Here is a 116,871-nt window from a genome sequence, read left to right as displayed (position 1 = left end):
AGGCAAATGCTATTTTAGGCTGCATTAACAGAAATATAGTTTCCAAATTGTATGACGTATTGGTTCCCCTCTATTCGGCACTGGTTAGACCTCATCTTGAATACTGCATCCATTTCTGGACACCGCATTTTAAGAAGGATGCAGACAAACTGGAACGGGTTCAGAGGAGGGCAGTGAGGATGATCAGGGGACTGGAAACAAAGCCCTATGAGGAGAGACTGAAAGAACTGGGCATGTTTAGCCTGGAGAAGACTGAGGGGAGATACGATAGCAAAGGTTGCCACACAGAGGAGGGCCAGGATTTCTTCTCGATCATCCCAGAGTGCAGGACACGGAATAATGGGCTCAAGTTACAGGAATCTGGATTTCAGCTGAACGAGAGGAAAAACCATTAGAGCGGTACGATAATGGAACCAATTGCCTAGGGAGGTGGTGGGCTCTCAACACTGGAGGCATTCAAGAGGCACCTGGACAGGCACCTGTCTGGTATGCTTTAATTTGGATTCCTGCATTGAGCAGGGGGTTGGACTCAATGGCTTTATAGGCCCCTTCCAACTCTATGAAATTATTCTATGAAATTAAGTGCGCTAAAGATACCCCAAAAGCTATTCTTGAACTCCTTCAACTGTTTTCACATCTTTTCAGTTCTAAGCCTGGGAGAACCAGCCTCATCAGCCATGGTACTAATAACACTGGTGATCATCCTCCCACAGAAACAGCTTATAGTGTGAGAGAGAAGGTGCTTGCAGACATGAGGGAGATTTAGGAGGTGCTGGTGTTTGGTGTTATCAGAGAATTTAATAGCCCATGGGCTTCACCAATAGTCAATAAACTAGACGGATCAATTAGATTCTGTGCAGATAATAGAAAGCTGAACAGAATCACCGTTATGGATGGATACATTTATTAGATTGTTTGAGTTCAGCCTCTGTGATAATTACCATAGACCTATGTAAGGGTTTCTGGCAGATGAATTTAGAAGTAAAGTCCAGAGAAAAAATCTGTGTTCATAACGCCATGGACTTTTTGAGTTCACAGTGCTCCCTTTTGGCTTGATGAATAGTCCAGCTTCCTTTCAGAGACTAATTCATGAAGTGCTCAGAGGCATGTCAGACTATACACTGGCATATATTGATGACATAACCATTTACAGTGCAACATTAAAGGACCATCTGCTAAATGTGTTAACTGCCATTGGGAAAGCAGGTTTAACCTTAAACTCCTCTACGTGCCAGTTTGGCACAAGAGAAGTGGTTTATTTAGGGCACAAGGTGAGGAGTGGCTCTCTAGCCTCACTAAAAGATAAGCTGGGTGTTATAAAAATTGGCCCACATCTGCATCCAAAAATCAAGTCAGAGCTTTCCTAGGACTTCCAAGTTACTATCACAGATTTATTTCAAAGTTTGGAGAGATTGCAGCTCCACTATATGAGCTAACTTTAAAATATAGTCCTGAAAAGGTAAGGTAAAATGGACTGAAGGTTGTCAACTTGCTTTTGAACAACAAAAGCAAGCTTTGTGTCAAGCTGCTTGACAAACCATACTAGCACAGACCCCTCAGGTATAGGAATTGGAGCTGTTTCACTTCAAGAACAAGAGGGAATAAATGACAAAATAGCCTATTTTACTAGAAAGTTAGTGGAAAGAAAACAAATACTCTTCCATATAAAAAGAGTGCTTAGCAGTCATCTGGGCTAAAGGAAGTTTAAAATGTGAAACTCCAGAGTATTTTTGGTGCTATTTCTCAAGGTTGGCAAACTGGTTTGTTTTGCTTTTTCTGCAAATTATCAGAGGAATGTAGCAACTGAAGTCTGGAGGGCGGGGAGACGCTTTCCTGGCTTTGTGTGTGTGTTGTCTGAGTTACACATGTTTATTTTTAATAATCTTTAAAATATATTTTAGATTTTAATTTCCAGTTCTTCTCTCCACGGCTTCCAGGATTTTAAAAGAAGGGCTGTCTGTGTGTGTGAATGAATAAGAGGAGGGCCCTGAAATAGCCAAGGGCACAACAGAAGACAACTGTTATTTGCCTGCTCTGGATGAAGTTACTCTCCAGTTACGGCCATTCTTAAACAGGGTGTAATGGGCCTGCCAATAGCTGGTATAGCACAGTAGCGAGGAGAGCCTGGCTGGGAGTCCAGAGTCTGAGTTCAAATCCCTGTTCATGTCTCCTGGATGTCAAGGGCCAGCTAAAGATCACCCTCACAGTGAGTGGCTCAGGGGTTACGTGCCTGCCACCTGTGCAGCCATGGGCAAGCTGCAGAGTCCCAAGGAACCCAATTGCCCTCCATCTGGCAGTTGCGGACAAGAAAGGGGCTGGCTTGTGCAGCTGTGGCAAGCTGAGCAGGCCCTAGCCAGCTGGGAGGACTAGACTCAGAGAGAGGCAATGGGAAACCCCCTCTGAATACAGCTTACCATGAACACCCTATTCATAGGGTAGCCATAAGTTGGGATCGACTTGAAGGCAATCCATTTCCATTCAATGGACCTGCCCAGATATTGGCTTAAAATGTGCTGAAATCATTTACATTTGCTTATATGCTTATATTCCTTAGCTTTTGGGTTTCTAATGTCTACGCTGCATAGAGAAAAAATGTTCTTTTAAAAAAGGGCTTCTTCCAGCCCTCCCTTCTGAACAGAGCAATGTTTTACTATGAAGCAGAGTATAAAATGATAAGCAAGTGTAGGCAGTCAGCCAAAACTCCAGCTGTACAAACAAGGAAGTTTCTTACATGGTGAAGTTAAGCAAACTAGTTAAGGATAGAAGTCTCATTAGGAGTGTCTGGTTAAGGACCTGAAGAGCCTGAAAAAGTTGCATGAAGAGGTGCAGTGAACAGGCAGTAGCAGATAAGGCCATGGGAACAAGCCCTTTTCTTTGATGAGAAAGTGTATAAAAGGCCAGGTTTTATAGCACTCAAATATATTATAAAGACCGTTCTGCTGTCTGAAGTCTGACTCCCAAATAGAAAATTTCTGGTATCTCCCAAGACTCAAGGATTCTTGAGTGGGGTCTCTTCTAATCTATCCTCCACCTGTACTGGACAACTGCTGTTGACAACCTGTGAGCTTAGGTGAACTAACATTTGACATGAAATGGAAATGGACTGCCTTCAAGTCGATTCTGGCTTATGGCAACCCTATGAATAAGGTTTTCATGGTAAGCGGTATTCAGAGGGGGTTTACCATTGCCCCCCTCTGAGGCTGAGAGGCAGTGACTGGCTCAAGATCACCCGGTGAGCTTCATGGCTGTGGGGATTCGAACCCTGGTCTCCCAGGTCGTAGTCCAACACCTTAACCGCTACACCACACTGGCTCTAACGTTTGACATACAAGGTCTCTATTTAGATATGAAGGGAGACAGCAAGAGCCCTCGACCCCCTGCATATAAGAGAAGGGGGGTGGCCTTGCCAGTATCAAGGGACAGCCCGGCTGCGGTGACTCATGCATTCATAACCTCAAGACTTGAATATGGTAATGCGCTCGATGTGGGACTACCCTTCTGCCTGATCCAGAAGCTCCAGCTGGTGCAAAAGGCTGCAGCTAGACTGCTGATGGATTGTGGTGCTTAAAAGCATGTGATGGATGCCCGTGCATTCCCGTGCCAGGTTCAACGTTCTTGAATTAATTTTAAAAGGCTCTTAACAACTTGGGTCCAGGATTTCTTCGGGACCCCCGATCCCTTATATCCCAGCCTGACCACTGAGATCTTTGAGGGACTCTCTGTTGGTGCCCCCCATGGCTCACATGCATGGCTCGCAAGAACTAGAAGCTGTGCTTTCAGAAGCCTGTGGAACTCCCTCCCAAGTGAGATCAGACAGGTACCATCCTTGCTGAACCTCAGGTGTACGGCTAAGACCCTCTGGTTCCAGCAGGCTCAGGCTGCTGCAGTCTCTGGTTGGGGGTGGGGGGGGGCCATCGCGGCCGCTGCCGTGGGTGGAGGCGAGTGGTGGCAGTGGAGCCCAGGCTGGGCTGGCTCCCTCTTAGCCCCGGCCCGGTCCGGATTCGGAACCAGAGCCAGTTCCCCTGGGGCTCAGGCAGGCTGCAGTCTCTGGTTCGGGGGGGGGGGCATCACACGGCCGCTGCCGCGCCCAGCGTCTCAAGACGAGGCCCACGCCAGCGGGTGAAGCCGGCGGCCGTCCTTTCCCAAGCCTCCTGCTGAGCCTGTAGGCCGCGTCGGCCCGTCTCGGCAGCGGTTGCTAGGAGATGGGCGACGCGGCTTGTCAGCCTCAGCAGGAGCCGTGGAGGGCAGGCCGGGCCGGCTCCTTTTCAGCCCCGGAGCCGGTTCCCCTGCTCCGGAAAGGACGGCCACCGGCTTCACCCCTCCTGCTGTGGGTGCCGCTGGGCAGCAGCGGCCGCGATGGGGCCCCCCCAGCGGCGCCAAGCAGGAGGGGCGAAGCGGCCGGCCGTCCGGAGCAGGAGAACCGGCTGGACTAAGGAGGAGCCGGCCCGGCCTGCCCTCCATGGCTCCTGCTGAGGCTGACAAGCCGCGTCGGACCCGTCTCCTAGCAACCGCTGCCGAGACGGGCCGACGCGGCCTACAGGCTCAGCAGAAGGCTTGGGAATGGAGGACGGCCGCCGGCTTCACCCGCTGGCGTGGGCCTCGTCTTGAGACGCTGGGCGCGGCAGCGGCCGTGTGATCCCCCCCCCAACCAGAGACTGCAGCAGCCTGAGCCCCAGGGTAACTGGCTCCGAGTCCGGGCCGGGGCTAAGAGAGCCAGGCTGGCCCAGCCTAGCCTCCGCTGCCACCGCTCGCCTCCACCCACCCATGGGCCATCAGATCATCACCCTCACGCACGCGCCTCACCTGTATGTTCTGTGGGTGCCTTTTTTGTAGTTTTATTTTTACTATTTAAGTTTGGAAATGATGCCAAATTTTTGTATCTCTTTAATCAATGTGTTATATTTGGTGATATATATTGCATTATATATTGATGTGTATATCAATATATACTGATATGTATTACACTTACACAAACACATTAAAAGGGTGAGAATTCTAGCCTTTTGCATACTACATAGCCTCTTCATAGAGCTCCCAAGCAGTGATATCTTGGTGTTGTGATGTACAGAAATGGAGAATATACCCTGGATTCCTGATTTTATTTTACTGGGGTGAGGTGGGGGTGATTTGCAGCACTGAATTTTTCTGAACAGAACACTTACAGATTTTCTGACAGTTGGCTGACTCCTGATACTAAACAATTGCACCAGCTTATCTGCCAATAGGTCAGTGGTGCCTTTAACCGCATCAATCCATCTCTTGTTTGGCCTTCCTCTTTTTGTACTCCCTTCTGTTTTTCCCAGCATTATTGTCTTTTCTAGTGAATCGTGTCTTCTCATTATGTGTCCAAAGTATGATAACCTCAGTTTCATCATTTTAGCTTCTAGTGATAGTTCTGGTTTAATTTGTTCGGACACCCAATTATTTGTCTGTTTTGCCTAGAATGTCCTCCCTTGTCCTTAACATGGCTGCAACCGTATCTACTCAGAAGTAAGTCCTGTTGAGTTCTATGGGGCTTAGTTCTTTAATAAGCATGTTTACAGTTGCTGCCTTCAGGGGCATCTATCTGTGCTCCCATCTAACATCACTGCAACACTAGGCTCCTTTCTTCCAATAATGGCCTGGCCTGAGGGCATGTAAACCCTTCTTGCCAGAAGCAAGGAAGCTAGATTAAATGTTCCCTAAAGGTGTTGAACTGTGACCTGGGAGACCAGGGTTCAAATCCCCACACAGCCATGAAGCTCCCTGGGTGACCTTGGGCCAGTCACTGCCTCTCAGACTCAGAGGAAGGCAATAGTAAACCACCTCTGTCTGAATACTGCTTACCATGAAGACCCTATCTGGGACTAACTTGAAGGCAGTCCATTTCCATTTTGCATCACCCTAAGCTTGTGAGAAAGAATGACCTTGTCACTTCAGATGGACCTAGGAACACCCTATTTTAGGTAAGATTTCTATTTTAATCTCCAGAGAATTTTTTTTGAATGGCATGCTCCAAGCAACTGTGGTTGATACAATGTATCGTGCTTAATGATATCACTAGGGCCCGCCCCATGATATCACTAGGGCCCGCCCCATGATGTCACTAGGGCCCACCCCATGACATCACTAGGGCCCGCCCCATTTTCTCAGGTTTTTGGATGGCTCCGACCTGGCAACCCTACTGGAGAGGAAGGGTATTTGGGAGGAGGGGGAGAAGTCGTATGGAATCCGCGCTCCCACCCTTGCATCGCCGTGTTCGTTTGGGAACCTGAAGTGTTGGAAGTCTCAGCAAGAGGCCAAACCTTCCAACTCTTTAGCTCTTGCTTCGAGAGCGACGCGGGGAGAAAGCGGGTGAGCCTTCTGCTCGGCACGCGAAGGGTTGAGGACTAGACTCCTAGAGCGAAGGGAATTTGGGGAGGGGTCCTCCAAAGCAAAAGCGCCTCCAACCTTCCGGGCTTCTCATTTGGGGGTGTGAAAGTGGCCGTTGACACTCCCAAGCGCTGCATCGGTGGCCCCTTTTGGGATCTGGTGAGCCTCGCCCCGCCCCCGTTTTGTGCATTGGGGGGAAGCGGGGGGGGGGAAGACCAGGGCTGCAAGGGGAGGATGCACGGAGGGCCTGCGCAGCTGATCCATCCGGGATCCTCCAGAGCACCCAAATCAGGATGCGGATCTTCTACCACTGATCCACCTCTCTGCAAAGCCAAGAGGCCCTTTTTGATGTATATATAGGGGGCTGCTGGAGAGGATTTAAAGTAGGTCTGCAATGCTGATTTGATCTCATGGCAGTGAATCCTCAATTGTACTTCCGTTGGAATTCCTCCCCCTCCCCCCCGCTTATCAGGCAGTGGTATTGTTAACGTTGAGGGAATCTTTTGTGTTTGGATAGGAAGCACAACTGAGAATGACTGGTGGTCTTTCATTCAAAGGAATCGAATGCAGAAGACTTCAGCGGCAGTGTATCAGATCTAGAGGTGCAAGGAAGAAATGCTATTTTGTTTTCCAGCAACAGTTAAGGATAATTCTAAATAAACTAAATGTGTATAGTCAGATAATGAACTAAGATTTCTCCCGCTGAGTGACAGCCTGCATTTAACACAACTTCAGTGTAGCAGTGAGGCTGAAGGACAACATGGCAGCAGTGAAGGGGTTCTTGGGGGAACCTAAAAACCAGATAGGAAGGAAAAAAGAGAGTCAGACCATTGGGCCATCTTTCTCATTCTTGTCAGGCAAAGGTCAGCAGGGCAGATGCTGCACCTTCTGTCTCTGAACTAAATTGAATGCTTTAATCTACGGCCCTCGCATGGAGGAATGTGGCCCCCTTGCTAGCCAGACTCATCCACACTTTTTCCTCTCCTGAAAGTGTAATCTCCTTGCAGTCCTTCCGTCGGCAAGCAAAGACTTTTTTATTCCAACAAGCCTTTGGAACTGAAGGCTGTTCAGGACAGGGCTTGAAGGGTGCTGCATTGCTATTGTCTAATTGTATTATTTTCAACTGAGTTTGAATTATTTTAACTGTATGTATGAATGGTTTTAATACTGTAAATAGTTTAATTCTGTTTTCATCTAAACTTTTGTATGTTTTTAATTATATGTGCTTTTATCTGGAAGCCGCCGTGAGTTCCAGTTTTGGAAAAAGGGCGTGGTAAAAATAATGGTAATAAATAAATAAATCAATAATCATTCTATAAGAGAACAATCCTGTGGCTTTTAGGACTTGGACAGTTTTAGCCTTTCTTTTTGGGTGTGTGTAAAAAATATTGTTTTAAATTATTTCATCTTCCATCCAATAGGAGGAATGGCCTTACACAACCATCTAAACACCATTGTGGATGATAAGAGGAAAGAGATAAAGATGTAATATCAACCAAAGCAAACTGCAACCAAACGTTTGCCATGCGCTTCGCTTCCGTTGACAGTCTTAACCTTGGGAAAGCAATTGGCAGAAGATGAAATAGTTCCTGTTGGAGGCTTCCTTGACACACGGATCAAAGATGGAAGAGGAAGGTTCATCTGGCCCTGAGGCAGGAAGATGCTTCTATACCACTGAGGCTGTGAGCAATGGGGAATTATGGGATAGAACCATGCAGAAGGTCCTGAGTGAGGAGGACATCCTCAGCTCAGATGTGCAGCGACAGCATTTCAGGCAGTTCTGCTATCAGGAGGCCAAGGCCCCCCGAGAAGTTTGCACCCAACTCCACAATCTCTGCCGTCTGTGGCTGAAGCCAGAGTGCCACACGAAGAACCAGATCCTGGACCTGGTGATCCTGGAGCAGTTCCTGACTATCCTTCCAGTGGAGATAGAGAGCTGGGTGAGGGAATGTGGAGCGGAGACCAGTTCCCAGGCGGTGGCCCTGGCAGAAGGTTTCCTCCTGAGCCAGGCAGAGGAGAAGCAGCAGGCAGAGCAGCAGGTGAGAAGGTTTCATCAAGATAATCAACAGGGACAAAAAATGTGAGGGCGAGTATCCCAAAATTCTTGACTAATTGCCCAACATCTTTGGAAAGCATCCGAGGAAGGTTATCAGATAACCCTCAAGATTTGTGCTTCTGTCATTCTTTTTCTAATCCTTCTTCCCATCCCCTGTTTTAAATCCTTATGACTGTTTCAGGGAAAGGATCTCTTTGCAGAAATGGGCACTGCTTTCCTTGAGGCCAAGAAGACTCCATCAGATACCATTCAGGGTCCACTGGGTAAGGATGAACAGGATTTATCTCAATTTGGTCTCCCTGTTTCAGTGTTGGCGGGTAATCATCTCCAGCCTTTTCCACAGTACACATTTATTTACATTTCACTACTTTGCACATGAGGACCAGCACTTTGATTTGTGGGCAATAGCCCAAAGGGGGAGCGATGGTGAGGCCCATGTGTAGTTCGGTGTGCATTGCTGAATCTCTGAGACGAATGTGTGCTACTGGCTTCTCGCCACCTTTGTCTCTCACAGGGGATGAAATGATGCTGGCAAGACCTCCTCAGCCATCTGAACTTCGTGATGGAGGGGAAGCAGGTGCTGTGGAAGCAGATCAGGTAGAGGGATGGATCAGTGGGGAGAGAAGGCTGGGGGCAGCCTCAGTGCTTGTATACTTGCTCATCCCCCTGGTCCTGAACAAATTTCTGTCCTCTTCTTTGAAATATGCCCCAATGAAAGCTTTGTTGACCACCCAAATAATGACCAGCCACCTCACTTTAATTAGCCTTTTGGATATACCTAATGTTACTTAGTATTATTAAACCAGAACTGTCACTAGAAGCTAAAATGATGAAACTGAGGTTATCATACTTTGGACACATAATGAGAAGACAGGATTCACTAGAAAAGATGATAATGCTGGGAAAAACAGAAGGGAGTAGAAAAAGAGGAAGGCCAAACAAGAGATGGATTGATTCCATAAAGGAAGCCACAGACCTGAACTTACAAGATCTGAACAGGGTGGTTCACGACAGATGCTCTTGGAGGTCACTGATTCATAGGGTCGCCATAAGTCATAATCCACTTGAAGGCACATAACTTACTCCTGTGAATATTGTTCAAATGTTGTTAATATATTTTGTGTGCTGTTTAATGCCAAAATGGGCTTCTAAGGAGTTTATGACGTATAAAGACCAGTCGCACAAAGATTAAAACAGAAACGCCCATCATTAAAACAAAGCAATGTCATTAAAATTTTAAAAACCAACATCCGTAAATAACTGGACAACAAAACAATCCCATAAGAACAGCACAGGAGTTAGCAGTAGATATTTGGGCCGTGCAAGAGCCCCTCTGCCCTGCCCTGAGGCTCTGACCTGGGGATCCCCTAACAGGCCTACCCACCCTGGGTCAACCCGGGGACCACCCGTCCTGCATCCAGTCCCGAATTAGTTCGGAGGCGGGGCCAATGTTTAATTTGGGTTTTTTGAAAACGGTTGTGAAACATATGGCTGGGGGGAGAGGCTGTGTCACTTCCTTGCCCCATCTCGGCCTGCAGAAAGGGGATTCTGCAGGGTGCTCCCTCACAAGGTGATTCTTGAGACTATGGAGCACCAGGTAGGAAGTGGAGTCAGGTGGTGTTGGGCTCCTTCCTTCGTTTGTGGGTTTTCCTGCCTGATGCCTGACCCTCCTCCTTGCCTGATTCCCCTGCCCCCTGATAGCCTTGGATCGCCCTGGGCCATCCATCCCACCCTTCAGTAATCCGTGGCTGTCTCAACCTGACTTGACCAACACCCGCATCCCTCCAGATAGGCCCAATTTGGCTCACACCTTGGCCAAATCCAGTGCCCAGCCCTGGTAGATAATCTTTATGCTGCCTGTGAGGAGGAAATGTTTCCGTTTTCGTTTAGGGTCCAGTGGTCTTTGAGGACGTGGCTGTGCATTTCATGGAGGAGGAGTGGGCCCTGCTGGATCCTGACCAGAGAGCTCTGCATACGGAAGTCATGGAGGAAAATTGTGGGATCGTGGCCTCTCTCAGTAAGGTTTCCTGTTGGATCATAAAACATATTTTAAATTCAAGTAATTATATTCACGATAAATCCCAATGTTCTGATGTAACTGAACAGCGCCACCTGCAGAATCTGGGATTATAACTCTTTGGAGATTAACTTTGAATGGACAGCTGTCTCTTTTTTTTTTGTCTCTGAATTGGCTTATTCCAGTTATGTCCTTCCAAACAGTGATCAGTCTTTTGAAATACAAGTTTCAGAGCTGTTAAGGAAATGGAACCAGTTGTTCTCTACTTGGCCAATGAGAGATGGAGATGATTTCTTGATTGGGCTAAACAGCATGTCAGAAAAAGGGCAGGCTTTACTGATCACACATTTCTGTAAATATGTCAGGCTTTTTCATTCCTGATCATTGGGTCAGGAGTCCAAAGATGCTCTTTCAGAACAAGCCTTTTGCAAAGAATTCTGCCCATGTTCTAAAAGCCAAGACTCTGGTCTGGCAGGTAACATGTACCTAATAAAAATAGATGGGATTTAATTATTTTATTTACAAACCCGTGTTGTGTTTAATTGTTGCCCCTGCCTTTCCTCCCATTTTCTCTTCCCCCCCCAAAAAAACAAATTATTTGTATTTTGATATTTGGCCTCACTGTGCTTTATAGGCAGTTTAAAGTGATGGCTCTCAGTGGCCATCAGCTGATCAGCTCTGAGAGCCCTTTGAGTGCACTGTGGAGTTCCTGTTGGGGAGCACCTTAATGCAGCCAATCCCAGTGGGGCTCTCTGTCAGGGCCAATCAACTGATTGGCGCTGAGAGGGAGTCCTGCTTGCCAAGAAACAATCAGGAGTGCATTTTAAGCTCCCAATCATTTGCTTGCAGCCACGTCTTTATCTGCCCACACTGGAAGTCACAGGTCTGGGCAAAACAACCTCACAGACCACATTAGGATGCTGATGGCCCTAATTAGACCTGCAGGCCAGAGGTCCCCCATAGCTGCCTTAGCAGTAGAAGTGAGGAGTTGGCCTTGGGACCCTCTACATACAAATTATATTCTCTGCCAGAGAATGATAGGATCTGACCTCTTATTTGTATCCCTTCGTTGCTCCTAAAAGTTCAAAAGAGCATGCACGAGGCTGTTCCGTTTACCTGCACTACAACCTTGAGATGTAGACTAGGCTGAGACACAGCGTGATTGGCCCAAGACCATCCATTGAGCTTGATCCCTGAGCTGGAAGCTGAACCCAGGTTTCCATGGTCCAAACAGTCAATAGAAGCAATTGACTCTAGTAAGATCTGGCTCCCATTTCTCCTTTCAGTTCCTCCTTTATCACAAGGGTTGTCATTGTTCAGTAATTCGAGACTCCATTTCCTCCTACGGCTGTAATCAGCTTCTCTCTTCTTTGCAGGATGTGACAAACTGGAAACCAAGAATAAGAGAGATCATGAGAAAATCCACACAGCTGGAGAGCCGTGTCAACATATGGAGTGTGGAGAGACCTTCAGTCAAAGATCCCATCAACAAATTCACAGCGGAGAGATACCATGTAAGTGCTTGCAATGTGGAAAGAGCTTCCGCTGGAAGCATCATCTCACTTCCCATCAAAGAACTCATACGAAGGAGAAACCTTATCAATGTCTGGAATGTGGAAAGAGCTTTAATAGAAGCACAAACTTCCATTGTCATCAAAGAATTCACACCGGGGTGAAACCATATAAGTGCTTGGAATGTGGAAAGAGCTTCACTTGCAAGGCAAGTCTCAATGCCCATCAAAGAATTCACACTGGGGAGAAACCGTATCAATGCATGGAATGTGGAAAGAGCTTCATTCAGAGTTCCCATCTTACTACCCATCAAAGAATTCACACAGGGGAGAAACCATATCAATGTTTGGAATGTGGAAAGAGCTTTAGTAGAAGCACGAATGTTCATCGTCATCAAAGAATTCATATTGGCCAGAAAGCATATCAATCCTTAGAATATGACAAGAGCTTTAATAGAAGCACAAACTTTAATTGTCATCAAACTATTCACAGTGGGGAGAAAACATACCAGTGCCTGGAATGTGGGAAAAGCTTCCGTCAGCGCTTCCATCTCACTAGACATCAAAGAATTCACACTGGGGAGAAACCATATCAATGTTTGGAATGTGGAAAGACCTTCAGTCGGAGCTCTCAACTCTCTTACCATCAGATAATCCATACAGGGGAAAAACCATATCAATGCTTGGAATGTGGAAAGAGGTTTAATAGAAGCACAAACCTCCGTTGCCATCGAAGAATTCACACCAGGGTGAAACCATATGAATGCTTAGAATGTGGAAAGAGTTTCACCTGCAAGGCAAGTCTCACTGCTCATGAAAGAATTCACAGTGGGGAGAAACCATATCAATGCTTGGAATGTGGAAAGGGCTTTAACATAAGCAAAAGTTTCTATCGTCATCAAATAATTCACACTGGGGAGAAATCATATAAATGCTTGGAATGTGGAAAGAGCTTCTTTCAGAAGAGTAATATGACTTCCCATCAAAGAATTCATACAGGGAAGAAACCATATCAGTGTTTGGAATGTGGAAAGAGTTTCAGCTTCAAGAAAAGTCTAATTTCCCATCAGACTATTCATGTAGGAGAGAAACCATAAATGCACTGGTGAGTGGTGATTACTGGACCTGGCAGGGTCGCCAGGGGGCCATGGAGGCATAGCCAATGAGGTTATGGAGATATAGCCAAGTTGGGCGGTGATTACATACTGATTATGGGGAAGGGTGCAATCTCAGTACCTGCAGGTACCTTTGTGCACAGAATTGCTCCCTAGTTGCTTATCTATTTAAAAATCTGGTTCTTTGCTTGTTCGCAAAAGGAAAGGAAAGCACAAGGCGGTGCTTGCAATGGAAAATATCCAAACCTGTTCTTTTGTTCCCTCAACATGCTGCATCTTAGGGACACCAAAAAATGGCTGCTCATTCACAGTCCAGGAAGGGGAAATTCCGGCAATCGGAGATCGAGCTGCTTTTTTAATTTATTTCAGCCGAGGGAAGGGCAAGTGGAATTCTGGCCAGCACACCCCTAATAATCGCACCAGTATTCAGATGTGTTTCATGCATTCTTCTTATGGGTTGCATGGGGGAAACCAAGCTTGGAGGAGAGGAGGCCGCTAGATTGCCAGTATGTGTTCACTTTCCTTATAAAATCTGAACAATTAACTTTAGCATTCTAATGTAGTAGAAAATTGGTCCTTTAGGCCATTCTTTGTTGTAGTATTATTTATTTTGTAATTTTAATGTCGTGTATAGCCTGAAACTGATTTTATTTATTCTCCCTTTTTCAGTTTTACCCCTTTAGTCCCATTTTAATATCGCTCCCTTTGAAGTGTACTGTATTTTATGTATTTTTATCTATTTTAATGTTTTTTGTGTTATTCCCTGTGTATGATGTTATTGTCAGCCGCCCTGAGTGCCCTACTATAGGGTAGAAGGGCAGGATGGAAAAATTTTAAATAAATAGTGTTTCTTGCAATGTAAATAGTATTTCCTGTTTCTGTTAGTATGCACTTCTGTGCATGTAAGGGTGGTATTCAATGCTAGTTCTACTCAGAGTAGACCAATTGAAATTAATGGACATGACTAACAGTGAAAAAAGCAGATAAGAGAAAAATCAACGCTTGAAATGTGGTGTTGGAGGAGAGCTTTGCAGATATCATGGACTGCGAAAAAGACAAATAATTGGGTGTTAGAACAAATTAAACCAGAACTGTCACTAGAAGCTAAAATGATGAAACTGAGGCTATCATACTTTGGACACATCATGAGAAGACATGATTCACTAGAGAAGACAATAATGCTGTGAAAAACAGAAGGGAGTAGAAAAAGAGGAAGGCCAAACAAGAGATGGATTGATTCCATAAAGGAAGCCACAGACCTGAACTTACGAGATCTGAACAGGGTGGTTCATGACAGATGCTCTTGGAGGTCACTGATTCATAGGGTCGCCATAAGTCGTAAATGACTTGAAGGCACATAGCAACAACAACAACTTAAGTTCATTAATTTCAATGGGTCTACCATAAGTAGGACTTAGTTGAATACTACCCTCAGATACTGCAGACGTTAGCGTTGACATCACATAAGAATTAGGCAATGTCTTCTCTAATTTCCCTAGAAGCATTGGTTGACAAATGGCTAATGTATTCTAGAAATAAAGGACTTTTTAAACTGTTTTATAGATAAATAATATATAATATAAATTCCACACTTTAATTATGTGGTTCCTTTTTTAAAGGCTCTTTCTAGAATGCTTTGCATTTCAGTGTTATGTTATCAGGCACTGACACCCTTGGGGAGGCTGCACCAGATTCTCCTGAATCCCAAACGGCATTGGGCTGATTCGGGCCAATTTGTTTGCTGTCTGGATCAGGTTGAAGCAGCTACAAATGTCTACACAGCAGTTCAGCTAGTCCAGAATTGATTTGTAGAGATTTGTCTAGATCTGTCATTCAAAACAGTCCGACCATTGGTTCATCTAGCACAATATTGCCTACACTGATTGGCAGCACCGCTCCACGGCTTCTGTCGGGAGACTCTTCCAACCCTACCTGGAGATGCCCTGGGGGTCGAACTTGGGGCCTCCTGCATTGAAGGCAGATGGTCTATCACTGACCTATGACCTTTCCCCCAAATTATCATTATTTCCAATCGCTAACCCCAGTGAATATTATAAATATGAGATATTTTTATTTTCCCCTCACTTCTTGGAAAAAGAAATTTTAAAGGTGGCTAGCCTGAAAACTCCTGGAGCTGCCCACCGGAATTTGATAGGAATGATACCTGCTATAGTGGCTGCGGTTTCCCCAAGTATCGTGTCCCTATGTGCATATTATCTCCATGGTGCTGCCAGCTCGTACCTGCCCAATGCTACCTACCCATGCCTAGTATTGCAAACCTATTTGCTTTTTTAAAAACCTCAATTTCTTTTCAGAGGAAGGAACGGGAAGCACAGGTATGTGAGAACAGGCATGACAGAGCACTCGCAGTCTATTTTGGCATTGTGGTATACAAATAAATACATTTAAATAAAATGAATAAATAATGCTAGCCACTGGGGCAAGGCACAGCCCCATTGAATCGGCCCCATGGCCCTAATCCAGGAGCCACCCAGCAAGCAGATCTGCCCTGGGCCAACCTGGGGACCCCTTGCCCTGCCCCAGATTTTACACAGCTGTAAGCTGGTATAGCACAGTGGGGAGGAGAGCCTGGCTGGGAGTCCAGAGTCTGTGAGTGCAAATCCCCACTCGTGTCTCATAGAATAGTAGAGTTGGAAGGGGCCCATAAGGCCATCAAGTCCAACTCCTGGGTGTCAAGGGCCAGCTAAAGATCACCCCCACAGTGAGTGGCACAGCCGTGGGCAAGCTCTATAGTCCCAAAGAGCCCAGTTGCCCTCCAGCTGGCAGTTGCGGACAAGGAAGGGGCTGGCTTGTGCAGCTGTGGCAAGCTGAGCAGGCCATCGCCAGCTGGGGAGGACTAGCCTCAGAGGGTGGCAATGGGAAACCCCCTCGGAATACCACTTACCACGAAAACCCTATTCATAGGGTCGCCATAAGTCGGGATCAACTTGAAGGCAGTCCATTTCCATTTTTTTGCATTAATACTCCTGTCCTAAACATACGTTCTCTGAAGAATGTTAGTCATGCCCATTAGCTTCAGTGGGTTTACTCTGTGTAGGACTAGCTCTGAATGCCACCCACGCTCTCTAAATAATGTCTTGATTGTTTTGGAGTCTACTTTCCAATAAACATGCTTGGGATTACACCCTTATATTTTTATTTATTCATTGTGAGAGGTATTCAGAGGTTTCCCATTGCCTCCCTCTGAATTTGAACATTGAACTTGTCAAGGATTAGCAATACTTAGGCCCAGTCATTAACCAAAAAGGAGACAATAGTCAAGAAATCAGAAGAAGGCTAGGACTGGGGAGGGCAGCTATAACCGAACTAGAAAAGGTCCTCAAATGCAAAGATGTATCACTGCACACTAAAGTCGGGGTCATTCTGACCATGGTATTCCCGATCTCTATGTATGGATGTGAAAGTTGGACAGCGAAAAAAGCGGATAAGAGAAAAATAAACTCATTTGAAATGTGATGTTGGAGGAGAGCTTTGCGCATACCATGGACTGCGAAAAAGACCAATAATTGGGTGTCAGAACAAATTAAACCAGAACTATCACTAGTGGTTATAATTTGGACACATCATAAGAAGGCATGATTCATTAGAAAATACAGTAATGCTGGGAAAAACAGAAGGGAGTAGAAAAAGAGGAAGGCCAAACAAGAGATGGATTGATTCCATAAAGTAAGCCACAGACCTGAGCTTACAAGATCTGAACAGGGTGGTTCACAACAGATGCTATTGGAGGTCGCTGCTTCATAGGGTTGCCATAAGTCAAAATCGAGTTGAAGGCATATAACAACAACCCTGCAGGTCCAAAATGGACACCAGAAGTTCCCCAGGGCAGGGATCTGTTTTTCCTGCTTCTATGGCTCTGTATTCTGTACCTGGTGAAATTGATGGCACTTCTATACATAAAAACAAGTCACCTTCTTCTGCACCAGGACACCCCAAACAGAGCAAAGAGGTTTGTTGAGGGTTGCAAGAAGATCCTGCAAGGGAGGAGACAATGGAGTTTGGGCTCCTCTTTGCATTTGGACAGAGGGAGTCTGGTGCTTCCCCCCTCCCATTCTCATCCTCCAAAAATGTCCCACCCACCCCACCTTTCCCCACTTTTAACTCTTTCCTCTCTGCATCTCCAAGTGGAGGAATCTCACCATACAAATGACATTTTTTCCAGAAGGGCAGACTAGGGCAAAGCATCCACTATGCAGCCTTTCCCAACCTTTCGGTCCCCAGTTGTTGCTGGGCTATAAACTCCCACCAGCCCCAGCCAGCAGGGCCAATGGTCAGGAATGATGGGAACTGTTGTCCAGCAACATCTGGGGACCCAAATGGTTGGGAAACGTTGCTGGGCTAAAGAAAGGCACACAGGAAAGAAAGAAGCATGCAGCCCTTCACTTCAGGTAATTCCTATTTGAATACTGTAGGGCAGGACCATCCAACCAGTTGGGGGTAGAAGTGAGGGGGCTGCTGTACTTCCAAACCTCCTTGGTCCCCCTCCTTTGTCCTGAGTTTGCCACCTTCACTTGGGAACCTGAACTGTCTGTGAGTTAAGTCCCCCTCAGCCTCTTGACCCTTGGAGCCCCCTTTGACCTGGACTCATCCACGATCTGCAGAAACATTTTGCTTTCCTATTCACCACCAGGGGTGTAGTTGTCTGGGCTCTTGGGGAGGGGGGTGTTCTTAGACCCTTTACTTTTTTGGGAGCAGGATCCCAATGTCTCTAGCATCCTGTGAGGCAATCAGAATGAAAGGGGAGCGTGTTAGCCACTGAGAAGAGTCTTTGCACATGCTTCCTTGTCCTTTCCTGCTGACTGGAGGCAATCAGAGTGAAAGGAGGCGAGTCAGCCACAGAGAACACTCTTCTCAGCAGCTAACACTCTCCGTCTGTTGTTGTGGGAGAAGGCATTACCGAGGATCTCATTCTCACCCCGCAGCAAAAAGTGAGTGTCGAACATGAAGGGACCCCGCACTTTCGAATTTGCCACTACGCTACTGGTCTCCGCTCAGCTGGGAGGAGTTCCAGCTGGGGGGGTGGGGGCAGCAAACCCAGTAGCAGGTCCTTCGCTGCCAGGTTCTTTCCCTTTGCATCGGAGGAGATGCCCCCCAATCCTCCCATCTCTGAGCATGCAATGTGCCCTTTCCTCCTCGGCTTGCAGAGAGGCGCAGAGAGAGAGCAGATCCTTCCAAGGGTTAAAGTGAGCTCAACTCCATTCCTAGAGAGGAAGGGGATTTGGGAGGAGGGAGGGGGCTCCCCTCAACGTCTCCTCCCTGGAGGAAGGTGGCGCCTCCCCCCTCCAAGCTCCGCAGAGGTGGCCCGTCCTGCTCTCCGGTGAGGCCCCCGCCACGTTCGTGCGGCTGGGGTGAAGGGGGGGGGTCCCAGGGCTGACGGGAGGAGGGGGCACAGGAGGAGGTGCAAGGCAGGAAAGCGAGGAGGGGGGTTGGAGACCCCTGGGGTGGGGGGATGCTCAGATCCCAACGGCAGGCAGAGAAAATGGGGCGGGATGCATGTCACCCCGTAGGGAGGCGGCTTGGGTAGCAGATCCAGCCGGGACCCCCACACACAACACGCATACTGGGGAGGGGAGCGTCTTGATGTCCTCCTCTCTGCAAAACCAGGAGCCCCCACCCCATTGAAATGCGGGGCGGTGGGGAGGAGGGAGGATTTAAAGTAGGCCTGCGTCGGTGATGTTCTTTTTCTAAAAAGAGGCTTTATTGCCATTTTATTTACAGTAATCAATAAATAGTTAATCGATTTACAGTGGAAAATCTATAGTAGGAAACAATCACAAAAATCACACTTAAAACCAACATTGATTTTAATTAAGTAAAATAAAGCGGGGGGGGGAATTGCTGAGCTGACCCGTGGAAGAGACTCATCAATTGGTCTTTGATTGGAATTTTTGCCGACCTGCCCACACCCTCCCCAGTTAATCAGGCACTGGTTTCTCTCAAGCGTGGGGGTGGGGTGGGGTTCGTGATCCCTTTCGGACCTGCAACCCCCTGACACGTGGAGAGGCTCTTTTGACAGTGAGCACATGACTCTACTGAGGACTGGGGCTCTTTTAGAGCCAGGAAACCCCACTCCTAAGGAAATAAACAAACTGGTTTTATTAAAAGGGAATTTAAAACAATGGTTTCAAAGGCATTAAATGGTCACAGGCTGAAAATGGAGCTTTATAGGCCATAGGTGAGAACGGCCCCAGTTAGTGATAGGTTTATATAATTTTGGAAGGCCGTTAGAAGGTGATGTGATGTTTTTCTTTGGCCAGTGAGCCTGTATAACAGGATACAGAGAGAAAGGAAGGTGGAAAACGGCCTGGTCCAGCACGAGCAATATGAGTAGCTGTGATGGGAATAAAACCTCCATATACAGAAGCAGTATACCAGATTTTGCATGCATGGCAGAAACACTGTTTTGTTTTGCAGTATATAATTAAAAATATTAAACTGCCTACAAGTCAGAAAATTAATCAACTAAGGCTTCTTCAGCTTTCATTTCAAACTATTTCTAGTCGCTTACCAGGGGGAGGGATGCCGCATCTGCTGACCCCCAGCCAGACTGAAGGCTTTAATCCATGGGCCCTCGCATGAAGGAACTTCTCCACAAGCTCACCTTAGGGTCATCTAGGAGAAAACTTGGTTGTTAGCTGGACTCATCCCCACTCATGCAGATGAAATGTTTCACTCCTGATAGTTTAGTAATGCTATAACAGAACAATGTCTTGGCTTTGTAGGTTGCGCCTCCACTTAGGATAGACAGAAACTAGAGGAAGAAGGAGGAGTTTCTTCAGACCTCTTGGAGTCTTACTTGGAGCACTGATGGATGAGCAAGACTCAGCTGGCCCTGAGGCAGGCAGAGGCCCCGATGCCGTCAAGAATGGGAGCAGTGGGGGATTCTGGGGAAAAAATGTGCAGAAAGTCCTTAGTGAGGAGGACACCCTCACTTCAGATGTGCAGCGACAACAGTTCAGGCATTTCCACTATCAGAAAGCCAAGGGCCCCCGAGGTATTTGCAACCAACTCCACCGTCTCTGCCATCAGTGGTTGAAGCCAGAGCAACACACAAAGAAACAGATTCTGGACCTGGTGATCCTGGAACAGTTCTTGGCTGTCCTTCCTCCGGAGATGGAGAGCTGGGTGAGGGAATGTGGAGCGGAGACCACTTCCCAGGCGGTGGCCCTGGCAGAAGGTTTCCTCCTGAGCCAGGCAGAGGATGAGAAGCAGGCAGAGCAGCAGGTGCGAGAGAGTTTTATCCTGATAAATCTCCTTCTTCTACACAAAGGGCGGGCAAGTCGTTCCATCCGTGCTGCAGGTATTCTCTGCTAAAGTCATCTCCCAATTACTATATGGCGCCCAGATAAGTGTCTATGGCGGCTATACTTACTTTGAAACTATTCAAACTAAGTTTCTAAGGAACATATTGGGCACTCCCGCATGTGTCCCAAATGCCAACCTACGCCTTGAAGCTGGCCTGCCTACCGTTGAGGCTCGTATATGGGTGCTTAAATTCAGGTATTGGCTAAAACTGATCTTTGCACCAGTCGGTTTGGCCCCTCTCATGTTATCTGATATGTACCAGTCAAAATGGAAAAAATATCTAATTACTAAACTTTCCATTCTGGGCTTCTCTTCCGCTACTATCCTAGCGCTAGGCTTCTCCCAAGCGAAGTCGGCTATTACGTAGAGAATATTCTATATGGAATTCCAAAACCACCTGTCCATGCTGGTCTTAACTCTGACCCTAGACTTTATTCAAAAGCTTTTACCTTGGCGCACTACCTGGCCCTCCTCCATATAGGAAAGAATTCACACTGGCCAAACATAACGTCCTACCCTCTGCACTCCTAGAGGGTAGGTACCAGAAAATCCCACTCGCTGAACATCATTGTCCATGTGATACTGGTGCTGTAGAGACTGTGAGTCGTGTTTTACTAGAATGTTCCCTTTATCATGCCCTCTGCATCCAGTTTATTACTCCTTTCCTTCAGAAATTTCCGGGTAGGGACCCTGCTTGTTGTTATGTGCCTTCAAGTCAATTACGACTCATGGCGACCCTATGAATCAGCGACCTCCAAGAGCATCTGTCGTGAACCACCCTGTTCAGATCTTGTAAGTTCAGGTCTGTGGCTTCCTTTATGGAATCGATCCATCTCTTGTTTGGCCTTCCTCTTTTTCTACTCCCTTCTGTTTTTCCCAGCATTATTGTCTTTTCTAGTGAATCATGTCTTCTCATTATGTGTCCAAAGTATGATAACCTCAGTTTCATCATTTTAGCTTCTAGTTACCCAACCTTTTTTTGGAAAGCATCCAAGGAAGGATGTCCAAAACCCCTTAGGTTTGTGCCTCTGTCATTCCTTCTGTAACCCTCTTCCCTGTTCTCTGTTTCAAATTCTCATGACTTTTTCAGGAAAAGGATCTGTTGGTGGAAACGGGCACTGATGTCCCTGAGGCAGAGAGGACTCCATCAGACACCAGACAGAGGCCCCTGGGTAAGGATGAATGGGGTGTGTCTCAGTTTGGTTTCCTTCTGTTGACCATTCAATAAATCCATGGGCTCCTTTAATCTTTTTTTTTTGGGGGGGGGAGATACTTGTCTCCAGCCTTTTCCATGGGTCAAACATGCCCTTATTCACAATGAGTGAAGAGGTTAAACATGGGGACCAGCACTTTGATTTGTGACCAAGATCCCAAAGGGGGAAAGAGAGGTGTTTTTGCACAACTGAAATATAAAATGGGTGCAAATGCTCAACATCTAAGGCCTTTTCTAAGACCCAGCTGTAGTTAAGTCGGGCATTCCTGAACCTCTGAGACAAGCGCGTACTACTGCAGGGCTGTTCAGCTCCCATCAGTCCCCAGCCAGCGTGTCCGACAGTTAGGGATGGTGGGAATTGTAGTTCAGCACCATTTGTAGGGCCAAAGGTTTCCCAGCTCAGTGATCATGGCTTCCCACCAATGTTGTCTCTCTCAGGTCCTCCTCACCTGTCTCTTCTTTGTGGCGGAGGGGAAGCAGCTGTTATTTCCCCGGATCAGGTAGGGGAAGGATCATTCTCTCTGTCTCCTGCTCACCTCCCTTGGTCTGAATGGATCTCCTCTTCTTTGCTTCTTAGACGTCGGCCCTCAACAAAGGCTTTGAAGGCCACTCAAGGAAGGCTTAAATCCTGAGAATGATGACCTCACCTTAACTAGCCTTCTGGATGTAGCTGGTATTATTTTTTAGTAGTAGCCCTATCAGTGTTACTTATTCATTTATGTGGCATTTAATGCTTAAGACAGGCTTCCAAGCAGTCGACAAAGTGCAAAAACCAGTTACGCAAAAGATTAGAATAGAAATACGATGAGAATTAAAATTTGCAATAAAACGACTCCATTGAAGCATTTGAATAAACATCCATAATTAAAATGCACGACGAAACAATCCCATTAAAACACAACAAAAAGTAGCAGATAATCTTTATGATGTCTGAGGGCGAAATGTGCTTTCTTGTTCTTTTAGAGTCCGGTGTCCTTTGAAGACGTGGCTGTGTATTTCACGGATGAGGAGTGGGCCCTGCTGGATCCTGACCAGAGGGCGCTGCATACGGAAGTCATGGAGGAGAACTGTGGGATTGTGGCCTCTGTCGGTAAGGCTGTCTGTCAGTAAGACTCCTCTGATGTGAAATTCAGTTACATATACATAGACATGAAATGTAAATGTACTGCCTTCTAGTCGATTCCGACTTATGGCGACCCTATGAAGAGGGTTTTCATGAGGCTGAGAGGCAGTGACTGGCCTAAGGCCACCCAGTGAGCTTCATGGCTATGTAGGGATTCGAACCCTGGTCTCCCAGGTCGTAGTCCAACACCTTAGCCACTACACCACACTGGCTCTCATACATATACATACATAAAGGAAACCATAGACCTGAACTTACAAGATCTGAACAGGGTGGTTCATGACAGATGCTATTGGAGGTCACTGATTCATAGGGTCACCATAAGTTGTAATCGACTTGAAGGCACATAACAACAACAATAGATAATATACGTATACACAGACACACACAGACACACATCTGGCTCAACAACATCCCCTACAGTGTGTGGGATTGTAACCCCCTTGCAAGTAATGTTGAATGGACAGCTATCTACTGTTTTGTCTCTCTCTATATGCGTCCTCTAGTTATTTACTATTTATTTATTATTTGATTTCTATCCTGCCCTTCCTCCCGGCAGGAGCCCAGGGTGGCAAACAAAAGCCCTAAAAACTTTAAAACATCATCAAAACAAACTTTAAGACACATTAGAACAAAAACATCTTTAAAAATGTTTCTTAAAAAAGCTTTCAAAACCTCTTCTAAGATTAAAAATATTTTTAAAAAGGTTTAAAGAAAAGGTAAAGGTGTCCCCGCACTTGTAGTGTGAGTCGTTTCCGACTCTTAGGGTGACGTCTTGCGACGTTTACTAGACAGACCGTATATATGGGGTGGGATTGCCAGTTCCTTCCCTGGCCTTTTCTTTACCCCCCAGCGTATGCCGGGTACTCATTTTACCGACCAAGGATGGATGGAAGGCTGAGTGGACCTCGACCCCTTTTACCGGAGATTCGGCTTCCTCCTTCCGTTGGAATTGAACTCCGGCCGTGAGCAGAGCTTCGGCTGCGTTAACGCCGCTTACCACTCTGCGAGGGTTTAAGAACATATTAAAAAGCAATGCCAACACAGACGCAGACTGGGATAGGTCTCAGCTTAAAAGGCTTGTTGATAGAGGAAGGTCTTCAATAGGCACTGATGGGGTGGGGATATCAGTCTGGCAGGGAGGTGCACCTGTCAAGTCTCCTGACATCATTATGAAATCAGGTGACAACATGAAAGGGGCTTCCTATGAGCACCCTTGAAGGCCAGCTGTCATCTCCAAGCAGCTGATAGGTGCTGAGAGTTCACTTTCAAACATTTATATCCAGCCTTTCCTCTGCGGAGCTCAAGGGGATGTACAGATACGGTTCTTCACCTCCCGATTGTATCCTCACAACAGTCCTCTGGGGTAGGTTAGGCTGAGAGACAATGACTGGCCCAAGGTCACCCATTGTATTTCATGGCCAAGCTGGGATTTGAACCTTGATCTCCCAGGTCCCAGTGCAACACTCTAACCACTGTACCACACTGGCTGTCCGCACCACACTGGCCCTTAGTGCCAATCATTTATCTCACTTTCAGCTTCTTGCAAATGGATGTCAAAGGGGTGACTCTAAGGAACCAAAGAACTGTTTTAAGTTTTTTATCTTTTATTTGTCTAAGTTCTTTTATTCTCACTTTCTTATATGTGCATGCATAATGCATTTTACGTATTTTAATAGTATTTTATGCATTTTTAATTTACTGTAATGTTTTGTGTTTTCATTGTGTATTTTATTATATATGTGTGCGATTTTATTATAGCTGCCCTGAGTGCCCTGTTGTAGGGTAGAAGGGCGGGATAGAAATATTTTAAATAAATAAATTAATTAAATAAGTAAAATCAGCTGATCGGCACTCAGAAAGATCCCCGCTTGACCAGGAACAATTGGGAGCTCGTTTTAAGCTCTCGATTGTTTGTTTGCAGTTGGGTCTTTACCTGCAGACCCCTGAGGTCATAGGTTTGGGGGGGGGATCTCACAGGCCCACTCGGGTTCCCTGCCGAGCATAATTAGGCTTGCAGGCTGGAGGTTTCCTACCACTGCTTTGGCTTGGGAAGTCCTGGGCTGGCCTTGGGGCCTTCTGCCTGCAGATGACATCTTCTGCCTGACTGATGGGGCCTAACTTTCGTATTTTATAAAATTTGTATCATTCCATTGCACCTAACTGTTCAGAAGTGAATCCATGTGGTGGTTGCATTGAGCTGCACATCAATCTTGTGAAGTAGCCTAGGCTGAGAACTGTTTGCCCAGCACGACCCACAGTCATAAGCCAATGTACGTGGTTGTTGCATTGAGCTGCACATCAGTCTTGTGAAGCGTGCTAGGCTGAGAGGGATTCGCCCCACCCAACTCAGTGAGCTTCATCCCTGACCTGGGAGGTTAACCCAAATCTCCAAGGTCTAAACCTAACAGTCTATAGTACACCAGCTATCAGTTAATGACAGCCAGCAGAAACAGTTAATATAATAGTAAGTAAGTAGTAATATAGTAGTAAGATCTTCCCCCCCCTTCAATTCTTCCTTTATCTCAAGCATTAACTGTCATTGTTCAACAATTTGGGGCTATAACTGTTTCTTTCTTCAATGCAGAAGGTGACAAATGGGAAACCAAGAATAAAAAAGGCCATCACAAAACCCAAATGGCGGTAAAGCCATATATTTATTTGGAGTATGGAGAGAGCTTCAGTCAGGATTCACTTCAAAGAATTCACAGCAGGGAGAAACCGTACCAATGCTTGAAACGTGGAAAGATCTTCACTTGCAAAGAAAACCTCACTTTTCATTCAAGGATTCACACAGGGGGGAAAAAACATCATTGCTTGGAATGTGGAAAGAGGTTTAGCCGGAGCGACCATCTCACTGTCCATCAAAAAATTCATACAGGGGAGAAAACATATCAGTGTTTGGAATGTGGAAAGAGTTTCAGTCAGAGCTACCATCTCACTGTCCATCGAAGAATTCACAGCGGGGAGAAACCATACCGATGCCTGGAATGTGGAAAAAGCTTCAGCAGTAAGAAAAGTCTAATTTCTCATCAAAGAGTTCATACAGGGGAGAAACCGTATCAATGCTTGGAATGTGGGAGGAGCTTCAGTCAGAACACCAATCTCACTTCCCATCAAAAAATTCATACAGGGGAGAAACCGTATCAATGCTTAGAATGTGGAAAAAGCTTTAGTCGGAGAGACCATCTCATTTCCCATCAAAGAATTCATACGGGGGAGAAACCATATCAGTGCTTAGAATGTGGAAAAAGCTTCCGTCACAGTATGAGCCTTAGTATACATCACAGAAGCCACACAGTGGAAAACCCATATCAGTGCTTAGTATGTGGAAAGAGCTGCAGCTGCGCCAGACTTCTCACTTCCCATCAAAGAATCCATACGGGGGAGAAACCATATCAGTGCTTAGAATGTGGAAAAAGCTTTAGTCGGAGTGACCATCTCACTGCCCATCAAAGAACTCACAGTGGGGAGAAACCATATCAATGCTTGGAATGTGGAAAAAGCTTCGCCTTGAAGAAAAACCTCACTTGTCATCAAAGAATTCATACGAAGGAGAAACCATATCAGTGCTTGGATTGTGGAAAGAGCTTCAAGCAGAGCTGCCATCTCACAACTCATCAAAGAATTCACAGTGGGGAGAAACCGTATCGGTGCTTGAAATGTGGAAAGAGCTTCAGCTGCAAGAGAAATCTCACTTCCCATCAAAGAATTCACTTAGGAGAGAAACTATAAAAAGACTGGCAATTGGTGGTCACTGGACCTGGCAGGGCTGCTATGAGGTCGCCTAGGCGCGGCCAGTGAGGTCAAACTACATAAAGATGCTGACCATAAAGATGGTCACAGATGCTATCCCTTCCTTGTGGTGATAGCTGGTGGCAACTGGACCTGATGGGACTGCTTGGCAGCCACTGAGGTCACTGAGGTGTTTCCAAGTTGTTCCGGTTTTCTCCTGAGCTTCTTCTTTTGCATTACAGTTGTACAAACACTTAGTGTCTAACAAAACTGAAAAGTGTCTTCCTTTGGTTCAGAAGGGGTCCCTGCTGTCACTATTGCTTCTCTGCTAGGAGAAAGGTTGTGTAGCCTCTGCCTGCTTTCGTTCTCTCCCTATCCTCCTCCTCTGGAAAGAAACAGTAAATAGTTTTTGTGATAGTGTTTTAAATTGAAGTATTTCATAGTTTTTTATGCCCACAACAACCTTGTAAAGTAGATCCTAGTTCAATTTTAACAAAACAAGGAAGAAAAAAACACAGTACCAGCACCTGACATAAGCTTTCTTGGGTTACAGTCCACTTCATCAGATGCATCATTCTTGGTAATCCATGAAATCGTATGCAGTAATACATTTGCCAGCCTTTAAAGTGTTTCTTCCATCAGCCATGGCTAACTGGCTAACCCTTGGATTAAAAGTGTACCAGAGTAATATAGCAATCACAATACTGTGGAACAGAGGTTCCCAAACTAAAGTCCTCAAGTTTCCTGCTCACGGTCTGTGGCATGTTTTTGAAGACCAGCCGCAATCGCAGCAGCTGTTCCAACAAAATCGAAGCCTGGGCTTTGCATATGCCAGGGCCACTGGCAGATGGGTAGAATGGTTAAATTTTGAGTGTCCCCCAGGATGCCACATTGCTCCACGTTCCCTGCTCCAGCTCCCCATCTTTGGTGGAAAGACAGTCAAGTCCAGGATCTGATTCTTTGTGCATCAACCATTCATGGCAAAGATGGCGGGAGTTGGCTGCAAACCTCTTGGGGCCCTTTGGACTCCTGGTAGCGGAAATGCCTGAGCTGTTGGCGCTGCACATCTGAGCAGAGGGTGTCCTCTTTACCCAGAATCTTCTGCATGGTTCTTTCCCAGAATCCCCCACTGCTCCTTGCCTGGGTGGTACCGGAGCCCTTTCCTGCTTCAGGGCCGCCTGAGTCTTCCTCTTGCATCTTGGATCTGTGCGCCACGGAAGCCTCCTGACAGGGCTGAAGGAACTCCTTCTGCCAGGCTGACTTGAGGCTAAGACTGTCCTCACTGGAGGTGCTATCAGTTCCTACAAAGCCAAGACATTGCACCGTTATACAAGCATTGCACTGTCGGAACAGGCAAGAGTGCGGATGAGTCTGCCTAGTCAACAGGTCTTCTGGAAGGGAAGCCTGTTGAATGCCGATACATCGAAAAGAAAGCAAAGATGCGGGAGGGGGTGTTTGTCTATGTGCCATGGATTTAAAGCTATGGTTCCCAAACATCCCCCCCCCCCCAATGGACCACTTGAAAATTGCTGAGGGTCTTAATGCTTCATGGCACACTTAATGCTTTTTCTGCCCTTTGTGGCAATTGCAATGCGCTGTGCCAAATGCTGTAAGATTTCTGATTGTACTTATTCGTTGCTGCTTTTCTTTGTTACGTTGCATTTTTATTGGACTTCAGGTTGTAATGCAATCACATACAATATAGGGAATAAAAGGAGCAATTAATGCGATGCAATTAAGAATCGATACGCGTATTTAATGTGGACATGCCGTGGGCCACCTGAATGAAGCTGGCGGGCCGCAGGTGGTCCACGGTTTGGGAATCCCTGATTGAAAGCCTTCAGTCTGGAGGGTCAGAAGGTGCAGCATCTGCCCTCCCAGTCTGGCCCTGACCGCTCCTTCCCCGCTGTGCACACTCCCTCTCTCAGCCTGTCATTCGGAGCTCAGCCTTGAGAGCTGTGGCTCAGTATCTCCTTTGCATGAAGAAGGTCCCAGGTTCCATCTGCAATGGCATGGCAGCACTAAGTTAGATGGATCATCGTTACTGATAATGGAAAGTAACATGCCAGAGTAGCAAAGGTTCATTCTGTCATCAGAGCAAATCAGGCAATCCAGCAGGGAAGATGGTACACAGGCCTAGGGTACTACAGTGGTTGCAGTCAGAAGTTGACAAAGGACCCTCTAAGGTTCAGCATTGACTACAACTGCCACTGGCTCATAGATGCTTCAGTGTTTAGTCTACTTTTAGTTTGTTGTTATGTGCCTTCAAGTCACCTTCAAGTCACCCACTAATGGTGACCCTATGAATCAGCGACCTCCAAGAGCATCTGTCATGAACCACCCTGCTCAGAGCTTGTAAGTTCAGGTCTGTGGCTTCCTTTATGGAATCAATCGATCTCTTGTTTGGCCTTCCTCTTTTTCTACTCCCTTCTGTATTTTCCAGCATTATTGTCTTTTCCGGTGAATCATGTCTTCTCTTCATGTGTCCAAAGTATGATAACCTCAGTTTCATCATTTTAGCTTCTAGTGGTAGCTCTGGTTTAATTTCTTCTAACACCCAATTATTGGTCTTTTTCGCAGTCCATGGTATGCACAAAGCTCGCCTCCAACGCATTTCAAACGAGTTGATTTTTCCCTTATCTGCTTTTTTCACTGTCCAACTTTCACATCCATACACAGAGATCAGGAATACCATGGTCTGACTTTAATAGCGCTTTTAGTAGTATTGTTTTTTTAGTGGAATTGCTTTTTAAGATGTTTTTAAAGATTTTTTTAAAAAAGATTTTTTTGAAGATGTTTTAATATATTTTAAAGCCTGTTTTTAGGTTTTAGAGTGTTTTTTGTTTGCCCCCTTGGGCTCCGACTGGAAGGAAGGGCAGGATATACATTTAATAAATAATAATAATAATTTTCTTACTCTGTATAAGGAACCTACAGCTGGTATAGCACAGTGGGGGGGGAGAGCCTGGCTGGGAGTCCAGAGTCTGTGAGTTCAAATCCCCACTCGTGTCTCCTGGGTTTCAAGGGCCAGCTAAAGATCACCCCACAGCGAGTGGCTCAGGGGTTACGTGCCCTGCCACCTGTGCAGACATGGGCAAGCTGCAGAGTCCCAAGGAACCCAGTTGCCCTGCAGCTGGCAGTTGCGGACAAGGAAGGGGCTGGCTTAGAATCATAAAATAGTAGAGTTGGAAGGGGTCTATAAGGCCATCAAGTCCAACCCCCTGCTCAATGCAGGAATCCAAATCAAAGCATTCCCGACAAATGGCTGTCCAGCTGCCTCTTGAATGTCTCCAGTGTCGGAGAGCCCACTACCTCTCTAGGTCATTGGTGCCATTGTCATATGGCTCTAACAGTTAGGAAGTTTTTCCTGATGTCCAGTCGAAATCTGGCTTCCTGCAACTTGAGCCCATTATTCCATGTCCTGCACTCTGGGACGATTGAGAAGAAATCCCAGCCCTCCTCTGTGTGACAACCTTTCATGTACTTGAAGAGTGCTATCATATCTCCCCTCAGTCTTTTCTCCAGGCTAAACATGCCCAGTTCTTTCAGTCTCCTCAGCTCTCCTCTGTGCAGCTGTGGCAAGCTGAGCAGGCCCTGGCCTGCTGGGGAGGACTAGCCTCAGAGGGAGGCAATGGGAAAACCCCTCTGAATACCACTTACCATGAACTCCCTATTCATAAGGTCACCATAAATTGGGATCGACTTGAAAGCAGTCCATTTCCATTTTTTCTGTCACCCCCCATTGCCCCCATCTTCTCTTCCAGCCTCATTTACGTTAAACTACATTGAAGTTGGGATAAATAAAGGCAATCCAAAGCCCCCCAATCTGCCAAAACTCTGGGCAGAAGATTTTGGCCTGCTCCTGCCCCCCACACACCTTCTGCCCCGGCAAGCATGAGAGAGGGGGCTGCGGATTCCATGGTTCAGAGTCCTCCGTTAATCTGAGCGCTTTTAATGGGCTTGTTTATTTGCAGTTGTGTTTTTTATGTTCTGATGAAATTATGTACATGTGTGTTTTATGTTATCTTTCATTATGTGCTTCTTTATATATTTGTAAACTGCTTTCATGCTTCTCAATCTCTGAAAAGCTCTCCTGACAGTTAAGCCATAGATCAAACAAACAAACAATTTTATTTTAATTTCTGTTTAATCCAAGACGTTTGTTTCCTTTCAGTCAAGGTCTGCTGCCTTTGTTTCCTTGGAATAAAAGGCTTCCCGTAGTTTGGGGAAGTGCCTTCCATTCAGTCTCAAAAGCGGGCCAAACTCACACATCTTAGGGAAAATTTAGACTAACACCACCCTGTGCAGATAGACTATTGGTACCCATGGGACAATGAAGTGTCCAAGATGCACCCAAAGGCTATAGTGGCTAGCCTGAAAGATTTTAACTAAAAAAAACAGAAATTGGCTGAACAAAAACATGAATCAGGGCCCAAAACTGATCTGCCTGCCTATAAAGGCATCTAACCGAACTGGCGCCCAACAACCCTCCAGTGTAGCTGAGCCCACCAGATGATCTCTTGGAAGGATGGCTACCCCCCAACTCCTCCTCCCAATGCGCCTCCTCCTGCAGCACCACTCCTTTCTGTGGTGAAAGGCACAAGTGCTCCAATGGCCCTGCTGACACCAGACACACCAAGCCTGCCCACCCAAACACCAAAATGTGGGGACCACCTGCTCATTCCCTGGGCCTAGCATAGGTAATCTCTGCTACCTGTTAGTTCTGATCACGGTAGGGACCTTGTATCTCTTTAGTTTAGACTTATGAATGAGTTAGGATACTGATAATGCTGCCATGCACCCAGTGATTTTGTACCTCTGTCCTTTCTTTTAATAAAAGCTTTGCTTTAGCCTGGTTTGAATCCACATTTATTGGGTTATAGGGACACCATTTAGGCACATTTCAGGGCAGAGTGCCTGGTCTATCTCAAGGAAAAGATCCCCCTCCTCACTAGGAGGCATGCTTAGAGGGATACATGGGTTGCAGGTTCACACACCCAGGTTCCCAATAGACACGTGTGTAACAGACTCTGCTCACTAACCATGCTGACATCCTCTTAAGTATACATTCCAGCTGAGCTTTTAATATTGTGGCTTTAAACATCCCCCAAGTATTTGGGAGAGATTTGACACTCTTGACTCTGCCTTTCAACCTCATTTTTACCAGTTCCCTCATTTTAGGGAAGTTTCCTCTTTTGAAGTCATATGTGCAAATCTTTCTGTCCCAATTCTTACCTTTCTTCACATCAGAGAATTCATACGGGGAGAAGTTATGTAAATTGGTTGCCTATGTTGCTAGTCCTTAGTCTCTTAGTAGACCCACTGAAATTAATGTGCCTAGGTTAGTCATGTTTATTAATTTTAATGGACCTACTTTGAATAGGACTAGCATTAGATACAGCCGATTGCTTTGAGTGTGGAAAGCAAGAACTTCAGACAAAAAGTGAGTAGAAACTATATGGCACCTATATCTTTATTATTAATCTTTATTAACATACAAATGACACAACAAATCCTTCCACATCATATGACTAAGTATAAACAAATATAAACATTGTTTAAAGATTTAAAAAGACAAAGTAAGATAAAATAGAAAATACAGGAAAAAAGCTACAACAGAGGGAAAAGGAAAACATCTGATTTTTTTAGCCTATAAAATGATAGAGTATATAGACAAATATTGTCCTGTATTTTATTATTCCAAAACATTATCAAAAATGACCAATAAATCTATTTGTTTGCCCATTTTTCTCTCTTCTTGATATGTCAATTTCAGGATTCATGCAATGTTACAGACTTTTGTCCAATGAATCCAAAATTGGCACTGTTCTTTTTCCATGCTTTAGCAATAATTAGTTTTGCTGCTATCAACAAATTTGAAATTGTTTGCAAATCAGGCTCTAAGACTACCCTCTAAATAGTTTAGTAATAGTACTCTTGGATCATTAGGTAATGAGTACTTAGTCATATCAAATATAAAAGTTTTCCTTCAGATCTGTTGATATCAACAAAGGTGGTATTTTAGACCAAATCCATTCCCATTCTTTATTTCTTGTTGAATGTATTTTGCCCATTTCTTCATAAATTCAAAAATTTATTTTTAAATTTTATAATTATAAATTTTGCCAATTTATCCTTTACTGTTTTTTTATCTTAACAAAATTTCAAATAGTTTCTTCTCTAATGGTCGATACTTCCTATAAGCAAGTATGCTTCCTTATAGGCATGCTATTGTCTCTCCTTTTTGAAAATACTGATATAAATGTGGTCTTTGACCCTCCCCATTAAGCTAGTTATATCTATGTATGATTTAATTCCATGTTTAGAAGCAAAATCTTTTACACAGTCTAGATTTGCTTGATTCCACAACGATAGGTCTCCAAGCATCCCATTTACCTGTGCTATAAATTTGGTATAAAATGATGATGTGAGGTGAGAGACCCGTGACATTTTTTCTCTTAATTTATACCAGATTGTCAATCCAACACAAAGAGATGTAACCTTAATTGCAATTTGTATCCAATCACCCTCTTGGAACCGTAACATCGCCTTTGATTGTGTTTTTAATATATGATTTTCTGCTTGTGTAACTAGACCCATTTCGTACCAATTTTAAATGTCTGCTAATCTTGTGGCATAATAATTTTCTACATGTGGAACCCCCATTCTTCCCTGTTCCAATTTTTTATATAAACCATTTGCTGCAACACATTGAGGGTTTTCCCCCCCAAAAGGGTCCAAAATAAACCTATGCCAAGTTTGAAAAATAAGCGGTAAGACCCGTAATGACATAGAGATAGTCATCTTGGTAAAATATTCATTTTTACAATCGATATTCACCCCATCCAGGAAATTGGTAATGTTTTCCAATATTGAGATTCAGACTACAATTCTTGGTGCAATGTATCATAATAAATATTAGCCAATGGTATCAAATCTTGAATAATCCATATCCCCAAATATTTTATAGGTTTGTCGGACCAGGGAATATTCTTTATTAATTCTCTCCTAGTGCACAATTTTATAGGTATTTACACCAGGGTGAGAGGAGTTAGGATATGGCAGATCTCCGGCTGAGACAGCTGAGTCCTGTAAGTCCCTCATCCAAGCTCAGCCGGCAAAACCCTGCACCTCCTGGCTCAGCCGAAACCAGCATAAATTAAGCCAGCATAAATCTCCCAAAGGGGGTGTTTCTGGGGTGTGGGGGGGCAGGACTGAGGGGAGGGGAACTTATCATATCCTACATCTGTTCAGGTCAATTATGTGACCTCCAGTCCCAGCATAAATTAAGCCGGGGAAAAGAGTTGTCTGAATAAAAATGCACAATCGCTCTGTTTTTGCTGCTCAGCTGGACAAGTTGACATTCTCCCCTCCCAAGGGTACCTGAATGGAGTTAGGATCTGATGTACTTTAAGCCAGTGTAACTTTAGCCTAATTTAAGTTAGGCCAGCTTCTTTGATGTAGGATTGCTCTGCCCATTATGGTTCTTATCTTGCTTAATGTAAAAAGTGTCTGTAATTTTTCCTCATCTTCCATGAATACTGTTGGAATTCTTATTTTCCTTAAGAAACTCCGAATATCTTGAATCTTTGGATTCTCTGATTTACAGAGTTTTTCATCAAAAGCTTTAAAAGTTAGAAATTGCTTTTGAGCTTCTAGTTTCTTTATTCTATTATTTAACAACAGATATTGCCATAAGTAGCAACCTGGCTAATAATGTTGATGGTTCATTACCTAGTTCAAACTTCTGTTGCCTCAAAAATATCAATGACTTGCCCATTTTTTGCTCTTTTTCTTACAATTTCTTCTGTTAATAACTTCTTGTTGATTTGCTTTCTTTTTAATTTGATTTTTTAAAATGAACATTCCTCTTATATAAGCTTTCTGTCCCAAATGTTCATTAATTTCAATGGTTCTACTTTAAGTAGACCTAGCATGGGATACATCCCATTGCTTTGAGTCTGGAAAGGAAGAACTTCAGACAAAAAGTGAGTGGCTACCAACTAAGTACTGCACATTTCTTTTAATTATTTAAAGCATCCATTTAAATCAGGGTTTCCCAGCGTGGTCAATATTGATCCCCTGGGGTCAATGGGACTATGCAGGGGATAAATAAAGCCCTAGAGGTTGAAAAGGGCCTTGGAATCAAAAAGAGGTTTATGCGGTATAGTGCAAAAGAATCAATTAGGAACTACGAGCCTCTGAAACAGAAGTCATGGACACGTACGGAGTACACCTCCCTTGCCAGTGAAGAACCTCTGTATTTAATTAGATGATTTCACAGCAATATTTTCAGACCATACTGCATTACTGCTAGAAAATTTACAGGTGCAGAGTTTCAATTTTTAAGTAATTATTTTTTACAGCGTCAGAAAATAATTCTAACATCCCTCTTTCCCCCCTCCCAAAGTGCAAAGACATAAAAAAGCTGCCTTTTGGGAAACTCGAAGCAGCTTTTAAAAAGGCTTCTGAGCTAGGATTCAAAGCTGTACTCCCCACCCACCCACACTTTCAGGACTTCTCCTTGCTGTACAGCCCTGCTATAAACCCAAATAAACCTCCCACTGGCCCCAGGATTTCCACTTGTGCAATGGGACTTTTCTCCCCTTTCCCCCTGTGTGTGCCACACACCTTCCCCAAATTTCCCCTGGAGGGTTGGGGGAACTCCCAGAACACATTTAGGGGGTACACAGGGATAGGAGAGCGTGGGAAATCCTGTTGCTCCAGCAGAAATCCTGGTGCTGATGGGATGCTTCTTTTGTGCTGCACTGGTTCCAAGCCCTACAGCCCAATATTAATCTTCTTCTTAAAGCCCATCAGGCCCGACCATCTCACTAGGGAAGATAAACAGTACGGCATTATTTTCACTTGTTTTACTTCCTGATTCTTTTACGTTTTATGGTTCCTGATGAATGATTAATAAAAGTTGAATATAATTTCCTATTCCTTGACTTTCTATCGTTTACATTCCTAAGAATTTGGGTTGGGGTTGATGACTAAGCACAGTAAGGGGTTGGTGAAGTCAGACGTTTGGGAAACCTTGGTTTAAACTGTAAAAAGTGTTCTGTAGGTTATGGGCTAATTATTTATTTATTTATATAGGGCCATCCATGGACAGAGCTCTATCCAGACTTTAATTCTTTTTGTTAATATTTTATTAGCAAATTTACGATAACCATCAGTGCATCCATCTTAAGTTAAACATATAAGCTAATATAAGCCTTCCAGATATCCAAATAAGTATCCATGTGAAATTTACGCCTATATGAAATATGTGCCACAGTAGCAAAGGCAGTGAGGGCCTCAGACCGCTGCGTAATAGACAGTGGGTGTTTATTCTTCCGGTCTTGAAGCCTCTGGGTGATTATAAGAGCTTGTGGAATCCATTTCTGTTGTCCTGCCATTAATCCCCATACCAAAGGAATAATTTAAAAGTACACGAGTATCTATATACGAGTGTATAAAATTATGCATGGCATTGAGAAAGTGGATAGAGAAAAGTTCTTCTCCCTCTCTCATAATACTAGAACTCGTGGACATTCAAAGAAGCTGAATGTGGGGAGATTCAGGACAGACAAAAGGAAGACTTCTTTACTTAACGCATAGTTAAACTATGGAATTTGCTCCCACAAGATGCAGTAATGGCCACCAGCTTGGATGGCTTTAAAAGATTAGACAAATTCATGGAGGACAGAGCTATCAATGGCTACTAGCCATGATGGCTGTGCTCTGCCACCCTAGTCAGAGGCAGCATGCTTCTGAAAACCAGCTGCCGGAAGCCTCAGGAGGGGAGAGTGTTCTTGCACTCGGGTCCTGCTTGCGGGCTTCCCCCAGGCACCTGGTTGGCCACTGTGAGAACAGGATGCTGGACTAGATGGGCCACTGGCCTGATCCAGCAGGCTCTTCTTATGTTCTTATGTTCTTAAGCCTGTAGAAACCTAGTTTTCAGCTCCACCAAAGCAGGAAAAGTGTGTGGGGTCACGGTAAATCAGAAACCTGGAATAAGTCTCAGTGTTGCAGAGTTACAACAACTAGCCACTGATAGTTTGTATGTATTTTTAAGGAGTCAAGCAAACAAATAAGTGATAAAGGAATTAAAACATCTAAAAATTCTGCTTCCAATAGAGATGCAGACTGGGATAATCTCTGCTTAAAAGACATGCTGAAAGAGGTAGGTCTTCAATCAGCCCTGAGAAGACAATACTGATGGCACCTGTGTAATATTGAATGGGAGGAATTCCAAAGGGTCGGTGCACCTCACACTAAACGCTTGATTCCTATATCATGTGAAATGGATCTCTAATAAGAGTACAATGATCGATTGGGTATATTAATCCGTGAGATAACCTTTTAGGTATCCTGGTCCCAAGCTTTACAGGGCAGGGACACCTTCAGAAACAAAGTGAGACACTTTTCAGTTTAATTAGTTGCTACGTATTTGTACAACTGCAGTGCTGAAGTGTCCACATTGCAAAGGAGAACAGTGGGGGAAAGAACCAGAACTACTGGGCTACGTAGCTGTGACCTCATTAGGTATGCCTCTGTTATCTCCTAGCAGTCCTGTGAGGTCCAGTGACAACCAGCTGCCACTACTCTTATGGTTTCCCTCCTACGTGAATTCTTTGACGGGAAATGAGAAGCTCTTTCCCACATTCTAAGTACCAATATGGTTTCTTCCCACTGGGAATTCATTGATTGGAGCAAAGCTCTTTCCACACTCCTGGCACTGATGAGGTTTTCCCCCACTGAGAATACTTTGATGATGGTGAAAGTTTGTGCTTTTATTAAAGCTGTTTCCACACTCCAAGCATTTATATGTTTTCTCCCCACTGTGAATTTTTTGATGACGGCGGAAGTGTGTGCTTCTATGGAACGTCTTTCCACATTCCAAGCATTGATATAGTTTCTCCCCTGTATGAATTCTTTGATGGGAAGTGAGACTGTCCTTCCAACTATAGCTCTTTCCACATTCCAAGCATTGATATAGTTTCTCCCCTGTGTGAATTCTTTGATGGGAAGTGAGACTTCTCTTGGAGATGAAGCTGTTTCCACATTCTAAGCATTGGTATGGTTTCTCCCCTGTATGAATTCTTTGATGGTAAACGAGACTGGCCTTGCAGGTGAAACTGTTTCCACATTCCAAGCATTGATATGGTTTCATCCCACTGTGAATTCTTTGATGTGAAGTGAGATTGGAGCTCTGACTGAAGCTCTTTCCACATTCCAAGCATTGATATGGCTTCTCCCCACTGTGAATTCTTTGATGACGACAGTAGTCTGTGCTTGTATTAAAGCTTTTTCCACAATCCAAACATTGATATGGTTTCTCCCCTGTATGAATTCTTCGATGGGAAGTGAGACTTTCCTTCCAGCTGAAGCTCTTTCCACATTTCAAGCACTGATATGGTTTCTCCCCTGTATGAATTCTTTGATGGTAGGTGAGACTGGCCTTACAGGTAAAGCTGTGTCCACATTCCAAGCATTGATATGGTTTCATCCCACTGTGAATTCTTTGATGAGAAATCAGATTGGAGCTCTGGCTGAAGCTCTTTCCACATTCCAAGCATTGATATGGCTTTTCCCCACTGTGAATTCTTTGATGACGACAGTAGTCTGTGCTTCTATTAAAGCTCTTTCCACAATGCAAGCATTGATATGGTTTCTTCCCGCTGTGAGTTCTTTGATGAGAGCTCTGACTGAAGCTCTCTCCACACTCCAAATATTTATACAGCTCCCCCACTCTGTAGATATTGTCATGTTCTATCTTATTCTTGGTTTCCAAGTCATGACCTCCTGAAATGAAGAGAGAAACTGCTTAGAGCCTTAGGAGGAAATGAGACCCTAATTTTTTTAACAATGCCAATAAACGCTTGTGATCAAGAAAGAACTGAAGGGACTTAGATAAGAGGCAGATCTTACTGCAGAGTTAACTACCTCTACTGACTGACATTAACTGAGAGTTGTACTGCTATAGACTGTTAGATGTGGACTATGGAGCTCACAATGAAACCCACTGGGTGGTTTGGGGCCAGTCGTTCTCTGTTTCAGTCTAGATTACTTCACAAAGTCATTGTGTAGGTAAATGGAACAACCACATGCACAATTCTCTTCTGAATTGTGAGGAGCAATGGAAATATGTAAGTGTGATCGAACAAAAAGGTTATGCTCCATCAGTCAGTGAAAGAGGATGCTATTTGAATACAGGTCGCAAGGCCGATCCCTAACTTCTCCAGCTAACACAGCGGGGGGGGGGGGCTCTGACCTGCATGCCCAATTAGGGCCAGGCATGGTCCGAATTTAGCCTGTGACGTCCAGTGTCAGCAGGTAAAGACATAGCTCAAAACAAACAATTGGAAGCTTAACGTGCACTCATTATTGATTTGCAGCCTTGTCTTTAACTGCCATGAGTGGATGTCACAGGTTTGGGGAAAACAAAGTCGCAGGGCAAATTAGGACCTCTCCTGGGTCTAACTAGGCCTGCAGCCACACCTGAATCATGATCATCAGGAACTCCTTAGTGCACTCGGTGTGGCTTGCAGGACTAATCAGCGGATGGGCGCTGAGAGCCGGCCCTTCACAATTGCTTATAAAACACAGTGAAGCCAAATATCAAAGGATAAATCATTTTGTTTGACAGGGGAGAAGGGAAAATGGGAGAGGGGGTGGAACAATCGAACACGTTTTGAAATAAACCCAGTAAACTCAATCTCACTTTGCTAGTTACATGTTACCCTCTTACACAGAATTTTGGATTTCAGAGTACACGCAGAGTTCTTTGCAAAAGGCTGGTTCTCAAAGAGCATATCTTTGGGCTCCTGATCAGGTGTTTCTAGGAAAGTAAAAGCCTCACATATTTATGGGAATCTGAGATCAGTAAAGCTGAACTCTTTTCTGAGATGTTTGGCCCACTCATGAAAACCACATCATCAGTAATGTCAGTGATCTCTTTGGCCAACCTGAAAATGACTGAGAGGCCAGTTACTATGAAACTTGCATTGGGTTGTTCAGACCAATCTGATCGCTGGTTAGAAGGGCAGAATTGGAGGAATCATGTGCAGAGAGAAAACAGATCTCTTTCCATTTACTACATCAGTTACATCAGAATATTGGGGTTTATCAGATCCATAAATCATTGAATTATGAAACAGATATTATGACCCAACAGAGACCCTTACCAGGAGAGGCCAGGGTTTCTGAGATGGATTGTTTTTCGGTGAAGTCATGAAAAACGCTCTGTCTCTGATGTCAGTGGTCTGTTTAGCCAACCAATGACTAGTTCCACCTCCTTAACAACTCTGAAACTTACATTTCAAAAGGCAGGGGATATTCAGGCCATGCTGATCACTGTTTAGGAGGGCAGTAACTGGAGGGAGCTTATTCAGAGATAAAACAGTAGACAGCTGTCCATTCAAGGTTAACTGCAGGGGGGTTAGTATTCCAGATGCTCTAGGTGGCGCTGTTGAGCTACATCAAAATATTGGGGTTTATCAGATACATAAATCATTGAATTACCCTTACCGAAAGAGGCCACAATCCCACAATTCTCCTCCATGACTTCCTTATGCAGAGCTCTCTGGTCAGGATCCAGCAGTGCCCACTCCTCATCCGTGAAATGCACAGCCACGTCCTCAAAGGACACTGATCCCTAAAAGAAAAAGAAAATATTTCCTCGTTATAGACAACATAAAAGATTATCTGCTACTTATTGCTGTGTTGCTTTAATGGGATTGTTTTAATACCCATTTTGATTATGGGTACTATATTTTAATCAAGCAACTAAATAACAATATTTGTGTAACTGTTTTTTACACTGTTTAGAAGGCAATTTTGGTATTACATGGTATATAAATGAGAAAATACTGCTACTAATAATAAATAGTAGCTACATCCAAATGGCTAGTTAAGGTGCAGTTGCTGGGTCATTATTCTCAGGATTTAAACTCTCCATTAGTGGCCTTCAAAGCAGAGAGAAAGCGAGAGATTGGTTCAGGCCAAATGAGGTGACGAGGGAACGGAAATACTGAGGCGGTACCCAACTTCCCCCCCAATTCATCCCCCTACCTGATCCAAAGCTACAGAAGCTGCTTCCCCTCCATTGCAAAGAAGAGATGGCTGAGGGGGTCTTGCCGGCATCATTTCGTCATCTGTGAGAGACAAAGTTGGTGAGGAGCCATTAGCATGGAGCTGGGGAACCTTTGGCTCTCCAGATTCTGCTGAACTACAATTCCAATCGTCGCTGACCATTGGCTGATGGATGTTGGGAGGGCCAAAGGCTCCCCAGCCCTGCAGTAGTACGCGCTTGTCTCAGAGATTCAGCAATACCTGTTGAACTACATGGAGGCCTTAGAAAATACCTGTTGAGTGTTTGTACCCATTTTATAGAATCACAGAATAGTAGAGTTGGAAGGGGCCTATAAGGCCATCCAGTCCAACCCCCTGCTCAATGCAGGAATCCAAATCAAAGCATTCCCAATAGATGGCTGTCCAGCTGCCTCTTGAATGTCTCCAGTGTCAGACAGCCCACTACCTCTCTAGGTAATTGGCTTCATTGTCGTATGGCTCTAACAGTTAGGAAGTGTTTCCTGATGTCCAGTCGAAATCTGGCTCCCTGCAACTTGAGCCCATTATTCCGTGTCCTGCACTCTGGGATGATCGAGAAGAGATCCTGGCCCTCCTCCATGTGACAACCTTTCATGTACTTGAAGAGTGCTATCCTATCTCCCCTCAGTCTTCTTTCTCTTCTCCAAGCTAAACATGCCCAGTTCTTTCAGTCTCTCCTCATACAACTTGGTTTCCAGTTCTGTATATTTCAGTTCTGTAAAAACACACCATTCTCCCTTTGGGCTCTTCGCTACAAACCCAAGCATTGTTCCCCACAGGTATACATTTTGTGAAGGAGGGCAGTTCTGAGCTGTGGAAAAGGCTTGGGGGCAAATGTCTCCCCACAAAATCAACAGAGGGAGGCCAAACTGTGATACGCCCCATTCATCCTTACCCAGCGGCCTCCGTCTGGTGTCCAATGGAGTCCTCTCTGCCTCAAGGAAATCAGTACCCTTTTCTGCAAGGGGATCCTTTCTCTGAAACAGTAATGAAGATTCAAGACAAGGAAGGTGGAAGATTAGAAGAGGAAGGAAAGAAGCAAAAATCTAAGGGGTTTGGGGCATCCTTCTTTGGACGCTTTCGAAAAAAGGCTGACCAATTAGCTATTTTGGAATACCTTCCCCCACATTCTGAGCCCTCTGAGAAGTATCTCAATAAATGCTCTCACCTCCTGCTCCACCTGCTTCTTGTCCTCTGCCCAGCTCAAGAGGAAACCTTCGGCCAGGGCCACTGCCTGGGAACTGGTCTCCACTCCACATTCCCTCACCCAGCTCTCCATCTCCGGTGGAAGGACAGCCAGGAACTGCTCCAGGATGACCAGGTCCAGCATCTCAGCCTTTGTGTGTCGCTCTGGCTTCAGCCACTCATGACAGAGATGGTAGAGTCGGCTGCAAACCTCTCGGGGCCCTTTGGCCTCCTCGTAGCGGAACTGCCTGAACTGCTGGCACGGCACTTCTGAAATAAGGGTGTCCTCAGCCAGGAGCTTCTGGATGGTTCTTTCCCAGAATCCTCCACCGCTCTTGGTCTTGATGGCATCGAGGCGTCTTCCTGCTTCAAGGCCAGTTGAGCCTTGCTCATCCATTTCTATGCCAAGAGGTCTGAAGGAACTACTTCGACTTCTGTTCACTTCCGACTTTCCTAATAAGTGGCACTAGCCATTCCTACAAAGCCAAGCCATTGTTCTGAATTACTGTGCTGTCAGGACAGGAAAAAATTCCCTTAGTAAGATGGATGAGTCCCACTACCAACTAGAACTGGATTATAATGGTACAGATGAGGTCTCTAGCCCTCCTAGAAGGAAGGTTTTGAAGCAAAATGCGCAGGCAAGCTTCTAGGCATAACATTTCTCAAACTGTGGGCAACAGGCCAGCACTGAACCTCAATGGCCTTCTAAGTGGGCCTTGGAGCCTCATCACTCCCTCTCCTCACCTTGGGAGCCAGTTTGGTGGTGGCACCTGCCTGATTCTTCACGTTGCAAGGCCAGAGGGTTTTTTATGACTGCATATCGCCTTTCCCTGTTTTTAAGCAATAAGTGAAGTCAGAGCTGTGATTTCCAGAGTAAGTTATTTGGACACCAGGCAACAGACAGGAATCTTTGTGGTCCTAAATAGCTACTCTTTCCCCCTCTGATTTAGAGGACTTTTCATCCTAGCCACTTGAATGCATCTTTCCTGTTTGTCTGAGATCAGGAACATGTTATTTTCGGCAAATACTTCTACACAGTAATTGTGGGTGGATCCGAAAGGATTCCTCCCCGCAATGGCGCATGCAAAAAAACAAACAAACCAGGAAGAGGCTTGGGCATGTCTCCTGCTGTACAGGAACTAAAGTCCAGACGTTCATTAAGAAGTCACAATACAATGGTATGCATGTCTATGTAGCAGTAAGTCTCTCTTTGTTTAACGGGCCTTGAAAACGGAAATGGACTGCCTTCAAGTCGATTCCGACTTATGGCAACCCTATGAATAGGGTTTTCGTGGTAAGTAGTATTCAGAGGGGGTTTACCATTGTCTTCCTCTGAGGCTGAGTGGCAGTGACCAGGCTAGGACCTGGGAGGCCAGGGTTCGAATTCCCCACTCGGCCATGAAGCTCACTGGGTGACCTCGGGCCAATCAGTGCCTCTCAGACTACCCTGCCTCACAGGGTTGTGGGGATTAAACGAGAAGGGGGAGAACTACTGAGCTCTGTGAAGGACAGCTGGGATAAAAAAAGCAATAAATAAAAATAAATAATGTAAATCCTTTCCACCTCTCAGGGGTTCGGAGTCTGCATGGGCACCAGTGTGTCAGCCAGCAGGCTTGATAACACCACTGGCTGAGGATGAAATTCTAATCAAAATGCAATGGAAGGTGCACTTCCATGAGATCAACTCAGCACTGCAGACCTGCTTGAAATCCTCTCTCTCTCTCTCTCTCTCTCTCTCTCTCTCTCTCTCACACACACACACACACACTCAGAGTGTATCAGAAGGGCCCGCCTGGCTTTGCAGAGAGAATGAAAGAGCCTTCCTTTCCTGATTTGGGTGTTGCAGTGGATCCCGGATGGATCTGATGACCAGACCCCCTGTGCACCCTCCACAGGAGGCCCTGGGACACTCCCTTTCACCCAAATGCACAGAACAGAAAAGGGGAGACTCACCAGATTTTAAAAGGCAGGCAGGGACTCCGGAGGGAAGAGCTTTGCCCCTGGAGGACCTCGCTCTTTCCTTCCCAATTCCTTCCCTCTCTAGGAACTTGACGTTGTTCATGTTAACCCTTCGCAAGCCAAGCGGGAAGAGGGCTTGCCTGTAGCTCACTGGCAGAAAGCCTGCCCTGCACGCAGAAGGTCCCGGGTTCAATCCCGCAGGGGCATTTCCACTTAAAAAAAAACTGGTGGCCAGAGACTCCCAGGGAGGGAGAAGGCAAGGCAGAGGGAGGAAGGTCACCTCTCTCTGCTGCTCTCAAAGCCGAAGCCAAGGAGGAATCATGCCCTGAACATAAAGGGGTGACTGGGGCTGCATGCACGCCCTAGACACTTAAAGCACATCTTACCCTCTAAAGAGCCCTGGGACTGTAGTTTGTTAAAGGTGCTGGGAACTGTAGACCTGTAAGAGAGAAACTACAGTTCCCAGGATCCCTGAGGGCGGTGTTTAAATGTGTGATCATTGACACATATGCATTCTCAGGTCCTTTGGCCTAAAGTGCCTATAACTGATGTGGTGCAATATGATTTGTAAGCTTGATTTATAAGCATTTCAGCACAGGGATTGGGATGTGCCCACGAGTAGCAAACAGCCAGCAAAGTCGCCGCTCTCTTTGAAGCAACTTCAACATGAATGTCGAAAATATGTGATTTATATGTTTTGTTGTTATGTGCCTTCAAGTCGATTTCGACTTATGGCGACCCTATCAATCAGCGACCTCCAAGAGCATCTGTCATGAACCACCCTGTTCAGATCTTGTAAGTTCAGGTCTGTGGCTTCCTTTACGGAATCAATCCATCTCTTGTTTGGCCTTCTTCTTTTTCTACTCCCTTCTGTTTTTCCCAGCATTATTGTCTTTTCTAGTGAAACAGGTCTTCTCAATATGCGTCCAAAGTATGATAACCTCAGTTTCATCATTTTAGCTTCTAGTGATAGTTCTGGTTTAATTTGTTCTAACACCCAATTATTTGTCTTTTTCACAGTCCATGGTATGCACAAAGGTCTCCTCCAACACCACGTTTCAAAGGAGTCGATTTTTCTCTTACGGCTTTTTCACTGTCCAACTTTCACATCCATACATAGAGATTAGGAATACCATGGTCTGAATGATCCTGACTTTAGTGTTGAGTGGTTTATATGTAATGAGGTAGTTTTGAGGATTGTGCTTTCTAGTGCTGGAGGGCACATCTCTTCTGCTCTTGTTTTCAAAGGGCAAAGGGCTGTTCACCAGGCAAAAGTATGTCCTTGCAGCGGTTCACTTTGCAGCACAAAACCATGATTTCTGTTTACTATTTGTTTGTTTTAAAGATGATGTGTCAGATCCAGGGAAAGTTAGTCATGTTTTAGTCCCATTTAAACCAACGGGACAAGTTAATCTTGACTTACCTGAGGAAGAGCCCTGTGGCCCACAAAAGCTTCTGCCCTAATCAGTTGGTTACTCTTTAAGGTGGTACAATGTTCTTGTTTGTTTTTAAGACTTTGTTAACGTCACTGGACACTATGGGTAAATAAATGGAAATAGAAATGGACTGCCTTCAGGTTGAGCTCGACTTATGGCTACCCTATGAACAGGGTGTTCATGGTAAGTGGTATTCAGAGGGGGTTTCCCATTGCCTCCCTCTGAGGCTAGTCCTCCGCAGCTGGCTAGGGCCTGCTCAGCTTGCCACAGCTGCACAAGCCAGCCCCTTCCTTGTCCGCAACTGCCAGCTGGGGGGCAACTGGGTTCCTTGGGACTCTGCAGCTTGCCCACGGCTGCACAGGTGGCAGGGCACGAAACCCTGAGCCACTCACTGTGGGGGGTGACCTTTAGCTGGCTTTTCACACCCAGGAGACCTGAGCAGGGATTTGAACTCACAGACTCTGGACTCCCAGCCAGGCTCTCTGAACTGGATTCTTACAGAGGAAGGGAATTGGGGTCGGGAGGAGAGATGGGGCGGGTCCTCCGGACGAAAAAGGACACGCCTCCCTGCAAAGTCTTTTCCTTCCTGCTTCTTGGGTGGGGGTGGAAAGTGGTTGTTGGCTCTGCTCTTCCAACAAGGAATGCATCGGTGGATGGTCCTTTCTGATATTTGGTGAGTGTCTGTCCCTCACCCCCATTTTGTGCATTTGGGTGAAGGGGAGTCCCAGCGTCACCGGGGGAGAGTGCAGAGGGGCCCTGCTCAGATGATCCATCCAGGATCCACCACAACACCCCAAACAGGGAGCGGATCGTCTTTCATTCATTCTCTCTACAAAGGCGAGCCCAGGAGGGCCTTGTTGATATATCGGGGTCTGGGGAGGGGCATTTAAAATAGGCCTCCAAGGCTGAGTTGATTCTGATTGAATCATACTTCAGTTAGAATTAGGGTTGCCAGGCTCAGGGTCTGAGAATGATTCTGTATCTTTAAGAGAAGAGAAAATTCAGGCAAGTGCAGGTTTTCTTGCAACACTGTACTGGGAAAAACCACAACGTGGAATTCTCCCTTCCCCCTGCACAACTTTGAAAGATACAGAAGACCTCTTGGAGGCCAGGCCTGGCAACCAAGAGGTCTTCTGTATCTTTCAAAGTTGTACAGGGGGAAGGGAGAATTTCACCTTGTGGTTTTTCCCATTACGGTAGGGCTCCACTCATACGACGGGTTACGTTCCGGACCCCCGCTGTAAAGCAGAACTCATTGAATAGAATGGTGCGCGATGCCTGAAAACCGCTGTAAAAGTGGAACAAGCACCGTATGAGTGGGGCTTTCGTCGAATTGCATCTAACTGAGACCGCTGTATTAAGCAGTGTAAAGCGAAGCACTGTAAAGCGGGGCCCTCCTGTACAGTGTTGTAAGAAAACCTGCACTTGGCTGAATTTTCTCTTCTCAAAGATACAAAATCATTCTCAGGCCCTGAGCCTGGCAACCCTAGTTAGAAGTAATGCCTGTCCAATTAACCCGGCAATGAAAACGGAAATGGGCTGCCTTCAAGTCCATGGCGACTTATGGCGACCCTACGAATAGGGTTTTCATGGTAAGCGGTATTCAGAGGGGGCTTACCATTGCCTCCCTCTGAGACTGAGAGGCAGTGACTGGCCCAAGGTCACCCAGGGATCTTCATGGCTGGGTGGGGATTCGAACCCTGGTCTCTCAGGTTGTAGTCCAACACTCTAACCCAGTAGTTCTCAAACTTTTTTGGTTTGCGGAGCACTGTAAAACATAAAAAATTTTCTGGTGCACTTCGTGTACAAAATTAAAAATATATTAATATATTTTAAACTATGAATAAAAATAAACTATAGAAAACTATTACTTACCCTATACAAATGGGTTTCTTCTCATTTTTAAAATATACTTTCATAATATTTGAGGCACACCTAGCCACCTCTTAGGGCGCACCAGTGTGCCTGGGCGCACCGTTTGAGAATCACTGCTCTAACCACTACTCCACACTGGCTGTCAACCGGGCAATAGTGTGTATCAAAACTCCTGGCTGACCCACATGTGCCTGTTCAGACATGCAAAGCCCTGAGATGTGAAGAGGGTCTTTGGAGGCTGAATGGAAATCCTTTTAATCGAAGGAATCAAATGCAGGAGAGACCCTGACTGAAAGTAAGCAAACCTGTTGCATTCAACAGAATTAATGCTGCTTAAATGCCAAGATGGCTTCTAAGTGGTTTACAAGTGGAAAACCAGTTACAAAAAATATTTAAGAAATAGTAGTAGTTGTAGTAACGTACAATAGACAATAAAGCAATTCTATCAATGCATTAAAAACATCCACAATTGAAATGTACAGTTAAACAAGCCCATTAAAACAGCACAGGTTAATAGAGCGACCCAAACCACAACTGGGGGGCAGGTGGAACAGAGCTGTGCAAACGCCACCGGATCTGCAGCCTCCTCGCTCACGCCTGCCAGGGCAGAAGGTGGTGGAGAGCCGTGGCGTGTGTTTCTCTGGCCAATGAGTCCATAAAATAGGAGATGGACAGAGCAATGAGAGGCAGAGAAAGAGATGGAGAAGGTCCTGATCCAGTTGAAGAAATAATGGGGGCGGGGATATGCCGAATGGTCAGGGTGAGAGGACAGTGAGTAGCTGTGAAAGGAATAAAACCTCCATCTTCTTCTTCTTGGTGATCACTTGTGACCGAGTAAGATTGTCTTCCAAAATAAAGTCTTTAACAATGGATCCATCTGAATCTGTATCCACCGCCGATGTACCAGACCATGACTAGGGGCTTCTGGATTTCAGATCTCAGGAGAAAAGTGATTTAGTTTTATAACAGATCATTAAAAATAAATATAAATAAAGGAACCGTGTGCAAGTCAGAGAGAGAATGGGTTAAGATTTCTGCAGCTAAGGGGGAGCCTTTATTTAACCCAAATTCAATATACTTTAAAGTAACGCTGAAGGAGAACATGGCAGCAATGGGGGGGGGCAGAGAAGGGGCTGTGGCTGGGAGCTTTGGGTGAAGAAGGGATGAGGACTCAGTGGACAGCCAAGACAGGGAGGGTGCATGGAGGGGGACAGATCCATAGGATGGATGTTGCAACTTCTGGCCCTCAACCAAAGTAAAGGCTTTAACCCATGACATTTGCATGGCAAAATGTTACCCCCCATCCTCTTTGAGGATGGCCACTCACTGGGCTTTCTTTCTGGGAGAAGACCTGACTGCTAGTAGACTCTTCCACAGATCTTCCTCTCCTGAAAGGGTAATAATTCTATAATGGAACAACATCTTGGCTTTGCAGGACTTTGTAGCACCTCTAATGAGGACAGTCTTAGCCTTGAGGCAGAAACTGGCAGAAGACGAAGGCGTTCCTTCACTCCTCTTGGAGGCTTCCTTGGCACACAGATCAAAGATGGAAGAGGAAGATTCAGCTGGCCCTGAAGCAGGAAGAGGCCCCGATGCCATCAAGACTGGGAGCACTGGAGGATTCTGGGAAAGAACCATGCAGAAGATCCAGAGTGAGGAGGATGCCGTCAGCTCAGATGCGCAGCACCAGCAGTTTAGGCATTTCCGCTACCAGGAGGCTGAGGGCCCCCGAAAGGTTTGCAGCCAACTCTATCTTCTCTGCCGTCAGTGGCTGAAGCCAGAGCAGCACACCAAGTCTCAGATCTTGGACCTGGTGGTCCTGGAGCAGTTCTTGGCTATCCTTCCACCGGAGATGGAGAACTGGGTGGGGGAATGTGGAGCAGAGACCAGTTCCCAGGCAGTGGCCCTGGCTGAAGGTTTCCTCCTGAGCCGGGAAGAAGACAAGAAGCAGGCAGAGCAGGAGGTGAGAGCATTTATTGAGATACTTCTCAGAGGGCTCAGAATGTGGGGGAAGGTATCCCAAAATACTCAGCTAGTTAACCATTTTTTTGGACAGCATCCGAAGAAGGATATCCAAGCCCCCTGAAGGTTTCTGCCTCTGTCATTCCTTTTCTAACCCTTCTCCCCGTTCCCTGTTTTGAATCCTTGTTACTGTTTCAGGAAAATGAACTGCTTGCAGAAACAGGTGCCGATTTCCCTGAGGCAGAGAGGACTGCATCGGACACCAGACAGAGGCCACAGGGTAAGGATGAATGGCAGAGCTTGGAAAAGTTACTTTTTTGAACTATAACTCCCATCAGCCCAATCCAGTGGCCATGCTGGCCGGGGCTGATGGGAGTTGTAGTTCAAAAAAGTAACTTTTCCAAGCTCTGGCAATGGGGTGTGTCTGAATTTGGTCTCCCTCTGTCAGTTTTAAAGTAAATCCATCTGCTCCTTTAAATTTTTGGAGGAAGACTCCTTGTCTCCAGACTTTTCCACAGCTCAGAAATGCATGTATTTATGACGTTTCCCTATTTTATACATTGGGGCCAGCACTTGCGGCTGAGAACCCAAAGGAGGAGAGAAGTGTTTTTGCATAAATAAAAAACCCAACAGATAAAAGACTTTTTGTAAGGTCCATTGGTCATTAGACATGTGTTGCTTAACCTCTGAGACAGGCAGGTCCACCTTTGTCTCCCACAGGTGACGGAATGGTGCAGGCAAGACTTCCTGAGCCATCTCTTCTCTGTGGCGGAGGGGAAGCAGCAGCTGTGATACCTGATCAGGTATGGGGGGAAGGATCAGTGGGCGGGGAGGAGAGAGGCTGGGGGCAGCCTGGGTGCTTCTGTCCTCTGCTCACCTCCCTGGGCCTGAACGAATTTCTCTCCTCTTCTTTGCTTCTGTCAAAGCTGTCCTTAGCAAAGGCTGTGAATGCTGTTCGAGAAGGTTTGCACCCTGAGACCAGCAGACTCGCCTTAACTGGCCTTTTGGACGTATTATTATTTTATTACTATTATTACTTATTAATTAATGTGTCACTCAATAGTGAAACAGACTTCCAAGCAGTTTAGTGTATAAAAACCAGTTACACGAAGATTAAAATATTATTAAAATGCACAACAGAACAATCCCATGTAACAAAGATTACTACCACAATTAGTAATTCCTTTCTTTGTTGCTGTTTAGGGTCCCGTGTCCTTTGATGAAGTGGCCGTGCGTTTCACAGAGGAGGAGTGGGCGCTGCTTGATCTTGACCAGAGAGCTCTGCATCAGGATGTCATGGAGGAGAATTGTGGGATTGTGGCCTCTCTCGGTAAGGCTCCCTGTCAGTAAGGCTCCTCTGTTGTGAAATTCTATACACAGTGTGTGTATACAGGCATACCCCGCTTAACGTCGCTTCACTTAACGTCGCCTCACTATAACGTACATGCTCCATAAGCCTGTATTTCTCCAGAAACACAGCTAGCAAACCACTTACAGGGTTAGGGTGAGGCGCGGCAGCGCAGCAGCAGAGGCTTTAGCGCGTGGGGGTGGAAATAGACGCAATCGCACCAGCACAAATCAGCTGGGAGGCGCGATCGCAATCAGGTGGGAGGCGCGGCAGCGCAGCAGCAGAGGCTTTAGCGCATGGGGGTGGAAATAGATGCAATCGCACCAGCGCAAATCAGCTGGGAGGCGCGATCGCAATCAGGTGGGAGGTGCGGCAGCGCAGCAGCAGAGGCTTTAGGGGCTTTGAGGCTCCGCATGAAGGAGAGGGGAAAAAAGTTTTAAAAGGTAGTGCTTCACTTTAAGGACATTTTCGGTTTACGTACTCACTCTGGTCCCATTGAGTACGTTAATGCGAGGTATTACTGTATGTGTGTGTGTACATAGATGCATACATACATACATACATATATATTTATATATATTGTTGTTGCTGTTGTTATGTGCCTCCAAGTCGATTACGACTTATGGCGACCCTATGAATCAGTGACCTCCAAGAGCATCTGTCCTGAACCACCCTGTTCAGACCTTGTAAGTTCAGGTCTGTGGCTTCCTCTATGGAATCAATCCATCTCTTGTTTGGCCTTCCTCTTTTTCTATATATATATATATATATATATACACACACACACACCAGAGCTTGGAATATATATATATATATATATATATATACACACACACACACACACATTTAAAAAAGTAACTTTTCCAAGCTCTGATATACACACACACACACACATACACACCCAGGCCTTTTGAAATGTAAGATTTAGAGTTGCTGGGAAAGTGGAAGTCACTTTCTGGTTGGAGAAAGAGACCACTGAGAACGCAGAGTGAGCATATTTTATGACTGGGCCAAAGGACCATCCACCTCAGAAATGAGGCAGGCTTTTACTGGTGTCAAGAGTCCCATAAATAAATTAGGCTTTTGCCTTCCTGGAAACATCTGTTCAGGAGTCCAAAGATGCTCTCCTTCAGAATCAGCCTTCCGTAAGGAACTCTGCAAACTAGTTACAAACTGGTGAAGTTAGATTGACTTTATTGATTTTATTTAACCTCGTTTTCTCCACCACCACCACCCCAAAAAAACCACCAACATTGTTTATACTTTGGCTTCACTGGGTTTTATATGCAGTGATCTGGCCTGTGTCACTATAACAGAACAATGTGCTAAATACAGACCAGAGAGGTGGTACTATTTATTTATTTTCATTTGATTTATAGCCCCCCATTCCTCCCAGCAGGAGCCCAGGGTGGTAGAATCCCATACCTGCCTAGTATTGTCAACTCTTGACAGGCAACATCTCACCAAAGTCTCATGCCCAGCACATCCAAGGGCTTCTTCTGAAATCCTTTAGTTCAGGGATGGGACATACGTCTAGCAAGGATACCCACCTGTAAATCGCCATAATTATGAAATCAGATGACAACATGAAAGGGTCTCGCTGAGCATTTCAGGCTGCATTGGCAGAACTTTAGTTTCCAGATCACGTGAAGTACTAATTCCCCTCTATTCGGCACTGGTTGGGCCTCATCTTGAGTACTGTGTCCAGTTCTGGACACTGCACCTTAAGAAGGATGCAGACAAACTGGAACGGGTTCAGAGGAGGGGAGCAAGGATGTTCAGGGGACTGGAAACAGCCCTATGAGGAGAGACTGAAAGAACTGGGCATGTTTAGCCTTGAGAAGATAGGATAACACTCTTCAAGTATTTGAAAGGGTGTGACACAGAGGAGGGCCAGGATCTCTTCTCGATCATCCCAGAGTGCAGGATATGAAATAATGAGCTCAACTTACAGGAAGGCAGATTTTGGCTGAACATCAGGAAAAACTTCCTAACTGTTAGAGTGGTACGATAATGGAACCAATGACCTAGGGAGGTGGTGGGCTCTCTGACACTGGACGGGGATGCTTTGAGTTGGATTCACTTCCAACTCTAGTATTCTGTGAGCATCTTTGAAAGCCAGCTGTCAGCCCAAGCATTCTCAGTTTGTATTCATGCAGACATTTTTTGTACGCTGTAAGCGCTCATCAGCTGATTGGCACTGAGAGAGATCTCTGCAAGACGAAGAGCAATTGAGAGCACATTTTTAGCTCTTGATTGATTGATTGCAGCCATGTCTTTCCCTGCCTACCCCTGAGGTCACAGGTTTGGGGAAAACATCCTCGCAGCTCAAATCAGGGCCCCTGCTGAGCCTTATTCTGCCCATGGGCTGGAGGTTTCCCAACACTGCTTTAGCTGAAGACGTCCGGGGCTGGCCTGCAGAGGGCATCCTCTGCCATTAACTGATGGAGCCCAACTTTTATTTTTGATCATATTTGTTTTGTTCCATTCCTCCCAATAGATCAAAAGAGCATCTTCATGGTCTAAATATAACTGTCTGTAGTACAATAGGTATCAGTTAATGTCATCCAACAGAAGCAGTTAATGCACTAGTGAGATCTGCTTCCCGTCTAAGTCCCTTCCATTGTTCCTTTATCACAATTGTTAATAGGCATTGTTCAATAATTTGGGGCTCCATTTCCTCACAAGGGTCTAATTGTTTCTGTCTTCAATGCTGAAGGTGACAAATTGGAAACCAAGAGTAAGAGAGATCACAAAAAAACCCAAACAGTGGAGAAGCCATATAAATATTTGGAGCGTGGAGAGAGCTTCAGTCAGAGCTCCCATCAAAGAATTCACAGTGGGGAGAAACCATACCAGTGTTTGGAATGTGGAAAGAGCTTCACCTCCAAAACAAGTCTCACTTCCCATCAAAGGATTCATACTGGGGAGAAACCATATCAATGTCTGGAGTGTGGAAAGGGCTTCACCTCCAAAACAAGATTCACTTCCCATCAAAGAATTCACAGTGTGGAGAAACCATATCAGTGCTTGGAATGTGGAAAGAGCTTCTGCGAGAGTGCCAATCTTACTTCCCATCAAAACGTTCACACAACATATCACTGCTTGGAATGTAGAAAGAGCTTCACCTCCAAAACAAATCTCACTTCCCATCAAAAAAATCATACGGGGAAGAAACCATATGAATGCCTAGAAAGTGGAAAGAGCTTCAGTCAGAGTGCCAATCACACTTTCCATCAGAGAATTCATACAGGAGAGAAAGCATATCACTGCTTGGAATGTGGAAAGAGCTTCAGTCAGAGTGCCAATCTCACTTTGCATCAGAGAATTCATACAGGAGAGAAACCATATCACTGCTTGGAATGTGGAAAGAGCTTCAGTCAGAGTGCCAATCTCACTTTCCATCTGAGAATTCATACAGGGGAGAAACCATATCACTGCTTGGAATGTGGAAAGAGATTCAGTCAGAGCGCCCATCTCACTTTCCATCGGAGAATTCATACAGGGGAGAAACCATATCACTGCTTGGAATGTGGAAGGAGCTTCAGTCAGAGTGCCCATCTCACTAAACATCAAAACGTTCATGCAAGGGAGAAACCATATCACTGCTTGGAATGTGGAAGGAGCTTCAGTCAGAGTGCCCACCTCACTAAACATCAAAACGTTCATGCAAGGGAGAAACCATATAACTGCTTGGAATGTGGAAAGAGCTTCAGTCAGAGCGCCCATCTCACTTCCCATCAAAACATTCATACAGGGAAGAAACGATATCAGTGCTTGGAATGTGGAAGGAGCTTCAGTTGCAAGAGAAAGCTCACTGCCCATGAAAGAATTCACTTAGGAGAAAAAACATAAGAAAGTTGGCAGCAAGTGCTACCGCACGCCTTGGTCCTGTGGCCTTTAACAATTGGGCCTGCCACTTTGCTCCCCGCGACTTCCAGCACCTGCTCAACAATTATGCTGGTATTTGTCCAAAGAAACTGGTGGTTCGCATTTCAGACGTGCAGATTAAAACCATTTACCATCCAAAATGACCAAACGATGGTGAACATCAATCTGAGTGGCGCGATGCACATGCTGCTTGACATCAACTACAAGTTTCCGTACGTGTCTGACCAGATGCAGTGGGGGTACCTGTCTCCCCGAACGTGGGTCATCACCACCTTACTCCGTCATGGTTATTCTACAGGATGCAACATCCTAGATGAAGTGGTCGAACCACCCTGCAAGTTCTTTGTCCTGGAATCTCACACACACATGCTGTTGAAGAACGGGGAAGAGACTGAGGTCACGTACAAGTTTCCTCCCCACAAGGGTCGAAAGCTCACCCGACCAGCCAACTTTATTGGACGAGAAGGCAACCCGCTCTACGGTCAGTATACCATGCACTGGGTGAACACCAAGACCCACAGCTGTACTGAAGCAGCTCGTCGAGAAGCCATTGGTGTTCCCATGTTTGGCAACATTTAGAGTCCGGTTTACAATTACATTACTACAGGTGTGGTCCTTCCATGAGAGCAATTCACATCTATGAAGAGCTGGATGATGCCTGCCACAACCCCAAAGATGAAAGCCACCAGGAAGAAACCATGTCGGGCAATCCTGACTATCACCTGTACACTGAATTGGATATAAGCGAGGTCCATCCTGGCCACTCCCAGATATCTCAGTTGGGAGCCCGCATGTGGCCCAACAAGATGATTGTCATCGACCCTGAAAAGAACGTCAAAGGGGAGGATGCTGGGAAGTCGTACATGCACAAAAACTCCATGGCTGTGGGGGCAGGCAATGCTTCTGGGGATGCCCACTTTGTCTCCCATGTCAATCCTGATGGTTCCTACTCCCAGTGTGACACCCCTCTCTCGAAGGCCTCATCCCCCTGCTCCCTGGCATGATGTGGAATAATCCTCCCTTCGTGTATTGTGGACCTATTTGGGCTATGAAACCGCATGTTGAAGAACATGCCTGGTGTGACATAACTCATATGGGCTCTATGGCCATTTCCCGACCACCTCCATAAATCTTTCTCAAAATCAAAGAGGAGCCCACCATCTCTACAGCAACCCAAGTCATGGAAGACGAACAAGGCAAGAACGACATCACCATTGACTCCTATCTCAGTCAAGAAGCTATGTTCATGATATCTTACAGCATCAAATGGGAACTTGTACCCAAGAGACAAAATAAATGGAATTTGGAAAACCAAGTCACTCGAGGTCTAGAGAGTATTATGAAATCTTTGCACCTACACACGATGGAAAATACATCAAAGCCTCCATCGCTTCCGGAGTCACCTCAGATACCATTTATTAAACTTACTCCCACGCAAACCCGCAGTCGTAACCAATCCTTCAATAAACACAGGATTTTGCTTTCAGCATTCAATGAAGTCTCGCAACTCTTTCTTATCTTCCTCCACTCACTACACTCATACTAGTGATTTTGCTACAATGACCCGCCCCGTGGTTTACATCTCTTGCACTATGGTTACGCGGGCATGTTCAAGTAAGCCTGGAATTGGGCATGGTACTTCTGAGAACAATTGGGCTAAAGGGAGTTGGGGGATACCTCATCTTAATATATGTTATGAGGCTTGCCAATTAATGCATGTGGCATCCTCGATGAAAGAAGAGGAAACCCCGGTAAGTATAATTCCTGTCCTGAAACATGAGTGTAAGATAATGCAATGGATTAACAATAAATTCACATATACAACCGATATGTGGTTAAAAAAGGAAGGCTCAACTAGCGTTAGGAACGTCTCCAATTATACCACTTCAATATCATCCAGGGTTCAGAAATAAGGGGAGGGTGTATAATCTACAATCATGGAAAGCCCGAAACGTATATCGCTTAATAGACTTTTTCAGTACTGACAGGGCACCAATATCATTAGAAATGTTGAAAAATAAGCTAGGAAATACCCCATTCCCATGGTTATTAGGATGCCAACTTTGATCATTCCTCCCAAATTCAAAAACTAAAAGGGAAGCTATGAGACAGTTAACTATATTTGAGAAAATTTTAATAGGGACTCTAACGTTGGTATCAGGATTTATTTCTAGATTTTATAAACACTGTATCTGACTATGGTCAAAGAGAAAGAATGGAGGAAATCTAATTATTATGTACATGTTTGATTTTATTTTTGTAAGCCACCCTGAGTGCCCTATTATAGGGTAGAAGGGCGGGATAGAAATATTTTAAATACATAAATAAATAATAGGGAAATGGAAATAGAAAATGAAGATTGGATCAAACTTTGGCAAAACCACCATATAAATATCTTTTGTCACAAACAAGGGAACTCTCACTAAAATTAGCACATGGCTGGCATTTAACTGCCCGACAGCTCTCATTTATACATCAAGGATCCTCCCACATGTGGTGGTGTTATTTATTATTATTTATTTGATTTTATATCCTGCCCTTCCTCCCAGTAGGAGCCTATGTGTTGGTGAGGATGCCAAAGGATTGGCACCTGGAACCACATGTGATGGGAATGTGTAAAAGTAAAAGCATTTTGGGAGAAGGTCTTTTCAGATATTTTATTAATAATCAAACAAAATATTTCTCCCTCTCCCTATTTGGCTCTTTGGAATCTGTGCTTAAGGTGTTGGACTCTGACCTGGGAGACCAGGGTTCAAATCCCCACATAGCCATGAAGCTCACTGGGTGACCTTGGGCCAGTCACTGCCTCAGCCTCATGAAAACCCTCTTCATAGGGTTGCCATAAGTCGGAATCGACTTGAAGGCAGTACATCTACATTTTTTAATGGTGCTGATAGAGAGATAAAAACTACAGAGCTGGTCACACATTTATTGAGAGCTGCAAGGGCACTGATAGTGAAGCATTGGAAGGTATTCAACCTGCATGGTTTAGATTGTCTGGCAAATAGCCCTGCTAGAGAAAATATCACATAAGCTGAGGGCATCTAGGGGACAAACTACAGAAGATCAGTCCTTAGCAATATGGTAGGACTTTATTTCTTACCTATGACCTGGGAGACCAGGGTTTGAATCCCCACACAGCCATGAAGCTCATTGGGTGACCTTGGGCTAGTCACTGCCTCTCAGCCTCAGAGAGAGTCAATGGTAAACCTCTGAATACCACTTACCATGAAAACCCTATTCATAGGGTCGCCATAAGTCAGGATTGACTTGAAGGCAGTACATTTACATTTATACACATAGGTACTCAATACCCTTGGTCTGTGTAGAAATATGGATCAGATGAGTAGAACTTTGTGGTAATTGGGTAAATGGAAAAGGGAAAGAAGAAATGAGACCACATAATCAATTGTAAAGTCTGATTCTTTGTATACATGGAATAAATCTGTAAGGCAATTCAGTACACCTGTAATGTTCTAAATGAATAAGACAGAAAAAATCTTTTGAGTATGTACATGGAGTTATGTTTTTATCCGCTCCTGATTGTAATTTATATTTTGTAGATTAATTTAACTTAGTTCTGTTTGTTTTGTTTTGTTTTTTTTAAAAAATTCTTTTTAAAAATCTAATTTTATTAACAAATTGTAATGTTGGCATAGCAAAATAAAAGAATATTATTTTGAGGGGGGGAAGTCTTGAGAGATCGTCTTACAGTGTCCCAGAACTACTTCTTGGGACTTGAAGTAGTTTTCCTATCTGTATTATCTAGGCTCCTTCCGGAAGAAGGATGGAGATATAAATTGAATAAATCATCAACATCATAAATAAATAAATAAATATTTTTTTAAAAACCAACCAAAAGTAAAAGAAAAATGAACTGAGAGACAACCAAGACATTTTATTTATTTATTATCAAATTTATTATTTGATTTGTATCCTGCCCTTCCTCTCAGCAGGAACCCAGGGCGGCAAACAAAAGCACTAAAAACACTTTAAAACATCAGAAAAACAGACATTAAAATGCATTAAAACAGAACAACTTTTAAAACATTTTTTTAAAAAAGTTTTGAAGGCTTAAAAATAAATAAATTCAGGCCTACAAACACTGGACTTTACAACAAGCGAGTGGGGTATGCAAGTTAAGTGTAATTCATGCTCCCATATTACATACAGATTCTGCACATTCCATTCTCATCTGCACCACCCCCTCCGCCATACTATCGTTTGTAACAGTGGCTGGTAAGGAGTTCTCTGCAGAAGCTCTGCCACCCTGGGAGAAGACCTGCCCTGACCCTTTTACCCCAAAGGGATTTTGGAAGTCTGCACCTGCCTAGACCTGTGTTGAAGGCAGGGCTGTGGAGTCGGAGTCAGAGTCGTGGAGTCGGAAGCAATTTGGGGTGGAGTTGGAGTCGGTAGAAATGTACGGACTCTGACTTCAAAATAAAATTAATATAGGAGTCGGAGTCAGACAGTAGAAAAATAGAGGAGTCAGAGTCGAAGGTTTGACGTACCAACTCCGCAGCCCTGGTTGAAGGGGAGGAGTCCACACTTCTGCTTACAAAGAGGCTCCAAAATAATAATAATAATAAAATTTTATTTATTTATTTATTTTTAAAACTTATATACCGCCCAACTAGCAATAGCTCTCTGGGCGGTGAACATAAATACAATAAAATACAGGAAAATACAAAAGCATCACAATCTAAAATCAAATTTCACAATCTAAAAACTGCATGACTAAGATCAAATTAGATCAAACATTACCATCATTAAACAAAAAATTAAAATGCCTCGGAGAATTAACGGCCACTCTAGGCGATGTACAGAAAATTAAAATATAACATATAAATACAAATACAACATCAAACTCTACTTAATCTAAACCCGCCCACATCTTTACAGAATAAAACTAGATTACCCAAAAGTCCCATAGGCCCGCCTAAACAGCCAGGTTTTCAATTCTCGGCGTCCGCTCAGAATAATGACGTTTTGTAGGAGATATAGTAGATGGTTTTCCTTAAGGGCTTGTGGGGGATGTTAATGGTTACTTTTTTGTTTGTTTTTAAAGATTGTTTTATTATGTTCATAACATTAAAAAGTTATTTTTGCTTGCTGTTATATTTGTTGTTATGTTTTGTCGCTATGTGCCTTCAAGTCGATTACGACTTATGGCGACCCTATGAATCAGCGACCTCCAATAGCATCTGTCATGAACCACCCTGTTCAGAACTTGTAAGTTCAGGTCTGTGGCTTCCTTTATGGAATCAATTGTTGTTAAGTTACTCTTCCATTATTTTTGTTATTAGGAAATTGTTTTTGCAATTGTTTTTGAGATATATTTCTGTCCACCTTGCTGTAAGCTGCCTTGAGCACAACTTTTTGTGGAAAGGCGGCATACCAATAAAATGGTGAATGAATGAATGAATGGTTGAAATTTGCCAAAGTGTTTTATACATTTATACTCACAAGAGCCCTGCAAAGTGAATCACAGGGCAATTTTAGCAAAAACAAGAAGAATTGTAGCAGCACCTTAAAAAATTTATTGTGGCATAAAAAGCTTTCTTATGCTACAGCCCAGTTCATCAGATGTTTCATTCTTGATAATCCATGAAAGTTTATATAATAATACATTTGCTAACCTTTAAAGTGCTAGTGGACTGTTTTGTTTCTGCTGTAAGCCATGGCTAGTTGGCTACCACGTTTGATTGAAAGTGTAAATGTAAATGTACTGCCTTCAAGTCGATTCCGACTTATGGCAACCCTATGAAGCCAGGGAGCTTCATGGCTCTGTGGGGATTCGAACCCTGGTCACCCAGGTCATAGTCCAACACCTTAACCACTACACCACACTGGCTCAATTGAAAGCATACCAGAGTAATATTTGGGGCTTTTGAGTTTAGAGAAAAGGCGAATCAGGCATGATATGATAGAAGTGTATAAAATCATGCCTGGCAGGGAGAAAGTGGATAAAGTTTTCCTCCCTCTCTCATAACACTAGAACTCTGAGACATCCAATGAAGCTGAATGTTGGAAGATTCAAGGCAAACAAAAGAAAGGACTTCACACAGCCCATGGAATTTGCTCCCACAGGAGATTGTAATGGGCACCTGCTTGGATAGCTTTATTAGGCAAATTCATGGAGGATAAGGCTATCCCTGGCTACGAGCCAGGTTCTACCTTCGCTGTTGGAGGCTGGATGCTTCTGACTACCAGTTGCTGGAAACCGCAGGAGGAGTGCTCTTGCCCTCAAGCTCTGCTTGCGGGCTTCCCACAGGTATCCATTTGGCCGCTGCGACAACAGGATGCTGGACCATTGCCCTGATCCAGCAGGCTCTTCTCATGTTCATACAAAAAGCTTCTGGCAGATAACAGGAATTTTATAGGCTCCTTCCAACTTTATTGTTAATATGATTTTATGATTTTAAATTAGGTCTCCAGATCGTCTGATGGGCTGGCTTTAAAAAATAAAATTGTAAAGGCGAGGTTCTTGCTAACTGCCTTTCTGAAAAAAAATGTGCAGGTATGATTAGTGGAATGAGCATGCACAGAGTGTGCCTGCATTATCTATGTGGAACCTGTGTTTGTATTTAAGAAGATGATTTCACAACTTCCATTGCCGGCCAAAAAGAAACACAAGTCCCAGCATGCCTTTGAAGAAAGCCCCCCTCTTCCCTCTCAGCATAAGGCTTTTTACTTCCATCACCTTTGAAGAAGGGCAAACTGCTGCAAAATTGGCAAACACATTAAAAATAAAGCAAGGTCTCCCAGTCCCCCATGCCCCATCCAAAAACCAAAAATGGTATGAGTAAAAAAAAAAAAGTTTTGCAAACAAGAGACTCACATTGTGTCTAGTGGTGCACATTCACACAAAAAGCCACATCAGAGAAAGCCAGCCAAACAGCAAGGCTGCTCAGGGAGCAAACATAGTCCTGTGGGAGGGTTAGATTTAAATAAGGAAGGCTGGCCTTTTAACAACAAAAACACAACAAGCTCTGTTTTCCTAGGCTAAAAGCTTAGGCTGTTGTAGGTGAAAAAGACTCAGCTGAAAGTTCCAGCTTTTGTTTCAGATTAAAAGTAGCTAAAAAGGAGATGTCAAATCTAGCATGCAAAGTACCACTTAAAACTATTGGGTAATTTGCACTTTAAGAAGTGTGTTGAGTTCTCTGAACAATCTCTTCATGATCTTCTCCGCACAAGATTTACATTGCAGCAAGAACATGTTCATTAGAGAAGATGCCAGGGTTTGGGGACCTAACACTAGATATACTCAGACTAGAACCACTGAAATTAACGGATATGTCTAATGGGTACATTAATTTCAATGAGTGTACTTTGAGTAGAATTTAGCTAGATGCAACCCATGGATCAGATTTGCACAAAACAAATGAGCTGTACATTTCATACAAACACCGCTGGCCAAGGCAGAATGGGAAGAGATTATTGGGGGTTGTTAATCAGTGGATCTGGTCTATGCATCAACCTTCACTGGATCCTTCAATCCTGGTTCTATTTGCTCAGCAACAACCCAGTGGAACGGGGCGGCAAACACAATCCATGACTCGAAACCACAAACTCAAAACTAAGACTGAAGCACACACACCAGTTTATTGATGTACATAGCTTAAAAAATATACATGTTCTGTGAAAGTGCCTTCAGCAACAATGAGTGGAAGTCGGCAAGCTAATCTGGAGAGTGACCTACAAAAATAGACATGCTAGTAGAAAGCAAAGTCACTTTCTCTACAAGTGCTGCCAGTTCCCCGTGAGGGCCAGGTACAGTTCTCTAGTGAAACCAGCAAGGCCGGCCCCCTTGAATGCACAGGATTGAGGCTTCCTGCTTTCGCCCTTTACCCGTATCTACTCAGAGTCCTTATATGCTGAATGTTAGGTCACCTATGCTTGTAGGTTTGCAACAGAAGTCATCTGGAGTAGGCGGATAATAGTTGGCGATCCCACCCAAGTTTCTTGGATCTTGGGAGGTATCTGAAATATTTAATTGGGAGTCTGACTTCAGACAGCAGAATATTCTTAGAATATGCTCTTTATTCATATCTTGCACACTACAGCTAATAAATGCGCTCTAAGTGGCTTTAGCCACCATATCAGAAACAGAATACTAAATCAGCATATAATTAGGTGATGTATACACTCACTTAGCATCAAAGATTCTGAAGATACAAAATTACTTAGGTTACAAAACGCGTATACCAGAAGCCTTATAACAGAGACACCATGTTTACATGCTAAGGCTAGATCCCGCTGAGCCGAGATGGGTGAGCAGGAGTGCTTGGTCTGTGCAGAGCTATAGCGAGCAAAAAAAGCCCCTCCCAAACTAAAAATAAACCTTAAGACAAAAATAAAAGGTTAGAACGCATGGCAAATGAATAGGACATCCAAGAAATCAACACATTTATTTTAATTTACACTTATTCAGGTGGTGTACCAAACAGTTGTTTCAATATGTCTACTCTGAGTAGAACTTGCACAAAACCGATGCATTCAGAATAATATAAACAGTACATTTCACACAGACATTGCTGGCTATGGCCAGAGGGGGAGAGCAGGAAGTGGAATCAGGAGTGTGAGTGTTTTTCTTCTTTCCTCAGACCAGCTAGGGAACCAGTTGGACCTTTGGTCGGCAAGAGACTACAAAAAGTTCTAAAGGAGGAAAAGGAGATTGCAGGGAAGCTGAATGAATTCTTTGCATCTGTCCACACAGCAGAAGATATAGAACGGATCGCTGGGCCTGAACAACGTTTCATGGGAAGCGAGTCCAAGAAAATGAGGCAAACAGTGGTGACACTAGGCCTTTTTGACAAATTTAAAACAGGTACATCGCTGGTCCAGATAGCATCTACCCAACCGTTCTCAAATGGAAGCAATATAATATTTTCCTATATGTCTGGAAATGTATGGGGACCCTTCTTAACAGTCCTGTGTGGCACCTTCAAAACTAACCAGTTCAGATTGTAATTCTGTACATACTATTAGAGAGCAATCCCCATTGAATTCAGTGGAACTTATTTATTTAACAAAATTTATATACCACTTGATTGTGGGGGGAAACTCTTAAGCGGTCTATAAAAGACATTAACGTCGATAAAATAGTAAAACAAATAAAAACATGTTTAAAACAATTAGAACAGCAACAGACTAAAAAGATTAAAACACATCAACATCTATGTGTTTGGACAGGCTTGCCTAAACAAAAAAGTTTTAAGCAGGTGCAGAAAATACAGCAAAGGTGCCTTCCTGATGTCAAAAGGAAGCATAATGTATAGTTATTGTGGCATGAACCCAAACCAGAAATTGTGACAGCAATTCTGAACCAAGGTAAGACACTTAGGCGCTAAGTATTTATATAACTGTAATGTTTAAGTGTCCACTGTTTCTTTGCAAAGGAGGTGGATAGTGAGAGAAGGAGATCAGGTTGAAGCCACACTGCAATTCTCCTAGTGGAGAAGCAACAGTGACAGCAGGGACCTTTTCTGATCCAAAGTAAGACACTTTTCAGTTTAGTTAGATACTGAGTATTTGCACAACTGCAATGCTTAAGTGTCCACATGAACTTTGCAAGAGAGAAGGATGGGGAGAAAACCAGAATACCTCATTTGCCACACCTATGTGACCTCCTACCAGGCCTACCAAGTCCAGTGACCAACAGCCACCACTGCTTTTATGGGTTTTCTCCTACATGAATACTTCGATGGGAAGTGAGACTTTTTTTCCATCTGAAGCTCTTTCCACATTCCAAGCACTGATATGGTTTCTCTCCACTGTGAATTCTTTCATGGGAAGTGAGAGCAGAGCTCTGACTAAAGCTCTTTCCACATTCCAAGCACTGATATGGTTTCTCCCCACTATGAATTCTTTGATGGTTAGTAAGGTGGGATCTCTGACTGAAGCTCTTTCCACATTCCAAGCATTGGTGTGGTTTCTCCCCACTGTGATTTTTTTCATGGGAAGTGAGGTTGGACCTCTGATTGAAGCTCTTTCCACATTCCAAGCACTGGTATGGTTTCTCCCCACTGTGATTTTTTTCATGGGAAGTGAGGTTGGACCTCTGATTGAAGCTCTTTCCACATTCCAAGCACCGATATGGTTTCTCCCCACTGTGAATTCTTTGATGCAAAGTGAGAGCAGAGCTCCAGTTAAAGCTCTTTCCACATTCCAAGCATTGATAGGGTTTCTGCCCACTGTGAATTCTTTGATGTTTAGTGAGAGCGGAGGTCCGATTGAAGCTCTTTCCACATTCTAAGCATTGATATGGCTTTTCCCCTGTATGAATCTTTTGATGATGAGTAAGGTACTTGTTCAGATGGAACCTCTTTCCACATTCCAAGCACTGATATGGTTTCTCCCCACTGTGAATTTTTTGATGATGCCAGAGGTTTGGCCCACTATTAAAGCTCTTTCCACATTCCATACAGTGATACGGTTTCTCTCCTGTATGAATTCTTTGATGAGCAGTGAGACTTCCCTTCTGACTGAAGCTCTTTCCACATTCCAAGCATTTATATGGTTTTTCCCCACTGTGAATTAATTGATGATGCCGGAAGTTTGGCCATCTACTAAAGCTCTTTCCACATTCCAAACAGTGATATGGTTTCTCTCCTGTATGAATTCTTTGATGGGCAGTGAGACTTCCCTTCTGACTGAAACTCTTTCCACATTCCAAGCACTGATATGGTTTCTCCCCGCTGTGAATTCTTCGATGGTTAGTGAGCTGGGAGCTCTGAACGAAACTCTTTCCACATTCTGAACACTTGTGTGGTTTCTCCCCTGTATGAATTCTTTGATGATTACGGAAGGCTGAGTTTGTTTTAAAGCTGTTTCCACATTCCAAACATTTGTACGGCTTCTCCCCTGTATGAATTCTTTGATGGGAAGTGAGAATTTCCTTCTCATTGAAGCTCTTTCCACGTTCCAAACATTGATACGGTTTCTCCGCGCTGTGAATTCTTTCATGGGAAGTGAGAGTGGAGCTCTGACTGAGGCTCTCTCCACACTCTAAATATTTATATGGCTTCTCGACTGTGTGGATTTTGTCCTGGTCTCCCTCATTCTTGGTTTCCATTTGAGCACCTTCTGCAATAAAGACAGAAATTGATGTGAGGTTTAAAAGGAAAAGGATTCCTGAATTACTCAACAACTTCAATTAACACTTTTGAAAAAGGAAGAACTAAAGGGCCTTTGATGGGAGGCAGATCTCATTGCAGAGTTAACTGCCCCTGTTGAGTGAGAGCAGGTGTCACAGTTGGATGTGGACTGGAGAGCTGGGTTCAGCTTCTCAGGGATGAAACTCACTGGGTGGTCCCGGGCCAATCATTCTCACCCTCAGTCTGCCCTACCTCACAAGGATCTTGTGCAGGTAAATGGAACAACCATGTGCATCCTCTTCTGAATGTTAGGAGAAATGAAAAGATACACATATGATAAAATAAAAAGGTTAGGGCCCATCGTTCAGTGGCAGAGCATGACATTTGCATGCAAAAAGTCCCAAGGCAAACTCCTCAGTTCTTTAGCTAAGACAGCAGTGGGGAATCTCTGGCTCACAGAGTTTGGGCCAGGCAGCAGTTTTAATTTGGCCTGTGAGTTTTCCCCAGACCTTTGACATTCAGTGGGCAGGTAAAGACATGGCTGCCAATGAATTGCTTAAAGTGCATTCCCGATTGTTCCTTGGGAAGTGAGGTTCCCTGTCAGCACCAATCAGCTGATCAGCTCTGACACGGAGCCCCACAGCGATCAGCTGCATTTGGGAGTTCCTCTTCAGGTGCACTCGATAGGATCTCAGCATTAATCAGCTGATGGGTGCTTAGAGCCACTTTGAAGTCTGTTTCCAAGTGATATGAATACAAAGCAATTACAAATGGATTTCAAAGGGAATGGCTCAGCACTGATCAGCTGATTGTAGCTAAAAGCCATCTCCTACCTCATTTTCCAAGGGGATGGCTTTTAGCCACAATCAGCTGATCAGCGGTGAGAGAGCCTTCAAAGGGGTTCAGCGAGCCCCTTACATAGGTGCCTAATGTCATAATGATGTCAGGTCATTCACAAGTGGGCACTCCTGCCCACCTGTTCAAGCTGGTCTACAGGCATGGGAGAATGTCAGAAGAGACAATACTGAGCAAAATGGACCAATGGCTACAGCAGGGCTCTTCTGTCAGAATTCTGAGATTCTATGATGCTTCCAGTGTGCATCTAGCACATTGCTCCATATATCTCTTAGCACATTGGAGAAATTTATAGTGACATGATGCCTATTAAAGTTAAGAGTTGCCTAAAAAAAAAAAGAGTGAACCCAAATATCAAAATATAAGTTATTTTATTCATTATTAATAATAATTGATTGATAGATTAGATTTATATCCCACCCTTTCTCCCAGTAAGAGCCCAGGGTGGCTAGTATGAGCCCAGGGCAGGCTTTGTTTGAGAGGGAGTAAAAATAAGAGGAAAGGGGTGGCAGGCAATGATCAAACACAACACAGGTTTGAAAATAAAACCAATACAGTCAATCTAACTTTGCTAGTTTCATGTCACCTCCTTGAACAGAGACTTGGACTCCAGAGCATGTGCAGAGTTCCTTGCAAAAGGCTGGTTCTCAAAGAGAGCATCTTTGGACTCCTGATCACGTGTTTCTAAGATGTAAAAGCCTCACATTTGTGGAACTCTGAGACCAGTAAAAGCCCACCTCCTTCTCAGATGGATTGTTTGCCCCAGTCATGAAATCCATTCTATCTCGGATGTCATTTGTGTCTTCGGTCCACTAGAAAATGACTGATAAGCTACTTCCACCTCCCTAACAACTCTGGTACTTACATTTCAAAAAGCCTGGGCAGTTCAGACCAGTCTGAGCATTATTTAGAAGGGCATAACTGGATTAGAGTATTGAGAAACAAATCAGTACAGTAATACCTCAGTAAACAAAGTAGATGCATTCCTGGACATTACTTCTTTAACAGAAACTTTATAACATGGAAAGAATAGGAATAAGTTCCTACACACGCTCATAGATGGTGGGTGCAGCTTCAACAGGGGCTTTAAGGGGTGCCTACCCTGCATCCTTAAATGAGGATTATTAGGAGCAGCAGCAGCTGTACTGAATGTGGAATTTATGTTGATTGTTGTTGTAATGTAAACCACTTTGAGAGTTCCTGACATATAAAGTGGTATACAAGTTAAATAAATATAAATAATATAATATATCCCCTCCCCCTCCCCTCCTTCTCCTCTGAATTGCATTGGATCCTTCCCGCCCCAGCCCTCGGAGAAAGCAAGAAATCGTTTTAGTGCAAAGCAAACACACAGGCTTGTCAGTTTCACCATAGCAAAGCAAAGGCACAGACATGTCAGTTTCACATTAGAGCTAAGGCCCAGCTTGAAAGTTTATCCATAGCAAAGCAAAGGCACAGACATGTCAGTTTCACATTAGAGCTAAGGCCCAGCTTGAAAGTTTATCCATAGCAAAGCAAAGGCACAGACATGTCAGTTTCACATTAGAGCTAAGGCCCAGCTTGAAAGTTTATCCATAGCAAAGCAAACACACTGGCTTGTCAGTTTCACCCTAGCAAAGCAAAGGCACAGACATGTCAGTTTCACATTAGAGCTAAGGCACAGGCTTGAAAGTTTATCCATAGCAAAGCAAAGACACAGGGTGGTCAGTTTCACCATAGCAAAGCAAAGGCACAGGCCTTAGTCAGTTAAAAAAAAAGCCTTCCTTAAAAGGAGCTTCCTTCCTGGAGGATTCCTTAACTTAGGTATTGCTGTAGATAGCTGTCCATTCAAGGTTAACTGCAGGGGTGTTAGAATTCCAGATGCTGTAGGTGGTGCTCGAGCCAGATCAGAACATTGGAGGTTCATCGTAAATAAATATACAGTAGGGTCCCACTCATACTACAGGTTAGGTTCCAGACCCCCCCAGAAAGCGAAAACCGCCAAAAAGCCTATCAGCTGTAGCGCAGGGGTCTGGAACCTAACCCGCTGATTGCACCAGAAGAGGAGATCAGGTCTTCCCCTCCTCTGGCACGATCAGCTGGAGTGTGTGAGTCTGACAGCCCCCTGAGGAGGAGAAGATGATCTTCCCCTCCTCCGGTGCGATCAGCTCAAGCGGGGGAGTCTGATCACACCAGAAGAGGAGAAGATCAGCTGTGATCTTCGCCTCCTCCAGTGTGATCAGCTGGAGTGTGGGGAGCTCCAGCCCCCCCTCCAGCTGATTGCCCCGCTGGCACCGTATTAATGGAACGCCAAAAAGCGGGGCACTGAGAAGTGGGACCCTACTGTACTGAATTTCAAAACAGGTATTATCATCAACCAGGAAGCCTTACCAAAAGAGGCCACAATCCCACAATTCTCCTCCATGACGTCTCTATGCAGCATTCTCTGGTCAGGATCCAGCAGCGCCCATTCCTCCTCCGTGAAATACACAGCCACTTCCTCAAAGAAAATTGAACCCTACAAGAAAAAGGAAAAATATCCTTTTCGTGGACAGTGTAAAGATTACTACTAATTGCTGTGTTGGTTTACTGTGATGTTTTTCATTGCACATTTTAATTATGGATGTTTATTTTACTGTCTTAATGGAATTGTTGTATAAACTGGTTTTTATACTTTGAAGACATGACTCACTAGAAAAGACAATAATGCTGGGAAAAACAGCCGGGAGTAGAAAAAGAGGAAGGCCAAACAAGAGATGGATTGATTCCACAAAGGAAGCCACAGACCTGAACTGACAAGATCTGAACAGGGTGGTTCATGACAGATGCTCTTGGAGGTCACTGTTTATAGGGTCACCATAAGTCATAATCGACTTGAAGGCACATAACAACAATAAGTTAAAGTGAGGTGGCTGGTCATTAATCTCAGGATTTAAACCTTCCTTGAGTGGCCTTCAAAGTGTTTTGTCAAGGACAGATTTCAAGGCACCCAAGAGATGGGGAGAAATTTGTTGAGGCCCAGGGAAGTGAGCAGGTGACAGAGGCACCCAGGTTGTCCCCACCGATCCTTCCCCCTACCTGATCCGGAGCCACAGCAGCTTCTTCTCCTACACCACAAAGAAGAGATGGCTGAGGAGGCCTTGCCGGCATGATTTCATCCCCTGTAAGAGACAAAGATAAGTGGGAAGCCTGGAGCATGTGGTCATCTCAGAGATCCAGCAATTTATTTATTTATTTATAATATTTCTATCCCTCCCTTCTACCCTACAATAGGGCACTCAGGGTGACTTACAATAAAATCACACACATACATAATAAAATTGTACACAATAAAAACACATAACATTACAGTAAATTAAAATACATAAAGTACAATTAAAATACATAAAATACAATATGTAGATATATATATATATATATATATACAATGCATGTCTAACTATGCATGGGGCTTAGAAAAAGTCTTATATGTTGAGTTTTTGTATCCGTTTTATATTTTAGTTGTGTGAAAACACGTCTCTCCCTTGCTTTGGGTTGGTGGCTGCAAATCAAAGTGCTGGTTCTTATAAAGTTGTGAAAATTTGGAGTGGTGGACATGGCTAGAGAGGACTGTCGCCCCACAGAAAATTGAAGGAGCCCATGGACTGATTTCAAAATCGACAAAGGGAGACCAATTTGAGATGCATTGCATTAATTCTTACCTGGTGGCTTCTTTGCGGCATCCAGTGGAGTCCTCTCTGCCTCAAGGAAATCGGTGCCCATTTCTGCAGACAGATCCTCTCCCTGAGAGAGCAACAAGAATTGGATAGGGAGAAGAATTATAAGAGGAATAACAGATGCAAAAACCTAGAGGGTAATTGGATATCCTTTCTTAGATGCTTTCCAAAAACTGTTTGGCAATTAGTCAAGTATTTTGGGATACCCTCACTCACATTTTTTGTCCATTTTGACTATCTCAATGGAACACTCTCACCTGCTGCTCTGCCTGCTTCTTGTCCTCTGCCCAGCTCAGGAGGAAGCCTTCTGCCAGGGCCACTGCCTGGGAAGTGGTCTCCGCTCCACATTCCCTCACCCAGTTCTCCATCTCCTGTGGAAGGACAGCCAAGAACTGCTCCAGGATCACCAGGTCCAGCATCTGAGCCTTTGTGCGCCTTTCTGGCTTCAGCCACCGATGGCAAAGATGGTGCAATAGGCTGCAAACCTCTCGGGGCCCCTTGGACTCCCGATAGCGGAAATACCTGAACTGTTGGCACTGTACATCAGAGCTGAGGGTGTCCTCCTTACCCAGGACCTTCTGAATGGATCTTTCCCAGAATTCCTCACTGCTGCCAGCATGGGTATTATGGGGACCTTGGTCTGCTTTGGAGCCAGCTGACTCCTCCTCTTCCATCTTTGATCTGTGCTCCGGGGAAGCCTCCAACAGGGCTGCAGCAAGACCGTCTTCTGCCAGTTTCTGTCTCAAGGTTAAGACAGTCCCAATTAGAGGTGCTAAAACCAAGACATTGTTTTGTTATGGAATTTTTAAGCTATCATGACAGGTAAAAATGTGGATGTGTCTGGCTAGCAACCAGGTCTTTGAGTATGAATGTTTGGTGAATGCTCTTACTCAAAAAGAAACCAGATTTTTTTTGGGGGGGGGTGCCATGGATTAAAGACCTCCATCTGGTTGAGGGTAAGAAGATGCATCTATCCTATGGATCTGTCCCTTCTTCCCTGCTGTACACCCTCCCTCTCTCCACCTTCTGTTGAGCCCTTCTTCACCCAAAGCTCCCAGCCACAGCCCTTCTCAATCTTGGGGGTCCGTGGCTCAGTGGGTAGAGCAGCTGTGTTTCCTGCAGAAGATCTGATGTACAATTCCAGGGATCTCCCAAGTAGGGCTGGATATATTTGCCACCCTGGGCTCCTGCTGGGAAGAAGGGCGGGATATAAATCAAATAATAATAAATAATATATTCTACCTGACATCCTGCTACCAGTCAGACAATACTCAGCTACAGGCTATAATACTTTTTACAGAAAACAGCCCACAACAGCAACTTCCCAGCAAGCCAGACCTACCAAATTCATCAGTCACATATGAGTAGATGGGATCAAAGCAACAGGCCAGAAAACCTCCATGGAAACCATGTTCAGATAGCTGTACTGGGCCATAATACATTTTTTTTTCTAGAAAATGACCTGGAATGGCAACTTCTGAGCAAACCAGACCGAGTAAATTCACCAGTTGCACATGAGTGGATGGCACTGATTAGGTAAGGCACAAAATTTCCGTGGAAATCACTTGATGACAGCAGTTCCAAACTATAGGAAGTTTTTCCAAAACTCAACTCACAACGGCAACTTCCTACCGAACCAGACCTACCGGATTCACCACGTTGCTGCCCGCTGGGAAACAGGGGATAACCTGCACACATCCCAGCACTGACACAGGGACCTCTGAGGTGATCAGCAATACCCTTTCTTGCTCTTTCTAGGCCCACGGAGCAGCACTGGGTATATATGGGTGGTGAACTGAGGTGAGAGAGAGAGAGAGATTGGGGGGGACATGTTAGCTGGCAGAAGGTGGGGGGGAAGAAAGAGTTTGCCTTCTGTGAAATAGATGTGCTGTCACAGCAGAAAACTGGGTTCAAAGAAGTGCTGTTGTGTGTTTTGGCTCAGACGCCACCTCTGCCTGGTTAGTTAGTTATTATTAAATTTATATTTATTATTTGATTTATATCCTGCCCTTCCTCCCAGCAGGAGCCCAGGGCGGCAAACAGAAATGCTAAAAATACTTTAAAACATCATAAAAAGACCTTAAAATACATTAAAACAAAGCTATCCAGGTCCAGAAACGGCCGCAGCTGTCTTACCAGCCGAAGCTGGTAAAAGGCATTCCTAGCTACTGAGGTCATCTGGGCCTCTAGCGGCAAAGATGGATCCAAGAGCACCTTAGACTATGAATCTTCTCTTTTAGAGGGAGCACGACCCCATCCAAAGCGGGCAACTCACCAATTCTCTGAATTCGGGAACCACCAACCCACAGCGCCTCCGTCTTGCTACAATTCAGATTCAGTTTACTGGCCCTCATCTAGCCCACCACCAAGTTCAGGCCTCTCCCGATTCAGATGTTACAGGGAAATAGAGCTGGGTATCATCAGCATACTGCTGACCTCACCCCAAACCTCCTGATGACTGCTCCCAAGGGCTTCATATCGATGTTAAACAGCATGGGGGACAAGATGGTACCCTGCGGCACCCTACAGCACAACTGCCAGGGGGCCGAAAGACAATCACCCAATGCTACTCTCTGAAAATGACCTTGGCGATAGCATCGGAACCACTGCAAAACAGTGCTTCCGATACCCATCTCACCAAGTCAACCCAGAAGGATACCATGATCAATAGTATCAAAAGCCGTCGAGAAATCAAGTGAGAATAACAGGGTCACACTCCCCCTGTCCTTCTGATAAAGGTCATCCATCAGGGCGGCCAAGGTCAATTCAGTCCCACAACCAGGCCTGATTCCAGATTGGAATGGACCAAGATAATCTGTTCCATCCAAGAGTACTTGCAGTTGCTGGCTCCACAACCCTCTCAATCACCTTCCCTAAAAAGGGGGGTATTTGTCACAAACCAATGGGTCCAGGATGGGCTTTTTCAGGAGCCGTTAGATCACCGTCTCTGTCTGGGTGGCTGGAACCACTCCCTCCCGCAACGATGCGTTGACCACTCCCTGGATCCACTCGATCATACCCCCTCGGCAAGCTTTATTAAGCCAAGAAGGGCAAGTTATTTGTGTCTTAGTCTCACCAGTTTGTCTTTTGCAAAAAGTTTCTGACATCACGACTTTCAAATTCAAGCTTATTAATTGTTCAAGGCAGGAACCTCCGAGAGGGACTCCCCCTCGTTGAACAGAGCGCAGGAGGTAGAGGCAGAAGAAAGGCTCTCAGGTAACAAGGCTAGAGAATGGGACCTTGGTCAGCTATTGCCAGTCTGAGGGCCAAACTGGATGAGATGCCAGTGGCATGATGAGCTTTGCAAAAGTAAACTGAAGGCGCAGGGCAGCTGGTCCCTACTGGGATCCTGACAAGGGGGTTTTAACCTCTGCATCTGCTATTTACACTGGAAAGTCATGTGCGACTGGTGAATTTGGAAGGTCTGCCTCACTGGGAAATCAGTGGTCCAGGCCATTTTATTGTACTGTACATATTGCAGCCCAGAACAGGTGTCGGAATGAGGTTTCAGTGGATGTTTTGTAGCTTCCTGCCATAATCCCGTCCAGTTCATGTGTGAGTGGTGAATTTGGTAGGCTTGCTTGCTCGAAAGTTGCCGTTCCATTCCAGGTTAATAAAATATAATATCAGAAGGGTTTTGGTTCTGAAATGTTGTTCTCAAGAGTCTCTAACACATCCCCCTAGTTTTCACATCTGAACGTCAAGAAGACTAAAGTAATGACAACAGAAGATTTATGTAACTTTAAAGTCGACAATGAGGACATTGAACTTGTCAAGGATTATCAATATCTTGGCACAGTCATTAACCAAAAGGGAGACAATAGTCAAGAAATCAGAAGGAGGCTAGGACTAGGGAGAGCAGCTATGAGAGAACTAGAAAAGGTCCTCAAATGCAAAGATGTCTCACTGAACACTCAAGTCAGGATCATTCAGACCATGGCATTCCCGATCTCTATGCATGGATGTGAAAGTTGGACAGTGAATAAAGCGGATAAAAGAAAAATCAACTCATTTGAAATGTGGTGCTGGAGGAGAGCTTTGCGCATACCTTGGACTGCGAAAAAGACAAATAATTGGGTGTTAGAACAAATTAAACCAGAAGCTAAAATGATGAAACTGAGGTTATCATACTTTGAACACATCATGAGAAGACGTGATTCACTAGAAAACAGAAGGGAGCAGAAAAAGAGGAAGGCCAAACATAAAGGAAGCCACAGACTTGAACTTACAAGATCTGAACAGAGTGGTTCACGACAAATGCTCTTGGAGGTCACTGATTCATAGGGTCGCCATAAGTCGTGACCAACTTAAAGGCACATAACACACACACACCGGCCCATTCCGTTCCCTTCCAGCTTTCACAGCCTCCCAACTGGGGATTCCCTTCCATCGAGATTAACTCAGCGTTGCAGCCCTACCTTTATATTCTCCCAGCCACCCCCCCCCCCGACCCACCCCAATCGAAAGGGGCGTCCTGCCTTTGCAGAGAGGAGGAGCGGAAGACGAGCCACCGGATCTTCTCCAAGCGCCGGAGGGCACTTCCTGATTAGGGTTTTGTGGGGGATCCCCAAGCGATCAGCTGGGCAGATCCCCTATGCACCCTCCCCCAGCGGCCCTTTCACCCAGATGCGCAAAACGGGGCGCTTGGGAGACACTCACCAGATTTCATAAGTATCCACAAATGCGCCGCTTTCGGCCCCCAAGTGAGAGGGCAGGCAGGAAGAGACTTTGCAGGGAGGGGCTTTGGCTCTCCTCCTCCTCCTTCCCAAATTCCCTTCCCCTCTAGGAACCCTGTATTAACCCATAGACAGCCAAGCTGCGGGATCACCTCCTCCTCTCTCTCTGCGTCTTTCTCAAAGCAGGAGCCAAAGAAGAATCTTGCACTACACACACAGATGGGAGTTTTGGGCTTTCCTGGGCCAGTTGAGACTCCCGACACTTCAGGTTCTCAAACGAAGCCGGCTATTCAACGGGGAGAGGGGGTGGATAAGGAGAAGGTAAATGTACTGCCTTCAAGTCGATTCCGACTTATGGCGACCCTCTGAATAGGGTTTTCATGAGGCTGAGACTGGCCCAAGGTCACCCAGTGAGCTCCATAGCTATGTGGAGATTCGAACCCTGGCCACCCAGGTCCTAGTCCAACACCGTAACCACTACAAAACAGCCTCATTTATTGCACGTGATATTGTAGAGTTGGAAACGGTTCAGAAGAGGGCAACCAGAATGATCGAGGGGACGGAGCGACTTGCCTATGAAGAAAGGTTGCAACATTTGGAGCTTTTCAGTTCAGAGAAAAGGTGAGTCAGAGGCGACATGATAGAAGCCTATCAAATCATGCATGGCCTGGAGAAAGTGGATAGAACACGTTCTCCCTCATACCACTAGAGCTCGTGGGCATGCAGGGAAGCTGAATGTCGGAAGAGTCAGAAGTCCTTCACGCACCGCATAGTGAAACGATGGGATTCGCTCCCACAGGAGGCAGTGATGGCCACCAACTTGGATGGCTTCAAAAGAGGAGTAGACAAATTCATGGAGGAAAAGGCTCTCAGGGGCTCCGCCATCCTGGTCGGAGGCAGCATGTTTCTGAATGCCGGTTGCCGGAAACCGCAGTTCCTGCTTGCAGGCTTGCCATGGGCCAGTGTGAGAATCATAGAATAGTAGAGTTGGGAGGGGCCTATAAGGCCATCAAGTCCAACCCCCTGCTCAATGCAGGAATTCAAGACGACGGTGCTAGGCTACTGGCCTTATCCAGCCACCTCTTCTTATGTTCTTAAGCAGGACAAAGCGGTCGTAAAACCATTACTTTTTTATTATTATTATTTATTTATTACATTGATATCCCACCTTTCTTTTCACGAGAGAAACCCAAGGTGGATTACATATGGTCCCCAGATGGTCTCCCATCCAGGCACTGACCAGACCTGACCCTGCTTAGCTTCCGCAGGGTGCTGTTCTCATGTGCCTTCAGACCATAACCTGGGAGCAGGTCCAAGCCAGGTCCCTACATGCGAGCCAATCAGCATGAAAGGGGAGCGAGCTAGCCAGGAGAAGAGTCCTTGTCCTTTCGTGCTGATTGGGGCCAGCCAGAGTGAAAGGGGGTGAGCCAGCCCGAGAAGACTCTTCTCATTAGCTAACACACAGCCTCCCCCTTTCATGCCGACGTCGGTTGTAATGGAGTGTGAGATGCCACGGAGGGCAAGAGGGATGAGAGTATGTGGGGAAGGGGGCGTGGCTGTGGGGGGCGTGGCTATCACCTGCTCTTCTGATCTGGCCACTGCACGACTGTTAGTATGTTCTTATGATGTTCCTGCCCCGCACAGTGCAGCAGGCAAACGGGAACCTGAAGTGCTGGCTTGCTTGTCTCTTTCCTTGGCCATGAGACAGAGGGAGCAATTAATTAAAAGGTGGGCAAAAATGGGGCATGCTCTATGCGGGGGGGAGAAAAGGGGCAGGCAAACTTCCAAGTTGCCCTTCCACCATCGGAGGGCATGCAGCCCAATGCAAGGGGGCACCCAGGCTACACAGCCCCCCTTGCAGGATCCTCCGCCTCCCTCGCGATGCGAGCTCCTCGGGAGGAAGGGGATTTGGGGAGGGGGAGAAGAACTGGGGCGGGATCCCCCAGAGGCAAAGCGCCTCCCCCCAAACTCCCTTCCTTCCTGGCCTTTCACTCTTGGAGGGGGAAATGGCCTTTATTTCCTCCACGTGGCCCCTTCTGAAGTCTGGTGAGTCCCCCCACCCGCCTCATTCTGTGCATTTGGATAAAGGGGGGTGTGTCTCAGTGCCGATTGTGGCGGGTGCATAGGGGGCCTGCTCAGCCAATCCACCCCGGATCCCCCACAACATCCAAATCAGGGAGCTCATCTTCTTCCACTCGCCCTCCTCTCTGCAAAGCCAAGAGGGCCCCTTTTGATGGGTGGGGGCGCGGATGTAAAGTAAGTCTGCCACGCCGAGTTGCTGTCGGTGGGAGGGAGTCCTCAGCCGTGCTTCACCTGGAATTAATGCCCCCCTCCCCGCACACCATTAATTAGGCAGTGATATTCTCACTCCTGGCTGACCCGCATGTGCCCATTCAGACGTGCAACCCCCTGAGATGTCCAGGGCAGCTTTTGAGACTGAATAGAAGGCACTCCCCCCAAACTATGGGAAGTCTCTTATTCCAAGGAAACAAAGGCAGCAGACCTTGACTGAAAGGAAACAAAGAAATTAAAACAAAATAAATTGTTTGTTTGTTTGTTTTATCCATGGCTTAATTGTCAGGACAGCTTCCAAGAGATTTAGAAGTATAAAAGCAGTTTACAAATGTTTTGTTATATGTCTTCAAGTCGATTGCGACTTATGGCGACCCTATGAATCGGCCACAAATGTATAAACACGTAAGACTTAACATAAAACACACAATGAAATAATGTCATCAAAGCATAAAAAATAAACCACCACCATCAAAATGGGCAATTAAACAAGCCCATGAAAACTGCGCAGATGAACAGAGTAATCCAAACCGCCATGAGAGGCAACGGAAGTTCACAAACCACCAAATCTACAGCCTCCTCGCTTAGGTCTGACGGGAACTAAGCTGGTGGTGGGGAGTAGGCCAAAGCCTTCTGCCCACAGTTTTGGTGGATTGGGGGGGGGGGCTAATGGAACCAGGCATCTACAGGGTGGAAATGGGGCTTACAAACCATAGACTATAACCGTCCTAGTCATCAACATGTGGCTACAATAGTGGACAGCAGCTGGATGGAGATATGGTGTGTGTTTTTTCTCTAGCAAGCAGGTCTGTAAAATAGGAGATGATCAAAGAAAGGAAGGGGAAAGACAGATGGACAACGGCCTAGTCTGATGAAAGAAATTATGCCTGGATACGGGAAATGGTTGGTGTGAGAGAAGCCATGAGAGCAATAAAACCTCCATATACAAAGGCAGTATACCAGATCTTGGCTGCAGGGAAGAAATGTTAATTTTGTTTTACAGCAAATAATTAAAAATGAATCTAAACAAAAGAAGCTGTGTGCAAGTCAGAGAGTGAATAGAAGATGATTCACTAATAGGCAAAAAACCTTGCGGTTTAAGCATGTACCTATAGCCCACAGATATTTCTACCAACCTTTAAAAAGCAGGGAAATTGGGCAGCTATAGTGAATGGACCAGGGGAGCAGGAGACCTGACCTCTTCTCTGAGATATTGGACTGCCCTACAAATTTGTCAAAATGCAAACACCATTTGGGTTGGTCTTTCACAGTCCAATCCACCTGCTGTGTAGCTTGGAAGAATTTGATAACATGTGCCTCTGAGCATATGGTGAGTGGTGGCAATACCTGCCAACTTCAAAGATAGAGAATTATATATTTGTATGTTTGTTGGTGTTCTTACTTTGCTTCTTTCCTGTCTTACTAATGTTTCTACAGAGAATCTAAACTAGAAAATTTTATTTCCCTCATTGCTCATTCTAGAAATCTGTGTCAAATTTATTTTTATTCATTTCAAATCCTTTTCATTGGTCAATGTCATATGATGGTGAAGACAGCCTTTTGTATTTGAAATTATTGGCTATGTTCTATTTCTATTTTGAGTGCATTAACAGTTGAATCTGAAACTGCAATTTGATGTAAAATCAAACTGATTACAATATGCTGCTACTTCAGCAATGACTCTAGCTATTGGAAAAATGAGGATGCATGTTTTCAGCCTGCTATGTTTAAACTACTTCATTTAAGGCAAGGTGGTCACGGTCAAAAACATACAGCACACCTAGAATTTTGCTAGAATATATTTCACCTCCCACTGTTTTATCTTGTGCAAATTGAGACACTCCTGAGGTCCACTGGAGACCATTCTGCAGAAGTCAGTGCCATTATTCCACAATTATGTTTGGAGTTTTTTTAGTGTAAATTTTTCAAAGGTGTTGCTGTACTTCACATATTCGCAGAAATAGAAACAAAAGAAAATGATTTCCTATAGGAAACTTCACTAAAATTGCAAAGTAAATCAGACATATTTAAAGTGACCATCTGAACTATATCAGCTGTCTTAATAATGTTGGTTCCTCCCTGCTAAAACAAGATCAGCACAGCACATATCTTCTTTCTATTATTTGGGCTGAGTGCAGGTGTTGCCACCGCTCACCATATGCTCAGAGGCACATGTTACCAAATTCTTCCAAGCTACACAGGAAGTGGATTGGACTGTGAAAGACCAACCCAAATGGTGTTTGCATTTTGACAAATTTGTAGGGTAGTTCAATATCTCAGAGAGGAGTTCAGGTCTCCTGCTCCCCTGGTGCATTCACTATAGCTGCCCAATTTCCCTGCTTTTTAAAGTTTGATAGAAATATCTGTGGGCTATAGATACATTCTTAAACCGCAAGGTTTTTTTTGCCTATTAGTGAATTTCCCTGCTTTTTAATCCGGGAGGTAAGAAATGGGATCCTGTGCAAGCTTGCTGAAAATGGATTGATAATTTGCATGCTTATTGAGTTCAGTGGGATTTACTCCCCTGCAATCATGCTTAGGATAGGTAAAACTGACCAGGGGGGGGAGGGAGGGAGGGCTGGAGTGGGCAGGGGAGGAGGAAGAAGGAAGAGGGGGGAGGAGGAAGGGAGAGGAGAGGGGAAGGAGGGGGAAAGCAGGTCTGATCTTGTGGCTCTATAATTTCTTCAGCTAAGTGACAGCCTTTGTTTAACCCAACTTCAATGTACTTTCGTGTACATAAGGTCTGAGGAGACCGTGGCAGAAGAGATTGGGGTCAGAGGGAAACCCAGAAAGATAGGAAGCGGCCTTACCCCTAGTCAGGCTGTTGGTCCATTTAGCTCAGTATTGCCAACACTGTCTAACAGTGGCTCGCTGGGATTTCAGGCAGGAGAAGCTCCCGGTTCCATCTGGAGATGGCAAGTATGGACACCGGGACCTTCTGTGGGAAGCCCGACTCTTGTCGCTGAGCCACAACCCTCAAGGTTGAGCATGGCAGGAGATGAGTGGTGAGGGACAGACCAGGAGGGCAGATGCTGCACCTTCTGACCCTCAACCAGGCCGAAGTCTTTAAATCAAGGATTCCCAGAGCGGGGTCCATGAACCACCAGTGGACCACAAGCTACATTCAGGTGGGCCACGGCATGTCACATTAAATATTCCTATTGGTTTTTAAATAGCATTTCATTGCTTCTTTTCTTCCTTATGTTGTATATCACTGTATTACACTTTGAAGTCCAATAAAATGCAACATACACAGCTGGTACAGCAGAGTGGGAAGGAGAGCCAGCTGGGGTGGACTAGCCTCAGAGGGAGGCAATGGTAAACCCCCTCTGAATACCACTCACCATGAAATCCCTATTCATAGGGTCGCCCATAAGTCGGGATCAACTTGAAGGCAGTCCATTTCCATTTTTTAATCAGCATTCAACAGGCGTCCCTTCCTGGAGAAGACCTCATAGAATCATAGAATAGTAGAGTTGGAAGGGGCCTAGAAGGCCATCAAGTCCAACCCCCTGCTCAATGCAGGAATCCAAATCAAAGCATTCCCGACAGATGGCTGTCCAGCTGCCTCTTGAATACCTCCAGTGTCGGAGAGCCCACTACCTCTCTAGGTCATTGGTGCCATTGTCATATGGCTCTAACAGTTAGGAAGTTTTTCCTGATGTCCAGTCGAAATCTGGCTTCCTGCAACTTGTGCCCATTATTCCGTGTCCTGCACTCTGGGACTATTGAGAAGAGATCCTGGCCCTCCTCTATGTGACAACCTTTCATGTACTTGAAGAGTACCTTGTTGCTAACCAGACTCATCCACACGTTTTCCTGTCCTGATCGTGTAATAATTCTCTAACATAGCCTTTCCCAGCCAGTGTGCCTCCAGATGTTGTTGGACCACAACTCCCATCAGCCTCAGCCAGCATTGCCAATGGTCAGGAAAGATGGGAATTGTGGTCCAACAACATCTGGAGGCACACTGGTTGGGAAAGGCTGCTCTAACGGAACAATGTCTTGGCTTTGCAGGACTTGGTAGCCCCTCTGATTAGGACAGCCTTAGGCTTGAGACAGAAATCGGCAGGAGACGAAGGAGTTCCTTTGGTCCTGTTGGAGGCTCCTGTAGCACACAGATTATAGATGGAGGAGGAAGACTCGGCTGTCCCTGAAACAGGAAGAGGTCCCCATATCACCCAGGCTGGGACCAGTGGGGGCTTCTGGGAAAGAACCATGCAGAAGCTCCTGGGTGAGGAGGACACCCTCAGCTCAGATGTGGAGAGCCAGCAGTTTAGGCATTTCCACTACCAGGAGTCCCGAGGGCCCCGAGAGGTTTGCAGCCAACTTCACCATCTCTGCCGTCAATGGCTGAAGCCAGAAAGACGTACGAAAAATCAGATTCTGGACTTGGTGGTCCTGGAGCAGTTCCTGGCTGTCCTTCCACCGGAGATGGAGAGCTGGGTGAGGGAATGTGGAGCGGAGACCAGTTCCCAGGCAGTGGCCCTAGCCGAAGGTTTCCTCTTGAGCTGGGCAGAGGACATGAAGCAGGCAGAGCAGCAGGTGAGAGGGTTTCATTGGGATAGTTCCAAGGGGCTCCGGATGTGAGGGAGGGTATCCCAAAATTCTCTGCTGATTTCCCAGCCTTATGTGGAAAACATTCAAGGAGAGAGAGCTGATAACGCTCAGGTTTTTGCTTCTGTCCTTCCTTCTCTGATCCTTCCCTCCATTCCTTGTTTGGATTCCTCATTTCAGGGAAAGGATCTGTTTGCAAAGATGGTCATTGATGTCCCTGAGGCAGAGAGGACTCCGTCGGACACTAGAGAGAGGCCACTGGGTAAGGATGAATGGGATGCATCTCAGTTTGGACTCCCTCTGTCAATTATGGAATAAATCCATCTGCTCCTTTAATTTTTTGTGGGGAAGACACTTCAGAGGGCCTAAAGGAGAAATGCATTTTCACACAACTGAACTATAAAATGGGTACAAACACTGAACAGATAAGACTTTTTCTAAGGTGCTTGCATCGTTGATTCATGCATCTGAGGCAAGCATGTGCTAATGGCTTCCCTCCACTTTTGTCTCTCGCAGGTGATGAAATGATGCCAGCAAGACCTCTTCAGCCGTCTCTTCTTTGTGGTCGAGGGGAAGCAGCTTCTGTGGCACTGGATCAGGTATTATGAGAGAGAGAGAGAGAAACAGAGAGAGAGAGAGAGAGATGTGGATGCAGGTGGTAAACCACTGTGAGATCTTTCAGATAATAAGCGGTCTATAAATGGAAATAAATAAATAAATGTGCCTTCAAGTCTATTACAACTTATGGCGACCCTATGAATCAGTGACCTCCAACAGCATCTGTCGTGAACCACCCTGTTCAGGTCTTTAAGTTCAGGTCTGTGGCTTCCTTTATGGAATCAATCCATCTCTTGTTTGGCCTTCCTCTTTTTCTACTCCCTTCTGTTTTTCCCAGCATTATTGTCTTTTCTAGTGAATCAGGTCTTCTCATGATGTGTCCAAAGTATGATAACCTCCATTTCATCATTTTAGTTTCTAGTGATAGTTCTGGTTTAATTTGTTCTAACACCCAATTGTTTGTCTTTTTCGCAGTCCATGGTATGCGCAAAGCTCTCCTCTGACACCACATTTCAAATGAGTTGATTTTTCTCGTATTTGCCTTTTTCACTGTCCATCTTTCACATCCATACGTAGAGATTGGGAATGCCATGGTCTGAATGATCTTGACTTTAGTGTTCAGTGATTCATCTTTGCATTTGAGGATCTTTTCTAGTTCTCTCACAGCTGCGCTCCCCAGTCCTAGCCGCCTTCTGATTTCTTGACTATTGTCTCCCTTTTGGTTAATGTCTGTGACAAGGTATTGATAATCCTTGACAAGTTCAATGTCCTCATTGTCAACTTTATCCCATCTTTCCTCCCAGGTAGGGGGATGAATCAGTGGGGGGGGGGAAGAGGCTGGGGGTAGCCAGAGTGCCTCTATGCCCTGCTCATTTCCATGAGCCTGAACGAATTATCTCCTTTGCTTTGCTTCAGTCAAAGCTGTCTTTAAGAAAGGCTGTGAATGCCATTCAAGAAGGTTTACATCCTGAGAATAATGACCAGTAAACTCCCCTTAACTACCGTTTAGGAAGTAGCTGCTGCTATTATTAGTATTAGTATTAGTATTAGTATTAGTATATGCCACTTAATGCCAAAATAGGTTTCTAAGCAATTTATCTGAAAGGTTGTCTTCCCAGTTGATCACTGCGCTCTGCAGGTGTGGGCCTCCTGCAGATACCATCTTATCAGGAGGTCCGTTCCGCATAGCATAGGAAACAGATCTTTAATGTAGTGGCACCCACCCTATGGAATTCCCTTCCCTTAAATATTAGACAGACGCCATCTCTGTTATCTTTCAGAACCTACTAAATACTTTCCTCCTCCATCAAGCCTTTTTAAGTAGAGACCTTTATCCAATCTGCATCTGTATTGGAATTGTTTTTAAGATGTTTGTTTTTAAGATTTTTTTAATAACTTCTGTTCTCCTTTTGAGAAGAAGAGTGGGATATCAGTTTAATTAATAAATAAATAAGTTCACTAAGTACAAAAAAACAGTTACGAAAAGATTAAAATATAAACATCCATTATTAAAATAACATCATAAAACAATTGCATCAAAACAGATTACTAGTAGTAGATAATCTTTATTCTATCTATGAGGAGGAAATGTCTCCTTTTTCTTAGGGTCCCGTGTCCTTTGAGGATGTGGCCGTGCATTTCACAGAGGAGGAGTGGGCCCTGCTGGATCCTGACCAGAGAGCTCTGCATAAGCAAGTCACAGAGGAGAATTGTGCGGTTGTCGTCTCTCTTGGTAAGTCTCCCTGGCTGACGATAATATCTGTGGTGAAATTTGGTTATTTATGTATGTGGAGAACCCCAACAATATGATCTGGCTTAACAGCACCACCTACAGCATTTGGGATTCTGTAGTTAACCTTCAATGGACAGCTATCCACTGTTTTGTCTCTCAATACCCATCCTCCAGTATGGTCTTCTAACCAGACTGGTCTGAACGGCCCAGGCCTTTTGAAATGTAAGTTTCAGACTTGTTACGGAAGTGGAAGGGACCTCGCTCGTTTTTTGGTTGGCCAAAGAGACCACCGATAAAAAAAATGGAGTGAATTTCATGACTGGGCTAAACAACAATCTATCTCAGAAAAGAGGCGGGTTTTCCATTCTCAGATTGCCATAAACATGTGAGGCTTTTGCCTTCCTGGAAACATCCGATCACAAGTCCATAGATGCTGTCCTTCCAAATCATGTAAGGTACTCCACATGGTCACAAATCCAAGACTCTTGTTCAAGTAGGTAACGTGTAGCTAGCTAAGTTAGATTGTCTTATTAAGAAACCTAGTCCTCCCTCCTCCAGCAACAAAAATAAACATTTTGATATTTGACTTCACTGGGAGCTGTGTGCAGGGATCATAAAGTAAAAGTTTGCTCCCCCCAATACCCCTCCAGTGGAGTAAGCTCTCGCCGGTGAGTTCTACTATATTTATTTTCTTAGACCAACCTTTTCCCCAGGGTAACTTTTACCTGAATTGGGACCGGCAGGAGCTCTCCGAACACGAATTGGATATGACCTAAGACCTCTCATCTCAGCCCCTCCCCTGGAATGCCCCTATGCCTCTTATGCCAGCTTCACTTACACCAGTCTTGACTGAGCCAGGCTAGGCTGGCTGAGTCGCGGCTAAGCTGGGCTGAAGAACTTATGCTGGCATAGCCTGGGACACAGTCAGCTCAGATGGAGATCCACCACATCCAACTGCCCTCAGCCCAGTGTAAATGCGAGTTAGATTGTGTGCTAAACCCCTTCAGTTAGTTGTTCCTTTATCATAGCTTTCAATGAATGTTCCAATGATTTGGGGTTTCATTTCCTCCTAAGGCTTTAATCAGTTTCTGTCTTCATTACAGAGGGTGGCAAATTGGATACCAAGAATATGGGAGACAATGACAAAATCCACACAGTGGAGAAGCCATATAAATATTTAGAATGTGAACAGAGTTTCAATCAGAGCTCTGATCAAAGAATTCACACCAGGGGAAACCAGTGTTTGGTATGTGGAAAGAGTTTCAGCTGCAAGAGAAATCTCACTTCCCATCAAATAATTCATATAGGGGAGAAACTACACCAGTGCTTTGAATGTGGAAAGATCCTCACTTGCAAAGAATGTCTCACTTCTCATCAAAGAATTCACACAGAGGAGAAACTTTATAAATGCTTGGAATGTGGAAAGAGCTTCAGGTACAGGTTTCATCTCACTTCCCATCGAAGAACTCACAGTGGAGAGAAAGCCTATCAATGCTTGGAATGTGGAAAGAGCTTCCAAGGCAGCTCCACTTTTACTTTCCATGAAAGAATTCACAGCGGGGATAAACCACATCAGTGCATAGAATGTGGAAAGAGCTTCAGCTGGAAGAAACGTCGCACTTCTCATCAAAGAATGTACACAGGGAAGAAAACATATCAGTGCTTAGAATGTGGAAAGAGCTTCAGTTGGAGCGACCATCTAACTGTTCATCAAAAAAATCATACAGGGGGAAAACCATATAAATGCTTGGAATGTGGAAAGAGCTTTAGTCGAAGCAACCATCTCACTGTCCATCAAAGAATTCATTCAGGGGAGAAACCATACCAATGCTCAGAATGTCAAAAGAGATTCAGGCGGAGCCACCATCTCACTGTCCATCAAAGAATTCACAATGGGAGGAAACCATATCAGTGCTTAGAATGTGGAAAGAGCTTTAGTCGGAAGGATTGTCTCACTGTCCATCAAAGAATTCATACAGGGGAGAAGCCGTATAAATGCTTGGAATGTGGAAAGAGCTTCAATCAGAGTTACTATCTCACATCCCATCAAAGAATTCACAATGAGAAGAAACCATATCAGTGTTTGGAATGTGGAAAGAGCTTTAGTCGGAAGGATTGTCTCACTTCCCATCAAAGAATTCATACAGGGGAGATGCCGTATCAGTGCTTGGAATGTGGAAAGAGTTTTAGTCGGAAGGATTATCTCACTTCCCATCAAAGAATTCACAATGGGTGGAAACCATATCAGTGTTTGGAATGTGGAAAGAGCTTTAGTCGGAAGGATGGTCTCACTGTCCATCAAAGAATTCATACAGGGGAGAAGCCGTATGAATGCTTGGAATGTGGAAAGAGCTTCAATCAGCGTTACTATCTCACTGTCCATCAAATAATTCACAATGGGAGGAAACCATATCAGTGCTTGGAATGTGGAAAGAGCTTTAGTCGGAAGGATGGTCTCACTGTCCATCAAAGAATTCATACAGGGGAGAAGCCGTATGAATGTTTGGAATGTGGAAAGAGCTTCAATCAGAGTTACTATCTCACTTCCCATCAAAGAATTCACAATGAGAAGAAACCATATCAGTGCTTGGAATGTGGAAAGAGCTTTAGTCGGAAGGATGGTCTCACTTCCCATCAAAGAATTCATACAGGGGAGATGCCGTATCAGTGCTTGGAATGTGGAAAGAGCTTTAGTCGGAAGGATTATCTTACTTCCCATCAAAGAATTCATACAGGGGAGATGCCATATCAGTGCTTGGAATGTGGAAACAGCTTTAGTCGGAAGGATTATCTCACTTCCCATCAAAGAATTCATGTAGGAGAAAAACCATAAAAGTGCTGGTGGTTTCTAGAGCTCACAAGGCTGCTAGGAGGTCAAGGAGGTGTGGCCAAGTTCTGGCTTTCTTCCCATCGTTCCCTTTTGCAAATTTACTGTGGACACTTAAGCATAGCAGTTGTACAAATACTCAGCATCTAACCAAACTGAAAGGTGTCTCACTTTGCTTCAGAAGGGCTTCCTCCTGTCACTGTTTGTTCATTGTTGATTCGGCCAGATAGGCGACTCAGAAATAAAATTTATTATTATTATTAAATTTATTATTACTGCTAGGGCAAAGGTAGTGTGGCCTCTCCCTGCTCTTGTTCTCCCCCTATCCTCTACCTTTGCAAAGAAACAGTGAACACTCGAACATTACAGTTGTATACATTCTTACCACCCAAGTGTCTCACCTTGGTTCAGAATTGCTGTCACAATTTCTAGCATGGGTTTATGCTGCAATAACATTTCATTTCTCAGAGGTAAGTGTGACGTCCTTCCCTGGTTCTCCCTGTCAGGTTCCCACCTGCTTGTGGCTACTGCCTTACACTAGGCACCACCACGGACACCACCAGTCAGGACCGTCCTTTATATGGTTTCTCACTCCGCTCTAGCACAGATCTCACTAGATCCCACTGCTAGGCAGCACCACCAGTGACGTCCTGTAACCAATACTCCCAGAGACTTTGCCTGAGTCTCTCTCTAGCTGGTTACTTTTGTGACTGAGTGCTTATGCTGTTCCCAACCCCCTCGTATCTTTATATAAAAGCATACAACTCTGGGTTGCTCTGGATACTTGACTTACAATTTCTCCCTTCACCGCTGCCACCATTAGATACTGTTTCTGTTCAGCCTTGGTAATTACCTTGCCCTCCCTTCTGGTCTGTATATTCCCCAGCCAAGGATCAGGCCTTTGGTAAACCAAATAAGTATTTATTTACTAATAACAAGAAATAACAAGATTACTTTAGGAATGTTTCACAAGCGTATGGTTTCATATATAGTCACTCTTTATATTTCTGTTCATATATATCCTCTTTAAATATCAGCCAAATCCAATCCAAACTTCCCTCAGAACTCTGCCAACCAACTCAACAACCTCTTTCCAACCAACTCTCTAACCGACCCTCTCTCTGACTCTCTCTCCTTCATCACTCCCCAACCTCAATTTATACCTTCAGCCAGCCAGCCACTCAGCCAATCATCATCCAGCATACTTCAGCTTCTCACCCATGTACTCCCCCTTTCTCTCTCAGTCAATTACCATACATCACCTAATAGACCCGCACTAACCATATTTACAGATGCTTAACTTACAGGAACATTACAGTAAGCCCCACTGATTTTCATAGAGATGATTCCCTTTTAAGCAGGGGTGTAGTGGTCCAGGGTCTCAGGGGGTCTTAAACCCTTTACTTTTTTGGGAGCAGGGTCCCAGGAGGGTCCCTATGTCTTCAGGATCCTATGAGCCAATCAGCATGAAAGGGGAGTGTGTTGGCCACTGAGAAGAGTCTTCTGACATGGTTCCTTGTCTTTTCCTGCTGACTGGAGCCAATCAGAGTGAAAGGAGGTGAGTCAGCCACTGAGAAGACTCTTCTCAGTAGCTAAAACACTCCCCTTTTGTGCTGATTGGCTCCTTGGGACATCTGTTGTTGTGGGAGAAGTTGAATGTGGGAAGAACTTCCTCTTTCAACAAGCCTTTTAAATTGAGACCTTATCCCAGTTTGCAAGCTGTGTTGGAATTGCTTTTTAATATGTTTTAGTGCTTTTGTTTGCCGCCCTGGTCTCCTGCTGGGAGGAAGGATGGGATATAAATCAAATAATAAGAACTGAGGAGTGTGGAGATGATCACGGAAAGCAAGGAAGTGAGCAAGGGGGCATGGCTGTGAGGGGACATGGCATGACTATCATGAAGGGACCCTACACTTCTGAATTTGTCACTACACTACTGCTTTTAAGTACATACAGGATTGTAATCTGAACTGGTTAGCTTTAAACATGCCACACAGGACTGTTAACAAGGACCCGAATAAAGTTCCAGACCTATGGAAGAAAGAGTATTCCCAGCTCCAGCTTACTCACTTCTACCTCTTTCCAGAACGTGGAATAAAGTGAAAGGATATGAAGCAGACTAGGATCTGGGAGACCAGGTTAAAATTACCACTTGGCTACAAAGTTTACTATGTGGCCTACAATCAATCGCTGTCTCTCAGCCTAACCTACCTCACAGGATTGTTGTGAGGATAACATGGAGATAGGGAGACCCATGAATGCCACCTTGAGCTTCTTTGAGGAAAGGTGGAAGAGATATTAATGTAACACTGATAAATTAATAATAATAAAAAGTCTACCTCCAGCCTTCCTGCCCGCATTTTTGAATTCAGGGAAGGGTGAGTGTGTGTGTGTCGAGATTTGGAGTCGTGAAAATATTCCAACCAAAATTAAAGAAAAAATAATCTGGGACACGACGATATGCAGGCCTACAAAGACTGGACTTTGCAGGTAGGTCCTCAGCGAACCCAATGTGTGGCTGTCTGCTGGGACAGGCTTACCTGGTTGGAGTATGCAAGCTGAGTGCTGTCCATGCCCCCACATTACATACCGGTTCTGCACACTGAATTCTCATTTGAACCATCCCCTCCACCCCCTACGATTTGTAATAGTGATTTAAATTTGCCAAAGTATTTTATAGTCTTTTATATTCACAACCACCCAGTAAATTAGATTGTAGTGCAATTTTAGCAAGACAACAAAAAGAACCAGTCTAGAGATTGTCTGGTGGGGTGGGTTAAAAAAAAAAAACTGTGTAAAGGCAAGTTTTGTGCTAACTGGCTTTCTGAGAAGGAAAATGTGCAGGCTTGATTATGAATTATATCCCTCAGACACAAGTGGCATGAGCATGCACAGAGTACAACTGCCTTATCAATGAGGAACCTGTGTTTGTATTTAAGAAGATGATTCCACAACACCCATTGCCGGCCAAAAAGAAACACAAGTCCCTTTGAAGAAAGCCCCCTTTTTCCTCTAAGATAAGAGTTTTTAGTTCCATCAGCTTTGAAGAAGGTTAAACTGCCACAGGATTGGCAAACACATTAAAAATAACGTAAGGCCTCCCAGTCCCCCATGCCCCATCCAAAAACCAAAAATGGTGTGAGTAAAAAAAAAAAAAAGTTTTGCAAACAAGAGACTCACATTGTGTCTAGTGGTGCACATTCACACAAAAAGCCGCATCAGAGAAAGCCAGCCAAACAGCAAGGCTGCTCAGGGAGCAAACATAGTCCTGGGTCTAGCTGTGTAGGCGCGGCCTTCAAGAGAACAGCTATGAACATGCGCAGAAAATGTGTGTGATTCTGGTAGGCCAACTGATCTAATAGGTTTACCGTGGCTGATGCCCTACTAATCTTGTACTCTGGCTGTATGCTAATTCCTGTGTCCTGATTGGCTAGATTGCCATCATGGCAAGGAAGGGGGAACTGAAATTATTAGGCGTAAGAAGTCTGCAGCACTATTAGTAAAAAGCCATTTTTTAACATGAAGACGAATGTGAAGGCCATAGCAATACTTTCAGGCTGGGATTGGCTGAATGGTGCAGAGAGCTGACTGGCTAGAAAACTAGAGATTATACCTCCAGGAGTCTCTCCAAGTTCAAATGGAAGCATATGAGTTTACTCACGGAAGGAAAGTGTGTGACTTTCAGATTTTGGGGGAAACTGCAATATTTTGCTTGAAATTTCACTTGGTAGGGTAGCGTTCCAGTAGACCTAGTGGATCAGCGTCCACTGCATAAAAGTGTTTGGGGCATGGAAATAGCCTCAAAAGAAGCAGGAACCTCTGTTGTCACCAAGGGATTCACAAAGGAGGGGAACTACATTTAACACTTTTAGTGTAGAAGAAGCTTCAGTAAGAAGATGCAGCTCACTTATCAGAGAACTCACCCAGGGGAGAAGTCACAGAAATGTGGAAATGCTTCCGTCCTAGTTCTGAAAGATGGTGAGCAATGAAGACCTAAGTACCACCCATTTAAGATCAGGCATTCACTTTCCCGCCATCTTTGATGGAGCAGAAGGGCCGGCGCCTCTCCGTGGTCAATTCTGAACGCCCTGCAGGACTCGCATCTTGTCCACCAGAGCAGGTCTGTGCAGGAGCTGTAAGTGCTTTAAGAAGATGGTGACTGGCGGCTATAGAAGCCTGTGCCTGTGCCTCCGTTCTAGTCAAAGGATTCATTAAGAAAGACATGGGGTTTTGATGAAATTGATTCATATCCTCAATCATGTTTCTAAGCAAGTACCAGATCTGATTATGGACTTCTGTCATGGTGCCCTCTGATTCAAAACAGAAGTGGGAGGCACTTGAGGACGGGGGTGGTCTGTCACAGGGTACCTACTCCTGTTCCAGGGTGACTGCCAATTCATGGGTTAGAGGCAGTAAGTTCATTAATCCAGGTGAGGCCCCAAGAGCACCCAAAGATAAGCATCTGTAATCATTTATTGCTGAATATACACATTTATTTATTTATTTAAAATATTTCTATCCCGCTACCCTATAATAGGGCACTCAGGACGGCTTACAATAAAATCAAACACATACATAATAAAATACACAATAAAGATCACAAAAACATTATATTAGAATACATAAAATACTATTAAAATACATAAAATGCTATATATACACACACATATATATAGGGGAGTGGTAGTGAAGGGACTAAAGAGGTAAAATTAAAATAGAAGGCTAAAATCAGTTCTGGCTCTACCTTCAGTCCTTCCCAAAGGCTCTCGAACAAGATGGTTTTCAAAAATCTGAAAACCATCAGGGAGGGAGCAGAGCGGGCTTCTTGGGGTAGGGAGTTCCAAAGCTTGGGGGCCACAGCTGAAAAGGACACATCATGAGAAGACATGATTCACTAGAAAAGACCATAATGCTGGGAAAAACAGAAAGGAGTAGAAAAAGAGGAAGGCCAAACAAGAAATGGATTGATTCCATAAAGGAAGCCACAGACCTGAATTTACAAGATCTAAACAGGGTGGTTCATGACAGATGCTATTGGAGGTCACTGATTCATAAAGTCGCCATAAGTCATAATCAACATGAAGGCACATAGCAACAAGACTGCTGTAATACAAGTTTACTTCTTTATGTTCAAGTAAATGCATCCATTTCCTGGTTTTGAGCAGGAGATGTGGGACATATTCTAATTGAATCAAGGGCAGGGAAAGGATGGTCGTTCCCCCTTCCTAGAGGTCCCCCAGACAGATTAGACACAACCGAAGAACAGGGACCTTGATTAGAATAAGTGACTGACTGAATTGGCTCAAGTTGAGCTCGCATTTGGACAGCAACGCCCTTTCGCATGATTTCATCTGTCTCCCAAAAGAGCTCCAAGATTAGCAGGGTGGCAACAATAACCAATTAGTCCTTTGTGGATCTACCCTCCCCATGCCTAATCTAATCGGGGAGTTTAAACCAGTATACACTGCCTCAATGAATTCCCAGACGTTATACTGCATTTGACCATCTCAGCCCATTTGGGTGCCGAGCAAAAAGGGTTTTTTAAAATTACATTAACTTCTGGGCTCTCTCCTATACCTTGACTTATATACAATTGAGGAAAGAAAGCTTTAATCACAACTTTAATCCAGTCACGCACAGGCGCTACATTTGCCATTCAAATAGCTGCCTCAATATAGGCCGTCTGCTTCGGGAGCAGAGCACCTAGCTGCTTGAACTAAATCATGGGCATCAACTGTAGGGTAGTGTCCCGTCCAGAGCCGAAAGAATGAGGCTGGAGTGCGTGTGCAAGTAAATCTCGTTTTATTAGAGTAATGGATACATCAAAGGCATTGCGCTTCATAGGAAACCCTACGCTAACTCACTAGAGTCCCTAACCATACTCAAGACATGCTCTGCAGCATGTGTTTCTCGCGGCGACAGGAACGAGGAGACAGGGGACGCGCATCCAACAGTTCATCTGAAGACACCTGCTCCCGAGCAACAGGCCGGAGGTCAGGGGGCGGTGCCACACTGGAATCCTCCTGGGAACTGCTTGGTAAAGGAGGAGCTGGCACTGACTCTGAAGCTTCCCCCCACAAGTCCTCTGCATCAACTGGGGGCGGTGCGCTCGGCTCCTCGGAAAGGGCGTTACTCATGGGAACTGGCTGGAGAGCAGGCTGCCCCCCTCCCGCACGATCCTGCTCAGACACAACAATCCCCAACTCTGCTGCTTCTGGCTGCGGAGGTGCCTGAAACTCATGCCTCCCCCCTTCCTGTCCCTTCTGAGTTGGCTGCAGCGCAACAGGAAGATTGCGTCTGCCTGCATCCATCAAGCCTAAACGATCTCTTTATTTAGGGATCCTAAACAATCTGCTATTGCCTGTGCTTGTGGAGGAGCCCATTGCATAGTCTCTTGAACAGCTTTATTAGTTACTCCTGTAGCCATAATTTCTACATCTTTAGTTACTACGTGTGCATCTGGTTCCTCTGATTCTGACTCCTGCCATTCTGGATTTACAGAAGCAAAAGGCACAGCTTCATCAGGAAGGTCAGGAGAAGGAAAGAGATGCGTCTCCCCATCCTTATATCCTCAAATGTGCATTACTACTGATACATTCCCCCATTGGGAGAACTGTCCATGTATTCCTGTTCTCTGCTTCCTTTTTACTTAACCAGTTCCTGATCCACAAGAGGCCCTCTCCTCTTATTCCATGGCTGCTAAGCTTATTCAGAAGTGTTTCGTGAGATATTCTGTCAAAAGCTTGTTGAAAGTCCAAGCACACTATGCCAAGTGGATCGTCTCCAACTATACCCTATATGCTTGTTTTATTTTTAACAATGCTTTCCACCATTTTTCCTGGAACAGATGTTAAGCTAACACCATTTAAAAACGGTGTTACATTGGGCACTTTCAAATCTTCAGGTATGGAAGCTGAATAATTTACATATTTTTGTTAGAAGATCAACATTGTCATATCTGAGTTCTTGGGTGGATGCCATCTGGACCTGGTGATTTGACAGTTTTGATTTTGTCAATAAAGCCTAGAACTTCCTCTCTCATCACCACTATTTGCCCCAGTTCCTCAGACTCCCTTCCCATGAAAGTAGAACTCTCCTTCCTATGAAAGTATGTTTTCTGCTCTGAAGATAGATGTAAAGAATCCATTCCTCTTCTCTGGATTCTCATTATCCTCCTTTAGCACACCTTTACAGCCTTGTCATCCAAAGGTTCAACCACCTCCCTAGCAGGTCTCCTAATGCTAATGTATTTAAAGATTTTTTTGTTGTTAACAGTGGAGGCTGGTCCATTAGGGCAGCCAGGGCTTAGCCCTACAAGTGAATTGTCACACATTTTTTCACATTTTTAAGATTTTTGCCAAAATCTTAAAGCCACACTCCTTCCTGTTTCACACTTCCTTCTGTTGATGATTTGAAGTTAGAGGTTCCTGGAGACTTTCCCCCCCCAATCTCTCATTCTTTAGCTAATCAGCTTTCGGCAGCACTCAGCCAATCTCAACCCAAAAATATTGCTATGACCAGGAGGCCCCACTCATCTGTCTCCAAGAAGAAAGGTTCTGTGATAGTAAATCTGTATGTTAATAGAGCTACTCACTCTTAGCCCTGGTTGCACAGTTTCCTCCTGTCCTCCAGTTGTCATGATGTCCAGCCACATTAGATCTACTTTTCTGGTAGACCCAGGAGACAATTCATCTATTCTGAGCATGCTCAGAGCTGCTTCCTTGAAGGCACAACCTACACAGTAACAAAGCTGAGGCCCCAGTTTTCCTGACCAGCCTTGTTAGTTTATTTCTTCTTTCACAATCTGTGTGAGCAAGCTCCACTGCACATCTCTTATGTGTCAAATGTTGTTTTTTACATATACCATTTTTAATAGATGGGGATGACTGGAATGACATTTTTTTAAAAAAAAAAAACTGTTTGCCACATTTCCTCTAGCAGTTGTTGTTATATGCTTTCAAGTCTATTATGACTTATGGCGACCCTATGAATCTTATTTCGATATATTCATAGGGCTTTCATGGTAAGAGGTATTCAGAGGTGGTTCCCCATTGCCTTCCTCTAAGCCTATAGCACCCAGTATTCCCATACAATCTCCCATCCAAGTACTAACCAGGCCTGACCCTGCTTAGCTTCCCAGATCAGACAAGATACGACGTGTTCACGGTAATATGGCCATAGGCCCTTTAGCAGTTAACCCTCATTAAATGCTGATGAATATAATTATGCTTGGAGTAGAGTGAGGGGAAGAAAACAGAAAAGAAGGGAGGGGGACGGGTCGACTGGCTTTCTTTCTTCAAATACATGCTGGGACATGAATCTCCTTTTGACCAGCAATGGGTGCTGTGAGCGTGGAAACTTGTTGAGACACATGCATGACCCGGAATATAAAATATACAGTGTGAGAAGGGGTGTGGATGTGTTTACACCTTGATTTGACCCAGGATTATTTATTAGGTAAGTGTGCTGACTACTGTTGCCCATTTGATATGGGAAGACTGAGTGCAGAACAGTAATACTGTGAAATGCATTATTTACGCAAAGGATGGCGAGCATACAATTTTATTTAAAACAAACTGGAACACACATGGAACATAACTTCCTCAGGGCCTAGGTTCCTGAATTATTTTTCTGGTAAAACCTAGACTAGAATTCGTCTAGGCTCCGGTGGACTTATAGAATATTGCCTGCACATTTTCCTTCTCAGTAAGCCAATTGGCAAAAGGCTTGTCTTTTCAGCTTTAAAAAAAAGAAGAAGATCTGAAGCCCCAATTTAAAATTCCTTCTCTCTGCTTAGACTCATTGGATGGTATTGGATGCATTACTCTGGTACCCTTCAATCAAAGGTGTAGCCAACTAGCTATGGCTTACAGAAGAAACATAGTTATACATACCCCGCCTTTTGGCCAAAGGCCCTCAAGGCGGCTTACAAAAAACCACAAATATAAAAATACAATATAAATACCATACAAAATACATCAATAAAACAAGACAATTTACAAAATACAATTTGTAACAAACATCAGCAGGATGAGGAAAACATTCTGCTCGGTGGCAGGCAAATTATACAGACCAGGACATTTTCGCTGAGTTCTGATCATTCATATTCCTAGCACCTTTTTGACCTTTCAGTACAGTCTAAACAGGAGATAACAGAAAGCTAAAACTGATGGCCTTCCTAGATCTTCTCATAGCACACAGTACCAATTCTAAACTGAACACTGTTCAGATGGAGAGAAGGGGCTGGAAAGGATATTCAGATTACCAGAGGATGCTGGCATTGTCTGCATGTGGCACACAGAGTAAGAAAAAAAGCAGACATCATTTACAAATAAAAAGCACAAAACAGAATTTCAGGCCTCCAAGGCCAACAGAGAACCTTTCACATTGTATTGCAACATGAAACAGTAAGAAGAATGAGTACTTCGCCAAAACTCAACAGCATCCAATACACCTTGAGAAAACTGTTTCCAAGTAGACTAACATTGCATAATCAGTATTTATTGGGGGAGTGTTGGAAATAAGTTGTATATTTAAACTATGGCTTTAATAATTTGTTATTCCCAGTTATGAAGGCCATAAGTACATAAGCTTTACCGGATGACCAAAGAGGATGCATCTGAGGAAGCGGACTCTAGCTGAAGACAGTTTATGCCATAAGAAATAGAATAAATATCTTAGGTCTTATAGGTGCCAGTACTGTTCTTTCTGTTCTGCTAAAATTGCACTATATGAACTCCTTTTACAGGGTTGTTGTGAGGAGAAAAAGACTATAGAACACTTTGGACACATTCACACAATACATTTATTCCGCTATTATTCCACTTTAAACAGTCATGGTTTCTCTCAAAGAATCCTGGGAAGTATAATTTATGAAGGGTGCTGAGAGTTATTAGGAGGCCTCTATTCCCATCAGGGAGCTACAATTCCTTAAGTGGTTTAACGATCAATCCCTCTTCCCAGGGAACTCTGGGAACTGCTGGTTTGCGAGGGAGATTAGGGTCTCCTCGCAACTCTCAGCACCCTACACAAACTACACTTCCCAGGATTCTTTGGGGAAAGCCACAACTGTTTAAAGCGGAATAATAGTGGAATAAATGTACAGTGTGAATGCAGCCTTTGGCTAACTTAAAACACTACTAGAAAAAGTAGGGTGGGGCAGAGAATGGTGCAGATGAAAACTCAGTTTGGAAAGCCCACATGTAGAACAGGAGCATGGATTGGACCTTGCCTATACAACCCACCCAGGCAAGCCTGTCCCAGCAGACAGCCACACACTGGATTTGCTGAGGACCTACTTGAAAAGTCCAGTGAATGTCCTTCTTCTTTGATTTTTTTTTCATGATTCCAAACCTGCCCTCCCCACACCTATCCCCCAGTTCAAAATCAGGGACAGTCAGGTTAAAGAAAGACCTTTGATTTTATTATTCCTTCCTTATCACCATTACATTTATATTGTTTATTTTATTTATATATCAAGGGCACAATCCAACTCATATTTATGCCAGGCTGAGGGGAGTTGGATATGGTGGATCCCAGCTACACTGGGCTCCGTCAGCAGAAGCCTATCTGTCAGGCCTGGCCTCCAAGAGGTCTTCTATATCTTTAAAAGTTGTGCAGGGGAAGAGAGAATTCCACCTTGTGGTTTTTCCCATTACAGAGTCCAACAGCACCTGCACTTGGCTGACTTTCTCTTCTCCTAAAGATACAGGATCACTCTCAGGCCATGAACCTGGCAACCCTAGTCGTGGTGCAGGTGGGACCCTGCCAGTTGAGCTAGAGGTCTGCCAGGGAAAGCCCAGCCCGGTGGAAGCACCCCCAAAAGGGGTGTTCCAGAGTCGTGTCGGAGGAGGAGCTGGGGGGGCTTACGCAACACCCAACTCTTGTTGTGGGCCAACGTTATGCTGAGAAAAAGGTCAGTCTAAGAAAATTATTGTAATGGAAGTCAATGGGGAGCGCTTACTTGCTGGTAAGGGTATTCCTGAAAGCCAGCTTTTTTCCCCCCATTCGTGTGCACAGCTACCAGCTGAGCCAATGTTTAGTAGGCCGGGCAGTTCCTGAACAGCAAATGGATGCTGCAGAGCGTCATGCCAGCTCCTCCTCTGCCGGCACTCCTTCCACTACCTTCCCATGGGTTGGATTGCTCTGCCCATTGATATCCTACCCTTCCTCCCAGAAGGAGCCCAGGGTGGCAAACAAAAACACTAAAAGCGTTCTAAAACATCTTAAAAACAAAAGATTTTAAAACATATTAAAACAAAGTATCCTTAAAAACATTAAAACATCTTAAAAACATCTTTTTTTAAAAAAAGCTTTAAAAACATCTTAAAAAGCAATTCCAACACAGACACAGACTGGGATGAGATATCTACTTAAAAGGCTTGTTCAAAGAGGAAGGTCTTCAGTAGGCGCTGAAAAGATAACAGAGATGGCGCCTGTCTAAAACTTATGGGGAGGGAATTCCACAGGGTCGGTGAAACTACACTAAAGGTCCACTTCCTATGTTGGGTGGAATGGACCTCCTGATAAGATGGTATCTGCAGGAAGCCCTCACCTGCAGTGATTGTCTGGGTATTTGAGGGGTAAGACGGTCTTTCAGGTATCCTGGGGCCAAGCTGTAAAGGGCTTTGGACACCAAAACCAGAACCTTGAACTTGGTCCGGTAGCTAATAGGCAGCCAGTACAATCCTTTCAGCAGCGAAGTAACATGCTGGCCCCAGTGAGCAGTCTTGCTGCTACACTTTGCCCCAGCTGCAGCTTCTGGACCAACCTCAAGGGCAGCCCCACATACAGCGCATTACAGTAATCCAGCCTGGAGTTTACCAGTGTGTGGACAACAGTGGTCAGGCTATCCCTGTCCAGAAACGGCCGTAGCTATCTTACAAGGTGAAGCTGGTAAAAGACACTGCTAAGCCACTGAGGTCACCTGGGCCTGTAGCGACAAAGATGGATCCAGGAGCACTCCCAGACCACAACTGCTCTTTCAGAGGGAGTACGACCCCATCCAAAGCAGGCAACTGACCAATTATCTGAACTCCGGAACCACCAACCCACAGTGCCTCCGTCTTGCAAGGATTCAGTTTATTGGCCCTCATCCAGCCCACCACCGAATCCAGGCAGCTGTCCAGGGTTTGCATGGCCTCTCCTGATTCAGATGTTACAGAGAAATAGAGCTGGGTATCATCAGCACAGTGCTGACACCTCACCCCCCAATCTCCTGATGACCGCTCCCAAGGGCTTCATACAGATGTTAAACAGCAGGGGGGGACAAGTACCCTGCAGCACCCCACAGCACAAATGCCAGGGGGCCGAAAGACAATCACCCAATGCTCTTCTCTGAAAACCACCCTGGGGAGAGGATCGGAAACACTGTAAAACAGTGCCTCCAATACCCATCTCCCATCTTGCCCTGAATCTCCTGACACCCACTCCTGAGGGATTCATACAGATGTTAAACATATTTATATCGCTTCCACTTTTCCTCCAAGAAGCTCAAGATAGTATTCATGGGTGTAGTTTTCCCATTATTATCCTCACGACAACCCTGTGAGGTAGGTTAGGCTAAGAGACAGTGACTAGCCCAAGGTCACACAGTGAGTTTCATGGCTGAGTGGTTATTTTAACCATCATATCCCAAGTCCTAGGGCACTTAACGTCCCTCCACCTTATTCCACTTTCCGGAAAGAAGAATTAAAAGTGAATAAGCTGCGGGAGTGGAGTAATTTTCCCCTGTAGGTCTGGAAATTTATGTGATCTCTTGTTAACAGTCCTGTGTGCTTTAACCAATTCAAGCTACAATCCTGTACTTACTTATCAGGGAGCAATCCCTATGTTATAAAGAACTTACTTTTGAATAATGTACGGTTATTGAGGCATGAATCCACACTAGAAACTGTGACAGCAAAGACCCATTCTAAACCATGGTGAGACCCTTAGATGCTAGCATTGAAACAACTAACATTTAAGCCTCCACTTTGCAGAAGAGGAGGATAGGGAGAGGAGAGCGGGTGGAGGCCACACTACTTTTGTCCTAGCAGTGAATGAGCAGGGAGTCCTTCTGAAGCAAAGTAAGACACTACTCAGTGACCTCATTGGCCATGCCTCTGTGACACCTTAGCAGCAGTGCCAAGTCCAGTGACCACCACTCACAACTGCTTTTATGGATTCTCTTTCATGTGAATTCTTTGACAGGAAGTGAGACTTTTCTTGCAGCTGAAGTTCTTTCCACATTCTAAGCCTTGATATGGTTTCTCCCTTGTGTGAATGCTTTGATGGGAAGTGAGATTAGCCTTGCATGTGAAACTTTTCCCATATTCTATTCACTGATAAGGGTTCCACCAATGTGAATCCTTTGATGCAAAGTGAGTTTGGACCTCTGACTGAAACTCTTTCCACATTCCAAGCACTGATACGGTTTTTCTCCTGTGTGGCTTCTGTGATGTATAGTTAGGCTTTTGTTGTGACGGAAGCTCTTTCCACATTCCAGACATTGATATGGTTTGTTTGCACTGTGAATTCTTTGATGAGAAGTGAGATGGGACTTCTGACTGAAGCTCTTTCCACATTCCAAGCACTGAAATGGCTTCTCCCCACTGTGAATTCTTTGATGACGATAGAAATTTGTGCTTTTATGAAAGCTCTTTCCACATTCCAAGCACTGATGTGGTTTCTCCTCAGTATGAATTCTTTGATGGGAAGTGAGATTTTTCTTCCAGCTGAAGTTCTTTCCACATTCCAAGCATGTATATGGTTTTTCTCCTGTATGAGTGTTTTTATGGGAAGTGAGATGGTCACTTCGACTAAAGCACTTTCCACATTCCAAGCATTCATATAATTTCTTCCCTGCATGATTCTTTTGATGGAAAGGAGTATATGGTTTTTCTCCTGTGTGGCTTCTGCAATGGATAGTAAGGTTTTTGTTGTGACAGAAGCTATTTCCGCATTCCAAGCACTGATATTTCTCCCCAATGTGAATTTGTTGATGACAATGGAAATCTGTGCTTGTAGAAAAGCTCGCTCCGCATTCCAAGCATTCATGTGGTTTCTTCTCAGTATGAATTCTTTGATGAGAAGTGAGATTTTGCTTCCAGCTGAAGTTCTTTCCACTTTCCAAACATTGATATGGTTTCTCCTCAGTGTGAATTCTTTGATGGGAGCTCTGACTGACGCTTCCTCCATGCTCCAAATATTTATATGACTCCTCCACTGTGAAAATAAGGTCTCCGTTATTCTCGATTTCCAATTTCTCACCTTCTGCAATGAAGACAGAAACAGATTGCAGCCGTTTAGGAGAAAATGGAGCCTCAAATCAATGAACAACTTCAACTGCCACTTGTAATAAAGGAAAAACGGAAAGGGCTTAGATAGGAGGCAAATCTTACTACAGTGTTAAATGCCTCTGTTGACTGGCATTAACTGACCGCTGGTATGCTACAGACTGTTGGATCTGGTTTCAGCTTCCAGCTCAGGGACGAAGATGACTGGGTGGTCTTGGAACAATTCCTCTCTCTCTCTTACCTGCTTCACAAGGTTGTTGTGTAGGCATATGGAACAAACACGTGCCTTCTCTTCAGAAGTTTTAGGAGCCATGGAACGATCCAAAATAAAAAGGTTAGGCCACATCATCCAGTGGCAGAGGATGTCACTTGCATACAGAACATCCAAGAGCCAATCCTAGAATTTTCCAGCTAAAGCAGGAGTAGAGAATGTCGGGTCCACAGGCCAAATGAGGCCCAGCAGTGGTCCTAATGTGGCCTGCAAGGCTGTTATCACCACACCTGTGACTTCTGGTATAGTAGATAACGAGCTCCAAACAAAGTTAAGGCACAGACATAGAATACAGAATTATAAAATGATGTCAAAAATTTAATATGTAAACAGTCAATATAAAATCCCTATAAGTATCTTCATATAATAATAAAAAAGGCCAGCAAAATAATAGAAAAATCAGTGCCCATACACAATGAAATACAAAATATATGATATAATCAAGGCAATATCAATGTGGAGATAAAGGGCAACTTGCAAACAATGGCCAAAACGCATAAATCAATGTCCATATGTAATAAATTGCAAAATGCATAGCATAGCCAAATGCATTTTGACAATCAGTCTTCAGTGGCTTTCATGATGAGTATACATTTTGTGTATTATGCTCTAAGATATGAACTGATACGTGGGCTGTTCATTAACTCAATTGTTCATTTCCTTCTGTCAGTCAATTATAAAAAATCTATTAACAATTTTACCAACATCATCATTAATGAACAGCCCACGTATCAGTTCATATCTTAGAACATAATACACAATTATGTCTATGTCTGTACCCTTACTTTGTTTGGAGCACTGTGCTTGCGTTAAGGTAGATTTTAACTTCACAGTTTTTGTTTTTTTCATAGCAGATAAAGACACAGCTCCAAATGAACAACTGGGAGGTTAAAATGAGCTCCTGATTGATTCTTGGCAAGTGTGGCTCCCTGTCAGGGCCAATCAGCTAGTGTGGCTCCCGGGCCAATCAGGAACTCCCTAGTGCATTCAATGGGCTTCCCAGCACTGATCAGCTGATGAGTGCGGAGTGCCATTAAAGGTCAGTTTCCAAGAGATATTAATACAAAGCTATTGCAAACAGGCTTCAAAGGAGATGGCTTCAAAGGGGACAGTGCTATGAGCCATCCCCTTTGAAAGTGAGCTCTCAGCACCAATCAGCTGATTGGCGTCACAGCCAGCCTTCTAAAGTATTCAGCAAGTCTGCTTTTATAATGATGTCAGGAGATTGACAGGTAGGTGTCCTTGCAATTCTCTACTGGATAGGCCAATAGTTATGGCAAGGCTCTCCATCAGGCTTCTGGCATTCTTTGATGGCTCTGTTTCAGGGGTGGGAAACATTTTGCCTCCACAGGCCAGATCCACAGACTGCCCACCTGTCAATGATGGAGGATCCCTCAAGCATCTTGGCCCCAAGCAATTTGGGCCCTTGAAAATGATGAAGGAAAAATGGATTTCTTTCCCTATATTCACACACAACAGGCATTAAAAGCAGGCCTGTGTGTAGGGAAAGCAGGAAAATGGTTAAGTTCACCTTGCCGTAAATTCCTGAGTTCTTTTGGTGCCAAGAACATCGGCTAATGCATGACGGCAGATCATTGATTTGGTATTGTTTTACAATCTTTTGATTAATATACTTTTTACTATTTGATCTTGGAAAAGAGGTCTCTGGTCTTGTATGCTGCAGAGCAATGGCCTCATCTAAGGGAAGTCTTCATGATGGAATCAAGGAGAGCTTGATACTGATTTTTTACAACTAATCTTTCTCTATAGCAGTGTAATCATAAGCGGAATTTCATATAGAACTTCCAGTCACTCTAAGGAGAACCAAACCTTGGCCTTGCCTCATGGTATCACTTAAAAGAACAGGTTGTAATGTCCTAAGGGATGTCCCTGGCCAGTTTGGCTGATCAGGAGCCATGATAGAATGGAACATATGGTACATATTGGTTTCAAAACTGCCTAAAATCATAAGTAACGTATGACAACAGAATAGTGGTAATATCAGTAAGGGGACAGATTGACATTAATCTAAGAAAACAACAAGACAATGAGATGGGAGGTATCTGTAAAATTATGAATATACATGAATTCATTTTAATAAAGTTATCTGATTAGTTTGGAAACAATTGCAAGAGGGAAGAACTGTTACGTTACGTGGGGAATAACTTAGGGGATTGGTTAATTACTGTCACATGCTGTAATTGTATGGTATAAAAGATCTGTGCAGACTGTACCTCACTGCAGTCCTCTCCAGATTTTCCGGGGGACTGACCGTGCATATGCTTGTAGAAATAAAGGCCTACCTTTTTGCTTTAAGCCTGTGTTATTGATTACTTAAAGGATCCCCAGCAAAGATCCCACAGGAGAAAATAAAAATTCTCCATCACATGATGTTATGATATCACAACCTTGACAGGTGGGCAGGGTTGCTCGCCTGTCAAAATCCCTCGCGTGGCTTTGCAAGTCTCTCCACACTCTTCCTTTAAACATCCGACATCAGGGGTTTAAAGGGGGCATTGGACGAGACTTGCAGAGGGCTTTAAGACAGCCACATTGCTCCAGACTGAGCATTGAGAGGCTCAAATAGGAGCGTGGGGGCTGTCTTAAAGCCCTTTGCAAAAGTGCACTTTGAGGCAAGTGAGCGAGCGGGGAGCAGCCGCAAGGGGTGGAGGTCCCATTAAGATTATTATTATTTATTAATTTATTAGTAGCTCGACACCCGAAGGTCTCCAAGCAACTTGCAACAATGTTAAAAACAAAAACAAATGCATCATACTATAAAACAAAACAGTAATACATCAACTATAAAACAACCCCCCGTTCAGCCACAGGAAGCTTCAGCAGCATACTAACAGCAAACAACATCATCTTAGTCTATCAAATGCCTGGGGAAAAAGGTACATCATTACCTGGCACCAAAAATGATCAATGAATGCACCAAGCAGACCTCACTGGGCAGCACATTCCACAAACAGGGAGCCACAACTAAAAAGGTCCTCCCCCTGAGCCTCCCTCAGAAGATGGACCTGGAGAAGGGCCTCAGAAGACGACCAGCTAGGTTCATATCAGCAGAAGCCTTCCATAAAATATTGGGGTCCTGGGCCATAAAGAGCTTTATAGGTCAACACCGGCACTTTGAATGAGACTCAGAAAATTCTGTGTGACCCCACCCAGCAGTTTCACGTACATGTTGACATGGGGGACAGAACCAACCACTAAGGAACCCACAGAGACAAGCAACACTCCCCAAGAACCCCGTTCTGGATCCGGCCATCCAAGTAAGAACAGAACCAATTCTCTGCAGTGCTCTCAACTCAGACAGTCGCCCCAGAAGGATACCATGGTCGATGGGGTCGAAAGCCGCTGAAAAATCAAGCAGGTTCAACAGAGTCTCGGTTCCCCGTCTCTCTCCTGACACAGGCCATGGCCACTGCAACATGCCAGCCCCCTTAAAGGAGAAGAGATGTTTCAAAGAGTGCTGTGGCAAAGGACTTTAATGCCTGCTCATCAGCTGATGAACGGGGGTTAAATCCTGCTACCTTGGCTGAATAACCCTATTCCCTGCTGCGCACACGGCATGCAGCCAATGTCAAATTGCATCTCATCCTCCTGCTTATCACCCGATGTCACCAGTGATGTAAGCTGATGGTGGGCAGGTGTAGCTTGGGGGAAAATGGCCTTGCGGGCCAAATTGGACCCCTTGGTGGGCCATGATTGGCCTGCAGGGGGAGGGGGAGATTCCTTATCTCTGCTCCCATCTGTATTTAGAACATTCGTCCGTACCCATCTTAAGGGGGGAAAGTTATAGTGACAAACGTCAGATGCCTACTACAGTTACAATTACAGTTGTCTATAAAACACAATGAAGCCAAATATTGCCGCCCTGGGCTCCTGCTGGGAGGAAGGGAGGGATATAAATCAAATAATAAATAAATAAATATTAAAAGTATAAATATTTTTGTTATGGAAGAATGGGAAGGGTGCGTGTGCGACAAAGCCAACACAAAAACAATAAAGTCAATCTAACTTTGCTAATCACATGTTACCTGCTTCAACAAAGTCTTAAATTTCAGAGCATGTGCAGAATCCCTTGAAAAATGCTGGTTCCCAAGGCAAGCATTTTTGGACTCCTCCTGACCAAATGTTTCCAGGGAGGCAAAAGCTTCACATACTTATGTGAATCTGAGATCAGTAAAGCCCGCCTCTTTTCTGAGATGAATTGTTGTGTAGCCCAGTCAAGAAATCCGCTCCATCTCTGATGCCAGAGGACTCTTCGGCCAACCAGAAAATGACTGAGACGTCAGTTCCATCTCCCTAATAACTCTGAAACTTACATTGCAAAAAGCCTGGCCAGTTCACACCAGTATGAACACTCTTCGGAAGGGCATACCTGGAGGTAGTATATTCAGAGACAAAACAATAGATAGCTGTCCATTCAAGATTAACTGTGCGTGTGGATTAGTATGGCACAAGCTGTAGGTGGCGCTATTCAGCTACAGCAAAATATTGGTGTTTATCAGATACATAAATTACTGAATTTCACAACAGATATTATGACCCAACAAGGAGATTTACCAAGAGAGGCCACAATCCCACAATTCACCTCCATGACCTCTGTATGCAGAGCTCTCTGGTCAGGATCCAGCAGCGACCTCTCCTCCTCTGTAAAGTGCACAGCCACGTCCTCAAAGGACACCGAACCCTAAAAGAACAAGAAAGCACATTTCCCCCTCAGACAGCATAAAGATTTTATCTACTACTCATTGCTGTGTTTTAATGGGATTGTTTTGCTGCACATTATAATGATGGACATTTATTTTAATATTTTAATGGAATTGTTTTATTCTGTATTTTAATCATGGGTATTTCTACTTTAATCTTCGTGTAACTGGTTTTTATATTTTGTAAACTGCTTGGACTGTCACTAGAAGCTAAAATGATGAAACTGAGGTTTTCATACTTTGGACACATCATGAGAAGACATGATTCACTGGAAAAGACAATCATGCTGGGAAAAACAGAAGGGAGCAGAAAAAGAGGAAGACCAAACAAGAGGTGGATTGATTCCATAAAGGAAGCCACAGACCTGAGCTTACAAGATCTGAACAGGGTGGTTCATGACAGATGCTCTTGGAGGTCGCTGATTCATAGGGTCGCCACAAGTCGTAATCGACTTGAGGGCACATAACAACAACAACAAAACTGCTTGGAAGCCTAATTTAGCATTAAACGGTATATAAATTGATAAATAATACTGCTACCACTGATATATAATACTAGCAACATCCAAAAGGCTAGTTAAGGTGAGGTGGCTGGTCGTTACTCTCAGGGTTTCAGCCGTCCTTGAGCGGCCTTCAAAGCATTTGTTAAGGGCAGACTTCAAAAAAGCAAGGGAAAGCCGAGAGATCGTTCAGACCCAGGGAGGTGAGCAGAGGACAGAGGCACCCAGGCTGCCCCCAGCCTCTTCCCAGGGACCCATCCCACTACCTGATCCAGGGCTACAGAAGCTGCTTCCCTTCCGTTGCAAAGAAGAGACGTGTGAAGAGGTCTTGCCGGCATCATTTTGTCACCTTTGAGAGACAAAGTTGGTGGGAAGCCATTAGCAAAGGGCTGGGAAACCTTTGGCACTCCAGATTCTGCTGAACTACAGTCCCCATCATCCTTGAGTCCAACAGCCCTGCAGTAGTATGTGCTTGTCTCACAGATTTAGGCCACATTCGCACCATACATTTATTCCACTCTTATTCCTCTTTAAACAGTCGTGGCTTCCTCCAAAGAATCCTGGGAAATGTAGTTTGTGAAGGGTGCTGAGAGTTGTTCGGAGACCCCTATTCCTTCCACAGAACTACAATTCCCAGAGTGCTTTAACAGCCAGCCCCTCTTCCCAGAGAACTCTGGAAACTGTAGCTCTCTCAGGGGGTGGGGGGTAGGTGTGTCCTAACAACACTCAGCACCCTTCACAAATGACACTTCCCAGGATTCTTTGGGGGAAGCCATGACTGTTCAAAGTGGAATAATAGCAGAACAAAAGTATGGTGTGAATGTACGCCTAGTGATCGATGTATAGCTACTAGGGTTGCCAGGTTCAGAACCTGAGACCTGTATCTTTAGGAGAAGAGAAATTCAGCCAAGTGCAGGTGTTCTTGCAACATTGTAATGGGAAAAACTACAAGGTGGAATTCCCCCTTCCCCCTGCACAACTTTAAGATACAGAAGACCTCTTGGTTGCCAGGCCCGGCCTCCAAGAGGTCTTCTGTATCTTTCAAAGTTGTGCAGGGGGAAGGGAGAATTTCACCCTGTGGTTCTTCCCATTACTTCGTTGCAAGAACACCTGCACTTGGCTGACTTTCTCTTCTCCTAAAGATACAGGATCACTCTCAGGCCAGGAACCTGGCAACTCTATTGAACAATCAACAGAAGGAAACCAAATTGAGATACACCCCATTCATCCTTACCCAAGGGGCACTGTTTGGTGTCCGATGGAGTCCTCTTTGCCTCAGGGAAATCAGTGCCTGTTTCTGCCAAGATATCTTTTTCCTGAAACAGCAATGAGGATATGTGACAGGGAATGGAAAGAAAGATTAGAAAAGGAACAACAGAGGCAAAAACCTGAAGGGATTTCCCCAAAAGGCTGGACAATTAGTACAGTATTTGGGGATATCCTCCCTCACATTCTGAGCCCCTTTGGATATCTCGATGAACCTCTCTCACCTGCTGCTCTGCCTGCTTCTTGTCCTCTGCCTGGCTCAGGAGGAAACCTTCGGCCAGGGCCACCGCCTGGGAAGTGGTCTCCACTCCACATTCTCTGACCCAGCTCTGCATTGCTTCTGGGAGGATGATCAGGAACTGATCCAGGATCACCAGGTCCATCATCTGAGCTTTCGTACATTTTTCTGGCTTCAGCCACTCACAGCAGAGATGGTGGAGTCGGCTGCAAACCTCTCGGGGCCCTTTGGCCTCCTTGTAGTGGAACTGCCTGAACTGCTGGCGCGGCACATCTGAAATGAGGGTGTCCTCCTCACCCAGGAGCTTCTGGATGGTTCTTTCCCAGAATCCTCCACTGCTCCCGGTCTTGATGGCATCGGGGCCGCTTCCTGCTTCAGGGCCAGCTGAGTCTTGCTCAACCATCTGTTCTCCAAATTTCTGTCTGTCCTTAGTAGAGGCTCTAATAAGCCCTACAAAGCCAAGACATTGTTCTGTTTTAGAATTACTATACTGTCAGGAGTGAAAAAAGTTCCCTGAACAAGCATGGATGAATCCAGCTAACAACCAGTTCTTCTTGCAGAAGGCTGGAGGACTGTTGGGGAAATTCTTCATGTGAGAGCCCATGGGTAAAAGCCCTGGCTCAGAAAATACCACCTCCCACCTCCCGGTAAACTACATAGAAATAGTTTGAAATGAAAGGTGTCACTCAGTTGAAGTAGTCTTAGTTTTGATTAATTTTCTGATCTGTTGACAGTTTTAATAATCTTCATATAGATATATTTTTAATTATAAACCATAGGAAAAAATATAATTTTCTGACCTGTAGACAGTTTTGGTAACTTTCATATATAAATAAAAAGGTAAAGGTGTCTCTGCAATTGTAGTGCGAGTCGTTTCCGACTCTTAGGGTGATGTCTTGCGACGTTTACTAGGCAGACCGTATATATGGGGTGGGATTGCCAGTTCCATCCCCGGCCTTTCTTTACCCCCCAGCATATGCCAGGTACTCATTCCCTGCATCTGAGATCTGGTATACTGCTTCTATATATGGAGGCTCTCTTCCTCTTTCAGCTACTGACACTGCTCTCACACCACCCGTTTGCCATATCCTTGCCCAAATATTTCTCTAACTGGACCAGGACCATCTCCATCTCTTTTTCTCCCTTTCTTTGTCCATGTCCTATTACACAGACACATTGGCCAGAGAAAAACACACATTCATCTCCAACCAGCTGTGATCTCAAATTATATTCACTTATCACTAACTGGGACTGTTCTGATCTATGGTCTATAAAGCCCTGTTTTCGCCTGTAAATGCCTGCAACCGTTTGATGCCTTTGTATCCATTGTTTTGAATCTCAGGGGTGCAGTCATCTGGGGTCTTGGGGGTGTCTTAGACCCCTTCATTTTTTGGGAGCAGGGTCCCAGCAGGGTCCCTATTTCTTCAGCGTCCTCTGAGCCAATCAGCATGAATGGGGAGTGTGTTAGCCACGGAGAAGAGTCTTCTAACATGCTTCCTTGTCCTTTCCTGCTGACTGGAGCCAGAGTGAAAGGAGGTGAGTCAGCCACTGAGGAGGCTCTAGCACCAGGTAAATAAACATTATTATTATTATTTATTCTATTTCTATGCCGCCTTTTGGCCAAAAGGCCCTCAAGGCGGCTCACAAAAAAATAAACACAAATACAAAATACACATCAGGGGGGAAAGGATACAGTGCACACACAAAAAATTTAGTTTCTGGATTCAGTAATTCAAACAATATCTCTGACAGTGAGAACGGACAGTCAAATGGTGACAGTGATAGATAATGAAAAAGCAGTATTCAATCCAGGCCAGATAATTCTATAATCTTAGAAAGTTGTATAATGTTAGAAGAGGGCATGGCTGTGACCATCAGGAAGGGACCCTGCACTTCTGATTTTGTCAGGACACTACTGTCCAATTCTCTTCAACAAAACCAGTCTGTTTCCTTAGGAGCGAGGTCTCCTGGCTTTAAAAGGGCACCAGTTCTCAGTAGAGCTTTGTGTTCATCGTCAATAGAGCCCCTTGTGATGTTCCTGTATTAATGTATATATGGTAAGTGCTGTTTGTATAGAAGATATGTGGTAAGTGGAATGAAAGAGGAGGGGGGAGTAAATGAGCAGTAGAATGCTGGATGATTGGCTGAGTGTTAGAATGGCTGAGCGTATAAAAGGAAGAATAACAGTTGAATCTGGGTGGACGTTAGTGGGTTGTTTGAGAGGTGTTTGGTGGGGTTTTTGGGAGGAGATTGTGTGGAGAGTTGGTGGATGTGGGGAGAGTGTGGAGTTCGGATTAATACTAAGACAAGTATCACAGGAATAGATGAAACCATATGCTTATGTGCCTTTATAAAGTAATCTTGTTATTTCTAATATTTAATAAACACTATTTTGGTTTACCGGAGGCCTGATCCTTGGCTGGGGAATATACAGACCAGAGGGGAGGGCAAGGTACTTACCAAGGCTGAAGGGAAACTGTAACAATTGGTGGCAGCGGTGAAGGGAAGAATATAACACCACAAGTATCCAGAGCAACCCAGAATTATATGCATTCTATATAGATCAAAGGGATTGGGACAGCTTAAGCACGCAGTCACAGAGGTAACCTGATTGAGAGAGACTCAGGCAGAGTCTCTGGGAATACTGGTTATAGGACGTGACTGGTGGTGCTGCCTAGCAGGGGGATCTGGTGAGGTCTGTGCTAGAGCGGAGAGAGAAACCATAAAAAAGGACAGTCCGGACTGGTGGAGTCCCTGGTGGTGCCTAGTGACAGGCAGTAGCCACGAGCAGGTAGGAACCTGACAGGGAGAGCCAGGGAAGGGCGTCACACCCCTCCACAAGCCTAGGGGGTTGCATGTCCAAAAGGGATCACCTATATTTCCCCCTAAACTCATTTCAAGGAGGGGGGCTTCCTGGTTTTGCAGAGAGGAGGACATCAAGACGCTCCCCTCCCCAGTGTGCGTGTTGTGTGTGGGGGTCCCGGCTGGATCTGCTACCCAAGCCGCCTCCCTACGGGGTGACATGCATCCCGCCCCATTTTCTCTGCCTGCCGTTGGGATCTGAGCATCCCCCCACCCCAGGGGTCTCCAACCCCCCTCCTCGCTTTCCTGCCTTGCACCTCCTCCTGTGCCCCCTCCTCCCGTCAGCCCTGGGACCCCCCCCTTCACCCCAGCCGCACGAACGTGGCGGGGGCCTCACCGGAGAGCAGGACGGGCCACCTCTGCGGAGCTTGGAGGGGGGAGGCGCCACCTTCCTCCAGGGAGGAGACGTTGAGGGGAGCCCCTCCCTCCTCCCAAATCCCCTTCCTCTCTAGGAATGGAGTTGAGCTCACTTTAACCCTTGGAAGGATCTGCTCTCTCTCTGCGCCTCTCTGCAAGCCGAGGAGGAAAGGGCACATTGCATGCTCAGAGATGGGAGGATTGGGGGGCATCTCCTCCGATGCAAAGGGAAAGAACCTGGCAGCGAAGGACCTGCTACTGGTTTTGCTTTCCCCCCCCCCTCAAGAAACAGGACAATCCCTCACCTCCTCCCCAGGCGGGACTCCTCTCAACTGAGTGGTGAATAGAAGAGGCAAATGTTTCTGCAGATCCTGGGCAAGTCCAGGTCAAGGCGCGGTTTATTCTATCGTGCAGTAAGACACAGCACTGCCGAAAATAAAATTGTGCCATGTGAAATCGGTTTTTGTGCAATTGAGTAGATGAGAGTTAATAAGGTGCAAGGTAATTTCTAAAAAAGAAATAGATGAGAAAAGATCAAAAGAAATAGAAAGGGAAGATAAATACTGGGTTCCTTTCAAATCTTCATAACCTTATACTACGAGTCAGTGCCTTTTCAGTCTCAGAAGCTGCAAGGGAATGTGGAGATGTCTTCCCTCATTATCACCTCTCTTCTCTCCCTCCCCTCTTCTCTTATCAATCCCCACCTTTTACTGCCTCCGTCTTCTCGCCAAACAATCTCTCTGTGCCAATTCCCCTTTTTCAGCTGGCCGGGGATACAAGAGAGAGTTCAAGAAGCCTGTTCTTCTCATCCCCCAGATTCATTTCAGCCATAAAAGGTCCGTGCTGCAGAAGACTCTCCCAGCAGAGATTCGGCAAGCATCTTCACTCTTTATTTCACTAAATTTATACTCTTGAATGTGAAAATATCTGTGCGGTTTGCAAAACATTAGAATTATCAATAAAACAAGTAAGACTATTAAAACAGCTACTAAAAGATTAAAACTGATCAACATGTATGTGTCTGGAAAGGATTGCCTTAAACAAAAACGTTTTCAGCAGGTGCCAACAATAATATATCAAAGGTCCCTGCCTGACGTCAATAGGCAGGGAGTTCCAAACGACAGGTGCTGCCACACTAAAGGGACGACTTCTTACAAGTGCAGAAGGAGTGTTATGTGGCAACTGTGACAGAGTCCATTCCGCAGAGCGAAGTGCTCGAGTGGGCACATATGGGGTAAGGCAGTCTCACAAGTAAACTGGTCCCAAAGTCTTAAGGGGTTTATATACCAATAAGTAAAACCTAGAACGTGGCCCAGTAACAAATTGGCAACCAGTGCAGATCTCTGAGCAGTGGTGTTATATGCTGACAGGGTCTCATTCCCATCAGCAATCTGGCTGCGCATTCTCCACTAATTGCAGCTTCTGGGTCAAGTGCAAGAGAAGCCCCACAGAGAGTGCATTGCAGTAATCCAGTCTTGAAGTCACCAGTGCCTGAACTACTGTGGCCAAGCTGTCGACTCCAGGAATGGTTGTAGCTATCCTACCAGGTGCAGCTGAGGAAAGGCCTTTCTGGCCACTGAGACTACCTGGGCCTGTAATGACAGAGCTGGATCCAGAAGCACCCCCAGGCTGTGTAGCTGCTCCTTCAGAGAGAGCGCAGCCCCATCCAGGGCATGCAATTGACCAATTTCTCAGACACGGGAAGCACTCACTCACAGTGCCTCCGTTTTGCCAAGAGTCAGGCCAGCTTATTTTCCTTCATCCATCCCACCACTGGGTCCAGGCCCAGGTCCAAGGCCCAGAGAGCCTCTCCCCATTTGGATGTTTTTGGATGTTACGGAGAAGCAGAGCTGAGTGTCATCAGCATACTGACAACACCTTGACCCCAGAACTCCTAATGACCTCTCCCAGTGGTGTCCTATACCTATTAAATAAGAAATAAGATGGTGTCCTGCAGTACCGCATAGCACAATCTCCGGGGTGTGTGTGAAAAATAATAACCCAAAGCTACTCTCTGGACTTGGGCCTGTAGGTGGGGCTGGAACCACCTTTCCATGGTGCCCCCAATTCCCATTCCACGGAGTTGGTGCAGGAGGATACCATGGTCAGCTGTATCGAAAGCCACAGAGGGATCAAGAAGCAGGACCAAGGCCACGCTCCCCTTCTTCCGCTCTCTGTCAAGGTCATCCATCAGGGCAACCAAGGCTGACTCAGTCCCACAGCCAGGCCTCAACCCAGATTGGAACAGATCTAAATAATCCGTGTCATCCAAGCATGCCTGCACCTGCCCGACCAAGACTCTCTCCACCCCCTCCCCAAGAAGGGCGTATTTGCAACTGGCTGACAGTTATTCCCATCCAAGGGATCCAAAGCCGATTTCTTGAGGAGCCGCCTCACCGTGCCTCTTTCAAGGCCAAGGGAACCCGGCCCTCCCGCGGTGAAGCCTAAACCACACTCTGGAGGTGACCAGTCAACCCCCCTGTGCTAGACTGAATACGCCAGGAGGGACTGAGGTCAAGAGCGTTTCAGGCACTTCTTGAAGGCCTTTTGAGGCTGGGAGGCCCATGCAGCCATTTCAGATGTTCTTCAGCAGACACACATTTTCATTTTGCGGTTTGCTTGTTTGAATGGATTCTGTTTCTGTTGCGGGACCCTGCCTTGGTATTTTAGGACAGGGCTGGGAAACTTTGGCCCTTTAGATGTGGTTGGACTCCAATTCCTGTGACGGGGGTTGTCCTCTGGCGACACAGCCCTGGTTTACGAGGGGGCGGTATGTAAATACGTTTATTCATTAAATAAATAAATCAGTTTTGGCTGGGGAGGGAAAGGTGGGGGTGGAGAGGCAAATCAAAGAAACAAAACTCCAGCTATTTAAATATAAAATAAATGCATGATAAATAAACAGCAGAGAAGAGTTTCGGCCTGGTGGAACAAATGGGGGCGGGATGGGGCGGAGAGAGCAGAATAAATGCACAAACAAGCCAGGGACGGAGGGAGGGCAGGGGGAAGGGAGGGGACCCGATGGGTGGGCACTGGGCAGAGGGGAAGCTCCTTTTATTTCCAAAAGGAAAACATTGTGAACAGTATCATTCTTTTTCTGGGTTTCCCCCACCTTTTTATTCTACAGCAGGCACATGTAGCCCCCACATAAATTTAAACCAAAGCTGTTGCTGGCCACATCCACACCAGACCTTTATTTCACTTTAAGCAGTCATGGCTTCTCCCAAAGAATCCTGGGAAGTGTAGTTAGTGAAGGGTTCTTAGAGTTGCTAAGAGAGGCCCTATTCCCTTCACGGAGCTTTAATCAGAGCACCTGACTGTTAATACAATCTGGCCAGTTAAACCACTCTGGCCACCGGAGCTCTGTCAGGGGAATAGGAGTCTCCTCTCAGCACCCATCACAAACTACACTTCCCAGGATTCTTGGGGGGAAGCCATAACTGTCAAGTGAAATAAAGGTCTGGCGTGGGTGTGGCCGACGTTATGATAGACTTAATGCAAAATTTCTTAATTAAAAATCAGCCAGGCATTTTTTAACTTTTAAACTGCAGAAGATGAAGTTCAGAGTATGGGGCAAGGTCAGTAACAGGATTACAGGTACTCTGTGAACATGGCTGATTTTTAATGAATTTGAACAGATTATGAGGACTTTGACAGAAAAAAATCCAAAAGGAGTCTGGTTTTGTTCTTTCTTTTTACACTTTGGACTCTCAATTCTCTCTGGCTGTTTTGTGTATTGCCATGCAAATTTAGAGGGTTGTTAAGCAACCATTTCTGAGTACAAGACTATACGTTTTGTAAGGTTTTGTTTTTAAGTGAGCTTATGAGAAGGATCAGAATAGCATGGGGATATATTTTCAATTTAACATTGCGGAATGCGAAAAATCCGTGCTAACTATAGTATATAGCCACTCTCGTGACTGTATAATAAATAAATAACCTCCTCACAAAAAGATCAGTGAGGCGTGGGCTTTGCGGGTCTACCTGGGGCCCACCCCTTTCAAGCTGAGGTTGCAGAGCCTGGAAAGAGGCTGCAGGGAGGATTGGAAGTCTTTGATTCTGAGATTGAAAGGATCAGTGCCAAGCCTCCCTGCAATTGCGCTGATTGCTTCAACCTCTGAACAGGATTACAGCGAGGCAGGCTTTAAAAAGAAAACCAACTCTGCTAGCTTTCGCTACATGCACCTGCTTCCTGGAAGAAAGCAGGCAGGCATGGTTGTGTGTTGTTACGTGCCCTCGAGTCGATTAGGACTTAGGGTGACCTTATGAATCAGTGACCTCCAAGAGCATCTGTCATGAACCACCCTGGTCAGATCTTGTAAGTTCAGGTCTGTGGCTTCCTTTCTGGAATCAATCCATCTCCTGTTTGGCCTTCCTCTTTTTCTACTTTCTTCTGTTTTTCCAAGCATTATTGTCTTTTCTGAGAGAGCCAGACCTGAGTAACCTTGGGCCAGTGTCTGCCTCTCAGCCTCAGAGGAAAGCAATGGTAAACCCCTCTGAATACCTCTAACCATGAAAATGCTATTCATAGGGTCGCCCATAAATTGGAATCGACTTGAAGGCAGTCTGTTTCATCTTCATTGTCTTTTCTAGTGAATCATGTCTTCTCATGATGTGTCCAAAGTATGATAACCTCAGTTTCATCATTTTAGCTTCTAGTGATAGTTCTGGTTTAATTTGTTCTAACACCCAATTATTTGTCTTTTTCATCCATGGTATGCACAAAGCTCTCCTCCACCACATTTGAAATGAGTTGATTTTTCTCTTACCAGCTTTTTTCACTGTCCAACTTTCAGATCCATACATAGAGATCAGGAATACCACGGACTGAATGATCCTGACTTGAGTGTTCAGTGAGACATCTTTGCATTTGAGGACCTTTTCTAGTTCTCTCACAGCTGCCCTCCCCAGTCCTAGCCTTCTTCTGATTTCTTGACTATTTTCTCCATGTTGGTTAATGACTGTGCCAAGATATTAACAAATAGGGTGATAAAATACACCCCTGTCTCACACCCTTTCCAGGCTACTGGTAACTTAGCAACGGCCATGGCCTCGCATACTGTAATCATCCATCACCCACCACCCGGGAAATTTTCATTAGACGCTGGAGAGATATTGGGAATGCATACGACTCCATCTTGGTTAGATCTAAGATATTTGGAGGACTCAGAATTAGTTTCTCCATCAAAATGTCGCCCAATGCCAATGCTACCTCTTTCTTCATTCCCTACATCAAATGTTAGTAGACAACTATGTAAAGTGGACTTATGTATTTCCCCTGCCGTCACCCAAGATTTGCCCTCGCCCCAGAAAATTTTGAATGACCCAGCTTCTCCCTGACGATCCAGCCTCCGTTTTCCCCCAAATCACCCGTCTTTACATGTTATTTCATGGAATGTTGCAGGCTGGGGTAATAAGTTGTCAGACCATTCGTTTAGGGATTTCTGCATGCAATCGCCGATTGTATGTCTTCAAGAAACTTGGGCCACCTCTACAGCTTGCCCCACCTTCCCGGGATATGAGTCTTTCTCTAGACCAGCAACCCCGTCATCTAAGGGGGGAAGATCAGTAGGTGGCTTAGCCACTCTGATCTCTACTGACTTAAACCTTAGTACCTCCCAGCTTTCATTTTCAACTACTAATGACATCTTGGTTATACAGATGGTATGGCCTTCAAACCTGAAAGTGTTTCTCATAAACGTTTACGCTGCCCCAGCCAAGTATAAGCAAAAGGCCATGGCCTTTTGGTCAGAATTAGACTTGGCCTTAAATGAAATATTCCAGTCAGTATGTGATCCCCTTATTCTCATGACTGGGGACTTTAACGCTTGGCTGGGGGCAAATAACCTGGCCATTGGGGAGAAAATGGGCTTAGCTCCGGAAGAT

At 44.9% G+C, this 116,871-nt stretch overlaps 5 protein-coding genes, 1 long non-coding RNA gene and 1 pseudogene across 12 annotated transcripts; 4 read left to right on the top strand and 3 right to left on the bottom strand.

The window, feature by feature from the left end:
* The first annotated feature begins 6,126 nt into the window (after positions 1-6,126).
* Positions 6,127-13,899, top strand: LOC133381590 (zinc finger protein 883-like). Of its 4 annotated transcripts, none has more exons than XM_061620901.1 (7): positions 6,127-6,333; positions 6,869-6,953; positions 7,773-8,390; positions 8,589-8,670; positions 8,922-9,004; positions 10,298-10,424; positions 11,801-13,899. In XM_061620901.1, the coding sequence occupies exons 3-7, from the start codon at positions 7,974-7,976 to the stop codon at positions 13,030-13,032; spliced, it is 1,941 nt and encodes a 646-aa protein (XP_061476885.1). In that variant the 5' UTR covers positions 6,127-6,333; positions 6,869-6,953; positions 7,773-7,973; the 3' UTR covers positions 13,033-13,899. The 4 variants fall into 4 exon arrangements, with proteins under 4 accessions (XP_061476885.1, XP_061476884.1, XP_061476882.1 ...); XM_061620900.1 differs by having other exon boundaries at positions 6,869-6,990; XM_061620898.1 differs by lacking the exon at positions 6,869-6,953.
* On the bottom strand, positions 9,522-19,885 carry LOC133381648 (uncharacterized). Its single transcript, XR_009761705.1, has 3 exons — positions 19,580-19,885; positions 11,541-11,811; positions 9,522-10,434 (listed from the first exon to the last, which is right to left on the bottom strand). It is a non-coding gene; the product is annotated as an uncharacterized LOC133381648 (long non-coding RNA).
* Positions 18,316-55,697, top strand: LOC133381641 (zinc finger protein 420-like). The gene is made up of 7 exons (XM_061620988.1): positions 18,316-18,388; positions 19,794-20,295; positions 21,467-21,548; positions 22,028-22,089; positions 22,553-22,679; positions 25,300-26,139; positions 53,116-55,697. Exons 2-7 carry the CDS (start codon positions 19,879-19,881, stop codon positions 54,165-54,167), a joined length of 2,580 nt encoding a protein of 859 aa, XP_061476972.1. The 5' UTR covers positions 18,316-18,388; positions 19,794-19,878; the 3' UTR covers positions 54,168-55,697.
* Positions 32,138-74,739, bottom strand: LOC133381633 (zinc finger protein 420-like). The gene is made up of 7 exons (XM_061620981.1): positions 74,512-74,739; positions 70,110-70,624; positions 69,838-69,919; positions 69,215-69,297; positions 68,528-68,654; positions 63,924-65,291; positions 32,138-38,060 (listed from the first exon to the last, which is right to left on the bottom strand). The coding sequence occupies exons 1-7, from the start codon at positions 74,519-74,521 to the stop codon at positions 37,102-37,104; spliced, it is 3,144 nt and encodes a 1,047-aa protein (XP_061476965.1). The 5' UTR covers positions 74,522-74,739; the 3' UTR covers positions 32,138-37,101.
* LOC133381623 (zinc finger protein with KRAB and SCAN domains 3-like) lies at positions 45,698-50,256 on the top strand. The gene is made up of 4 exons (XM_061620970.1): positions 45,698-45,800; positions 48,438-48,965; positions 49,685-49,767; positions 50,168-50,256. Exons 2-3 carry the CDS (start codon positions 48,456-48,458, stop codon positions 49,754-49,756), a joined length of 582 nt encoding a protein of 193 aa, XP_061476954.1. The 5' UTR covers positions 45,698-45,800; positions 48,438-48,455; the 3' UTR covers positions 49,757-49,767; positions 50,168-50,256.
* Positions 74,424-86,728, top strand: LOC133381574 (zinc finger protein 260-like). Of its 4 annotated transcripts, none has more exons than XM_061620865.1 (6): positions 74,424-75,149; positions 80,838-81,365; positions 81,558-81,639; positions 81,894-81,976; positions 83,541-83,667; positions 84,771-86,728. In XM_061620865.1, exons 2-6 carry the CDS (start codon positions 80,949-80,951, stop codon positions 86,498-86,500), a joined length of 2,439 nt encoding a protein of 812 aa, XP_061476849.1. In that variant the 5' UTR covers positions 74,424-75,149; positions 80,838-80,948; the 3' UTR covers positions 86,501-86,728. The 4 variants fall into 4 exon arrangements, with proteins under 4 accessions (XP_061476849.1, XP_061476852.1, XP_061476850.1 ...); XM_061620866.1 differs by lacking the exon at positions 74,424-75,149 and adding an exon at positions 76,170-76,256; XM_061620867.1 differs by lacking the exon at positions 74,424-75,149 and adding an exon at positions 76,514-76,574.
* Positions 86,729-94,558: 7,830 nt separating this feature from the next.
* Positions 94,559-94,677, bottom strand: LOC133382570 (5S ribosomal RNA; annotated as a pseudogene).
* Positions 94,678-116,871: the final 22,194 nt, after the last annotated feature.

Source organism: Rhineura floridana, chromosome 3 (genome assembly GCF_030035675.1).
Source record: "Rhineura floridana isolate rRhiFlo1 chromosome 3, rRhiFlo1.hap2, whole genome shotgun sequence".
In the NCBI taxonomy this organism is placed as follows: domain Eukaryota; kingdom Metazoa; phylum Chordata; class Lepidosauria; order Squamata; family Rhineuridae; genus Rhineura; species Rhineura floridana.
Note: the sequence above shows the minus strand (reverse complement) of the source record. Positions and strands in the feature narration are given on the sequence as shown.

Coding starts and splice junctions, on each gene's coding strand:
- LOC133381633 (XM_061620981.1), bottom strand. Junction 68,655..69,214: donor CTGCTGTGGCTCCGGATCAG/GTAGGGGGAAGG, acceptor TTTTTCTTGTAG/GGTTCAATTTTCTTTGAGGA. Junction 38,061..63,923: donor GAGCTTCAGATGGAAAAAAA/GTCTCACTTCCC, acceptor ATAGAAGCACAG/ACTACTGTCGTCATCAAAGA.
- LOC133381590 (XM_061620898.1), top strand. CDS start 7,974: ATGGAAGAGGAAGGTTCATCTGGCCCTGAGGCAGGAAGATGCTTCTAT. Junction 8,671..8,921: donor TACCATTCAGGGTCCACTGG/GTAAGGATGAAC, acceptor TGTCTCTCACAG/GGGATGAAATGATGCTGGCA. Junction 10,425..11,800: donor TGGGATCGTGGCCTCTCTCA/GTAAGGTTTCCT, acceptor TCTTCTTTGCAG/GATGTGACAAACTGGAAACC.
- LOC133381623 (XM_061620970.1), top strand. CDS start 48,456: ATGAGGACAGTCTTAGCCTTGAGGCAGAAACTGGCAGAAGACGAAGGC. Junction 48,966..49,684: donor AGAAGCAGGCAGAGCAGGAG/GTGAGAGCATTT, acceptor TGTCTCCCACAG/GTGACGGAATGGTGCAGGCA.
- LOC133381574 (XM_061620865.1), top strand. CDS start 80,949: ATGGAGGAGGAAGACTCGGCTGTCCCTGAAACAGGAAGAGGTCCCCAT. Junction 81,366..81,557: donor TGAAGCAGGCAGAGCAGCAG/GTGAGAGGGTTT, acceptor TCCTCATTTCAG/GGAAAGGATCTGTTTGCAAA. Junction 81,640..81,893: donor CACTAGAGAGAGGCCACTGG/GTAAGGATGAAT, acceptor TGTCTCTCGCAG/GTGATGAAATGATGCCAGCA.
- LOC133381641 (XM_061620988.1), top strand. CDS start 19,879: ATGGATGAGCAAGACTCAGCTGGCCCTGAGGCAGGCAGAGGCCCCGAT. Junction 20,296..21,466: donor AGAAGCAGGCAGAGCAGCAG/GTGCGAGAGAGT, acceptor TGACTTTTTCAG/GAAAAGGATCTGTTGGTGGA. Junction 26,140..53,115: donor AGAATGTGGAAAAAGCTTTA/GTCGGAGTGACC, acceptor TGGAGCGTGGAG/AGAGCTTCAGTCAGAGCTCC.